Below are 142325 nucleotides of genomic sequence, written 5' to 3'. Positions count from 1 at the left end.
CCCCTTCGATTTCTGCTGGTATTGCTCCATTTTCTGCATTAAGTAACGAATAACTAAGCTTGTTGAAAAGACGAAATTTTGTGCCCAACCGATGCAGAAGACGGACAGAGCTGTCCTTCCATCTGCATGTCCGTCTTCTGCATCCAGCGTTGATGAGCCTTCAGTCAGCTCTGCTCCTACACTCCAACCTCCACCAAGGTGCTGCGGCATCAGTCATTCATCGTGACATTTGCTTATTTTCATCCCGTTCCACCAAAGACAGGGTGACGTTACTTCAGATGGATTTTTTCTACTTTTAATTTACAGTTTTGATTCTAAAGTCGTTATTTGAGAGGTTGTCCTCACCCGGACAGAACATGATGAGAGCTCATTTCTGGTCAGTAAACCTAACGTATGGTCTGATCTCCTCTCTTGTAGGTTCTGAAGTTTGATGTCCGTAAGCTGAGAGAGAACCTGACGTTCTCAGATAAAGGTAAAGGGGCTCCACGGAGCACCGAATTTGATTCCTTTCAAGACGCTGAAGATCTAGTTAACGATCTGTGGCCAGAAGAGAACATCCCACTGAAGAAGTCGCAACCTCTCCGGGAATCTTTCACAGGTATGACAGCTGGAAAAGCCCTGCTTGAGTTCTACTGATAGATGTCGATCCAGTTTCCCTCTCATCACAGTGGAATATTCCATATTTATCTCCTGAAACAACCACTTGTTCCTTTCTGTTAAAACATTAGTGGAAGCTTAAAGCCATCTTGTTGCCGCGCGCTCGAATATGAACAATAAGTGAATATGTTATACTGAGGATTGAAATGTTGCAGGTGTGCCGGTGCTGTCGTGTGGCTGAAAACCTGACCAGTCCACATCTTGTGGCAGGAAACTGTGCAAGTGTTTTCTAGAAAAGGGAGGTTTGATGTTGGCCTGTAGCTGCTCCTGGGCGACGGGTCCAAGTTTCTCTTGCCAGGAGTGGCTTGATGACGGCTGTTTGTAGGGACGGAGAGAAGACACCTGAAGTACCTGTAAATATCTGAGCTCATGCATCCTGACACATGAAAAAGCCTGTTGTCAGGATGTCAGACATGGAAATGCCTCATCCTGGTTTGCAGGACTGACTGGAGGAAAGCTTGTTGTGTGGTTTACGTCTCGTCTGATTGGACGCAGTGAGGACACATGACCTGCTCCTGGAAGCAGTGACTAGGATCTGTACTAGAGAACTGCTGCTTTTTATATCGCCCTGCTGTAGATCTGTAATATGTCTCTTCTCTTCAAATCTGCTTCTATGTCTGATATTTTATCCAAATTTAAAAATAATCATGTTAATACGATGCTTATAAACTTTCTGCATATTTGGTAGATACAAGCATGCACGAGTTACATGTGCATAAATTACAAAAAGGGTGTTTTAGATAAAGTTTACTTTAACAGGAACGAGCAGAGAAATAGTCCAGGCTCAGTTCGTCTGAGCCCCAGATTCTGGTTCAATGAATAACTTTTCCTGACGTTGTCTTCTTGTTCTGTTCTCATTACAGCTGAAAATTTCCTGCAGAAATAGAAACTTCGCCCTCCCGGGACACACAACATCATCATCATCATCATCATCATCATCATCATCATCATCATCATCACCATCGTCCTCCACAGCTACAAACAAACATTAACTCTAGGATAGAAAGATGAAGTTTAGTCACATCAACCAATGGTCTTTCTTTGTTTAGTTCCAACTGTCGGCAACAAACAGATTGTCAGGAAACGTGTTTCATATGTAAATCACATTGGTCGCGTTTACATGGGAATTTCTATTCCTCTTTAAATCCAAATAAAAGTTATTTCCACTTTAAACTGTCAAAAAATGACCATATAAACATAAGTCTGAATAAAAAAAGTCTTTTCAGAATGAAACCTAATTCTGAACGCAGTTTCTGGTTTATTCGCATTTTAAATCCGAACTATTTAAGTCCTCTGTTACATAAACCTTCATTCTGCTCGAAGTTAATTCCCGTTAACGTCCCGATGATGCACATATTCTGTGTGTTTTTTTGCCTCTGGTTTCGGTAGTCTGTCGTCCTTCTCCTTCTAAGTTGCTGAAAAAGTGAAGTAGTATGTTCGTGTCGAGTTGCTGCTTTAAAATTATAATGAAACCGCAAAACTGGTTCTTATTATGAAGTTTCCCATGTTACGACCAAAAAGACGAGCCGTCTTGCATACATCAGACAGCTTTACATCCGTCCAGGTCAGAGATCAGGATGAATAAATCCATTCTGATCACCTCTGATCCCTGATTGATGAGATGTTTCTGGACTTTATGATTCTGTTTCTGTTTCATGCCTTTTTCTGGAGATTTGTTACTTTTTCCTCTTTGTGAACATTTCTGATTTCCATACAGAAGGTTTAAAGTTTCTGCAAACATTTAGCATTTCTGTGCAGATTTTTGGGAATGTTTTCCATTTCTTTTGGGCGGTTTGTTGTCTTTGTTTCAGGATTTATTGATGAATGTTAAAGATTTTCATGTAGAAGTTGCAAGTTGATCACTTTGTTTGTTGGGTCTCTTGGTTGTGTTTGTGCAGCTCTTCAGGTCTTTGTTGTTGTTTTGACGGTCATCTGCTAAACAACCACTGCAGGTTTTTTCTGATTTTCTTTCATTTTTGCTGGTTTGTCTTTCAGGGAATATGAAATTGTTTATTTTGCCTTTAAAAATAAAAGTCATGTCATGATAACATCCTATGGTTGCATCATATCTGTGTTAGTAGAACGTATTTCTGTAATGTTCCATCAGCGTCTAAATGGAGATCAGTTTCCTCATCTGTCTGAGGTTTTATACATAATACTCCATATAAACATTTTATTTTGTATATATTATTATTTTTTGTTCTGATATAACAGAGCAGCGCTGACAAGCACACCAGGTCACATCTTTCTAATCAATAAATTGACCAATAGGAGCAGTAGACATAAATGAAGTTCAGATTTTATTCCAGATAAATGCAGCTAATCATAAATCATTGGACTGTGATATATTGTTACTTTTAACCCTTAAACTCAAAGACAATATTTGCTGTTATTGATGTAAAATCTCATCTAACATTTTTTGGCTGCTCCTGATTGGACGTTACCGTCAGTTTAAGCTCTCTGATTGGTGGGAAGTCTGACAGGAAGTGTCTTCATCATCATGTCCAGGTGAAAATAGAGGTCTCTTAGCAACATGGTAGTGATGGTGAGGAAGATGTGATAAATAATGGTGGATTTACCATCTAGAGTCTGAATAAACACTACATCTGGATTGTAAACCTCATGGATGGATAGAAACGCTGGAAAACCTCTGTAGACCAGCTGGAGGGTCACATGACCATCATGATTTACACCACAAGGTTACACTCCACCGTTCCTGAGAAACTGATGATTAAGCCTGAGAAAACTATTCTACATGTTATGATGCATTTTTCCTACAATCAACGACTTATTTCCTAAAAACCCATCCTGAGGTGTTGAATAAATAAATATTTTCACTGCCTTTTTGCAAAGGCTTCCTGTCAGACTTTCCACCAATCAGAGAGCTTAAACTGACGGTAACGTCCAATCAGGAGCAGCCAAAGATCAACAAGTGATGAGAAAAGCAGGAAAATAATGATCCTCTATGGCTGGAATAAAGCCAAGAAGACGTTTGGGATGCAGCTGAGGTGGAGGTGCTGCAGTGAGGACAGCAGGTAGATAGTTGCAGGAAGACGTGTGAAACATGGAAAAAGTGTGTGTGTGTGTTTCAGACGTGACAGAATGATGTGCAGATGAGAAAGGCTTGGTCACTGCTGATCTATGTATGTTATTTCTACAAACTTCTGGTTGCTCTTTATGCTGCTTTATCTGTTCATACATTCATTTTACATCATTTCAGCCTCAGAATCTGACAGCTGAGGCTGAAAACATCATGTCTCCATGGGAAGATCACGTCTGCATGGAAATGTCACGTCTCCATGGGAACATCTCGTCTCCATAGGAACATCACGTCTCCATGGGAACATCACGTTTGCATGGAAACATCATGTCTCCATGGGAACATCTCGTCTCCATGGGAACATCATGTCTCCATGGGAACATCACGTTTGCATGGAAACATCATGTCTCCATGGGAACATCTCGTCTCCATGGAAACATCATGTCTCCATGGGAACATCACGTTTGCATGGAAACATCACGTTTGCATGGAAATATCATGTCTCCATGGGAACATCATGTCTCCATGGGAACATCTCGTCTCCATGGGAACATCTCGTCTCCATGGGAACATCACGTTTGAATGGAAACATCACGTCTCCATGGGAACATCTCGTCTCCATGGGAACATCTCGTCTTCATGGGAACATCACGTTTGAATGGAAACATCACGTCTCCATGGGAACATCTCGTCTCCATGGGAACATCACGTTTGAATGGAAACATCTCGTCTCCATGGGAACATGACCTCTGCATGCTGACTGGGATTAAAAGCTTCTGTTTCTACGACTCCAAAGACAGCAATAATAATAGTTTTAGGATGAAGGCAGCTGTTTATCAGACTGATGAAGACGTCTCACATGGACAGAAACCTCTGACTGTACAGATAATTGTGAGGTAAACTGATGTGTGGAAGCCTCGTCTTCTACTTTTTACCACTTATAGTCAGACCAAACTATTGTTTTTATTATTATTTTTCATTCAGGTCCTTCAGGCTCTTTCCTGAATCCTCTTCTTCTACACCTCTTAGTTTCATATTAAACTTCTCTTTGCATCTGTCTGGTGAAAAACAGCCTCCAGGGACACCATCACCCTCCTCTGCTCTGTTCCGACGGAAGTTTCTACAGTGGGGAGCAGGAGAAGGTAATGGACCACAAACTCCTAATCAGGACCTTTCTGGGGATAATTGTGTGCCCCCGTCTGTCTCACTGGTCCTCACAGCCAAGGGAGTAATGAGTTGTTGTGAGATACGATGTCCCCCTCAGGACACCAAACCATTCAATGGAAGGTCCAGAAAGTGGGAGCAGAGTTGACGCTAATGGAGAGAAACAAGGACGCGAGGGCACGCGGGAAGGAAGGGTGAGAAGGAGACGGAGTCTGTGCAGGAAACTGGAAGAAAAGTTACAGTTAGAGAGAAAATTAAGAGCAAGAGACGGATCGATAGAGCAAAGGGAAACAACGCGGAGCGAAGCTGAAAGAGCCTTTAGGGAGCGACTCTGGAGGAGATCTGAAGGCAAAGACAAAGATGTTCAATTTACTGAAGTTTCTGCCAGAACTGGATCGATTTACAGCAGCAGCACCGAGAGACGTTCACACGCCTTCAGTTTGTTAAACTAAACAACTTTCTGATGTTTGCAGATTTAAGTTTAATGTCAATTCAGCTTCATTTATACAAAACCAGCTGTAAGACAGTCCAATCAAATCTAATCAGAACCAGAACCAGGAAGAAAAAACCTCCATCAGAACCATAGCCAGGAAGAAAACCTCTTTTAGAACCAGAACCAGGACGGAAACCTCTATTTGAACCAGGATCAGGAAGAAAAACCTATCCAGGCCAGGAAGAGGGACCATCTTCACAGGTGAAACCCAACATACGGGACAACAAACAGCAGCAACGGCAGCCGTGTCCTCTGTCTAGTTCACAGACTGTATATAAAAGATGGGCGGAGCCTCCGTGACGTCACCCGTAGGTTTCTGAAGAGCTGAATTGAAGCTCGGTGGGCGGTTCCTACCATCACCATCTTGGCAGCGTCACATGTGTCATCTTTCCCAAAAAAATACAAATATGGGCAAAGAGGTGGAGCTGAGAGGGGGGCTGCGTGTAATCGGGCTCAAGCTAAATCTAAAAACCCTGGTTGTTCTACATTCTTCGTACTTGAAGCAGGAGATCGGGTACCTGTCAATCAAAAGGACACGCCTCTAAATATGCTGAATTTCGAGATTAAATTACTTTTAAACGGGCGAGTTAGAAAAAAACCTAAAATGGATTTTTGTACCAGGCTGTAAAACATGTTTATTTCTGCTGTGAACTTGTTTATTTCTGCTGTAAACATGTTTATTTCTGCTGTGAACTTGTTTATTTCTTCTGTAAACATGTTTATTTCTGCTGTAAACATGTTTATTTCTGCTGTAAACATGTTTATTTCTGCTGTGAAGTTGGTCTTTTCAACATGGGAGTCTATGGGGATTCGCTTTGTTTTGCCCCTAGTGGATGAAGGGGGAACTGCAGTTTATTGCACTTCTGCATCGGCTTTACTTTGTATCGGTGGAGGTTGCCGCTTTGTCATGTTGCAAGACCCGTATGCAACGAGCATGACATTTCACGTGCACTAATGTAGCTTGTTGCTGGGCTGGAGGAGGTTTCGTAGGAAATGAAAGGAGGATCATCGACGTTGCCCCTTTGCATCGATACCATTTTGATGACAAGATGACATCAACTCATTTTAGTCAACAAACACCTGAGAAGAGTTTCTGCGTACAGCGAGGAACTGCGGTTTTAACAGAACAGGCATTTTACTCGGGTCTAACACGAGATTTTCCCACTTTTTCTTTTTGCAGTCTCTGCGGTTCCAGATGAGATCAACGTACACGATGAGTCCATGTGCTCATAGCTTTTACATGAAGATGAACCGGATGCTTCCTGACAAGACAACAGCACAATGCAGATTATTTTTAATCTTTAATTGTGGCCCTGCTGCATTTTCCTCATGAGGATGAAGATCGTGTTTTCTGGTGCAGACAGCACATCTGCAGGATTACGCCAATTAAAAACCGGCATCATCGCACGACTTCAGTTGTTTTGTGTCAGAATCTGTGAATCCTGCAAACGAGACACAAAGGTTTGGGTGACGCACCTTCTCCACCCTCGACCTACTTCTAGGGTCTTTCCATCCTCAGGACTCTCGGCCATCTGTGTTTGTTCTGATTGACTTTCCCTCGGTGTCGTGTCCGCGGTCTCAGCGTGTAATTTCAGCATATTGCTGTCGCCTGGTGTAGAGGAAGCTGCACTTCCTGCTCATACTTCTATGCCTTTATGCCGTTTTTAGATTTTTCTCACGCATCAGGAAAATATTTTTGTCCTTTTATGGATGGAGGGAAGCGGCTGGGCCGTTTTGGGAGCTGTTAGGTGTCTGGTGTTGATTGCGAGTCGTGTGTGGTGATTTTCCTCGGTGGCAGCAGACTGAGCTCTTTCAGCCTCTCTGGTCACATTATCGCCTGCCACCACGGGGAGATTTCTCTGCTTTGCATCCACCTCCACCACCAGCCGGCTCTGAAGTGGCCTTTTGAGTGCTGCTCATCAGAAAAAGCTCCTGCTGCCTAATTTCAGCTGTTTCACCATTCAGTCATTTTACAAACAGTCACAACTTCTTCATGTCAGTGTCTGCAGACGCTGCCTCAGGATACCTCTGCAGAATCTGTGTCTCTAAGTGTCATTTCTACCAATCGGTCACGCCGGATAACGGCAGATAATTAAACTCGGTATCTCCCTTCTTCATCTGACAGATATACGGCTCTGTAGTGGCGCTAGTTGCTGTGAGTAGACTTGAGATAAAGAATCTTATAGTTCTTCGTACCAAATGGAAAGAGGAGACTAAATGTGATTTAGCTTCCTATCTGGTGTTGCCTTGTGGGTTCAGATTATCAGTGGATTGTGTGTTAATGTTGCAGAAAATGACAGGTCAAAAAAATGTTCTCTAAAGCTGCTAAAGGCAAATAAATCCCTGTTTTGGTGTGGAAGTTGGTATGCAGAACCTGAACGTAACGCGACCATGGTGGGCCAGTTGTCCTCCTCCAATTTATTCCTCTATTTATCCAGGTAAGCAGTGTGAATGTGCCCTAAAGCTGGAGTCCATCTTTATTCAGAATGACTTTAAAGAGCAAAGAGGGTGGGAATGGCTGCATGTCCACATTTTGACCCCAAAGTACCCAGCACACAGCATGTTTGCCGCTAACTGTTTCCCACTACTTGTTAGCATGTTCACAGTTAAATGTTTGCATGTTCGCTGCTAACTGTTAGCATGTTAGAATGTTTGCCACTGTTAGCATGTTCACAGCTAACTATTAGCAAATTCACTAACTGTTAGAATGTTTGCTACTGTTAGCATGTTCACTAACTGTTAACTTCAACTTTATTTATTTATATAGCGTCAAATCACGGCAATGCCATCTCAAGACGCTTTACAGACAGAAGGAAAACATGATGAAACCCAATTCATAAGAGCCTATATAAGGAAACCAACAGATTGAGTTGAGTCCAACTCAATCTCCCATCTCAATCTCCCATCCTGAGCAAGCACACTGGCGACAGTGGGAAGGAAAAAACTCCCTTTTAACAGGAAGGAAACCTCCGGCAGAACCCGGCTCAGGACAGGCAGCCATCTGCCTCTGCTGTGTGGGGGGAAGAGGACAGAAAGACAACAGACAACAGGAACTGCTACTCCCGGCCAGGGAGACCTGCTGAGAAAGGAGACATACATGTTAATGATGCAACACTGTTATGGGGGGGGGGTAAAAGAAAGAGATAAAGAGAAAAAGAAAGAAGCTCAGTGTATCAGGAAATGTCCCTCAACAGTCTAAACCTATAGCAGCATAATTAAGGGATGCTAACCATCCCTAGCTATAGGACTTATCAAAAAGATAAGTCTTCAGCCTAGTCTTAAAGGTGGGGAGGGTGTCTGCTTCCCTAACACTAACTGGGAGCTTATTCCATAAGAGAGGGGCCTGATAACCAAAGGCTCTGCCTCCTGCTCGGCTCTTTGAGACTCTAGGAACCACAAGTAAGCCTGCAGTCTGCGAACGAAGTACTCTACTTGGTATATAAGGAACAATGAGGTCTTTGATATATAGTGGTGCCTGGTTGTGGAGGGCTTTATATGTAAGGAGAAGGATTTTAAATTCTATTCTAGATTCAACAGGCAGCCAATGAAGAGAGGCTAAAACTGGAGAAATATGATCTCTCATGCTGGTTCTGGTCAGGACTCTGGCTGCAGAATTCTGGATCAGCTGAAGGCTTTTCAGGGCATATTTAGGACAGCCCAGTAATAGAGAGTTACAGTAATCTAGTCTCCAAGTAACAAAAGCATGAACCAGTTTTTCTGCATCACTCTGAGACAGAATGTCCCTAATTTTGGCTATATTACGTAAATGAAAGAAGGCTGTTTTAGTAACCTGCTTAATATGTGGGCCAAAGGACAGGTCAGGGTCAAATATTACTCCAAGGTTTCTCACTGTAGCACTGGAAGCTAAAGTAATGCCATCCAGGTTCATTACAAAACCGGAAAATTTAGCTCTGAGTTTTTCAGATCCAACGAGAATTACTTCAGTCTTATCTGAGTTTAAGAGGAGAAAATTTCTAGACATCCAAGTCTTTAAGTCTATGAGACAATTTTGTAGCCTATTGGGCTGATTTGTTTCATCTGGTTTAAAGGATAAGTATAGTTGAGTATCATCTGCATAACAATGAAAGTTTATTCCATGCTGTCTAATAATTTTGCCTAAAGGGAGCATATATAGCGTGAAGAGTATTGGTCCAAGTACAGAACCTTGAGGAACTCCATGACTTACTGTAGTTTGTGAGGAGGACTTGTCATTTACATGAACAAACTGAAGTCTATCAGATAAATATGATTTAAACCAGCTTAACGCTGTACCTGTAATTCCAATCACCTGTTCTAGTCTCTGTAACAGAATGTTATGATCGACTGTATCAAATGCAGATCAAGCAAGATAAGTACGGACACAAGTCCTTTGTCTGAGGCCATAAGAAGGTCATTAGTAACTTTCACCAATGCTGTCTCAGTACTATGATGAGCTCTAAATCCTGACTGAAACTCCTCGCATAAATTATTTCTGCTCAGGTGGGCATGTAGCTGAGCGGAAACTATTTTCTCCAGAATTTTGGACATAAACGGGAGGTTAGATATAGGTCTATAATTTGCTATCACCTCTGGATCCAGAGATTGCTTTTTAAGTAAAGGCTTGATTACAGCAGTTTTAAATGATTGTGGTACATATCCTGTCACTAAAGACATATTGATAAGATTTAGTAGTGATGTGTTAATTAAAGGGAAAATGTCCTTAAAGAGGCTCGTTGGGAGAGGGTCTAAGATACAGGTGGATGGTTTAGATGAAGCTATTATTTTAGTTAATTCAGAGGGTTGGACAGGACAGAAACTATTTAGACACAAGTCAGATCCTGGTTCTAAGGATGCTTCGGAGACCACAACAGGCTCAACATTATAGGTAGAAGGAAGAGTATTGTGAATTTGATCTCTAATAGTGTCAATTTTATTCCTGAAAAAATACATGAAATCATCACAGCTAAGTGAGAAAGGAATACATGGCTCCACAGCGCTCCGGCTCCTAGTAAGCCTGGCTACAGTGCTGAAAAGAAACCGAGGGTTGTTTTTGTTTTCCTCTATCAATGATGAATAATAAGCTGTTCTTGCCGTACGTAAGGCTTTTCTGTATACGATTAAACTTTCTTTCCAGGTTAAGTGAGACTCCTCTAGTCCTGATGAACGCCATCTGTTTTCCAAACGCCTTGATGCCTGTTTTAGAGCTCGAAGCTGGGAATTAAACCAGGGAGCCTTCATAATCTTACCTAAATTCTTCTTCTTTAGGGGAGCAACATTATCCAAGGTTGTACGCATTGAAGCTGTTATAGTATCAGCATGTTGATCAATCTGAGCAGGAGTAAGGCTTAAAGGGGGACTCTCAGTCATGCTAACACATGGTAGATGTGAAAAAATTGATTCAATTGATTGTTTAAATTTTGTAATATTATTGTCTGAAAAACATCTACTATAGTAGAATTTATTTCTGGTCAGTGAGTAATCAAATAAAGTGAATTCAAAGGTTAACAAGAAGTGATCGGACAAGACAGGGTTTTGAGGAAATACTTTGAGCTTATCAGTCTCAATACCATATGTTAGAACCAGATCAAGAGTGTGACCATGAGAGTGAGTGGCTCCATGGACATTTTGTGAAAACCCAATTGAGTTTAGAATAGAGCTAAAGGAAATGTTTAAACTATCATTTTCATCGTCAACATGAATATTAAAATCACCTAGTACAATGACTTTATCAGTAGTCAGCACTAACTCAGACAAGAGATCAGAGAATTTGGTCAGAAACTCGGAGTAAGGTCCAGGTGGGCGATACACTAATGCTAAAAGGAGCGGTTTCTCTCAATTCCATTTTGGATGAGATAAATTTAATGTCAGGAATTCAAAGGATTTATAGTTAGTTTTGTGCTTAGGATTAATTAAAAATTCTGACTTAAAAATAGCTGCAACACCTCCTCCTCTGCCTGTAGTTCTAGGAATGTGAAAGTTTAAATAGTTAGCTGGCGTAGCTTCATTAATACTAACATAATCCTCTTGCTGTAACCAGGTTTCCGTAAGACAGAATAAATCAATGTGGTGATCACCTATCAAGTCATTGACTAATAAAGACTTATTTGGGAGGGATCTAATATTCAGTAGGCCACACTTTATTGTCTTATTTTCAGATTTTATTAGATCCATTGTTTTTATTTTTATGAGGTTTTCACGATTAACCCCAGAAGTGTTTTTGTGTTGTTTAATTCTTACTGCTGGGAAGTTGTATAAGGTGGGAATGGGGTTTTGGGTGGGCGGCGGCAGGTGGAAAGCTGCAGAAAAGTGTGTAGGACTACAATTCTGCCTCCTGGTCCCAACCCTGAGTTGTCAATTTGGCTGACTAATAAAAGAGTCCATATTGCTAGATAAGAGAGCGGCTCCATCCAACGTGGGATGGATGCCATCTCTCCTAATAAGACCAGGCTTTCCCCAAAAAGCGCTCCAATTATCTATAAAACCCACGTTGTTATCGGGACACCACCTAGACAACCAGCGGTTGAAGGATGACATGCGGCTAAACATGTCATCGCTGATTAAATTTGGCAAGGGACCAGAGAAAACTACCGAGTCCGACATGCTCTTGGCAAAGTTACACACCGAAGCAACATTAATTTTAGTGACCTCCGATTGGCGTAACCGGGTGTCGTTACCGCCGACCTGAATTACAATCTTACGGTATTTACGTTTAGCCTTAGCCAGCAGTTTCAAATACAATTCGACGTGGCCCGCTCTGGCCCCAGGAATGCATTTGACTATGGTCCCCGGTGTCTCTAGAGCCACGTTTCTGACTATGGAACTACCTATAATCAGGGTTTCTGCCTCAGCGGGTGTGTCGCCGAGCGGGGAAAATCTGTTAGAAACGTGAACAGCCTCGTGCCGCAGGTGGCTCATCTTCTTGAGGGAGGCGCGCTTCCCTCGGGACCTAAATCCCCGGACCCCCCTCCTTCCCTTCTTCCACCACATACAGGCAGGGCGTTGGGAGGTGGACACGTTGATCTGGATGGTGAGAGAGGCCATCAAGGTGGTTTCGATCGCTGCACCCAGCATCGGTTCACCTCCCAGTTTTAATTACACTTAGTCAACATAACACAAAAAACACACACTGACAACACATGGACATGTTTTGGGGGGCGGGCCATGCAGTGTGCGGTGGGCGGGGCTGCTTTGGTGGTCCCGCTCCCAACATGATGTGGTTACTTCTTCCCAATTTTAATTGCAAACAACACAAACTTCACAATCATTCATAAGCTGGGAGGGAGGGGGTGACAATGGGGTCCTGCCACGCCCCTATTTCTGGGGCTGTGCTGGAGGAGTTCGGGCGGGGGAGTGGTGCTGTTCAGGGGGCCTGGGTCTGGGCTGGCCTGGCGGGGGTGGGACTGCTGCTGGCCCTGGGTGGTGCTGGATCGGCTGCATGTGTGGAGTGGTGGGGGGGCATTGACAGGGGTGGGGGGTAGTTGTGGGGCCCTGATCGGGGCCCTCCTATCCCCTGCTCCCCCGGGGGTATCTCACAGGGGACACGTTGGGAAAGAAAGGTGAGGGCGTGCAGGAGCCAATGGATGAAGTGGTGACTGAATGTTAGGGTAGAGGGGGGGTGGGGGGATCAGGGTGAAAGAATTTAGGAAAGTGGATGGCCGCTGGGATAGGGGGGAGGGGGGGTGTATGCAGATGGGTGGGGGTGCGTATGTGGGGTTATGTTGGTGGTACGGGGAAGTGATGGGGTGGGTGTACAATGAGGACTGTGAATGTGGATAGAGGGGTGTAGGGAGGTGTGTGTGTGTGTGTGTGTGTAGAGTGGGGTGTGTGTGTATGGAAGAATGGGTGATTATAGAGGGAGCAGGGATGTGTGTGTGAGGGGGTGTGTGTGTATAAAGAACGGGGGTAGGAGAGTGTGAGTTTGAGCGTGTGTAAGAGAATGGGTGTATAGGGTGTGTTTAAGGAGGAAGTGTGGATGCGTGTGGGTGTGGGTGGGTGCATGTGTGCGTGTGCGTGTGTTTGTGTGTGTGTGTGTGCACATGTGTGTGCGTGTGTGTGTGTGTGTGCACATGTGTGTGCGTGTGTGCGTATGTGTGTGTGTGTGTGCACATGTGTGTGCGTGTGTGCGAATGTGTGTGTGTGTGTGTGTTTGTGTGCGTGGGTACGTGGAGGGTCTTGGTGCTCGGGGAGCGCTGCTGGTGCGCTGGGGTGCGGCCTGGCTGCCGCTCGGTGGCGGTCTGGGGATCCCGGCCCTCCGTCGGTGTGGGCTGGGCCCTCTGCCTGCGGGGGTGGGGGGTTGCTTCTGGGCTCTTGGGGCCGTGGGGCCCGCGCTCTGTCTGCCCTGGGGGGCCGGTGCCCGGCGGGGCCGGTCCTCGCTGGTCCGGGCCTGCTGGGGCCTGTTCCCCCTGACTGCGGGGGACTCTGGCTGGGACCCCCCTCTGCCTCCTCCTGGGTCGGTGCATGGCTGGCTCCGGGGTGGGGCGGTTGGGGTCTGCGCCTGGGGATGGCTGCCGATGGCCCTGGTCTCGGGGGTACTCCTGGCGTGCCTCTTGCCTTTGTGTGGGAGGGGTCACACTGGCATGATCTTCTCTGAACACGTTCCACTCTGCATGTTCTGCATGTGACACAGTCACCGAGTCGTCACGCAGTTTTATTCACTAACAGCAGCTGGTTTTCTCATTTCTGTTTGTTTCTCATTTATATTTAACTTTTTAGATTCATAGTTTAGTTACTATGATCTAAAGTTGGCTTGTATGTGTATGTATATGTGTTAATACTGGCAAGTGCGTATATGTTTGTACGTATGTATGTGTGTGTATGTGTGTGCATAGAGGTGTGTGTGTATATGTATGTATGTGTATATGTATATGTGTACATATGTATATATATGTGTATATATATATATTATGTGTGTATACGTGTGTGTATATGTATGTGTATGTGTGTGTATATGTATGTGTATGCCTGTATGTGTGTATGTATACATCTGTAGGTTGTTTTCTTTCTTTTTGTTTTTGGGTTATTTTTTAGTTGTTTTTTTCTCTCCCTTTTCTCTCCCTTTATCTCTTTCCCTTTTCTTATGAGGTGTTTCTTCTTCTTTCTCTTTCTGTCTTTTGTCTGTCCTCTCTGGTCCAGCAGTACAAACTCTACAATTCAAACAACAATACAAAATAAACATAGAAATAAAATAAAAATTCAGAAAGTCAAGGGGATCATTATATCTATAAAGCTTCCCTTGGCAGAGAAAATTCGCTCAGCAGAACACAGCATCCAGACCATCATTCTGCTGCCTAAATGCTGGACAAGACAAAAAAAAAAAAAAAGAAAAAAAGAAAAAAAGAAACGTGAACAGGTCGGTGGTGGCCAGTGGGTTTTGGTTTGGGGCTACGCTTCCGCCTGACCGTCGTCCAGCCCACCTCGGCTCCTGGCTGCGCGGGAACTGCTGAGGGACGGCTCGGGATGGCTGCCCTGGCTGGTAGCTCCGCACTGGCAATGGGGGCTTGCTGACTAACTGCTTCCCTAACTGAGTGCGGAGCTGGGCTTCTAACTCACAGAGCCTCGCCTCCAAGGCTGCCAAGCTGCTACACTTAATACACCTACCGTTATCACTAAAGGAGGCGGAGGAGTAGCTAAACATCAGACACACCGAGCAAGAAATGGCAGGGGACCGGGGTGTGGGAAAAGAGCTAGCAGCCATGCTAAAACAGAGTGCTTGAGCTGTTTAAGTCAGTAAACAGAAAGCCAAAGATCCCAAAAATAAATGCAATATATAGAACAGTGGTTTGGGAAGATATTGTGCGCTAAAGTGAGTGGTTGGTTAACAATAGATAGAAGTTAGAAAGAAGTTAAAGGAGCCAACGGCTCGTAGCAATCCGCAGTGACACACGCTAGGCAAACAGGAAATGACACAATACGTTACCGCAACGTCAGCGCGTCCAGACAACGCCAGACAACAGAGCTGGGCTCAGACCAGAATGTTAGAATGGCTCAGACATTCTGTTAGAATGTTTCCTACTGTTAGCATGTTCACTAACTGTTAGAATGTTTGCTACTATTAGCATGTTCACAGCTAAAAATTAGCAATTTCACTGCTGTTAGCATGTTCTCAGCTAAATATTAGCATGTTCACCGCCAGCTTTTCCCCACTACCTGTTAGAATATTCACAACTAAATGTTGGTACGTTCACAGCTAACTGTTAGCATGTTCGCTACTAACTGTTAGCTTATTCACAACTAAATATTAGCATATTTACTTCAAAAGCATGTTCCTTACTGTTTCCCCACTGTTAACTCTGGTCCTCGGGAGCTACCATTCTGCAGATTTTGGCATTTCCCTGAAACAACAGACTTGATTCAAATGAAAAAATTCTCCAACAACTGGTGCCATCTTCTGCGCCCACCTGTTAATGAACCATTGATTTGGGTCAGGTGTGTTGGAGCAGGAAAAAAATAAAACCTGCAGGATAGTAGCTCTCGAGGACCGGAGTTGGAGACCCCTGTGTTAGCACGTTCACAGCTAACTGTTGGTGTGTGGAGCACTAACTGTTAGTATGTTGTAATTATAGGTGTTTTCCCACCATTTTAAAAGAATGAACCCTTTTTAACGAGTTAACAGAAAAGACAAAAATACTACAGTTCCAATGATAATGCAAGTTTTTATTAAACAGGATTACTGACAAAATCAAGATTATCAACTCAAATAAATAAATCCAAATAATGCAAACAAACAGGTAGAGCTCAGCACAATTGTCATCTATCATGGAAATGTGACCAAGTTGTTCCCGATGGTTGAGTCTAAGAGTAGAAAAAGTCCTGCTGCAATGTTGTGTTTGGATGTCAAGTCCAGATAAACTGTAGGAGCAGAAAAATGAAGAAAAAAAATCAAACTAATGGATCATTACAAGCTTCTGAGCATATTTCTGTTTGATAAGCAGAGCTGCAAATGTTGAGCAAAAGCAAAATCAAGCTCCAACAACGAGACTTTGTCTCTGTTTGCACAAATATCGAGCTTCAAATATAAAATGATATATTCACTGTTAAAGACAAAGAAAAAAATAGGCAAAAAATATGCTTCAAATGTTTTTAGTTTGGAAAACAAAAAAATGATTTGGGATCTGTCAACACTAAAGCCGCCTACACACATTTTGTTCTTCTTCTTGAGGTTTTGAGAAGAAACTGACATCATTTTGTTCTCATGGACGTTGTTGAAAACCGTCCAACACATCGGGCTGGCAGAACCTCCTTCTCCTAGAGCTCAGATAAGAATTTTGTGATTGGTCGGACATTTGAGGTGGGCGTGGTTAAAACAGAAAGGCATGTTGAAGATGGTTGCTACTTCAACATTTTTGCTGATGCAGGTTAAACAAATTGGTTTAATAAAACGGCTGATCAAAGTGTTTCACAACAGGTGGATTTTAAACACATGGACGCAGCACAACCTTTCCCGCCGCGGATAAAGTTTCTCATTAACTATGAAACAATCAGGTTCATTGCACATGAAGGCGAGGGATCCCCACCCAGCTGCAAAAGAAGCTTCCTGTGGAGGATGAATGGACCAGAGGAAAAAGACATTTTTCTTGTTCTTGCCGCCTCGACAGCAAAAGCAAAGGTCTCACTTCTTGTGGAGGATGTAACAAGCTTAAGCCCGTTTACATGACCATGAAAATCAGATATCGGGGAGTAATCAGATTACTGTAATGTGTTAAGTCTAGATGAGCTTCTGATATATGATATTTGAAAATATCTGTGTGAGCATTTAGTAGTGCATTATTTGATTTATTTTAGAGTGGGTACATGTGTGGAGACATCAATTCCTGTAATTTTGTAATCATTGAATCTTAAACATGACACCGGCCAGGGTCTTAGCATTAGCCGTTAATGTGAAAGCCTGTGATCTTAGCATTAGCTGTTAATGTGAAAACCTATGGTCTTAGCGTTAGCTGCTAATGTGAAAGCCTGTGGTCTTAGCATTTGCTGCTAATGTGAAAACCTGCAGTCTTAGCATTAGCTGTTAATGTGAAAACACGCCCACAGTCTTAGCATTAGCTGCTAATGTGAAAACACGCCCACAGTCTTAGCATTAACTGCTAATGTGAAAGCCTGCGGTCTTAGCGTTAGCTGCTAATGTGAAAGCGTACAGTCTTAGCGTTAGCTGCTAATGTGAAAGCCTGCAGTCTTTTTGTTAGCTTCTAATGTGAAAGCACGTCTCCGATCTTAACATTAGCTGTTAATGTGAAAACCTGTGGTTTTAGCGTTAGCTGCTAATTGTGAAATCCTACGGTCTAAGCGTTAGCTGCTAATGTGAAAGCCTGCGGTCTTAGCGTTACCTGCTAATGTGAAAGCCTCTGGTCTTAGCATTAGCTGCTGATGTGAAAGCGTACGGTCTTTTAGTTAGCTTCTAATGTGAAATCACGTCAACTGTCTGAGGGTTAGCTGTTAATGTAAAAGTCTGCATTCCTAGTGTTAGCTGCAATTATGCGAGCATGCTCACGACCTTAGCATTAGCTCCTAATGTGAGAGCTAATAAGCTGCTAAATAGTTTACAGGTGAATCTTTGACTTTAGTTGTTCCCAAACTTTTTCTGCAGGGTCCCATTTTCATGGACAATCATGCCACTGGTCATCCCACCACTGAAACATATGGAAAAAATTCAGTTTCTTAGTTAATAACTCATGCCTTATCAACAATCAGAACTTGACTATCTCAGTGAGAATAGATGTACAGATCTACATGCATTAAGACATTAGAGTATTGCAAAGACTGATATTCCGGCAATGACCATCATCTGATAAAGGATATATTCTATCTACATGTAAATCTGGGCACTGGAAATTGGGGAACAATCAGATTTGTGGTTAGCATGTAAACGGGCTCATTAATTATATGTTTGGATCTGAACTTAAACTGAAACATTATGCGTGCATGTTTTTTTCCATATGGATATATTTTAAAAGAAACCTCAATGATCTGATCTTTGCGTGTTTATATTTAATGATATTTCAAATGACAAGGATGCTGCTATGTTTGACAAACCTCAAAAAACAACTTTTCCTTCACAACAGATCACAGAAAACATCAAATGTTGAAAGACCAACTTTCTTCATTAAAAATTTTTGCGAACAAAAAGTTTCCTTGGAACTTGAAACTTTCCTTGAAAAGGTTTTTCAAAATATGTGTCCATCCATCCATCCATCCATCTAGTTTTTTTTGTAATTGCTGAAACCTAAAAATCTTGTTATTAACCAAAGCTTTCATTAAATAATTGTTGTTAAAGAATTGTTGTTTCTGGTGTCTGATAAGTGTCTGAAACACTCTGAATGGTGTTCCTGGTGTCTTTCTCATTTTGCTGATGGTATAAAGCTGTTCAGGGAAGCCATAAAACCTCAGTTATATTATTATTACAATTTATCCAAAGATTAAAATGAGAGTAAAACAAATTAAAAGTTTCCACGTTAATTGCTATAATCTCCTGCGTAGATAATGTATGGCCACGTATAAATCATCTCCATCTAAAGTATAAGTTGCACATGGCCAGAGATTTATTTTCTATCTGCACCACGTCCCTCTCTGCTGTGCTTCAGCTTTGCCTTCAGTGCCCCACCCTCCTGATTAACTGGTAATCTCTCTGCAAGCAAGTAACCATGGCAACGGTGTGCTTGTGTGTTATTTTACTGGGTTACATCATTCAGTTCAGTTTCATCACCGTCCCAACCCAAACCCAAATCATGCTGCATCCACTGGACCTCAGACGTGCGAAATTGACTGCTGTTTTGCTTTTCTATTCAAACTTCTCATTAGCAATAATCTTATTGTTCAGTCAAGACCACATTTTCATACTCTAACTCAAAACTGATTTCTAATGTGTTGATTATCTAATAGGCTTGAAATCTGATTACTTTCATTTCCATTTTATCACTGAACGCACCATCTGAAAACTTAAAACGGAGAAGGAAGCAACTGTAGCTGCGTTTTCATTACAGTTTTTTTTTTGCATAAAAGCAATATTAAAAAAAATTTGACAAAGTCAATTGTGTTATGCAGTTGTTTCCTTTGAATGGTGAATAGCACATAGGTGGTTATGTAGCTAAATACCCATGTAGCTAGGCAGCCAGGTAGCACTGCAGCTAGGTAGCTAAATAGCCATGTAGCTAGGTAGGTGAATAGTCGAGTGTCCAGGTAGCTTGGTAGTTAAGTAGTGCCGTTTCAAGATTTTCCACTTGCTGTGGAGGATTTTCCAAGGCTTTTTTTTGTCTTTTTCTCTCGTTTCTCTTTTGCTTGTTTGCTATAGCTTAGCAGTTATGTGTTTTTCTTTAATTATTTGTGAAAAGATTTCTATGTCCTCCTCCGTCCATACATACCACGCCACCTTTACCTGGACTGAACTGGTGATGTCTTTTGCGACTTGCGGTGGTGTGTAAATGCTAAAAAGTGTTTCCATGACACTTTATAAAACACTTCTTTATCGACACGTCTGAAAAACCACCTCATGAAAGTGTGAAAACCTTTTCATGATATTTGAGAGGTGTTTCAAAATGTAGGCATCCATTACCAGTTTCTTTTGTTTTTTTACCATATTCAGATTTTGTGTAGTTAGGGGGGATAATGGAAATGCAGCTATTGAAGTATAGGTTTTATGGAGCTAATACGTGATTAAATTTGATACGATTAGACCTACCTGCTGTCTTCTCTGGTGAGGCGTTTCAACAATATGGGCTGATTCAACACAGCATTCACCCCAAAACACGGCAACAATATCAACTGCAATCAAACTGAAATATTTTTCTTTCAGTTTGGCGTACTGTCGTCGGAGATTTAATGAACACCTTAGGAAATTGTCTTCTTGTGAAATAAGGGAAGAATATGTCTCCTTTAGCTAAAAAAGTGAATGTGTTGCCCATTTCAAACACATCATCTTGGTCTTCTGTCAACTATGTTTGGAGTAAAGCGCTGGAATAAGTCATGGTGTATGAGAAGGACGGCCATGATTAAAGCAACGATCCATAAACACTTTGTGAGGCTGGAAGATTTCTGCAGCTCCTTACTTTTTGTTGGCAGCTTTCAGCATGTGATTTTCAAACATTTCCAATATCTGATCACATCTGGCTTACCTGCATCTGTGTAAACACCACACAAAATGGCACCAAAGCAAGCATATAACGTATCTGTCGCCATGCATGAACTGTATTATCATTGTTGTCGTGGAGACAGCTTGGTAACCAGGCTTTCATTACCAACATAAGTGTTTATCTGTGTTAAAGTTAAAAAAAAAAGTTTTAAATGTTCCCATGCTTGAAGGTTGCTGCCCCCACCACTTCCTATGCAAGTGGCATTTACTGTGAAAATGAGGACGCTCTTGATGTTTGATCTGAACTTGGGGAAGAGGAGGAGTGAAGGGAAAGAGAAGATGGCGTGTTGTTCAGTTAATAAGAAGCTGTTAAAAAAATCCTTCCACCTCGAATGTTGTAACTCTAGAAGAAGAGGAGGCCAGTTTCAGACGGTAGTTGTAGAAAAAGTAGTCCCAGTTGAGCCAAGCTGCTCGTCTCATAGGAGCAGGTGTTATGTTCAAGTGCTCTCTGTTCATTAGAGTTCATCTGCATTTGGGTTGTTCGAGGTGAACATGAACACTCTTCCGTCTGTGGGCCTGACAAATATCCATTTTTCCTTTCCTTACTCTGCTTACCTTCCTCCTCCACAGACCGGCAGACACAAGTGTCCTGTCCAATCAGGACTCTCGTTTCATATCACATGCCAGTGGAGGACAGTCCCAGCCCAGCGGCCTTGCTCATACAGGGTAAACCTTGAGCTCCTGCTTTGGGGAAATCGTGTGCCACCACACGGCCATTTTCGCCACCGAGTCCGGATGGTCCCCCACTCAGTCCGCCGGCCGCGACTCCGCCTCCTCCAGCCGCCATCCCGCCAAGGCTGGTGCTCATCATGGCGGCGTCGATAAGCTCCTGCAGGATGCAGCGATGAGAAGCAGTGTGTTTACAAAAAAATTCTTAAAAATTGATCCAAGTTACCGAAAATACATAAAACCATTTTGTAATTTTATGCTTTTGTGTTTGCTTAATAATGTTTGTGCACGAGAGCCGTTTCAGGTCAGATATGACCCAAAGCTGAGTTTTCTATGTTCTGTTTCAGAAACCTTCTGATTATTTTGCTACGATTGTGACGTTGCAAACTGTGTAGTACCACGAGAAACTGCAGGGGGCAGTATTGCACAGTACAATTCACGTGTGACACCCGAAAGGGACAAAGTAGAAGCTATGATGCATTAAACAACTGTGTAGACCGCTGCCAACTCATGTATTGCCTCTTTGTATGTCTCTGTCTGAGACTGAACATTAGCTTGATCTCCTCCATCATCACCATGGCTCTCTCCGTATCTCCAACCTATTCCCTAACTCCTCATTTACTACATAGGGCTACACTATATAGCACACCACATAGTGCAATCATTCTGGTGGACACAAAGCTGGCTTTTTTCCCCTTGTAGCAGATCACGTGACTACCGGCTGTCACCAAATCCAATCCAAACTTATTTTCTTACATTGTATTTTATTGTTTCTTTGTTGCATATTAATTAAACAAATAAAGATATAAAATAAATGATCTATAGTTTTTCTAGACTTACTTTGATGTTCGAGTCAATGCTACTGCAATGTATTGTGGCCTATATTGACCCGTCTAGTGACCATCGATGCTCACTACTTTTCAAGATGCATTGTGGGTAATTTTGAGAGTAATATTTTTTTCTCTCAGGGCATTCAGACATCCCTAGAAAATGGTGTGAGCACTATATAGGGAATGGGGTGGACATTCGAACACAACCCATGTTTTATGTTGTCTGAAAAAGACCATGAAAATGGGGGGTGAACTCTTGAACTTTGCACTGCTCTCTGGTGGATGTATCCATACCAACCATACCAACATAAAGGATGCATGAGGATGTTTGAAACATGCACATGGCCACAGCCACAGAGCCAGACTGGGTCACATTAAAAGTCCATTCTTGCTCCTTTACGTAAGACGAAGTGGACGCCTTCTTCAGATAAGGTCATAATGTTTTCGCCCCCATACTTCTATGCATCTTTAACATGGCCATGCTTAATTTCATCCACTAGTAGGCAGTAGGCAGTGCTTGACACTGGTTGGTAGCAGTAATGCACTGCTATCAAGTAGCTTAAGGCTATGTGAGTGTCAGTTCAACATGACCGACATTCGCAAAGCCTTTCTTGAAATGTGCCTCCCATCTCAGTTGTTATTTATCTTCATCATGTTATTTCTTTTCTTCTCTGGTTTGTCCATTTTGCTGGATGCATATCAGCTACACAACTCAACATTGCCCCCCCTACAGTTTCCAGTGGTATTGCTCCATTTTCTGGATGAAATGGATTGCCAATTTCCTTGAAAATGAACCAAATTACAATCTGTAATCGCACAGAACACGGATGGAAGTGTGTGTCCATCTAAGTATAAACAATGGAACAATTTAGCCAACATGTTTGATACTGCAGGTCACCACTAGGGGGCAGTACACAGCACTCTGAAAAGGCCAATCTACTGGTCACATTGTATTTCCGGGGCATTTCCTCAAACAACAGTTTAACAATCTATTGCTTACTGTTAAGGCAGGACTGTTTGTCGTTATGCTATAAAGAAAATAATCACAAAGATTGTTGAAGCTGTGAAGAATGGCTGAGAGGAGCTCTTCCAAACTATCCACCATTGTTATTCCTTACGATCTCATGCTCTTGTTCATATGATCAACTCTGGCGTTCCAGCCAATATTGCAACTTGTTGATGCGACACATTTTGCATCAATGCCAAACAAATGCGAAGAACGTCTGAAAGCCATTACACGTACGTGTAAGAATATCCCAGCACTAAGAACGCTGAGTGTGCTGTCACTGAAAGACGGGAATCTCCTCAGGAAATCAGTCCTCTGCTGGACTTTGTTCCAATCCATCCAATATGACCATGAAAGGCTGCTGTTGCAGACTATATGAAAGCCAATTTGGTTGGGCGTGCCTCCAAGGTGACCCCCCCGTGTGTCCGACATGTAAATGTGCTCCAAGATCACTCCCCAAAGGCACATCAACGCACACCCTTGGCCAAACTGGCCTCCCACATTCTTTCCCAACATTTCCCATAAATATGAAAGATTACACATATTTCAGCATGTTTCATCCTCTGCAGCTTATGCAGCAGAGGATGAAACATGCTGCCAAACAGAATCCAACAGACTTGTTTTCATTTTAGAAGTTTGGTTAAAACTTCAGAAAAACAGCTGTTAGAAGCAAAAGAAAAAGTCTATTTTGTGTTTATAAAAGAGTAAAAATGGTCAGGGCGTCTCTGTGTGTCACTTTGTCGTGGAACTAATGACGTGGATCCTGAGTTAATAACCTGAATCCAGCCTTTGAGGCAGCCGCACAGCCTCACTGTTTGCCTCCAAACCGCCAGTCATCATGTAGATCAGGCTGAATACATCATTCATTTACATGTGAACACAACAAACACATGTCCCTCCTCCTTTCTCCCCAACAGCAGGATGTTAAATAGAACCACAATCCACTTGGAAACACAGCAAATGTCCGGGATCTTGCCCTGGTGTCCGTTTTCATTCTCATTCCCAACTTTCATTATGGTTTTATTGTCCCAGCAGCTCCCATCACGCAGGGAAAAACACAACCTAACGGCTTCTTCCCTCCTGCTGCTGGAAAAAATACACCCAGACCTCAAATAAAAAGTATTTTTACCAGATTCTAATGACACACACATGTTGAATAGAAATACAGCGTGCATATGAGCAGATCGGCCAGTTCTGAGGAGCTGAAGGATCTTCAGCCTCAAACTTCTTCAGGATCCCTGTCAGACTTTCAGAAATCTTCTTTAGATGTTTCTTCCTTTTGTTCTGTTTGCGTTCCAGATGTTTCCACATTTAGTGATGTTGAGGTCCAGGTTCTGGGGAGGATCCGTCCCTCCATTAGACCCACTGAGGTCCAGGTTCTGGGGAGGATCCGTCCCTCCATTAGACCCACTGAGGTCCAGGTTCTGGGGAGGATCCGTCCCTCCATTAGACCCACTGAGGTCCAGGTTCTGGGGAGGATCCGTCCCTCCATTAGACCCACTGAGGTCCAGGTTCTGGGAAGGATCCGTCCCTCCATTAGACCCACTGAGGTCCAGGTTCTGGGAAGGATCCGTCCCTCCATTAGACCCACTGAGGTCCAGGTTCTGGGGAGGATCCGTCCCTCCATTAGACCCACTGAGGTCCAGGTTCTGGGAAGGATCCGTCCCTCCATTAGACCCACTGAGGTCCAGGTTCTGGGGAGGATCCGTCCCTCCATTAGACCCACTGAGGTCCAGGTTCTGGGAAGGATCCGTCCCTCCATTAGACCCACTGAGGTCCAGGTTGTGGGGAGGATCCGTCCCTCCATTAGACCCACTGAGGTCCAGGTTGTGGGGAGGATCCGTCCCTCCATTAGACCCACTGAGGTCCAGGTTCTGGGGAGGATCCGTCCCTCCATTAGACCCACTGAGGTCCAGGTTGTGGGGAGGATCCGTCCCTCCATTAGACCCACTGAGGTCCAGGTTGTGGGGAGGATCCGTCCCTCCATTAGACCCACTGAGGTCCAGGTTCTGGGGAGGATCCGTCCCTCCATTAGACCCACTGAGGTCCAGGTTGTGGGGAGGATCCGTCCCTCCATTAGACCCACTGAGGTCCAGGTTCTGGGAAGGATCCGTCCCTCCATTAGACCCACTGAGGTCCAGGTTCTGGGGAGGATCCGTCCCTCCATTAGACCCACTGAGGTCCAGGTTCTGGGAAGGATCCGTCCCTCCATTAGACCCACTGAGGTCCAGGTTGTGGGGAGGATCCGTCCCTCCATTAGACCCACTGAGGTCCAGGTTCTGGGAAGGATCCGTCCCTCCATTAGACCCACTGAGGTCCAGGTTCTGGGGAGGATCCGTCCCTCCATTAGACCCACTGAGGTCCAGGTTCTGGGAAGGATCCGTCCCTCCATTAGACCTGTTGAGGTCCAGGTTGTGGGGAGGATCCGTCCCTCCATTAGACCCACTGAGGTCCAGGTTGTGGGGAGGATCCGTCCCTCCATTAGACCCACTGAGGTCCAGGTTCTGGGAAGGATCCGTCCCTCCATTAGACCCACTGAGGTCCAGGTTCTGGGGAGGATCCGTCCCTCCATTAGACCCACTGAGGTCCAGGTTCTGGGGAGGATCCGTCCCTCCATTAGACCCACTGAGGTCCAGGTTCTGGGGAGGATCCGTCCCTCCATTAGACCCACTGAGGTCCAGGTTCTGGGGAGGATCCGTCCCTCCATTAGACCCACTGAGGTCCAGGTTCTGGGAAGGATCCGTCCCTCCATTAGACCCACTGAGGTCCAGGTTCTGGGGAGGATCCGTCCCTCCATTAGACCCACTGAGGTCCAGGTTCTGGGGAGGATCCGTCCCTCCATTAGACCCACTGAGGTCCAGGTTCTGGGAAGGATCCGTCCCTCCATTAGACCTGTTGAGGTCCAGGTTGTGGGGAGGATCCGTCCCTCCATTAGACCCACTGAGGTCCAGGTTCTGGGGAGGATCCGTCCCTCCATTAGACCCACTGAGGTCCAGGTTCTGGGGAGGATCCGTCCCTCCATTAGACCCACTGAGGTCCAGGTTCTGGGGAGGATCCGTCCCTCCATTAGACCCACTGAGGTCCAGGTTGTGGGGAGGATCCAACACACCATCAGACTTGTTTCCAATGATCTTCAGTCCAGTTCTTGTGTCATGTGACCTCATCCATTTCAGGCTTCCTGACAGCCACGTTTCCATGGAGACCATTTCATATGAAGCTTCGGCCATCAGTAGATGCACCAGCTGAAGGTCCAGATGCATCTCCTGGTCCTGGTTCAGATCTTTGCGGGATTTCAGATCCTGCAAATAGTTTTTTAGTCCCGACTCTTTTTCATTTGTCCTCCATGTGTCCATGTTCCGTCTCCATGCTGAGACATGCTAACCTTATGCAGAAATTTCCAAACTCCATTTTAACCGCTTTGTAGAATTAAGGGTCGCAGAGAAGCTGGAGTCCATCCCAGTAATCACTGGGAGAGACGCAGGTACACCTGGACAGGTCACCAGTCCATCACAGGACCAACACAAAAAGACAACCAACCATTCACTCCTCGGGACAATCAACCTGTAATTACTCTAATTAACCACCAACCTTGGTTGATTAGTGGACTTCTGGAGTTCCCGGAGAGAGAGAGAGAGAGAGAGAGAGAGAGAGAGAGAGAGAGAGAGCCCATGCACATATGGGGAACAAGCAAACTCCACACAGAAAGGCCACTGTTCAAACCCCGCTCAGGATCTGATGGAGCATCAGAGCTGTATGAGAAGTTAGTGTGTTTCTGTGCTGATGATCAGCTGCAGAGATCCTCCATGAACACCTCCGTAGCGCCAACCTGCTCCACATGCTGCCTCATCTGATGAAATCCTGCCCGCGCTGTGTCACCGCTGCCTTCAGAGAGCACTTCCAAGTCCTCTCTTTGTGCTCAGATGTGCATGTGAAAGGAATAACAAAAGTCCAGCAGAGAGGAGAGTCGCACACTGGGCTCTAATGACTTGTTTGTTCCTTCTGAGCGCCATCAAAGTCTGGGTATAAACCGACAGTCTGTAATGAGCCGACTGCGGTTTCATCACACAGACGGCGGCGATGAAGAGGAGCAGCAGACCAGACTGGCAGATGAGCAAAGTTCAGTTGATGCTCTTTGAAACAGCAGTCCTGTTGGCGATGCCGCGCCGTGGCTGCAAACACAAAGCAGCTGCAGCTGATGCATGTCACTGAAAATAAAATGTACCTATGAATGTTTTAACATAACATCCTTTTGTGAATCAGAATATTTACAACTTGGTTTTTCTGTTTAATTTGACCCCAAAAATGCCTAAAATAGCCCTCCCCATCTTCATGCCTGACATACCAGAGCCTCTCGTACAGAGCTAGGGATTTTTGCTCTACTGGATTATAAAAAGGTTAATTTTCATGTCAGTTCCTTTCCTTTAATTAAAACCAGCTGCAGTGTCCGAAGGCCCCACCGTGTGTATTAAATGTTACGCATCACGTGACATGGCAGCTGGACTGGCTGTGGTGGCGAGCGAACATCAGCGTTTACGGAGCATAAACCTTCGTGTTTGGATGGAAAGCAGCTGGAATTCTTTTTTTAAGGTCCTTAAGGATGATTCAAAGGAGCACATCAGCCTGAAACTCCCACTTTTGGATGTAAAGTTTAAACGTCTTCAAGAACCAAGACAGGTTTACTCTAAAGTAAAAACACAAGACTGCCATGAACTCCATTGTTTACCAGCCATTCTAGTGCCTAACCAATCAATAAACCCGGCCTTCTTCTTTCTTGTTGGTCAGTGGTAGTTTGGGGATATATTGCCCCCTAGGAGGTAGATGTAACTCACATTGTCCAGAAGGTTTGATCTGCTTGAATCATATCCATCGTGAAAACAAAGCAAACCAAGCAAAGGTGCAAATGTTTTCTGAATTACCGTCCAATCAAACCGACTCCCCCAGACTATCCTGGTGTGAATGCATGCTGGCAGTTTTGTTTGCATCCTGCGTTGCTTATTAGTGGAATTTGGTCTGTTTTCAAGGAGCTTTGTTATCTGTCTCGACTGATAAAGCATTACCACTGGAGTATGTGGGGGGGAAGTAGAGGAACAAAGGAGCAAACCAGGGAGGAAGAGGAACAGGAAGAAGACGACACAGAAATAAAAAGCCTGAAGAAAACAGAAGTTCAGAACAGTGAAAGAGAAACTTGTGGTGCTCTTCTTCTTCTGGTGTTTTTTTCTTTGGTATTTTTGGATGGTTGTATACAACTTTATAGCCGTACATTACCACCACCAAACAGTGTCAAAACAAAAAAGTGAACAGTAAACTCAGCGCTTTACACTAGAGGATGAACTGGCAATATGAAAGACACTTGGCAATGTTTAAAAGGAACTTTTCCACTTACATAAGGGAACAGAAAGACGCCTGAACACACCTCGCTGCAATGAAAGGCTTTCAAAGAACTGAATGATGAGGCCCATTACTCTGAATCATGTGCAGGATAACATCTAAAACTTGCAGGGGAAGTGGTAGTCCTGCATCAGAAAGACTGATTTATTGGTTGATACCCTCTTGGTGCGATTTTGAGCCAGTAGTATTTGTAAGGTATCGGTTGGAAATGAGAAGTTTGGACCTATTTAGACAGAAAACACATCTCTAAAGGTTAGATTTACATTTACACACAAAAAATGATTAAAGCCACAGACAAACTTACTGATCATGTACAATATTTATTACTGGCCCACCTTCATCCTTCTCGACTCGATCCGAGACTTGTAGCAGAACTCGACCAGCGCCACCAGCATGGCCAAGCCCAGCCCACCAATCAGAATGTAAAAGACTCCCGCCACATTGCTCAGACTGAGCGCGCTCGTCTTGTCCTGTCATCACATAAAGGCGGAGTCAGAGACAACCAATAACAGTGCTGATAGTCATGACATCACAATGTTGAGCTAACTAACTAAGCAGATGGTTGAAGTTTCAAAGGCTGTGATTCAGAAGCAACATTGATCAGCATCAATGTAACTATTATTGGTAAACATATACATATATATATATATATATATATATATATATATATATATATATATATATATACATATATATATACATACAAATATATCATGGATTAAATTAACAAATTTGTTGAAAGAAGTCTTGGTTATATTTGGATGACAACTAAAAGCTCTAGTAGGTAATGTTGCTCAGAGACATGTTTTTTGCTCCTTGTCCTGATAGTAGTCTGTACATTTTGTACTCAAGAGCAATATGAAATATAGTTAGACCCCTAAGTCACTGGAAATATGTTAAAACTTGGACTAATCCAAATGTTCGGACCTAAATGGAGTTTTTCCATTTCTTATAAAAAAAAGCCTTGGATCATGCAAGAAGCAAAACCAAAGGGGGAGGAGCCAATGCAGGGGGAGGAGCCAATACAGGGTGCAACTTTCAAATCTTGCCAGCTCCTCAACATTTACCCCAGTTTTAAAGATCCTGTTCGATTAACCTCTTCTCCTTCATTCAGAACATCTCTAAATCCTGGATTTCTCGATCCATCCATCCATCTAAAATATAACTGGGCAACTTTAAATAAAGATCTCTTAATATGCTGATGACACCCAGCTTTATTTCTCTTAAAAAAAAAAAAAAAAAAAAACCTTCAGAAAACTAGTCAGTTATCGTTTTATCTTAAAGATATAAACGCCTGGATGACTTCTCAATATTTTTTACGTTTGAATTCAATATTAAACTGGTAATTTACACCCCACAGTTTCTAGAACAAATAAGAAAAAACATGTTAAAATATCTGCAATGGACTGGTGAGCTGTCCAGGGTGTACCCTGCCTTTCGCCCAAAGCCAGCTGGGATAGGCTCCAGCTTCCCCGCGACCCTGAATTGGATTGAGTGGATTAGAAAATGAATGAATGAATGTTAAAATATGAAAACACATGATTCCGTATGCATTAAATGGGACTAAAATATTTGTATTAAGTATTAAATAAATAAATGATAATTAGTTAAGTTGGGTTCTGACAACTCTGAATGGCTCAAAATGAAGGACTTCCCATCATTTGACCACAAATTAAATTAAATTTGGTATTTATGTACATATCAAGGAATATTGATTTAATTTTCAAATTATATTATTAAAACAATTAAATTATTCTATTATTGGATTGTTTTATAATTTTGTTACAATTAAATTTAATTTCAGAATAGGAAATTCCTCATTTCCCTCTGGGATAAATAAAGTATTTTTTCATGTCATTTAGTTTAATAAAACTGGTGATGTTGAAGTGATTCTGAAAAAGTCGTAAAAGCATCAATCTTAACTGAGCTAAACCACTGTGATGGAGATTTGTTGCTCTGGAACTGGTTCCCAGTCTGCATACAACTTGTTGCTTTATTGCTACCTGGCATCAGCTGTTTTTATGTTCTACATTTTTTAAATCATATTTCTGTGTTGCATCTTCATACTTAAAGTCACATTAAGCACTTTATGTTGCACCTGTTCATGGAAAATGCCATTAAGTTTCAGCAGATGTTCATGCACAGATTTAATCTTTTCATCATGTCGAGGGTAAGATGACCTTTTCATAGCTTCATCACAGCCTCTGAACATCTATATTTAGTTTCCGTCATGTGCAAAACAATGCAGAAAAAAATGCAAAAGAAATAAAACAAAATATGAAGAAAAAAAACCCTCCTTTCTGAAACATTATTTATCCACTTAATTCACATTTCTGTTCTGCTGCTTCTCGGGTTCTCTACACCAAAAAACTGCTTTCCTGTTTGGTTAGGGACATTTAACTGGTTGTTGAGTTCTTGTTTTTATGACATCAGAGGTGCGTTCCTGTCACATGCAGGTGACGATGTGTCTGTCATCCAATCACATGCAGCCTGGTAAAGGAAACATCAGGAGGCGACATCACTTGCGTTGCCCGAGGCCTCTTAGCAAGCGTTGTGAGCCGATTTCAGGCTTTCCTCTCCAAACTGTCATGTTCCCCTCAGCCAATCAAAGTCTGAGAAATCGAATTTAAAGACGGCTTAACGTCAGACTGAAACACATGAAGATGCTTCTGCTGAATAAATGTCTCATTTTTTATATTACAGTCCTGCTAATGTGAAAAACTCTGTTTTTCTTGTATGGACATGCACTTTTTAAATTTTCCCTGGAAAATGTGAAAAATGTCCAAATCCTGTAAAACTGCTTCTTTATGATTTAATCTGAAACTGAGAGCAACGTCTGTTTCTCGTCTCCGTTGAAGAGCAGCAACTCCAGTGTGACCCAAAGGATCATCGGCAGACGAAAATGTCATGCATCATAATTTTACAGCAGGAAGCAGAACACAGGTTCCTAATTCTGAACCAATCAGCTTCAAGCGGCGTCTGTGATTAAAACCCACTGTGGGCCAAGTGTGGGTCGGTTCTGGGTTTGGTGGATAATTAAATTTATAGAGCAGAAGGTCAGCGGATCATTTGAAATGCTCGTCAAAGTGACCTTCACCACATCCAGAATGACGTTTTCCACTGCTAACTGCACATTTCTATTCCATAACATCTAATTATGATTTTAGGAAAGAGTCAAAGAGCATATCGGTATAAATCAGGTCTTATCTGATCATTATTTCCTCTAAATCATCTCTGTCAAGAGGAAGTTTCTTCCAGACTATTTTCTTTACTGGGTAAAAGATGGTCTGGGATTATTTTAAAGCAAAAGAAACAATCCAGGTGGACTTTTTTAACCTCATCTTTCTCACTAGCAGCGTTTCCATCTCCCTACAACTATGCAAAACTTAAATATGGTAATAAAAGCTGGCAACAGAAACACCTACATTATGACTAAAAAGTTTTTACTCTTTCACAACGTGGTTTTTCAGACATATAGATGTAGAAACATCGCAAAAGTGTCACAGAAACACTTCACATTTACAGCTCACCGTACGTAATGAGAAGAGGAGGAAGAAAAAGACAACAGAAGCTACGTTTTCATTACATTTTTTTTAGCAAAAATAAAAATTTGACAAACAAGAATTGTGATTTGCGGTTGTTTCCACTAAAGAGTGTTTAGCGCGTTAGCCTCAAGTCTCATAAAATCTCATTATTTTTGTGAGATTTTACGAAAATTGTGGTTGTTGCAGAGTAGCCACATAACGTTATTTCGGGGTTTTCTACTTGCTGCGGAGAATTTACTACGGCTTTTCAAAGCTTTTCTCTCTTTTTTATTCTAAAACTCTGAAATTTGCTGTTTTTTCTGCACCGCGCCATCTTTACCAGAAATGAACTGGTCACATGACCATCCCAAGTCTTGTCTGGGGACACGCAAATGCAAAAAAAGTGTTTCCATCACACTTTTGTGATTTATTTCTTTATTGAAACATCTGAAAAACCACCTCATGAGAGCTTAAGAACTTTTTGGCAATATTTGACACTGAAGGTGTTTCCATTAGCAGTTTTTGTTGCGATATTTAGTTTTTTCGCAATTTGAGGTGTAATGGAAACACACTTAATAAGAAAAGATGAAGAACTAAACGAAGATAAAGAACCAAGAAGAGGAAGAAGAAAAGTCCCTGCGAGCATCTGCTTACTGCAGCTTCAGCCTGACGTTGACGTCTTCCTGACAGACTGATGAACATTTTCTTTTCAGTCACGCTCGGTTACTCAGGGGACTTCAGAGGGAACAGGACAGATTGGAGGCTAAAACATCAGAGTGTGTTTGTGTGTTAATGTGTGTGTGTGTGTGTGTGTGTGCGGGGGAGGGTGGGGGGGGTGGGGGGTGGGGGGGGGGGCGGGAGGGTGGTAAAGCTGTGGTCAGTTTAACTTCATCAATACTGGTCAGCAGCCATAAACAGAACCAGGCGGAGGAAGAGAGACACTAGCAGATGATCAGAAGAAAATCTGCACTGCTGAAAATCTGACCGTTTACATCTGACATGTTGGAGAAAAGAAGAAATCTGGCTTTGATCTGGAGCTTCTCTTCCAGCACAGATTTAATTTGTTTCAAGCTTAAAGGACAAAGTATATATTTATATACATATAAAATCAGTTTTCTCCCACCAGGAGAAGCTTAAAATATCCATGTAAATGTTTCCTGCAGGCAGGAAAGATTTGTGTTCAGAAGTAAAGTAAAAAGTCAGATTTTTCAGCATAACTGTCCGTCCGTCCATCTGTCTGCGGCTGCTTCCTGCACTGACCACGGAACATTCTGGAGAACAGGAGAGAAAAACCTCTGAAGAAGAAAATCTGCGGACGTGAACAACTTCTTATCTGCTAATAAATCTACTTTGTCAGAATGTTGTGCAGAAAACTGTCGTCAGAAACATCAAGAACATTGATTGCAAACAGGAGCAGCAAGTATTTCACGTCATCAGTTTTTCCTCTTGCTATTTGTCATGTTTGTCTCAGAAACAGCGATACACTCCACAAACAAAATGTTTCTCCACAAACAAAATGTTCTCTCACAAACAAATATCCCTCCACAAACAAAACATTCCTCCACAAAGAAAATGTTACTTCACAAACAAACATTCATCTAGAAACAAAACGTTACTCCACAAACAAAATATTCCTTCACAAAGAAAATATTCCTCCACAAAGAAAACATTCCCCCACAAACAAAACATTCCTCCACAACGAAAACATTCCTCCACAAAGAAAACATTCCTACGCAAACAAAACATTTCTTCACAAATAAAAGATTCCTCCACAACGAAAACATTCCTCCACCAAGAAAACATTCCCCCACAAACAAAACGTTCCTCCACAAACAAACATTCCTCTACAAACAAAACGTTACTCCACAAACCAAATATTCCTTCACAAAGAAAATGTACCTTCACAAACATTCCTCCACAAATATTCCTCCACAAACATTCCTCCACAAACAAAACGTTCCTCCACAAACAAAATGTTCCTCCACACACAAAATGTTCCTCCACAAAAAAAACATTCCTTCACAGAGAAAGCGTTCCTCCACAAACAAAGATTCTTCCACAAAGAATACGTTCCTTCACAAAGAAAATGTTCCTTCACAAACATTCTTCCACAAACATTCCTTCACAAACTAAACATTTCTCCACAAACAAAACGTTCCTCCAATAAAACAAAACGTTCCACCACAAACAAACATTCCTCCACAAACAAAATGTTCCTTCACAAAGAAAATGTTCCTTCACAAACAAACATTCCTCCACAGACAAAATGTTCCTTCACAAAGAAAATGTTCCTTCACAAACAAACATTCCTTCACAAACAAAATGTTCCTTCACAAAGAAAATGTTCCTTCACAAACAAACATTCCTCCACAGACAAAATGTTCCTTCACAAACAAACATTCCTTCACAAACAAACATTCCTTCACAAACAAACATTTCCCCACAAAGAAAATTTATCTTCATAAACAAAACGTTCCTCCACAAATGTCCTGAACCTGACCTGGTACATCTTAATGAACATCTTTAATCTTTATGAATCTGTTGCTTTTGTAAACAGACTTTCTGGTTCTTTTCCAAGACCAGAACCAGTTCCACTTTGATGAGTTTTGGTCTTCATTCCCTGTATGGGAGGATTTCCACAAACAAACGTAAAGAAGTTATCAATTTTGGCTTAAGTACAAAAACTCAGATCTCACTTAGTTTGTCACAGCTTCTCTTCTAGAGTCTGTCAGACGAAAAACATATCATCACCTCTGTGCAACAGTGATCTAAAACTTTGCTAGCTTGTGAAAAACAACAGATTTGATGCCAGTGCTTTTAATCAGCACAGTCATTGTTTGACTTTAATACAACAGTCATTTTCATGTCAAACTTCAAAATTTTTCATCTAAAATCAACGAAAACTTTTCATCTTCAGTTGTTTCTGCTTAACACTCAACTTCAAACAGCAGTTTTTTGCATTTTAATTAAGGCTACATGACTTAATAATGCTAGGTTATTAGCAGGATCATAAAACACAAAATGTCCCCTTCTCTGACAAAAGGTTTAATATAAGCTGCAGAAAACCTTCATTAACTCCACTAATTATACAAGAACAAGAACCATGGCCAAATATTATGGTCCAGAAGTTGTATTAAGCTAAGTTAGCCAGCTGCTAGCTTAATATGTTACACTATCTCTTAAAGCAGACTGCTCTGCAAGCTCACAGAACGACAAGCTAGCATAATTATGCTACTGCTAATCATGATTATCTTAAAGGCTAGAGGAGTCACTACAAAGACCATTATGAAAGAAAAATATACAAAACTTTTTGTTTTCAGAGTGCACCAGCTGCGATGTGGGGTCTTTAGGAAGAGGATAGGGGATGGGGTGGGGGGTGGTGTGAGAGGTAAACCAACACGTGACTGGAACCAGGCCGAGTCACCTCAAGAACTGACCTTTCTGCCGGAGTCCTTGTGTCCACACTCCCCTTTGCCATACCACCACTTGTTTTTCAACTTGTCTAAGACGGCTTGTTCATTGAGCTTCAGTACTGCTAGGTTTACTGGGATTCTTCAAAGAACCAAGGGAGGGGGAAGGGGGGGTTGAGAATAACATAAATAACATTATGCACTTCCATGTTATCTTATGTTATTGTTCAGCTGCGATAGCTGCGACTGCAGCAGCAGCGGTGGCAGCAGCAAATTTAGTAAAAACGTGGCGTTAGCAGTACAGATGCTACGGTGAACTACAGAGAACATCTCGACAACAGCAGGAAGAAAAACAAAAACAAACAGAAAACAGGTAGAATCACACAGAAAAATCTTGAAAAATGTCAGCGTCAAAGTGATATGCGTTAATACTCCATCTAGCTTGGTTTAACCTGACTCCCTAGGTGCGAGATGTGTATTACTATATCACTTTGGGTAACCGGCAAGAGCTAGAAACACTCCGAGACCTCTGGATGACTGAGCAGAATCGATCTTCCAGATCTGGAGACCATACATGGTGGGGGAGGATGCTACAGGGAATCCTAAACTCTACAATTCTTCAGGAATTTTGGGTTGAACCTGTCAATCAATGAGAAACTGATGAAAGGGGTATTTTACAAAATCAGGTTTTTGTTAGGTTCATGAATTTCCCAAGACACTAAAAGTTGCTTTATAAGCTAAACAAATCACAATTTTAAAGTCCCACCATGTTTTTAATGGAACCTTAAGAGAGTTTCACCAAGATGCAGGGGCTCTTATTCAATAGAGCGATGAAAAAAGGACTGGCTTGGTGCCCTCATGTCTTGAAAGTGTAAACAAAAGAGATGGATTTGAGCTCACCATGGAGACTGTGTCCAAATGCCAGCTAGGAAGCAGCATCAATGACTCTGCTGGGGAACATACCTCTAGTACAAAAGAGGTTATTTACAGTATTAAGCGAAGAAAACTGTAGAATCAAAGCAGTTTTCTGTTTCTATTTGGTTTCTTTTATTCTTTCAAGCTTTTCTTAATTCTCACATTTCCTCCTTTTGCACCTTGTGATATTTTTAGTGCTTTATGGAAAGTACTTTGAGTCATCTTGTGCATGAAAAGTGCTGTTTAAATCAAACTGCCTTGCACTTGTTTACCAGGTCTGTGTCATTCGCCATGTGGATGGACCTTTGGTGTGAAGTTTAAAGATATGCTTTACCCTGGAGATCCACTGAATGCAGAAGCATTTTGGAAGTGCTGCGGAGCGGCTGCACTAAGTTTTCCACCCAACACAATCAATAATAAACCAGCAGATAAAAAAGCAGGAACAGTTCGACCACGTGCCACATGCTGCTCTTTATTTCTTTACAGCAGCGATGTGTGGTATCAAAACAAAAGATTAGAAAACGGCAAAACTTTCCTCGTCCAAGATAAATGGACATTTTCCAAGCCATCACTTATTAAGTGAAACCGCCTTACACCTTACAGCTTGTTGCTGGTGCCACCGTGATGAAGAAATGTTGATGTTTCAGAGTAAAATGCATCAAAGTGGACATGTTGTCTTCTACTAGCAAAATCCACCAGATCCACATGGTTTTCATCAGCTGATTTTCTGCCTAAGCGATCTGCTTTGCTATAGATTGATGAACCCCCCCCACCACAGTTGCCCACCAATGTGCCTATAGAGATATGAGTGTGTTTGGAAGTCGCTTTGGATAAAAGCATCTGCCAAATGACTGTAGAATAGAATAAAACAAGTCCTTTTTACTGGTGTTTTGGCAATCAGATGCAAAGGCACGGGGCAGCCGCACCACGGTGCTTCCGCGTTTAGTGGATCCCCGGGGTGAGAAAGAACTTCATTGTGAATCCAACGAAAAAACATACAAAATTAAACATTTTGGCCACAAAGTTGGAAACATGATGGGATTAACCTATCAGGAATGGCCAGTGGTGTGAGTCCCATCCCAAAGCTTACAGGTACTACTTCCCTACAAAGACACACACAAGTCATCAAAGAAAGGTCCATAGTGACCTGTACAGGTGTACCTGCCTCTCACTTGCTAAGTGCTGGTATGGACTCCAGCTTCCATCAACCCTGAACTGGACTAAGCCGTGTAGAAAGTGACTGAAAGAAGGTCCTTTGTTCCTGGAGTGGCTGAGAAACAAACCCCAAAAAGCTTGTACAACCTGCAAGGTTTCTGCATCAAAAAGCAGATTAAAAGGGTCATGTAGTTCTGTGATTAGTGATTCCTTAAAATAGCTGATTCCAAAAGTTAATTTTTAAAACAACAGGCTGAAACTTAAAGATTAAGAGTCTAAATAGGTTGTTCTGGGAAAACAACACAAACACACATTCAGGAGTGATCCTTATCTCGTTCACTGTGACTCACTGGAACTGTGTGCAGCTGCAGATTTGCAAATCTTGAATGGTATTTAGCTGGCTTTGGAATTTTTGTTGCGTTTGACGATTCCTGGGTGACAAGAATTAAGACAAAGCAAGTTTCTTCTGTAAAGCACAATTCAATACCAGGATGATGCAAAATGAAAAAAAGAAGCATCATTTAATTAACAGTGTTCCAGCTGATCCGAGGCTTTCTGGGAGTTTCTTCCAGACATGTGGAGCACAGAAGCTGAATGCAGCTTCTCCATGTCTTCTTCAGAACCAGGAACTAAGGGGTCTTGTAGGTTCATAGTGGGTCAAGAGATTTCTGATGTATTTTGGACCATAACCATTCAGAGCTTTATAGACCAGCATCAGAACTTTAAAGTCAGACATCTAGTGTAAAGATCTCAGAAGTGGACTGATGTGGTCCACTGTGGTTTGCACGAGTATTTGAGCAGTAGAGTTCTGAATGAGGTGCAGGTATCTGATTCTTTCTGTAGACTTGTAAAGACCCTGTTACAGTAATGTAGCTGACTAAAGATAAAAGCCTGGACTGGTTTTCCAGGTCCTGCTCGGACATTATATCCTTTAAACTTCATATATTCCTAAGGTGATAATAGACTGACTTTTATTCAGGTCTAAGCTCCATGGATCAGACAGGGAGTATTGAGGAGTTTTGGTTTCTTCCAGTCAGGTCTTGGGAAGTGTTTCATGCTTGATACTGAAGCTTTTGGTTGTTGCCGGTTACCCTGGTGTGCCATTGCCTGTCGTTACCCGTCGGGGTTACGGTGATCTGACCTTGGAGTCCCCTCCCCCGATGCCGCATTCTCCCTTGTCATACCACCATCTGTTTTTCAATTTGTCCAACAGGCCCTGCTCGTTCAGTTTTAACACTGCCAAGTTAACAGGGTTTCTACGGGGATGATAGTAACAATAGGGGATAAAAAGGGAACTAAGTGTTAATAAAGAACTGCCACAGTGAAGATAGCTTCATCATAACATGTTCATCAATGACAAGAATGATATTTTAGGTGTAACCATGAAATGAAAAGTGCATAATAGGACAGTTTCACTGCTCTTCAGCCCAGACTTTAACATTTATAGTTCTGCACATCACAGTCAGGTTGCTTCTATCAGTGAGCTTTAGCCTTATTTGTGCCATTATGCAACACTGTTTACAACTTCTGCTCATTTAAAGGCAAGCAGAAGCAGAATGTGGTACCGAGTAGCAAAGAAAACAATGTGGAGGAGCCAGGAGTAACATATGAAGATCCTTGGTCTTTCTAAGAGAAGCCAATGGTGATTGTTTTCCTAGCCATGTAACCAGCCAGTTTTAGATGCTTTATACCAGTTCTAGGATCTCCCCAAATTAAAACATACCTTTCTTCTTTGGTTGCATTCACATCACCAACTAGAGTTGTGCAATTCTGCAAGATTTGGTATTGATACGATAGCTGGTAAATAAAGGTCTAGTATCGCCGATACCAATACTGATATGAAACCTTTTTAATGGCGGTTAGAATTACAGATTCATGAAAAGACAGTTTTTTGTGGAATTACTGCTTTGTTTTAAAAGCAAAAACTACAAAGATTATTGCTTATAGCATGGAAGTTGAGTTTGGCATAATCTTGTTTTTGGTCATGAAGGTGTTTTGTCACCAAGATGAACCAAATCCACCAAAAACCATGTCCACCTTTTTCATGAAGACTCTAATAGTGTTCAAGCCTTTAGATTATTTACAATTTGGTGTCCAGAAATGAAGTTATTGCTGGTGCCATTTAAAAAATGATCTTAGTGAGAGAAGATGAATATGGAATGAAAGTGACTTGTTAATCCAAATCTACCAAAACCACATTTTCTCCTTATTCATTAAGATTCTGTCAGTTTTAAGGCCTAAAATTAGAGTAGTTGTTCTTAAACGTCTTGAGCTATGACCACAAGATAACATACGCTGCTGTTTAAGACTCTTGAGGGATTAATGATGTGATATATCATTTGTTTCATTGTGCAGAATCTTCTGCAGAATCTTCATAAATAAGAAGGATAAAGTGGTTTTTGGTGGACTGGGTTCACCACTGTAACAAGGCCTACAGACATATGCCTAAAATCCGTTCTCTTGTGTAGATAATGTCAAATACTATATGGTGTGTTTACAAACTCAGGAGGTAATTTCACAGTGTATCTTTGCATTTTTGGTTTGATGTTGACAGCCAAAGTGAAAATCCAAAATTTACTCTAAGCATAGGCTACATGTCTGTCTGTAATTATCTGGTGAAGCCCTGTAATTATCTAATAACCACTGCATTAAAATGTCAATGTTACCAATGTGCCACATTGGTATTGATATTTTTGTGTTTGAATTGATCTTCCCACCACTGGTTACCAATCCAAGGAAATATTTGAATCTGGTTATGATATTTTCTCTGTTTCTTTCAGTGAGGTATCACTCCATGAACGGAACAGGGCTATGAAGGTCCAGAACTATCCGTTTGGACATGATGGTTGTGAATGCAACAGTTTTCTGGTTTCGGATAAACAGACGTGTCAAGATGTCTTGTGAGGACATTTTTCAGTGTTTTTTTTTATGTAATCTATTTTAGAGTCTAGTTTTTTTACACTGGTGTTGGCTTAAACTCAGTAGCTAGCTGTAGCAGAGGTTAGCATCTGTCTGAGATGTGCACACTTTAAAGTAGTCTGCGCTGAAATAAACAAATGTTATTTACTTCTTAGCATCAAACTACAACTTGCATAAACTTCCATTCATTATCTGGTAAGTAAAGAGGAAAAAGAGTTAAATGTGCAGAAGGAGTTTAATTCAGTTTTGAGCTGATTAAAGGGAAGATATTGGTCCATTTCCCAACATAAAACATTGTCAATTTTACCTCTTTACATACCATGATGATCAAAGACTGGCAGCATTGATGACAAATCAATAAAAATGATCAATGAGTTGTTCTTTGGGTTGATTAGTGTCATGACAGCTTAAGCTGGAGAAGAGTTTTGTTCTAAAGTGCAAAACAAGAATGTAAACATATCACAGCGTAGATTTAACCTGATGTCGTTGATGTGGTGGTCAAAGTCTGGTCAGAATGGTGGTATTACAATCCAGACCAAAATATCCTGGCTCGGTTCTCGATGATCTCACCTCAACTTCCAAACAACTGCTACTGATTTGCTTTAACCGCACCAATCAGACGCTTTGAAAATGTCATTTTGGAACAAGACTCTCCAAACAATCCACAGCGAACAGATGAACAGCGTCGGCTCTGATGGTGCTTTTTATTTCAACTCCATGGTCAGGATTTTGGAGTTTCAGCTAGACTGACCCCCCAAATTGGCCCAGAAAGATTGTTTTAAGTTTTAAAGAGCGGAAAATCCAACATGGCTGCCGGGCTAATAACGGCACTGATAAACATGGCGTGTTTAAATAAATATGCACTTCTGGTCATAAGTTTAGAAAAACTTTCCAATGAAATCCAATAGGAATGTGTTCCCAAATGTAAGACCACTACTGTTTGTTCTAATAACAGGTTTAACTGGTTTTCCCATCTTCCATCTGGAACAGGGTCAGCTTGGGCATGAGGTCATTCCCAACTCCAAATCCCAAAGCGAGACTAAAACAGAACGCAGCATCAGAGCTGAGAGCAGTCGACCCAGAGGCAGCAAACTTCACACAGAGCAGAGGTTCCTCATGAATAAAGTTGATTATACAATATGCTCAGTATTCAAGTACTTTAACACAACTGTGTTGCTAAGCAACTGATCACAAAACATGACTAGTGTCCTTTTTTTTTTTTCACAAAATGGAGTCTGAATTAGTGTCTCAAAGCAGACGGTGAAAGGGGCTGATGGTGGATTTAATTTATCTTCAATAGAAATCTAAATATACGTGTACACCCCGACCATTTCACCGATGTAATGGTTTTTTCCTCCAGAAAAGGGAACAAACCATTTCATCTCCCTCTGAGCTGGGATGACCTTTCTCTGACTCTGGGTTGGCCGCAAAATGCTGATGTGAGGCAGAAGGAATGAAAGCGACATTTTCTGACTCAGCTTCTGATAAAAACATGAAGTGATGTCTGACAAAAGCAAAGAGAAAAGACCTTGTCTTTCAGATGCTGCTGACAGGTAAAGGTTCTGCCACATCCGCATGTTTGCGTTTTATTAAGGACCAGATTAGACTTTAGACTGATCTAAATGAGGAACAATTCTCCGTCCTGCACACTGATAAGGAACTCAGAAAGCTGCCATCCTCCTTACATCCAAAGTCAAAGAAATTAGTTATTTGGATCATTTAAAAAAAAGTTTCCCATTTAGTTTTACTGCTAGTTTGATCAAATTGAAACAACTGAACCAGGTTGCCAAACTCGAGCTGGTGGACTTTGTTTTTGTGGCTGAAACAATCTTTCTATTGTTGGGAGGATGACATCCACCTGCTGCTGCCATCCTTCTACTTTTCCAAGGAGGGTTTTCATAACTGGGACTTGCAAACGGAGCCCTACTGGATCGTACCGCATCCTGCAGGTTGACGACCACTGTAAAGTATCTTTTTCAGCGTCTCTTCCATCACCTTCATGGCGTTGCGCATACGCAACACGGACTTTTTATTAATCATTTCATGTTGTTCAAGATGTGATACTGAACTGCCAGAAACTGCCAAAGTTCAGTATCGCATCTTGAACAACATTGTCTCAAACGTTGTTGGACGTCACCGTCCTCATACTTCCACGCATCTTTTACGTTGCCATGGTTAAGTCAGTTCCTCCACGAGGGGGCAGTGTTGAGTTCAGAGTTCACGTCTGCATTTTGATGCACTGCTATGAAGTTATTTATAGACATCTGAAAACACCAGATGAAGAAAAAGAAAAAAGGAGTTCTCATCTCCATCCTCTTCTTCTTCAAATGCTAATATAACGTCATGTTAGTAGACAGTTGAAGACAAACATGTCGCCCTCTGCTGGATAAAAAGGTAACTACTTCTCCATCTGGCATCTAAACATATAAACATTTAAAATTAAGAAAAAGAAATTTTTTTTTGACCAAAAGAAAAATAAATTATTAAAAGAATTGTAAAAACAAACACCATTTTTACGTTAATCGATTTTCTCCTCCCACTCCTACTTTTAACCCTTTACTCTTCATTGGACTCTATTTTTATGATTTGTTTTTTGTTTTTTTACTTTTGCTTTCATGTTCTGTTTATCTGCCTGCTTATTTACGTCTGTTCTCTCTTGTTATTGTGTGTTAAACTGTGAACATCTTTCTGATCTCCTGTGGATTAAAATTCCCTTCATAAATAAAATTTGATTTGATTGATTTCACAAGAAGGCAGCTGATCTTGTTGCCTTAGCAACAGCTCAGCTTCCTTCTTCAGTCAATCTGTGCACATTCCCTTCAGTCGATACTGCTTCAAATGGTTATTTACAGCTGTAAAAACTGTGCACGTCTGGGATTAACAGGAAGCTTTTACCTGCAGCAGCAGAGCTCAGAGACAGAAGTTAGAGATGGAGAGACGAATTAAGATGACGGTTACTGTTGTGAGGGTAGAGACAGGCAGTAAGACGGGCGTTAACAGACAGGTCGACAGGGCAGACGCACAGACAGACACGTGGACAAACACAAAAGAGAAAGAGACAAGACACACAGGAAGACAGATTTAGAGACTGACAGTGGACAGACTGACAGGCAGACAGACAGACACAGGGACAGTAAAAGCAGTTTATCGTCGTCTCTGAGGTTCATCAGCCAGCAGCTCAGTTGTTGTGTTGATAGAAACACTTGGAAGCAGCTCTCTGGGTGTGCAGACATCAGACCAACTCGCTTCACGACGCCTCAGGGGTCCGTCCTGGGCCCCAAACTTTTCATTCTGTGTGCTAACGACATTAGCTGCGACTGACTTTAAAGCGCATATTGTAAAGTTATTGTCAGAAGGAGAGTCTCTCTCCGTCCTAAAGCACTCAGTCGCTCCGGCTGCAGCTGCAGCCAGTCAGAGGAGCAGAGAGGACACCTGCACGACTCCACCTACAGTCACAATGAACAGCCAAATCCGCCACTGATCCCGCTCTGGATTACAGAGTGGGACGTAAATTACAAAGTTTTTCACGTCACGCAAAAATAATTAATTCTATTTGATTACATTCACAGCCTCTGTCACTTACTCACCTCATCCACTGTGTGTGACACAAGCATATTTATCTAGCTCCTCATGTCTCTAGAAAGTACAGAAAGCAGTGGGAATCAAACCCTGAATTAAAAACTGTCTGAAGCCGTTTATTGGAGACGATACGAGGGCATTCTGCCTGGATTATAAGACTGATTTCTACGCTAAACTCTGCGATTAAAAAAAATATACGACAACTCAGAAACGTATCCATAAAGCAAAGCCTTATAATAGTTCATCATTTGAAAAGTCCCCCCTAGAGCCCCTATTTTCATACGTTGCATTTATTACATCATGCAAAGGCACTTTATTTTGTTTTAAAATGACATGTTTCTGCCACTGCTTTAACTGTTCAATAAATACGGTTTTGATCAGTTTGCTTCGTTACAATTTCATCCTTTTGGCATAAATGTTTAAAATCAGCATATCTTAATGCAGTATGAACAATTATGTTTTAATGGAGACACAAAATCATCTTACTGATGTGACTGTATGCACCAAAGCATTCATTCAAGGCTGAGGTAAATATCGAGATATATATCGTATATCGTGACATGGCATAAAAATATCGGGATATTACTAAAAGGTCATATCGCCCAGCCCTATTTCAACCTTTTCACAGTCAGATCAGGATGTTTCCACTCGCTCTGATCATTTCTGCGGTCTAGGGTTGCTTCTGAACATGCGTGAACCACATGTAGGTTACGTGACAGTGTCAGGGAAGACTTGGAAATGGTGACAGCAGAATGGAATGGGACTGCAACGAGTGTGTTTTAGTGAGAAACTGAAAAAATTAATTGTAAAAATAAAAAACGTCCTTCCACACTAGGACACACCGTGCATGTCAAAAGGTTTATGATCATAGTAAATGTGTTTAATCATGTAAACTGATCAGATTTATCCCATGCAGTAACCTCCGGCAGTCAAAAGTGAAGCCAAAACCTGCAGTTCCCCCTTCATCCACTAGGGGCTGCAAAACAGAGCAAATCCCCATAGACTCTCATGTTAAAAAGACTAACTTCACAGCAGAAATAAACATCTTCACAGCAGAAATAAACATGTTTACAGCAGATATAAACATGTTTACAGCCTGGTACAAAAATCCATTTTAGGTTTAATAGGTCAGGTTTACCTTCATGACAACTGTGGGGGGAGTGAATTTTTTTCTAACTTGCCCGTTTAAAAGTAATTGAATCTGGAAGTTCAGAATATTTAGGGGCGTGTCCTTTTGATTGACAGGTACCCGATCTCCCACTTCAAGGAGGAACGCAGATTAACTGCAGTTTTTAGCCGGTTAGCAACGTGACTTAGCTTTAGTCTGCTTACCTCTGTTAGCTAGTTAGTGCCATATTAGCTTGGTTAGCTCTTAGCTACAGGCAGGTTGGAGTTCGCTAGATTTCAATTATCCACGCTCACAGTCCTCCTCTCAGCTCTATCTCTTTCCCCATATTTGTATTTTCCGGGAGAGATGACACACGTGACGTTACCAAGATGGTGATGGTAGGAACCGCCCACCGAGCTTCAGTTCAGCTCTTCGGAAATCATTGGGTGACGTCACGGAGGCTCCGCCCATCTTTCATAGACAGTCTCTGCAGTCTGTTCAGTAGCCATTGATTTGAGACAGGTGTGTTGCAGCAGAGAAACATTGAAAGGAAAGTGGGGAAAGGAAATTCTGGGCATCTCTGTTGTAGCTTTTGCAAAAAAAAAAACAAAAAAAAACGGGATCCATTTTTAATTGTTGTCCAGCTTTACTTTATTCACATCTTGTTTGAAAGCAAAATTTTATGAGGAAACGTTTCTATGAGAAACTAAATTCAATGGGAAAATACTGCAGATTCATCTGTGAAGTCAAGCGAATGTTTGGTGAAGGAAGAAAAGCTTCAATGGAAACCCGACGCTCCTTGTTCAAGTCATTTGTAATAATATGTAAAAGTAACAATAAGTATTTTTCACGTTCATAATTCAAACTAAAAGTCTCTTCTCACGTTTAATCGCATGTTTTATGATCCAGATCTTTCTTTGTTGAAGCTGTAGGTACCGGTGTCCAGACACAAGAGGGCGCCGCAGAGCTGCTTTCGTTACTGGCTGAACATTAATTAGAAATTTAACGAACCACGTTGGATCATGGGTTGTTTTTATTTAGGAACCTCTTGATACACATTTTTAGCAGTTTCCACAAAAAACAGAGAAAAACAGGACAACATGAACCCCACAGTGACGTCCCCAGTCCAGACTTCAGTCCAGACGCTCGGGTTTACCTGAGGGGCGATCCTTTGGGCGTGGCCACTCCGTAGCCTTTAGAGTCCAGGTTACCTCCTACTTTCATGGTGTCGCAGGGCTTCCTCTGCTCGATGTACTCGTTCATGGCAGACTCCAGCAGGTAAGCGTACTTCCCCTTCGACTTCCTGACTCGTATCACTCCTTCGTTGGTGTTCTTCACAAACACTGACGGGTCTGCGCTGCGCATGTATGACCACATCTTCTCGAACACAGCAATCTTCGACCGCTGAAGAAAGAGTTAAGAACCACAACATTACTAATGTCTCCCTCCAGTTTAGGTCCTCCTGCGGGTTTTAAATGTTTCCCTGCTCCAACACATCTTACCAAATCAATAGTTTATCAATTAGTACAGAACTTAACTGCAAGCTGTTGGATTACTTCTATTTGATAAGTTATTATAAGCGATATAAGCTTTACAAGCTATTGTGGTGTTTTAGAGCCTCTTTGTACTGCGGTGTACCTCCAGAATGGTAATGCAGTGGTTTGAAGCATATTTGATCTGTGATGTACCTCCAGGTTGCTAATGCATTGTTTTAGAGCCTCTTTGACCTGCGGTGTACCTCCAGGCTTAATATTGGACCCACTTCTGGTTTAGCTCTAAACGCTGCTTCCTGGGTTGACATTTAAAATTGCATTTCATCAAAGTTTTCTCAGTCCCAATAAAAAAGAGACAGATGATGTTACCATGAATGGCATTGTCATCTTTTGGGGGAAAGAAGTGCTGTTGATGGGAAGTTTCTAAGTGAAGACTTCCAGCCTAAGTTTGACTCCCGGTCAAAGACCAGCAGGCTGAAACATGCTGATGCTTTTAAAGGTAAAGATAAATAGTTTTTGGCGAGTTTTACTTGGTTCATTTGGACCTTGCTGGTCATGCTGAAGGTCCTGTTCTGAACCCTTTGAAGACACATGATGGAACTTTTTGCCATTTTTCCTATAATGCTCGCCCTATTGTCTAACCCAGCCTTCATCTTGCATCCTACCTGACCTGTTAGCTTTCTCCAGCCAGAAGAAGACGATCTGACGATGACTCTTGTTTTGTCTCTTTCTTTCTTTTAATATTCTTGCATTTTCTTTGCTGAATCAGCGACGTTGCGTGTTCAAAACAGTCAATTCCTTATTATACCGTGAAGCAAAACAGCTACAACATCACGTCCCGGATGTAAAAGTTGTATAGTGTTGGTTTCTCAGTCTCGGGACGCTGCTGGGCAGCAGCGGCTTTAGAAATACACATGATAGATGTTGTCACTGTCATCAAACAAGTCCGGGACATGAGGTTTTAAGATCAAACAGTTACGTAATGTACCTTTAAGATCTGTCACATGAAACGAGAAATGTGCTGAGAAGAAGTTTAAATAAAGTTCAAAATGTCCCTGCTTAAAAGAACTCAAATTCAGTTTGTATGTGTTTGTTATGAGTTTATGTTTGGTTACATGAAGCTGAAAGTTTAGTTGCGATAGATAAACAACCAGTTCAGTAGCAGTAAATATGATTAGCATGATAATGACGGGGGTCTTTGGGGAACTCTCCCCTGCAGGTCTCCCTGAAAGGCCGGGAACTCCTACTGTCCAGGTTGTAGATTTCAGGTTCAAGTCGACTTTCTCTCATAAAAGACTTTTATGGCTCACAGAAATATAAACTCATGAAGTCAGAATGACTGTCTTCACCCTGAAGAACTCTTTGGTGGAGCCTCCGTCCAGCGTCCCGTAGGCGATCTCCGTCTGCTTGGCCAGGTCCTCGGCGCTCTCTATCGGGGAGACCATCCTCTCCACGGTGAGGAAGGCTGCCAGGTTGGCTGTGTAGGAGGAGATGATGATGAGGGTGAAAAACCACCAAACTCCTCCCACAATTCGACCTGAGAGAGACCTGGAGAGAAGGGAAGCAGTTCAGGAACATCATATCCTACAGATACGTGTGAAACTGTCTGAACCTGCAGTTTCACCTGAAACACCAACAAAACAAACTCCTGTCAACATTTCACTCCAACTTTATGCTCTCTCAAACATTACCAAGCATTTATACCATAAGAAATATTTATATCTGAAGGTGAAGTCACAGTTTGGATTTAACGTGTTTTGCCAAACATGAGAGTCGATATTCTCGGCACCGCAGCCAGTGGTTGGATATAACCTTCGCCATCTCCGTAAGTTTGAAGATGCAGCGATGGCATCTTCCTTCATGGCTTCATGCGTCAGCCATTTTGCCACTAAACATCTTTATTTAGCTGTTCTGTGATTGGACGTCAGTTACAGATGATGGTGGTGATTTTTCTTCCACAATCAAACCAAAATGGCCATTTTTCTTTTAGAAATATAAGTAAAGTTTGACTAGTCCTTCACAAGAAGCTTTTTTTTCTTTTGTTGGTTGGTTGTTTCTCTCTCCAGTCTGCTCCCATCCTGTACCGTCCCAATCACATGAATAATAGTAAAACTGACTCCCATCCTTTGGATCCCAGAGGAATACCGTGGATTCCTGAAAAAACCTCTACCACACACAATGGGATGGACTGGACATCTGGCTTGGCAGTCATTTTCTTGCCGGGCTTCTGGGTTTTTATTGGTCTCATTGGCTCCTAAAACCCAGTAGATCACAGACGAAAACGCATTCCCAGTTTACGTGACTTCTCTTTGACTGGAAAGGTCAAACATGCAGCAGCTCTCTGCATTGTTCTCTTATTCTAGAGACGACTCTCGTAGAGATCCACATGGAAATCCAGGCTTTCTGACCTGCTTGGGTCGTGATGCAGATGCATGACTTTCTGCTTTACAACATGCATGTAACAAATCCAAACATTTTTTAAAGCTCCAGCTGCTGCGGTACAGTTCTCCACGCCTACGTTTGGGTTTCTGGCATCCGAACTTCACTTCTTTGGGTCTGTTTGCTTGTTTCTGACAGTATCTGGCAACCCTGAAACTCTCAAAAATCTGGAATTTTGATTCGTATTACAAGTGAAATCTGAACCGTTCACATGAAAAATCTTTATGAACTGGACTTTGGTTATGGTCAGACTGGTAAGACTGGTCAGAATGGTCCGACTGGTAAAACGGTCAGAATGGTCGGACTGGTAAGACTGGTAAGACTAATCAGACTGGTTGGAGATGATGGAAAAACAGGAAGTCCAAGTTTTAGACAGTAAAAGACAGAAGGTTTTTTTTTGGCCTTCTGTTTCCATTTTGGAACAATATCATGTGATCCACATGTGAAGATCACGTAGATCACATCTGGTGCTTGTATGATCCACATGTGATTAACTGAAAATGCTCCAGAAACACGTGTGTGTGGAACACGTGATTTTTCTGTCAAGGCAGATTAAACAAGAAGAAATCTTCATGGACCAAACGCAACCTTTGACCCTCACACACACACACACACCTGTACGTTGCTAAACCTGCAATGTGTGTGTGTGTTATCAGGACATTTGGACAACATTTCTTTAATGAGGTCATTTCTGGAAAAAACTCGCTTGTATGACCATTTGAACACACCTGTTCACTGAAACACAGAGCAACACGTCCAGAATAGAAGCAGCCTGAGGCCTGAACATGGCTGCAACACGCCACACACTCAGCGGCACGTCACACACAATCCGATGTCTCGTGGTAATACATGTGTCTGTCCAGGTGTCCTTACCTGGGGGAGATGTCGCAGCCCTGCTGCATGAAAGCCCCCAGAGAGAACCAGAGAGAGTTAAAGATGCCAAAGTCGTTGGTGTACTCCGGGTTCTCTTTGTCCTTCTGCTGGTTCTGGTTCTGAGATGGAGACAACCCTGCTGGAGGAGACAGAAGAGGTCTGGTTGGCGAATCGTCTCGTCTTGTTGCTCGTCGCTGCTTTCCTAGCTGAGGATTGAAACGCTTCTCGGAAATTTTGATTGCAAGTAATTAATTAATGTTATTTCCATATTGATTATGGTCACATCCAGAATTTAATTTCATTGACTGTTTTATTGGAAACCAATCAATGTGAATCTTTTCTTTGTTGTTTCTATAATAATTACCATTAATATAGTTTCAAGCTGAGAGATCGTCCAAACATTTGTCGAAAAATATGATTGATCATCGGCAAAAGAATTCAGTAGCGTACAGACAGTTTATGTGCAAAATAAATCATTTAGGTCCAAACGATGACCCCTGTGGGACACCATGGTTTGTGTCCAGACACGCACAACATGTGTAAGCCAATTTCAAAGACTGCCATGTGTTACTCAGAGAGCTGTTAACCCACCTCCATACGACGCCACATCGTTCCAGTTTTACTGGTAACCTGTCATGGTTGATTGTGTCAGTTTCTTATTTCAAATCTATAAATCTGTCAGCAGTTAACATTTTCTGATCTGACGGCATTTACATACCTAACAAACACAATTCCAAGAACTTTTATGCTGCAAAAATACTGAAAAAATAAATTAAAATAAAGTTCTGGTCTGAAAGGGGGGATGATGGTGGGCCATTAAAAAAAGAGATGATGATGAAGAAGAGATACCTTGGGAATGAGGAAGTTCAGAGGAAGTTGTGGGTGGAGCTCGTCGGGAAGAGGGGACGGTTTCATCTTCATCATCAGAGTCTTCACCTTTCCACTCATAAGGACTGAAACGACTCACCTGGAAAAACAACATGTTTACATTTTTTTGCTTCCATCCATCCATTCATAAAACCTCCATCTAGAAACCATCCATCAATCCATAAACTATCCATCCATCATTGCTTCATCCATCCACTTATCCATCCATCCATTCATCGGCTGTAGCTCAGGAGGAAGAGCAGTTGTCCTTCAACAGGTAAGTTGAGGGATCGATTCCAGGCTTCCCCTGAAATGCCGAAGTGTCCTAGGGCAAGACACTGAACCCCAAACTGCCCCCCGATGTGCCTATCGGGGTATGAGTGTGTAGAATGAGTGTGTGTGTGAATGGGTGAATGTGACAAGTAGTGTAAAGCGCTTTGAGTGGTCTGTATGACTAGAAAAGCGCTATAGAAGTACAAGTCCATTTACCATCCATAAACCATCCATCCATCATTGTTCCATCCATCCACTCATCCATCTATCCAATCATCAATCCACTCACTCATCCATCCATCATCTGCCGCTTATCCGGGGTCGGGTCGCGGGGGCAGCAGCCTAAGCAGGGAAGCGGGGGGGATCCCGAGGCGTTCCCAGGCCAGCCAAGAGATATAATCCCTCCAGCGTGTCCTGGGTCTTCCCCGGGGTCTCCTCCCAGAGGGACGTGCCTGGAACACCTCACCAGGGAGGTCCAGGAGGCATCCTGACCAGATGCCCGAGCCACCTCAACTGGTTCCTCTCGATGCAGAGGAGCAGCGGCTCTACTCTGAGCCCCTCCCGGATGACCGAGCTCCTCACCCTATCTCTAAGGGAGAGCCCGGCCACCCTGCGGAGCAAACTCATTTCAGTTATTCTTTTAAGTGTTGTGTCACAAAAATACACATTTTAATTCTGAGGTTTGATTTCTCAATTTAATTCAGCTTTATTTGTATCGCGCCACTTCACAACAATGTTGTCACAGGGCACTTTACATACTATTAGTAGTACAAAAAAGATCATTCTCACCATTTACGTAATGACTCTCAATGTACACCTCATCATCTCCACCTGTTTGGCTAGTTAATACAAATATCCAAACAGCCAACTACAGAGCAGCAACTCAATGCATTTAGTCCCCGTAAACATAGTGACGATGACTTGCTGAAGTTCAAAATGTTTGCATAATTAAATTTGCTGCATTTACACATAAATAAAACTATCCCTCCTTTTATGGCCCTGGATGAGGGGTCTTAGGATGGAAATCACTGGTCTGATCGGTCGCTGTGTCAACATGAAGCAAAAACACACAACAGAGCATTTAAAAACAACAAAGTGGTGAGCAGCACACAGCTCGTCCTAGTTTACAGTGATACAGGAAGACAGAAAGTCCTGCTTCCACACTGAGATGACAGAATAATGCAGGTCAGACGGTTCTCCTCACTCTGACTCCGCTCAGCTGCTCACGGTAAACAAACATGAAAGAGGAGGAGGAGGAGGAAGCAGCAGGAGCCGACACAAGATGATCTTTTGAGACTCTCTGAGACGCACAGGGACATTTCCACGTCCCAGATACGGGTCAACACAACAAGACGAAAAACAAAACATAAAGGGACGAGTTTTTCTTCTAATAAAAAGTCCAGGCAGCCTTATCACCATTTTACTATAAAAATTTAAATAAAGTAGCCTTTTTATCTAGCAAAATGCCTGAATGAATATAAATGCTTTTCTTCAGGTTTACCGGGCTGCAGAGGATGACTGCGCCTTCTACTGCGCCTCAAACTGGCTGGCATCTTGTGGAGGATGGCTGCCATGTGGATGTCAACATATAAAATTCTAAACAAGACATGATGGAACGGGAGATTCTCATGGTGATGAGGTGGAACGGGAGATTCTCATGGTGATGAGGTGGAACGGGAGATTCTCATCATGATGACGTGGAACGGGAGATTCTCATGGTGATGAGGTGGAACGGGAGATTCTCATGGTGATGAGGTGGAACGGGAGATTCTCATGGTGATGAGGTGGAACGGGAGGTTCTCATGGTGATGAGGTGGAACGGGAGATTCTCATGGTGATGAGGTGGAACGGGAGATTCTCATGGTGATGAGGTGGAACGGGAGATTCTCATGGTGATGAGGTGGAACGGGAGATTCTCATGGTGATGAGGTGGAACGGGAGATTCTCATGGTGATGAGGTGGAACGGGAGATTCTCATGGTGATGAGGTGGAACGGGAGATTCTCATGGTGATGAGGTGGAATGGGAGATTCTCATGGTGATGAGGTGGAACGGGAGATTCTCATCATGATGAGGTGGAACGGGTGATTCTCATGGTGATGAGGTGGAACGGGAGATTCTCATGGTGATGAGTTGGAACCGGAGATTCTCATGGTGATGAGTTGGAACGGGAGATTCTCATCATGGTGAGGTGGAACGGGAGATTCTCATCATGATGAGGTGGAACGGGAGATTCTCATGGTGATGAGGTGGAATGGGAGATTCTCATGGTGATGAGGTGGAACGGGAGATTCTCATGGTGATGACGTGGAACGGGAGATTCTCATGGTGATGACGTGGAACGGGAGATTCTCATGGTGATGACGTGGAACGGGAGATTCTCATCATGATGAGGTGGAACGGGAGATTCTCATCATGATGAGGTGGAACGGGAGATTCTCATGGTGATGAGGTGGAACGGGAGATTCTCATGGTGATGAGGTGGAACGGGAGATTCTCATGGTGATGAGGTGGAACGGGAGATTCTCATGGTGATGAGGTGGAACGGGAGATTCTCATGGTGACGAGGTGGAACGGGAGATTCTCATGGTGATGACGTGGAACGGGAGATTCTCATGGTGATGAGGTGGAACGGGAGATTCTCATGGTGACGAGGTGGAACGGGAGATTCTCATGGTGATGTGGTGGAACGGGAGATTCTCATCATGATGAGGTGGAACGGGAGATTCTCATGGTGATGACGTGGAACGGGAGATTCTCATGGTGATGACGTGGAACGGGAGATTCTCATGGTGATGAGGTGGAACGGGAGATTCTCATGGTGACGAGGTGGAACGGGAGATTCTCATGGTGATGAGGTGGAACGGGAGATTCTCATGGTGATGAGGTGGAACGGGAGATTCTCATGGTGACGAGGTGGAACGGGAGATTCTCATCATGATGAGGTGGAACGGGAGATTCTCATGGTGATGAGGTGGAACGGGAGATTCTCATGGTGACGAGGTGGAACGGGAGATTCTCATCATGATGAGGTGGAACGGGAGATTCTCATGGTGATGAGGTGGAACGGGAGATTCTCATGTTGACGAGGTGGAACGGGAGATTCTCATCATGATGAGGTGGAACGGGAGATTCTCATGGTGATGAGGTGGAACGGGAGATTCTCATGGTGACGAGGTGGAACGGGAGATTCTCATCATGATGAGGTGGAACGGGAGATTCTCATGGTGATGAGGTGGAACGGGAGATTCTCATGGTGATGAGGTGGAACGGGAGATTCTCATGGTGATGAGGTGGAACGGGAGATTCTCATCATGATGAGGTGGAACGGGAGATTCTCATGGTGATGAGGAGGAACGGGAGATTCTCATCATGTATTTGCAGCAACTGTGTGATGATTCATGTCAATGTGGAGCAAAATCTCTGAGGAACATTTCCAACATTATGTTGGACCCTTTAGACCAAGGATTAAAGAATATCTGAGGGAAAAGTAGATATTAGATGGTTGACTTGTTAGAATGATCAGCGAGTGTAAATTACAGTGTCATCAGCATAAAAATGAATTTCCCATAGCAAAGTTTTTTTTACTGAGAACAGAATTGTTCCAAAATCAAACACTTGGGGAACACCTTTAGGCTCATCAGGTCAGACACCAAGCATTAAGGCAGTTCTGGAGGACAAACCTGGCACCGGAAGGCGGACATGATAACATGTGAGTGCACACAGCCATGTTTCCATCCAACTGTCAGTCTGAATTAAGATTCTGTGATACTACATCACTTTAAAAATGCTCATTAACCACTGTTCAACAAACTGGGTTGCAGTATCAGCATGTAAACTAGGCTGAAGGACATCCCCCCACCCCTGCAACCCCCCAACCCCCCTCACCAGAAAAAGCACCACGCTGACTCCTATGTAGGCAAACACAATGCACATCCAGATCTCGTAGGCCAGCGGGTCGAGGAAGGAGAAGACTCCCGGCTTGGACTTGGTGGGTTTCTTGATCATGATGGAGATTCCCAGAGACATGAAGGGTTTGGTGAAGTCGATCACCTGCTCTCGCACCAGCGTGATGGTTAGCGGGGCGACCGCCATGTCGGCCTTCTGCGGGAGGATGGAGAGAGGAGCTGTGACACAACACAGGAGCACCGTGGTTTTAGCTGCTAAAGCCAACAGACAGGTTCACTGAGTCAGAGGAAAAACATCTGTAAGCTGTCACTGTTGATCAGTGCAGGAGGCTTAGACCCACTTGTTCCTCCACTTTTCCTGTACTTGACCTAACTTACAGTAACACATTTCATGGTCAAGTTAGAACATATGCTCCCACATCCCTTATAAATACATCATATTCCACATGTTTTCATCCTTTCTTATGTAGCCTCTATAAATAACTGCATCTGGTCTCTTTGGTGGCACAAATCTTTGCACGACGCTGCAGATTTAAAGACCAGAGAGAAAAACCAAACAAGCTTTTATCTCCTGGTTGTTTCCATCCTTTCAGATGCAGACTGAGGCAGAAAAAGTCTTTTATGTAGAATATCTCTTGCAAATTTCTTAACAGCATTAAGAAAACTTTCATTTAGCTTTTCTTGTGTCTCCCATGCTTTCCCACATCACATTAATCTGCTTCAGAAAAAAATCCCCAAAAACTTCCATCGGTTTGTTTCTTACAAACAACCGACTGAAGTCACTGAGGCGGTTTCAGACGAGAATCGGTGTTCGGTGGAACACCTGGTTCGATGTGTGCATTGTAACAATGCATGCTGGTAAAGAGTCTTGAAATGCTGGAAAATCTGCTCATTTTCCTGACAAATTGAGCCATATTTGTAAGAAAAATGTATTTCTGGGACGAGCAAGAGAGTTAACTAAATCCTGAATCGTGTTATAAACCAATAGGAATGGTAGGATAGTTCATTAGATGCATTTTCATTCATTTAAGTCATTATCCTAACCGCTTAGTCCGATGAAGGGTCGCGGGGAAGCTGGAGCCTATCCCAGCAGTCTTTGGGCGAAAGGCAGGGGACACCCTGGACAGCTCGCCAGTCCATCACAGAGCCACTAGATGCATTTTGTTCCTCTGAATCAATATATTACTGTCTCTGGGGTGTGTGTGTGTGTGTGTGTGTGTGTGTGATTATAATTTTAAGGCCTTTACACACTGGGACGCTCTGTGTGATGTGAAACAGAAGGTAAATAATGAAGAATCTAAAACTAACTGGAAAAGTGACCAAAACAAAGATGGATTCCACATCAAGCGAGGAGGATAATGAAATGAGCAGGTGTGTAAAGGCCTTAACACACACAACTGCCACCTGTCTGATCTTTAGCTGTTGCTAAGGCAACAGTGTCTGGTTGTTAGCGTTGCTATGACAACTGTCGATGGACTGAAACCGACTGTCACAGTTGAGAGAAGGCTGAAAGAACCCCCCCAACAACAAAGTGTTGTTCACAAACAAAAAGTCGTATAAAAAAACTTCTGAAACACAGAGCGGCAGAAAGGTTGGAGGATCACACGGATCCAGTTTATTTTACCTGAATGTGGACAGAATTTAAATGGTGGCAAGTTAAAACACATGAGAACTGCGTTTTGGTCTGAATGGGGTAAAAGGGAGAAGAAGCGCCTGAAGAACCGTAAGTCTCAGCTCTTTCCCAGGTTCATCTGAAGACAAAGAGTATAAGTGTCAATTTACTCTAAAACCTCCTTTATCTCCATGGAAACTAGCAGGACCTTCATCTCCATGGAAACCACCAGGAGCCTCATGATTCCTTTAAAACGAAGGCAGAGTCATGGAAGACACAACAGCAGAGTTTTTTCTTTAGAGCTGAAACAAAACTTTTCAATACGAAACAGTGAAGTGAGACGTGATGCGACGAGACCGACTGTAACCAGCAGACTCTCTGCTCTCATCTGGCACCTCGTTTGTGTAACTTATCATGTTTTCTGCTTGGGATTTGAACTCTGTTTGATTTGGCATCCAAAGCAAAACGTCGTGGCTGAGAAACCCGATCATAACTGTAAAACAGGAGCATAATAACTCACCCCGTACACCAGCTCTCCCACCATGCCGTTCCACATCTTGGTTTCGGGTTCTCTGGCTCCATACTTGCCGTCGCCCACCAGCTCCAGCCGGTATGTGAAGCCAACGTGTTTGGCGATCTCAGAGGCGAGTTCGGCGCAGTAACCTTCGTATCTATCGTTTCCTACCAGTTGCTCGTGGTTCTTCTTCAGCATCATGTAGGGAGCTTCCTGTGAGGGGAAGACGGGTGGAGTTACATCTTCGCTGGCTGATGTTTAGTTTCTGTCTCATCCACTTATTTTATCCCTCTGCTGTAACCATTGTAACCTTTCCTGTCCTTTATTTTCTGACTTTATTCTTCCCTGTTTGTGAAGCGCAGCCACCTACAGATCTATCTCTCCAGTAACCTCTTCCTCTGCATCTGGAAAGGAAACCGACTGGAGGATTCCTCAGATCAGCCTGAGAGATGTGCAACTGGAGGGACTGACTACAACCTGAGTCAGTTAGAAATCCATGAGCACAAAGTTCTACATGAAATTCAGAACTACGTTTTTTCGAGTGTCGATGAGCAAGTTGACTTGTCTGGAAAATCCGCCTCAAAACGTTTTAGAGGTTTCTCTGAATGTAGATGCTCCCGTTACCAGTTTTCTAATGCGATATTAATGGGTGACGGAAAGGCAGTCCCTGTTGCCATGTCGGAAAGGCGACGTGTTCGCAGCTCGTGTTGAAGTCGACTGCAGAACAAGGCAACCCACGGCATCTTAATCCAGGTGACTTGCTGGTGTTGCTTCATGGGAAACCAGTAAAAATGGGTTTTCTATTTGTGTCTTAAAGATTTGAACATTCAGATACACAATATCACATCCAGGTCGCGTCTTTGCAATAGTAGTTGCGTTTCAATGACTGTTAATAATTTAAAAAAAAAAAACACTTACGGAAAAACATCATAATTTTACAGCATGAAGCAGAACACAGGTTCCTAATTCTGAACCAATCAGCTTCAAGCGGCGTCTGTGATTAAAACCCACTGTGGGCCAAGTGTGGGTTGGTTCTGGGTTTGGTGGATAATTAAATTTATAGAGCAGAAGGCCAGCGGATCATTTGAAATGCTCGTCAAAGTGACCTTCACCACATCCAGGATGACGTTTTCCACTGCTAACTGCACATTTCTATTCTATAATATCTAATTATGATTTTAGGAAAGAGTCAAAGAGCATATCGGTATAAATCAGGTCTTATCTGATCATTATTCCCTTTAAATTTACAGGGTAAAAGATGGTCTGGAATCATCTTAAAGCTAAAGAAACAATCCAGGTGGATTTTTTTTTTACCTCATCTTCCTCACTAGCTGCGTTTCCATCCCCCCTAGCATGACGCTAAACTTAAATATGGTAATAAAAACAGAGAATGGGAACAGCTACACCTACGGAGCAACGAGATTTTATGGGAATTACAGCGCTGAACACAATTCAATGGAAACATCTGCAGTTGTACTTTGTTAATAGTTTTTATTGATATTATTTAGCAAAAAAAGTGACGGAAACGTAACTTGTGTTTCCAAAACCTGTAAAAACATTTCGCTTTAATGTTTATCCATCCATCCATTCATCCATCCAATCCTCAATACACTCACTCATCCATCCACCTTCTGCTTCTTATCCGGGGTCGGGTGGCGGGGGCAGCAGCCTAAGCAGGGAAGCCCAGACTTCCCTCTCCCCAGCCACATTTACCAACTCTGCGGGGGGATCCCGAGGCGTTCCCAGGCCAGCCGAGAGATATAATCCCTCCAGCGTGTCCTGGGTCTTCCCCGGGGTCTCCTCCCAGAGGGACGTGCCTGGAACACCTCACCAGGGAGGTCCAGGAGGCATCCTGACCAGATGCCCGAGCCACCTCAACTGGTTCCTCTCGATGCGGAGGAGCAGCGGCTCTACTCTGATCTCCTCCTGGGTGACCGAGCTCCTCACCCTATCTCTAAGGGAGAGCCCGGCCACCCTGCGGAGGAAACTCATTTCAGCCGCCTGTATACGGGATCTCGTTCTTTCGGTCACGACCCACAGCTCATGACCATAGTTGAGGGTAGGAACGTAGATCGACTGGTAAATCGAGAGCTTCGCCTTCTGGCTCAGCTCCTTCTTCACCACGACAGACCGGCGCAGAGTCCACATTACTGCAGACGCCGCACCGATCCGTCTGTCGATCTCACGCTCCATCCTTCCCTCACTCGTGAACAAGACCCCGAGATATTTAAACTCCTCCACTTGAGGCAGGACCTGACTCCCGACCCGGAGAGGGCAAACCACCCTATTCCAGCTGAAAGTTTCACTTGGTGTCATATCGCTCTGCGCCTTCCAGCATAGCGGATGAGAAAACAGGCATAATGTCTGGGAGTTTAACATACAAGCCGACAGGTTTGTTTCCTTTTCCTAAATTTCTTGGTGGAAAGGCTGAAAGTACCAATCACTGATCTTCATCTAAATAAGACAATATTTAGTGCATGATTTTTTACCGAGCTGTAAACCGGATATTTATGTCATCACATCACACTAATTTACTCCCAATTATGTCTCATCCACCAAACAAAGTCTTTACGTTACATACATAAAACATCTAAAACATGGATGGATTTAAATTTCATCCACTTAAATGAAGAAAAAACTGAGATTGTGTTTGGAAGCTCGGAGCTTTTAAACGGTGCCGTCAGAGTTCTGGGTCCGCTTTCCTCATATTGCCGTAAACATGCAAAAAATCTGGGGGTCATCATTGACAATTCCTTTAACTTCCATCGGCAGGTTAACGCTGTAGTTAAAAGTGTTTTCTTTCATTTAAGGCCGATTGGCAAATTAAAGCCTTATCTTCCTAAACCTGCCCACCTGCTCATCATGTCCCGTTTAGATTAATGTAACTCTTTATTTTGGCGCTGATCAGGTAACCTTGCACCGACTGCAGCTCGGTTGCTTACAGGAACACAACGTTACGATCACATCACCCCGGTGCTCGCTTCTCTGCACTGGTTTCCAGTTAGTTTTAGGAACCAGTACAAGATTTTATTGATTGTTTTTAAAGCCCTAAATGGTTCGGCTCCCTCGTATCTGTCAGAGTTGTTGCATCAACATGCTCCAGCCAGGACTCTTAGGTCCTCTTCTCAACTTCTACTGAAGGTCCCATTGGCCAGATTAAAGTCCAGCCTTTTCTGTTGCAGCTCCTAAGATATGGAACATCCTTCCCCTTCACATCAGAGCTGCTCAATCTGTCTGATTTTAAGTCTGTCCTTAAAACCCACGTCTTTGTGCTGGCATTGGGTCATACCTTTCCTTGTGTATTTTAATTTTTTTTACTTTTATTTTAGATTTTTGTTTTGTGTCCAGATTTTATTCATTTTTTAATGTGCGGTGTTTAATTTTACATTGTGGAGTGTTTTATTGTTCAGCACTTTGGGCAGCTGCCGCTGTAGAAATGTGCTTTATAAATAAACTTGAAACCATCCTTCCTCTCCTGCTTTTTGTCAGCTGTTCGTTCTGCTCCAACGCCACCGCTACACCTGGTGTTGCCAGACCTTCATCTCAGAAAATAAGCCTGGATTTGTAAAAAACAAGCTCAAAGTCACTAAAAAACAAACAGACCTGAAGGTTTGTATAATGACGAACTGCATGGTGGATGCAGTCGTGTGATTACGGTGATTTCATGTCGTCATAAAGCAACTAAATCAGCTGAGTTCAGCTGGAACCTCCACTGTTACGGAAACGTGTTGGGAGATGAGTCTCTTCCCAGTCTTACCAGTATGGTGGTGATGATGTAGGTTCTGTTTAACAGACCGAAGAACTCCTCCTGCACAGGCCTGTAGACGGCTGTGTTCACGTAGCCCGTCTTCTCGTTCCAGTAGCCGATCTGGAAACACGTCAGATTCCGACGCGAAGAAAAATACATAAATATGTTTTATCTGATAAAACAGCCGAACATGAGCTAATAAATAAACTTTGTCCCAACAACTGTCAGATAGTCACATGTAATAGCAGCTGATACATATAAAACAACAATCCTGCCCTTCTTACTCTTATTTTTATTATTTAAATATCTCTAAGTACTGAAAAAATGTGTTACTTACAGAGCCTGAGACGTGATCAGTTGAGTAAATATATTTATAGAACTTCATTTGGAATTTCTTTCATGTTTTTCCAAATATTTTGCACAGTACTATGAATATATATGAAATATATTCTTTGAATATATTTTCACATTTTCATCACAAGTCATGAACAATGAAGCAAATTCTGCCAATTAGGAATAAATAAATGAACATTCCCGTTGCCATGGCTACGTATTGCCATGCGAAACATTCGGACGAAATGTTCGGCCTTCACGCTCCGAATATTTCGTCTGAATGATTTGCATGGCACTACGTCACGTCAACGGGAACGTTCGCATCAGCGATGAAATTCTGATTTTGAGATTTCCGTTTTTTCCAACTGATGTAGATTTTTCTTAATCTTCACTTCAGACAGATACACAGTCGACCAATCAGAGAAGGCGTGTTGACAGCGTCACCAGAACCGCCCGTGAGCCACGCAAGCGTCACTTTGTCGTTGCTACTTCGAACTTTGCATCAACCTGGCAACCATGTCCAAAAGCCTCTTATTGTCTGATTTTTCTCAAGCTAGCATCTGCAGCAGACTCTCACACTCCGTACGTTTACATGTTTTAATTCCTGTTTAATTCCAAATAAAAGTTAATTCAGCTTTAATCTGATGAAAAACGACCATGTAAACACTTCATTCCTGATGCTAATTTCTATTCGGAATCAAACCTAATTCCGATGTAAGTAGCTGGTTTAATTCCGAACTATTTAACTCCTCTGTCATGTAAACCTTCATTCCGCTCTAAGTTAACTCCGGTCGTTCTGAGCATGCTCGTTACCTTGTCCTGTCCCGAAGACGCGCGTTGTTTCGCTTCCCGTGTTCGGTGCTCTATCTTTCTTCTCCTTCTCAGCTGCTGCAGAAAGTGAAGTAGTATGCTGGTGTTGAGCTGCTACTTCACATTTAGAATAAAAATAGCAGCAAAACTGGAACTTATTATGTAGTTTTTACAAGTTACGACTGAAAAGACGAGAAGCAGGGAGCCAACTTTGTTTTCGGTATACGTCATACGTCACGTGCACCGTCTGTCCAATCAGAACCCTTCCCACCCCGCCGCTCTAAAGAGGAATTAACTAAGGACGTGTTTCATGTAAACATTCATCTGGAATTATTGTTTTAATGTAAACTTGTAGGAGAATATGTTCATTCCAAATTAAAAAGCATCATGTAACCGTATTCATTGTCCTAAAGTCCGTCCTGATGTGTCCGTGGTCCAGCTTCAGATCCTGGACTAAACAAGTTTCCCTCTTTTCTACACCAGGATGAATCCAGCGCCTCGTTTTCCTTTTTCCTTTGCAGCATCCAAAACAACATCTTCCTAGCTTAAATGCATCTGTTTTTGCCACACAGCCAGGTTATTCTAAAATGTTTAACCTTTATTTGTCCTTGATGTGCAGACATAAAAACATTGATGTTTCACCGTATTTATGATTTTATGTCATTAATTCACATCAATCCCAGTCTATAAAGGCCTTAGAGCTGTTTTTGTAAAAATAAATAAAAGTGTGACATTTTGCTAAAACTGGACCGTTCTGACCGACTCGTGAAACCGTTCCTGATCAGAACCAGAAGATCTGCTCAGTAAATGTCTGATTATAAACGTCGTCTGCTCTCTGAGTCAGCTGTTCCAGGCCTTCCCGCCTGCAGACAGAGTCGTGTCCTGACAGGTTCTGGTGGTTTAACAGCAGCCGGAACAGAAAAACAACCAGTTATTTTCTGCTTTTCCCTCCAGAAACACGTCCAGATGTTCCAACATGACAAAGTAAACGTAGCTGCTTCCGACAGCGGCGACGAGCGGCTCTGCTGTCCGCGGACTTCCACGGAGTCGGCAGGTTTTCATCCTGATTATCCCGCCGTTAGAGGATGCAGGGAAACCTGCCGACCGTCCCGTCACGTTAGGAGAAAACAACCAGCAGGAGCACCTTCCGGGGTCCGAGGTGGTTCAGCTCCATCACACTCAGCGTGTAGTTGGTTCGATGCCCTCGCTCGTCGAACTGGACGTGACCCGTCAGCCCCTCCAGACGCACCTGCACACAGTTTTATCACACATCAGCTCACCATGAGGGAGACGAGGACGTTTGGGTGGTCTGAGGTTGCCTGCTGCCAGCCGCCTCCTCCGGCAGGTTGGTGTCCTCATGTTTCACCTGATTTGTTTTTTATTTGTCATGTTTTTTGATGATGTTTTTAATGTTTTCTTTTTTTTTATTCTAATCATTTTCAGTTTGTCTTGATTTTTAATTTGTCTTATTTAATTAATTCTTAGTTGTGTTTTTTTTTCCAGTTTTTTCCATTTTCCAATTTTAATTTGTTTTGTTTCATAATTTTTTATTATGTTTTCTAATTTGTGATTGTGTTTATTTAAATTGTTGTCATTTTCAGTTTGTCACTGAATTTTTTAACATGTAATTTGTACTTCAGGGCCACTGTACGTATTAAACTGCAGCTTCCTTTAATTTTATGGTTTTATTGGCATTTTTCTTTATTTAATTTGACATTTTTAAACTTATATATCCAGAAAAGCTTTGACTTTAAAAACTTGGAACTCCAACCCTAAAAAGACATTTTCCATCCATTATCTGTGGCGGGGAAGCTGAAGCCCACCCCAGCAGTGTTTGGGCGGGAGGCAGGGTACACCCTGGACAGCTCGCCAGTCCGTCCAACTTTTTGTAAAATGTAAATAAAAAGAGAATAATTTTCCGCCCAGTAGAAGATAAAACAACATCTCAGGTGTTGAAACCAATATTTCAACATTTCATGTCAAATATGAGCTGATAAAATGTTTCCAAAAGTCACTAAAAAGCACTGGAGGAGCATTTATTGACGAATTAGATTAATTGGCAACAGATCAGTAACAGGACTGGTTTAACTGGGAACAGGTTAAAAACAGAACTGGTAAAAAGGAGCATTTTAAAGAGGCAGAGTCTCTCAGAGGTTCACCAGGACAAACTGGTTTAGAGATTGTGAAGAAGATTCCACCATTTACAGTGCAAAATATAAAAAGGAATAAGAAGGAATCTCTGTATGCCTGGGACAAGGCTGGATGCTGGTGATCTGTGTTTAAAGACACGGTTCTCTACTGGAAACCAGTGCATGGAGTCAGGAAGACTTCCACAAATCCCCGTCTTTGAGTGTGAACACAGAAATCCACAAATGAAATCCAGATCTGATCGAGCCATGTTTTATTCCCAGAAGAAGAAAAACAACAAATCAGACGATAAAACTGAGACATTTTATCATATGATGGAAAATATGAGCCGATTGTGAATCTGTAAAAAGTTGGAGCAGAATTAACAACTAATCAGGTTAACTGGCAACAGATCAGTAACACGGTAGAAAGAGCTGAACCAGTCTGGAAAAGGAAAGCTGCAAAGCAGTTTGGACACGAGGAGCCAGAATACCTGCTGACCGGTGCAGAAGTCTCAGGACGAGGCCACGCCTCTAAAGGCGGTGCAACAAAAAGAGTCCAGGATTGTCTCATGAGTTGATTTTTTATATAATTCTGCTGAAGTCTGGTTGAAAAGCAACGTCTGACTTTCATTTGTTATATTTCATAGAATTTTTATTTATTACTTTTGTCAGAATCAAGTTATTTCTCTAAGTTTTTCTTTCATTGACTGAAGGGAAGCAACAATTTGTCCACAAATTCCACGTCTTTCTCCTTCTGTAATCCAGTTTAGGCTTTCTGAGGACTGGAACCAAACCAGTTCTTTACATACAAAACAAATTCATGATACTTCTCTGACTGTCCTGAGTCGGGAGTCTGTTTGGGAAAACTGAAGCTGCTTTTATACTCAGCCGTGACACCCTCACCGGACATCGCTCAGTGAAGAACTTGGCTGTTTATCCACATTCAGCGTCGCTCTAAAACGTTTCTATGAGTTCATGTGTCGACGTGTTTGATGCTTCTGCAGGACGAGTGTTTGCATACCTGCTGCAGGGCTCTCTGGATGTCGATGCCCTGTCCCCAGGGAGCAGGCGGGTTGGCCAGACACTCCCCTGCGTTGCCACGGCGAGAGATGTCGATCCGCTGGCGCCGCAGGTTCTGGAAAGCCCTCGCCATGACGTTCACGCCGTCGTAGGTCAGAGCTCCGGTGTACTGCGCGGTCAGAGAGGAGACGCCAAACAAAACCAGCGGAGCGGCTTTAAAGAGACAGTTTTATACGTCACGTCCATAATTTATTCTTATTTCTTCATTTCTAAAAGACACTCGGAGTTTACTTCCAGCTTTTTCTAATTTCCACTCCAGCCCCGGGACCGGACCAGTTCCACAGGGACTTCCATCGGACCGGATTCATTCATTCAGAAAAAATGTCTAAACTCAAAGGATGAGCCGGACTGAGCAAAGAACCGGTTCAAACTGGATCTGTAGGCTCTTTGTCACAAAGACGCAGTATTTGTCCCCGATTCTTTACTTTTGTCTGGGAAATCCAGCAGAGACCTGAACCAGGACCTGAGAGACGCATCTGGACCTTCGGCTGATCATCTACTACTGGCCAAAACCTCTTCAGAAATGGTTTCCATGGAAACGTGGCTGTCGAGAAGGTCACATGACCTTCATGCATGTATGGATCCGTCAGACCCGCTTCCACTACAGATTAGTGGAAACAGGTCTGACGGATCCTCTCCAGAACCCGGGGAGCTCTCCAGAACCTGGACCTAACGTTCCTGAAGCAGAGTGGGACCATCTGGACGGAGAACGGAACAAAAGGCAGAAACGTTGGAAAGACCTTCAAGGATCCTGGAGAACTGTTCCTGGAGACTCCTTGAAGAAACGACAGAAAGCTTTTAAGGAGGTTCAGTAAAACTGTTCAGACCTGAACGAACCCATTCTGACTCTCATACTGGGTTTTTATTCCTGCCATAATAAAACCAGTGATTTGCTGGGAGAAATGGTGAACTGGATCCAGACATCTGCTCTGCATGGCGGCCGTCTCCGTCCTCCTGAAGCTGCATAATCTCTTATTATCAGATGCAGAGTCATCGTCAGTATTTTTATTTCCTCACCAACATCAGAAGAGGTGCCGCCTGCTGATTGGTGGATGCAACTTTCTGACATCATCTCCTGTATTTAACCTTCATATTTCCTCATTACGACACACGACTTACAGTTTACCGTCTTTAAAACGCAGAGAGACTGATGTCAGACCTGAAACTTCACAACGGGCTTCTTGGTTGTGAGTTTACCTGGTGAGCAGCAGCAGGAGGGTGATTTGGTGAAGAAGATGCTCGTTTCACTACGTTCCTCCATCGTTTACTCTGATATATGCAGTGGAGCTCAGGGGGTTACAGAGGCTGAATCTGAAGGAGTAGCAGTGTGTGTGTGTGTGTGTGTGTGTGTGCACCTTGAGCCTCTTGCGGGTCAGTTTGAGGTCTTTGCTGTCGAAGTCCAGCCAGTCCTGGTTGATCTTCATCACAGCCGGATCTGATTGGTTGATCAGCTGGAAACCCGTCACGTTCGGTCCAAGTTTCTGAAACTCTGTGACATTCAGGTCCATGAAGCCCTGACACACACACACACACACACACACACACACACACACACACACGTACACACACACACACACACGTCAGACACAACCTGAACCCACTGTGTTAAATGTATTTACCCATTTAAGCAGCCCGATGCAACACACTGGTTATATTTGTTCATGCAGACGTCGCCCTGCCGCATCCTGACACTCAGAAACCGTCGTTCACAACTTTTCTACATTGTTTCTGGACGAATCATCACTTTACGGCGGTGTTTCGCTTCAAGACAGTAGTGTTTTGCTTTACAGCAGTAGTGTTTCGCTTTACGGCACTGTTTCGCTTTACAACACTGTTTCACTTTACGGCAGTAGTGTTTGGCTTTACGGCACTGTTTTGCTTTACGGCACTGTTTTGCTTTACGGCAGTGTTTGGCTTTACGTCACTGTTTGGCTTTACGGCAGTAGTGTTTGGCTTTACGTCACTGTTTGGCTTTACGGCAGTAGTGTTTGGCTTTACGGCACTGTTTTGCTTTACGGCACTGTTTTGCTTTACGGCAGTGTTTGGCTTTACGGCAGTGTTTGGCTTTACGGCAGTAGTGTTTGGCTTTACGGCACTGTTTTGCTTTACGGCAGTGTTACGCTTTACGGAAGCATTACAGCTTTAAAATAAGAAAATGTAATTAAAAAATGGGGGATTTTACTATTTATGACCATGTGAAAAGTACCAGAATGTGTTAAACAGGAAACGTTTTAACCAGAAAGTGGCATCACACCTGCCAGAACGCTTTTTATCTGAACAATGTTTTTTTTAACATCAATATTACCGTACATTGGCCGTGATGCAGTATTTTAGTGAAAACCAACTGAATTCCATTTAATGAATAATGTAAACATCACCTGATTCCTGATGACTGTTCTGGTCCTTAAAGGCTCCAAACCTCCACATGTGAGATGCTTCAACACATCCATTATTTAAATAAGGACGAGCTTAGAAGTACAATTTTACAGATTTTATTTGATGTTGGGTGATCGTAGCGACTAAAGTTATGGTTTATAAATTATCATTTTTTTAAGGTTTTAGGAGTTTTACATGTGCAGTTCTTTAAGAGTTAATCTGACTTTCAGCCTGTTTTAACTGTAAAATGATGTGGAAAACAAACAACTTTCTATTATAATAATATTAAACCAGTTCATACTTTTACATGATATCTTTTGTTTTATTTCGGCTGATAATGTTTCCTGATGAGATGTGATGATTTTAACGTTGACTGCACTCCTCTGCGAGCTTTCTTTCGTGTTTAAACGACAAACAAACCAGAACGTTTACTCACCAGATTGGCCAGGATGTAGTGGTAGTTCTTCAAGTTTCTCTTCTGAGCAGCAATCTGGGGACGAGAGTCCAAATAAATGTTATGCTAATTACATTTTTCTGATGCTGCAGATGATAAAAACATCCATCACACTCATCTGTGTGTGTGTGCGTGTGTGTGTGTGTCCTCTTAAACAGCTGCTAATTGGAAGATCCAGCTCCTCTTTGAGGAATTAATTGCTCATCGTCGCCGTTAGAAAGCGTTGGAAGGAAAAGTGTGTCCTCGGTTGACATGACAGGAAGGAAAAGGAGGAAGAGGGACTGAGAGGAGAAAGAAGGGGAAGGAAGATGGAGAGAAAACAGGAAGAGGAGATGGGTGTTGTAAAGAGGAGGATGGCGGAGGAGGAGAAAGGAGCAGGTGTTGGCTGCCGTCTCCTTCTCAGGTCCAGCTTTTAATGAGCATCAGTTGGTGAACATTGACTAACGCAGCTGCTCGACGGTGCTGAGCCTTTCTGGAGGAGGAAGCAGCTTGAAATTCCCTCCTCTTCCTCTACCTCGCTTCTATCCTTCTCCACATCTGACTGCAGTTTGACTTCCATCGAGTTTTAACTCAGTAGCAATTTAAACTGTATGTAAAATATGGGTAGAGCCTCTGTGACACCAGAAGAAGAGCTAGATTAAAGCCATGGAGTGTACATAAAAAGATGGGCGGAGCCTCCATGACGTCACCCGTAGGTTTCTGAAGAGCTGAATTGAAGCTCGGTGGGCGGTTCCTACCATCACCATCTTGGCAGGGGCATCGTCTCGCCCAGAAAATACAAATATGGGCAAAGAGGTGGAGCTGAGAGGGGGGCTGTGAGCGTCATGGTGGATGATTGACATCGAGCGAACACCGAGCTTTCTGTAGCTAAGAGCTAACCTAGCTAACCTGGAGATAACAGGAGCTAACCAGCTAACGGAGGTAAGCGAGCTAAAGCTAAGTCACGTTGTTAACCGGCTAAAAACCGCGGATGTTCTACGTTCTTCTGACTTGAAGCGGGAGATCGGGTACCTGTCAATCAAAAGGACACGCCCCTAAATATGCCGAACTTTGAGATTAAATTACTTTTAAACGGGCGAGTTAGAAAAAAATTCACTCCCCCCACAGTTGTCATGAAGGTAAACCTGACCTATTAAACCTAAAATGGATTTTTGTACCAGGCTGTAAACATGTTTATTTCTACTGTAAACATGTTTATTTCTGCTGTAAACATGTTTATTCCTGCTGTGAAGTTGGTCTTTTTAACATGGCAGTCTATGGGGATTTGCTCTGTTTTACAGCCCCTAGTGGATGAATGGGGAACTGTAGTTTTATATATTTCCACATAAACTTAACTTGTTACCGCCGGAGTCTCCGTCCATCTTTCATATACGGTCTATGAATAAAGTTCACTGGACGGTCACCTTGTCGCCATCTTGGCAGCATCACACGTCGTCACGCCGGGAAAATACTAAAATGAGTAAAAGGTAGAGCTGAGAGCTAGTAGCTAAGAGCTAACCGAGCTAACACAGCGCTAACAGGAGCTAACGGAAGCAGGCTAAAGCTGAGTCATGCTGTTAGCCGGCTCCGTTTCTGACTGCAGTTTAATTTTCATCTCATATTAACTGTGCACTGTAAAAATTTATTTAACAGTAATATTCCAGTTTATACTCTGAAACTACAGAAAAAAAATATGATAAAACTCTTGTTTCGCTCTCATGTATCCTTCTCCTGATCGGACTGCAACTTTTTTTTTTTTTTAATCAGATTTAAACTACACTTTCAAAAATGTTTAAAAATCATAAAATTTCAGCTGCTTGTAAAGAGAAATTAAAGGGAAATTTTTTTACTTGATACCCAGTTAATATAATGTGCTGCAACAAAAATAAAAGGATTCATTTATGTTAATGTATAACAATGTCAACAAAATAAACTTGAATTAAGTTTTATCTTCTTTCTTTAAATGTAATTTTGTATACGACAAATATGTTTATGTAAATTGAAATATTTTTTTTTAGAAAATAGAAATTCTTTGTATTACAATTTTATATTCATTTTGTTTAACAAGTTGTTTTACATTAGATCTTTAAGGTATTAAAAATACAGTAAAAATATAATTTTAAAAAGAAGTATGTTGTGGATTTTCTTTAAAGTGTTACCATATAACTTAATATCACATGGAATTTTAAGTACTACATTTAAACTCATGGTTTAAAAAAAGTTTTTTGTGACCTAAGAGCTTAATTATTAAAAGTTCCAACTTCAGGTCCATTTCTGCTCCTTTATGTACAGAAATGACGATGTTGTAAATGTTGTCGCAGGTCTCCGTCGTCATACTTCTATGCAGTTTTTACATCGCCATGATTAAGTCAGTTCATCCACCAGGGGGCAGTGCTGAGTTCACTTCCACGTTCTGACACCAGTTGGTCGCGGTGAAATTATTGACAACCATCCAAAAACACCAGAAGAAGAAGGAAACCACTCTTTTTGCCATGTGCATCAACTCTTTCACATGTTTTTATTTCCGTTTCAGTATCTTCCTGTTGTTCTTCTCTGGTAGTGTGTCAACTCAACACTGCCGCCGGTGGTTTGTGGTGGAATCGCTCTGTTTTCCGTGTCTAGTGATGGATTCTGGTTGATGCTTGGAAGTTTTCTACCTTATGATGGTCCTGTATCATTCAGTATCAAACAGATACCATCGGCGGTTCCAACCCCAGCAAAGTTTATTTCCCAGAGGCTGAACTTCCCTTCCTGCATTTATCATCTAACACCTGAAACTGACTTTAAGAGGAATTTAACCAACTTGTTCAGACTAATTGATGATTTTTTTTTTCTATTGTTTGCTGTAATTCTACTTATTCCAGAAAACACTAAACATGCAGAAATGTTTACCAACAGAGTGAAAACCTGATTTGTCAACCCGCCACCTCACATCGTCATCACGCGGCTAAGCCCAAACGCCACCTGAGACCTCACACAAACCTAAATGAAGCAAAGCGGAGTGGAGTCGTACACCACCTGATAATGTCAAGCAAATCGGAGTTCATTTCACAGATCAGAACAACACCTGATACTCCGGCCGCCGTCGCCAGCTGGAGTTCAGCAGAAAGACGAGTTTCCAGAATGACACAGATTTCACACTGAGCGGCTTCTGATCTGCTTCCCTGTCTCTGCTTCGTCCTCTTAACTCTGATTTACAACACGTGTAATCTGCACGCGCTGCTCGCTGTTGATCAGTGATGCTGAAGTCTGACGGAGTGAAAGCAGCAGCTGTGTGAGCCGAGACCAACCAACACCGCAGACACTCAACACACACACGAGTATTTAAAGGTGGGAATGTTGGTCCAACATGATGGTTTCATACATGCATGAACAACAGGAAGCTGCTCACAGATCTGAAGGTAGAAATCTGCATCTGTGTCCACAGTCAGCAGGAACCAAGTGGATCTGGTGCTGGCATCACAAACTGTCTTTCAGTCACATTTTCTCACAAAATAAAAGCAATATTTCTAAATTTTGATAAACAACAACTGCAATTTGTGTTTTTATTGAACAAAGTTTAGTGCATGAGTATTAATTCTAGTAAAATCTTGTCAACCAAGCGAGATTTTACGAGAATTGCAACTCAGGCGAGGTCGTCATGTAACTTAATTATGTGGTTTTTCTGCTTACAGAGGAGAATTTTCTACGGCTTTTCTCCCTCATTTTTATTTCTAAAACTCTGAAATTCGCTCTTCGTTCAACATCGCGCCGTCTTTATCGGAACTGGTCACATGACCCACGATGACATGAAAATGTAAAAAAAAAACTGTTTCTAATACACTTTTGTGATATATTTCTAAATCAAAACATCTGAAAACCTCCTCATGAGAGAGTAAACACTTTTTAGATATGAGTTTTTTTAAATGTAGGTGTTTCCATTAGAGTTTTTTGTGATGTTCTGGAGATCAGGTGGGACGGCGTTCCAGAGTTTGGGAGCAGAGTAACTGGAAGCTTGCTCTCCATGGCAACCAGACGAGGACCGGTGACAGCGAGGTGGAGAGAGGAAGAAGATCTGAGAGAGCGAGGTGTTGTGGTGTGGACCAGTTCAGATAGATATTGTGAACAGAGCTGGGCGATACGACCAGAACCTCATTTCCCGATACAGATCGTTTTACATCCCCATAACGATATAAAACTGTGTAACGTTGTGTTATCAGTTATGTATCAGATGTTGCTAGGCAACAGCAGCAGTGATCTCCTCCCATCTGGGGGAACTATGGCCGTATGACGTTCCACAGGTAAAAACCTGCTGCAGCGTTTGGTCTGGAGTTTATTCTGAGCTTTCGCCTCCACTTGATGCTGTTTTTGCTGCTTCTGCTGGTTGACTCTATTCTTTATTCTGTATTCTTTATCCTGATTCCTGCAGGAGATAAAATGAGTTAGTTGTGACGGAGTCCGATGTTGGGACTGTGAGCTAGTCTGTTGTCGGTTCCACGTCGCTCTTTTTATATCCAAACCGCATCCAGACAAATTTCCAAACTCATCAGTTTGGGTTGGCTGCTCATCTTTTTACCGACTTTTACGTGACGTCTGCTACCGTCTTCCTCCATGTTTATGTGATCCAGCGTGCCGTAAAGCGTGTCTTGAAGTAAAATACTGCAGTAAAGCTGTTTATTGTGGCGTAAATGATAGAAAATGTATTGTTTCATATGAGGCTCTATCGTCATATCGCCCAGCCCTAGCAGTAAATGGCTTTGAAAGTGAATATGAAAATTTGGATATGATACGGGAGTTTATGAGGAGCCAGTGAAGCTGCAGGAGGATGGGGGTAATGTGCTGAAATGATGGGGTTCTGGTGATCATGAGAGTTCTCGGTCAGTTCTTGTGTATGAAGCGAGTTGTGGGGGAGACCAAAGAGAAGAGAGCTACAGTTGTCGAGGCGAGAGGTGACCAGGCTTTGAGTCGGTTAATATTGCGAAGATGGAAGTCGGCAGACCGTGTCATGTTATTGATGTGTGCTGGAAATGACAAGGTGCTATCTAGGATGACACCCAGACTTAACCTGAGGGAAAGGTGGGACAGAGAAGTTGGCAACTGAAAGTGAAAGTGAATAAACTCAGTTTTATTGCTATGAAGTTTGAGGAGTCGGGTCTACCAGAAATGTACAGCTGGGTGTCATCCATCCTTGCCAAGGGGAAGGATGTAGATGAGAAAGAGTCGTGCACGCGGCGGGGCGGGTCGTGCACGCGGCTGGGCGGGTCGTGCACGCGGCGGGGCGGGTCGTGCACGCGGCTGGGCGGGTCGTGCACGCGGCGGGGCGGGTCGTGCACGCGGCGGGGCGGGTCGTGCACGCGGCGGGGCGGGTCGTGCACGCGGCGGGGCGGGTCGTGCACGCGGCGGGGCGGGTCGTGCACGCGGCTGGGCGGGTCGTGCACGCGGCGGGGCGGGTCGTGCACGCGGCTGGGCGGGTCGTGCACGCGGCGGGGCGGGTCGTGCACGCGGCGGGGCGAGTCGTGCACGCGGCGGGGCGGGTCGTGCACGCGGCTGGGCGGGTCGTGCACGCGGCGGGGCGGGTCGTGCACGCGGCTGGGTCCGAGTGTTTTAATGCCACATGTAAAGATGTTCGTACTTTCTCTCCACCTCGATCAGTTGTTTTATCAAAACAATCCGTTTTACCGGCAGCAGAAACTCCGCTTCCTGCTTTCTCCATGTTAACCACGCCCACTTCACATGTCCGACCAATCACACGATACTTCTCGGAGCCCCGCAGGAAAAAAGTTCTGCAGCCCGATGTGTCGAGAACTGTCTTCAAATCTGTCCGCGAGAACAAAGTGACGTCATTTTCTTCTCAGAGCCTCGAGAACAAGAAAGAAAAAAGAAAAAAAAGTTCTGGCTTCTCGTGGAGGATGGAACAAGCTTCAGCCTTGGTAGCTCTGAGATCTCTGAGAACTGATGCTAAAACCTGAACCTCCATCCAGAACCAGCAGTCTAAAGAAGCCTCCAAACTGCCTCTTTATGAAGCAACCTGAACAGTGTGAAAGCTAACAACACCTGGCTGGCAGGACGCCGTCTTCCATCAGAGGCGGACCGCGTATCTGTTGCGATGCGGCGGTTTGTTCAGACAGCGCTGGCAAACTGGAACCGGCTCTAACGGGCTCCTAACAGCTGGCAGACAACTGCAGCTTCCCGATGGGAGCAGACGGGACGGAGAGACAGCAACAAGGCTGAACTGAAGGACAGGAAGCGCTGTGTCGCCCGGTCGACGTTGCTGATGCGCGAGGCGATGCGTCGGCAGACAGGTCGGCCATTTTTCAGCTCGTTACGACTTAATCGTGTTTCAGACAAAGCTGATCACATTTAGTACATGAGGTCCAGTTCATCTTTGTCTGCCATGTGGTTAATAGGTTCTGTTCTGCATATTAACTCCTCTGCTCCTCCTGTAGCAGTCACTGTCAGCTGATCAGATGTATGGATCACATCACAGATCTCGCCACAACGTTAGATTCAGTGACAACAAACTAATCAGAAGAAAACTAACTAGAGGCAGCGGACGTGTATGAATACGGCTGCTGGTCTCCATTTAATTAAAAACCAACACATGTGATGTCATTCTCTGCGAGACGGCGGGAAACTTGTGACATCATACATGCAGCAGTGTTTCACCTTCATCCCGATGAGACCTGAAGACGTTTTATTCACATTATTTATTCTTCTTCGATTCAGATCAACAAGACTGGTCATGTGACATCACGGAACGTCATGTGACATGACCTGACATGAAGTAAACTAACGTGGCGTGGAATTGGCTGATGTGATGTAACATGGTGTAAAATTCCAGAATATTACATTAGCTACATTAGTTTCACAAATATTAGTTTACATATCAAGATGACCCTGACATGACTTGGCCCGACGAGACGAGACGAGACGTGACGTGACGTGACGTGACGTGACGTGACGTGACGTGACGTGACGTGACGTGACGTGACGTGACGTGACGTGACGTGACGTGACGTGACGTGACGTGACGTGACGTGACGTGACGTGACGTGACGAGACGAGACGAGACGAGACGAGACGAGACGAGACGAGACGAGACGAGACGAGACGAGACGTGACGTGACGTGACGTGACGTGACGTGACGTGACGTGACGTGACGTGACGTGACGTGACGTGACGTGACGTGACGTGACGTGACGTGACGAGACGAGACGAGACGAGACGAGACGAGACGAGACGAGACGAGACGAGACGAGACGAGACGAGACGAGACGAGACGTGACGAGACGTGACGTGACGTGACGTGACGTGACGTGACGTGACGTGACGTGACGTGACGTGACGTGACGTGACGTGACGTGACGTGACGAGACGAGACGAGACGAGACGAGACGAGACGAGACGAGACGAGACGAGACGAGACGAGACGTGACGAGACGTGACGTGACGTGACGTGACGTGACGTGACGTGACGTGACGTGACGTGACGAGACGAGACGAGACGAGACGAGACGAGACGAGACGAGACGAGACGAGACGAGACGAGACGAGACGAGACGTGACGTGACGTGACGTGACGTGACGTGACGTGACGTGACGTGACGTGACGAGACGAGACGAGACGAGACGAGACGAGACGAGACGAGACGAGACGAGACGTGACGTGACGTGACGTGACGTGACGTGACGTGACGTGACGTGACGTGACGTGACGTGGAGAAACAGTTTGTTCTGATAAAAAATACTTTTCCCATCAAAGAGTCTTTTACCAGGTTCAGGATGGAGTTCAGGCGTTCCAGCTCGCATTCAATGATGATCTGGAAGTCCTTCTTGTAGTCGAGGTCGGCGAGCAGCTTGATGAAGGCCGTCTCTGTCAGAGTGTCCAAGTTAACGGAGGTGACCTGCCAGCTGCGCTCGGCCGCCGTGTCCAGGATCCTCTGCAGCACCCCCAGACCTGAAACAGGACAAAAACACTTAACGTCTCCTGCCTGCATGTTAACATGATCATGAAAAGCAGCTTCCTTCTGCTGTTTGTAAACAAGAGAAACAAATCATGTGACAAAGAGCCTAAAGATCCAGTTTAAACTGGTTCTCTGCCAAGTTATGTGTTATACAACTTGTTTAGAGCTCAGACTTGCGCAGCTAAAGAAAAAAAAAAGTGGATTTCTCTGAAAATATTCAGGTACAAGGACACAAAAATGTCTGATTTGTCACAAGCAAGTTTTTCCTTCTTATTCAAATTAGTGGTAAATAGATTTAATAGAAACACACGAGCATCATTAGCTGCGTTTCCATCACACCTAGACCTGTGCAAAAACTAAATATTGCAATAAAAAAACACTGTCGGAAACACATTTAAAAAAAAAAAAAAAAAAAGTCTTAATTTTGCTAAAAAAAAAAAAGTTTTTATGCTCTCATGAGGAGGTTTTTCATACAATTTGATGTTGAAAAATATCTCATAGAAGTGTAATGAAACCCTTTTTGTGACGTGGAGGTCATGTGACCAGTTAATTTCCAGTAAAGATGGCGCGGTGCGGAATGAAAAACAGCGAATTTCAAAGTTTTAGAAAGGAAAATAAGGCAGAAAGCTTCAATAAGCCGTAAAAATTCTCCACAGTAAGAAGACAACCCAACACAACGCGACGTGGATACCTTGCAGAGGCTGCGATTCTCGTAAAATCTCATCAACCGGACGAGATTTTACCAGAACTGAGGCTTATGCGCTAAATAATGTTCAATCTAAAACACCTGCATCTTCTCAATTGTTGTTGTTGAAACTTTGCTTATATTTTGTAAAGAAATGTAATTGAAACCCGGCTTCTGATGCGTTCTTAGATCCGACTGAATTCAGATGAAACAGAATGAAAGCAAAACCTCATTTCACTTCAGTCTAAACAAACTTTCCATGGAAAACTGGACTGAAGATAAAACGTGGATTTTAGAAACATTTCCAGAAACAACTGCAGTCGTTCCAATAAAGAAAAAGCTGCTGCTTCCTGCTCCGATCTACTGACGGAACATGGAAAATTTCCTGTTTACTGCCTTTACATATGTACTGTATTATTATATAATACATGTGATGGTAAGGCGTTAGGGAAGCAACATGACCAATAAGGAGACAATAAGGAGAAAAGTTGCAGCTTTCTCCTCCACCAGTAAGTCAACTGACTGAAGCAAGTTTGTTTTTCTTTGGGAATGAAGTTTGACTTTTTGCTCCTTGGTGACAAACCGATAAGTAACGCCGACGGTTTCCAGGGTGACGATGAGGAGGATCAGCAGTGACAAGCGCTTCCTGTTTTTCTGTCTCTTCTAAGGAATAGGATGATGTCTGCCGTCGGCCTCAGGCTGGACTTGACCTGGGCTAAAGTTTAGAAAGCTTCTTTCTGAAACGCCACAGACGTGCAAAAACATGATGAAAGTAAATAAACATTCCTGACAAGCCGACACGGAGACGCCACAAAGACGACACCAAGACGACATGAAGACGACACAAAGACGACACAAAGATGCCACGAAGACGCCATGAAGATGACACGAAGAAGACACGAAGACACGAAGATGACACGAAGACGACATGAAAAAACGAAGACGCCACGAAGAAGACACGAAGACATGAAAAAACGAAGACGCCATGAAGATGACACGAAGAAGACACGAAGATGACACGAAGACGACATGAAAAAACGAAGACGCCATGAAGATGACACGAAGAAGACACGAAGATGACACAAAGACGACACAAAGACGACACAAAGATGCCACGAAGACACGAAGATGACACAAAGATGCCACGAAGACACAAAGACGACACAAAGATGCCACGAAGACGCCATGAAGATGACACGAAGAAGACACGAAGACACGAAGATGACACGAAGACGACATGAAAAAACGAAGACGCCACGAAGAAGACACGAAGAAGACACGAAGACACGAAGATGACACGAAGACGACATGAAAAAACGAAGACGCCACGAAGATGACACGTAGACACGAAGATGACATGAAGACACGAAGACGCCACGAAGACACGAAGATGACACAAAGAAGACACGAAGATGCCATGAAGACACGAAGATGACATGAAGACGACACAAAGACACGAAGACGCCACGAAGATGACATGAAGACACGAAGACGCCAAGAAGAAGACACGAAGATGACACGAAGACGACATGAAAAAACGAAGACGCCACGAAGATGACACGAAGATGACACGAAGACACGAAGACGACATGGAAAAACGAAGACGCCACGAAGATGACACGAAGAAGACACGAAGACACGAAGACGACATGAAAAAACGAAGACGCCACGAAGATGACATGAAGAAGACACGAAGACACAAAGATGACACGAAGACGACATGAAAAAACGAAGACGCCACGAAGATGACAGGAAGACACGAAGACGTCACGAAGACGTCACGAAGACGCCACGAAGACGTTACGAAGACACGAAGACGACACGTAGACACGAAGACGCCACGAAGACGCTACGAAGATGACATGAAGACACGAAGACGCAACGAAGACATGAAGATGACAGGAAGACGCCACGAAGACGCCACGAAGATGACATGAAGACACGAAGACGCCAGAAAGACGCCAAGAAGACACGAAGATGACACGAAGATGACACGTAGACACGAAGATGACATGAAGACACGAAGACGCCACGAAGACACGAAGATGACACAAAGAAGACACGAAGATGACATGAAGATGACACAAAGACACGAACACGCCACGAAGATGACATGAAGACACGAAGACGCAACGAAGACATGAAGATGACAGGAAGACGCCACGAAGACGCCACGAAGATGACATGAAGACACAAAGACGCCAGAAAGACGCCATGAAGACACGAAGATGACACGAAGATGACACGTAGACACGAAGATGACATGAAGACACGAAGACGCCACGAAGACACGAAGATGACATGAAGATGACACAAAGACACGAACACGCCACGAAGATGACATGAAGACACGAAGACGCCAAGAAGACGCCACGAAGACACGAAGATGACACAAAGAAGACAAGAAAAAACGAAGACGCCACGAAGACGCTACGAAGATGACATGAAGACACCACGAAGACACGAAGACAACACGAAGAAGACACGAAGATGCCATGAAGACATGAAGATGACACGAAGACGACACGAAAAAACGAAGACGCCACGAAGATGACAGGAAGACACGAAGACGACACGTAGACACAAAGACGACACGTAGACACGAAGACGACACGAAGGCACAAAGATGACACAAAGATGACACAAAGATGCCATGAAGACATGAAGATGACACGAAGAAGACACGAAAAACGAAGACGCCACGAAGACGCTACGAAGATGACATGAAGACACGAAGACGCCACGAAGACACGAAGATGACACAAAGAAGACATGAAGATGACACGAAGATGACATGAAGATGACACGAAGATGACATGAAGACACGAAGACGTTACGAAGACACGAAGACGACACGTAGACACGAAGACGCCACGAAGACGCTACGAAGATGACATGAAGACACGAAGACGCAACGAAGACATGAAGATGACAGGAAGACGACACGAAGACGACACGAAGACGCCACGAAGATGACATGAAGACACAAAGACGCCAGAAAGACGCCATGAAGACACGAAGATGACACGAAGATGACACGTAGACACGAAGATGACATGAAGACACGAAGACGCCACGAAGACACGAAGATGACACAAAGAAGACACGAAGATGCCACGAAGACACGAAGATGACATGAAGACGACACAAAGACACGAACACGCCACGAAGATGACATGAAGACACGAAGACGCCAAGAAGACGCCACGAAGACACGAAGATGACACAAAGAAGACAAGAAAAAACGAAGACGCCACGAAGACGCTACGAAGATGACATGAAGACACAACGAAGACACGAAGACAACACGAAGAAGACACGAAGATGCCATGAAGACATGAAGATGACACGAAGACGACACGAAAAAACGAAGATGACAGGAAGACACGAAGACGACACGTAGACACAAAGACGACACGTAGACACGAAGACGCCACGAAGACGACACGAAGGCACAAAGATGACACAAAGACGACACGAAGATGCCATGAAGACATGAAGATGACACGAAGAAGACACGAAAAACGAAGACGCCACGAAGACGCTACGAAGATGACATGAAGACACGAAGACGCCACGAAGACACGAAGATGACACAAAGAAGACATGAAGATGACACAAAGATGACATGAAGACACGAAGATGACATGAAGACGACACGAAAAAACGAAGACGCCACGAAGACGCTACGAAGATGACATGAAGACACGAAGACGCCACGAAGACACGAAGATGACACAAAGAAGACATGAAGATGACACAAAGACGCCACGAAGACACGAAGATGACACAAAGAAGACATGAAGATGACACAAAGATGACAGGAAGACACGAAGACGCCACGAAGACACGAAGATGACACGAAGACGACAAGAAAAAACGAAGACGCCACGAAGACGCTACGGAGACGCTACGAAGATGACATGAAGACACGAAGACGCCAGGAAGACGCCAAGAAGACACGAAGACGCCACGAAGATGACACGAAAAAACGAAGACGCCACGAAGACGCTACGAAGATGACATGAAGACACGAAGACGCCACGAAGACATGAAGATGACAGGAAGACGACACGTAGACGCCACGAAGATGACATGAAGACACGAAGACGCCAGAAAGACGCCAAGAAGACACGAAGACGCCACGAAGATGACACGAAAAAACGAAGACGCCACGAAGACGCTACGAAGATGACATGAAGACACGAAGACGCCACGAAGACATGAAGATGACAGGAAGACGACACGTAGACGCCACGAAGACACGAAGATGACACAAAGAACACACGAAGACACGAAGACGCCACGAAGACACGAAGGTGACATGAAGACGACACAAAGACACGAAGACGCCACGAAGATGACATGAAGACACGAAGGCGACATGAAGACGACACGAAGACACGAAGACGACACGAAGCCTGCAGATCAGCCGCTTCTCCACGTAACTTCACCTTCAGCTACTCATGTTCAGCATTACGAAGCCGCCTCTCCTTTTCCCAAGGTGTATCGCCATGGCAACTGATGCTGCAAACACGAACTGCTACAGAGATCGCAGGTGAAAGCGCCGCCTCCTGACCAATCACGTTTCTCTTTTTCAACATATAAAGTTATTTTAAGCTTTCCTCCTTCCTAATGAGCAAAAATAAAAGAAGAAGAAAGAAATAAATCGCTTCAAAACATCATGAATTATCCTCCTAGAAGATTGCAGGCAGTTTGCTGTTCATCTGTAAGGAATCACATCAGCATTTTACTGTGTACACACACACACACACACACACACACACACACACACACACACACACACACACCGTGTTCAGAAGACAGCTCAGCAAAATTCACAGACTTCAAAGAGACATGCTGACAAAGAGACTTCAAAGACGCTGTGTGACACACACACACACACACACACACACAGACAGTTATCTTTTGTAAGAAAATTGAATTGACTTCATTTTATTGTGGACAGAAGGAATCTGAATCTGCAGGAGGCGTGTAGAAATTACATCCATGTTCATGTGAGGACTACTGATACCAACCAAGTCAGTGTCTGTCCTCGTTCCAGAGAGGTAACACACACACACACGCACACGCACACGCACACACACACACACACACACACACACACCCGCTCAGAACCTCTTCCCATTTCGTGCCAACATGCATCTAGAAACCATTTCTGATCACATCTCACTCGTCTCCTCAATGCTAATTATGCTCTGGACTCAAATCAGTGGCTCATGACGAGAACTTGTGCAGAACTTGACAAGCTGATGCAGATTCACTTCATCTGAGTCTGGTTTTAAGCAAAACTCTTAAATCCTGCAGGACAGCATGTTAGGATGTTTCAGTATGGAACATTTTGGAACAGTTCCTACATAAACAAGTAAATTCCTTCACTGTAGCTACAGCCTCCGGCTACATGGCTAGCAGACGGTACAGCTAGTCAACGTTATGGTAGTTACATGGCTAGTAAATGTTATGGCTAGCGGAAGTTACAGCTAGAGGATGTTATGGTACTGACATTATAACTAGTGAATGTTATGGCTAGCAGATGGTATGGCTAGCGGACGGTACAGCTAGCAGATGTTATGATAGTGACATCTTATCTAATATATGTTATGGCTAAGGGACATTATGGCTATTGGATGTTATGACATCATAGTCAATGTTATGGTTAGCAGATAGCGAATGTTATGGCAGTGACATCATAGTTAGTCTATGTTAGCCTAGCGGACATTATGGCTAGCAGACCTTATGGCTAATAGCATATTTATGGAGAAAAAGAGCTTGAAGACCATCTTCCGTCATTAAAATCTCCTGTTTGGAAGCATTTCCAAATGAAGCATGTAAGCTAAGGGAACGAGACAATATCAGTCTACAGGACTGTGTTGAGCCGTGTTGGAGATCCAGTCTCCACCCAGTCATCTTTGAAGGAAGCTCGCTCTACCTGGAAACTCATCCTTGATTAACTGTGCTGAAACCACAACATCACCAAGAAAAGCAAAAAGGCCTTTTTCCCCTCGACATTTAAGCTATTTGGCTTTAGGAGCGATAAAAAGAGGACTTTGTGCTGAAGTACATCCACATGTCGGCATTTACTCAGAGGGATTTGGTTGGACTTTAAGCTCAGCCATCCGGTCCATAATGTGGACAATCTGGGAGTTGCACTTTCACAATTTGAAGCTCTGCTTTCATTTGTCAGCACTGTGGTATTACTTTTCCACATCTGCATTGCGATGCATCTAGAAGACGCCTTCTGTCCCACCTTCAGTAATTACAGGATATTAATGTATGCATAACCAATCTGTAGTGTTACTTCTGGGAGAACAGTCTGAGGGAAACTAATCAGGTTTTCAGTAAAAACTGAACTTTGTTGTTGGCGTTTACTTTTCTCTGTTAGAAGTTGTATGATCTCTTCTGAAAGGTAGTCACTCATTACGGTCATAAACCGTTAGTGTTTACAGCTGCCATCGAGGCTCGGCTCGGCTCGCCACCTCAAGTGTGTTAATGATAATGTACAACCTTCAATTAGAGATACAGTAGACGAGACACGCACCCTGGCAGAGCGAGGATCAGTCACGAACACCAAGGAAAAGAGAGAGAACAAAAATTATACATCGATGACAAAAATAGAGCATGAAAGTAAAGGCAGCAAAACAAAAGAGGCAGAAAAAGAGAAATTTGGAGGAGATAATAAATGTAGACACTAATCTGCTCTCAGTTCTGCGTTTCATTTCCATAAACATTATGCGTGTTGCTGACTGTTAATGCAGAAAATGGGAGGAAAAAAAAAGATAAATGCAGACGAAAAGCAGGTGATGGAAAAGAAAAATAAAGTGAAAGGAAATTAGAGGAGACTTGGAAGGAGATATATCAGGGATTAAGAAGAAATAACTAATGAAAGAGAATGATGAGCTAAGGAAAGGCTTTCAGTTAGGCATCAGACATCACAGCCATGAAACAGTCCTGATGAAAGGGTTAAATGACACTAGGTTGAATTCTGATTAGAGTCCCATTTCAGGTCTGGTTCTGCTGGATCTCAGTGATGCATTTTAGGAAGCTGTACCTCAGGTGGAAGATCAGTCATCTTCTAACTGTAAGGTTGTTGGATCAATATCAGGGTTCCCGTGTCCTTGAGCAAGAGACAGTGAACCCTGAACTGCCTCCCAATGTGCCTATCAGGGTATGAGTGTGTGTGAATCTGTGACTGTGTAAAGTGCTTTCAGTGGTCGTCGGGACCGGAAAAGCCTTGTACCATAATTCCATTTACCATACTCGCCAGCTGTGAATCTGAATGGCTATCACTTGTAGGGTCCCTAAAGGGTCTGGTCTTAGATCTCCGATCCAACTTATACCAACTTTGTTTGAAATTTTACAGAACTTTAACATAAGATGTTGTGTTTTGCAGACAATATAGAACTTTATGTCTTTGTCAATAGATGACAGCGAAAGACTTGGAAGTTGGAAAATACTGTGTACACCTGCGTCCTCAGCAACGTTCAGCTACGTCTGTATATTCTTACTGCAACAATGCAAGCATGCTGTGGACAAAATGTTCAATACTGGAAGTTCCTGCTATGAAGAAGCCTACAGCACTAGGACTCTGAACTAGTCAAAAAGTCAATCAGCCGGTAACGTATTTCTGGAGCATTTCTGTAAACAATAGTTTACAGAAACAATAGTCTACAGATCTATTGCAAACTGTTAGGTACGAGTGTTTGTCACTGTGCAATGGGGAGAAAATGGCTATTAGATGCTAACAAAATCTGACAGATGCTCTTCAAAACTATCCACCATTGTGTTCACCTCCAATTTCATATTCATGCTCTTGTTCTCATGAGCCCCTCCAGTATTCAACTCAACATTGGACCAGGGATCAGCATTGGTCAACACCTAGATACTACGGCTTTTAAAATCACTGACTAAGGTGGTTAACTTGCAGGATGGGGGATTTTAAGGTTGTACTGGGTGGAAGCCAAGTTCTAGATTTTATGGTCGGTGGAGTGCACATTTGAGGTTGGTAAAGATAATCAATTAGTCACATGTACATAAGTATTCACAGCCTTTGCCATAACACTCAAGTGAGCTCAGGTGCATCCTGTTTCCACTGTTCATCCTTGAGATGTTTCTAAAACTTAACTGGAGTCCACCTGTGATGAATTCAGTTGATTGGACTTAATTTGGAAAGGAACACACCTGTCTACATAAGGTGGTCCCACAGTAGACAGTGGAGGTCAGGGCAGAAACACATACCATAAAGTCAAAGGAATTGTCTGTAGACTTTTGAGGCACAAATCTAGGAAAGGCTACCAAAACATTTCTGCTGCTTTGAAGGTCCCATTGAGCTCAGTGGCCTCCATCATTTGTAAATGAAAGAAGTTTGGAACCACCAGGATTTCTCCTAGAGCTGGCAGGCCATCTGAACTTAGTGATTGGGGGAGTCAGGGAGGTGACCAAGACCCCGATGGTCACTCTCTCAGAGCTCCAGCGTTCCTCTGTGGAGAGAGAAGAAACTTCTAGAAGGACAAGCATCTCTGCAGCAATCCACCAATCAGGCCTGTAGGGTAGAGTGGCCAGGCGAAGGCCAGTCCTGAGTAAATGGCACATGGCAGACGGTCTGGAGTTTGCCTGAAGGCCCCTAAAGGCACCTTTTGTCTCTGGCAGAGAGAAAGAGAAATTACGAGACGAGGCAGACGAGAGAAATTAAATTCTCTCGCCTGATGAGACAAAGATCAAGCTCTTCAGTGTGAATGCCAGGCATCATGTTTGGAGGAAACCAGGCAGCGCGCATTACCAGGCCAATACCGCCCCAACAGTGAAGCATGGTGGTGGCAGCATCATGCTATGGGGATGTTTTTCAGCAGCAGGAACTGGCAGACTAGTCTGCATAAAAGGAAAGATAAATGCAGCCATGTACAAAGACATCCTGGATGAAAACCTGATCCAGATCCTGACCTCAGACTGGGGCAACAGTTTTAGCAGTACAACAACCAAGGGATGTCTTCAGGACAACTCTGTGAAGGTCCTGGATGGGCCCAGCCAGAGCCCGGACTGGAATCCAATTAAAAATCTCTGGAAAGATGTGAAAATGGCTGAACAGACTTCTCCCACCCAACCTGAAGAAGCACCGCAAGGAAAAAACTGTCTGAAGATAGGTGTGTCTCATCATATTCACAAAGACTTGAGGCTGTAATTGCTCTGAAAGGTGGATCAACAACGTATCAAGCAAAGGCTGTGAATACTTATGTACATGAGATTTATCAGATTTTTATTTTTAATAAATTTGTTTGATCTCAAAAGCAACTATTTCACTTTCTCATATTGAGGTATTGTGTGTAGAATTTGAAGGAACAAGATTAATTATATGGACGATTCTTCTCTAATTCTGCCTTTTGTCTTAAAGGTTCTGGACACCAGGGACAAACTTTTTACCCTTTCAGGTCAGTAGAGGACAAACGTCTTCTAATGACCTGCTAATAAAAACATTAGTGATTCATTCTATTTTTTGGTAAAATAGCTAAATAACCTTCACTGTTAAAGTGGAACTATTATGTTCATTTCAGGCTAAGTTATTTTTATTTCTGAGACCAGAAGGGCTGGGATTGATGGAGTTATTGTCACAAATGACTTTATTTACTTCAGACCGACCCTCTCCGTAGGCTGTCAGATCAGCCTGCGGGCAAAACGAGTGGATTGAGACTCTTCCGCATTAAGCCCCGCCTCCCGCCACTGCACTACATCGGGAGCGCGCACCGCACCTGCTTTCACCGTCATTGTAACATCTCATAAACAGAAGGATTAGGCTAATATGAACTCAATAAAAAAAACAAAATAATACAATGTCAACACATAGCATCCAGCCCTACATGTTGGAACCTGAATCAGAGCCTGAAAACGAAGTGGAAAACAGCAACCCACAGCAACGAATGCAGCAGGATGTCTCTCTTTGGTAAACTCACCAGCCATCGTTGGAAATAACTTTATCCCACGTTTTCCACCCGCCTGATGTATTTGTACATGCCCTTGTTAACCAGTAGAAGGTAACCAATCACCGAACCTTATCCCCCGGGACGTCACAAGGATTTCCACGTAGAAAAAACTCTCTAAAACGACACGTTTTTCGTCGCCATGGAAACCGAACGGAGAGAGTGCTGGAACTCAAAGTCAAACTCAAACATGCGTTTAGGTGATAAAAAAACAGTGTCGTTCACATGTCTGATGAGGATTCAACACTGTAACACTGTAGAAAGCTCAGAAAACTCCAAACACCAGAATAGCACCCCTTTAATGGAAATGGCTGAATATGTAGTTTAGCACTTAATATGACAATTTTATCACATGATGCAACTGTTTTTATGGAGATAAACATTAAATGAAATCATTTTTTTTTTTTAAAAAAAGGGAGTTTTAAATGTGAATTGTTTCTTTTTTCATAAAGGTGACATTATCTAATTAAACTAACATTAAAATGGTTAAAATAATTTGAATAATTAACCATTTTGAGGAAAAAAGTGACATTAATATGGAAGTTTTTTCCACTGTTGTCGTCGTGGGAACAGCAGCGAACAACACGGTTAATAAATTGAACGTGAATAGAAATGGATATGATCAGAAGTAAAGCAGACAAAATGTTCTGGTCTGACTGCGTCCAAAGCTCCTAATGTGTTTGTTGGTGCGTGAATGTGCGCTTAACTGAGTGGGATTGTATGCAAGTGTGCATGTTGCATGTCTAACGGCGTGTTAGCGAGACGCCAGACTGGCCGCGCAGCAGCAGTTATGTCAACCACGCTGGAAAAAAAAGTTTCGTGTTCAATTACACCCGGCTTGTTCATGCGAGCTGATGCTCTCCTGTCTGCTTTACTTATCAGCAGCTGCTGTCCGTCCGTCCGTCCGTATGGGGGTTTTGTTTTAAATCAGACGACGGCTGGCTGAGCTCCGATGATGTCCGGTTCAACAACCACTGCAGAGAAAAGGCCTTGCTCAAAGGCAGCTTCCAGAAAGATAAAAACAGGTAGATATGAGGGACTGGCAGGAACATGTAAAAGCTCTCTCAGTTCTCCAGACACCTACAGCAGAGAGGAGGTCATGTGACGCTGCCGTTCCGGCCTGCTTACCCCACCGATGCCAAACAAGTGAAGAAGAAAACTGAAGGTTCTGGATCAGCAGAAGAGACGTCCAGTTTCAGGAGTTTACTGAAATTATCAGCAGAATGGTCCTGCAGAAGACATGTCAATGTGATGGAAAATATGAGCTGATGGCAGCAAAACATCTGGATTTCTGCTTCCATGAAGCTCCAGATGTTTGTTCTGGTGAAAGGTCTGGACTGCCGCAGACCAGTTCTCCCGTTCCACCATCAGGATGTGGTCCAGCGTGGTCCTGCTGGACCATTTCTCCTGTCCCACCATCAGGATGTGGTTCAGCGTGGTCCTGCTGGACCGGTTCTCCTGTTCCACCATCAGGATGTAGTTCAGCGTGGTCCTGCTGGACCGGTTCTCCTGTTCCACCATCAGGATGTAGTTCAGCGTGGTCCTGCTGGACCATTTCTCCTGTTCCACCATCAGGACGTGGTCCAGCGTGGTCCTGCTGGACCATTTCTCCTGTCCCACCATCAGGATGTGGTTCAGCATGGTCCTTCAGGACCAGTTCTCCTGTCCCACCATCAGGATGTGGTCCAGCGTGGTCCTTCAGGACCAGTTCTCCTGTCCCACCATCAGGATGTGGTCCAGCATGGTCCTTCAGGACCAGTTCTCCTGTCCCACCATCAGGATGTGGTCCAGCGTGGTCCTTCAGGACCAGTTCTCCTGTCCCACCATCAGGATGTGGTCCAGCGTGGTCCTTCAGGACCAGTTCTCCTGTCCCACCATCAGGATGTGGTCCAGCGTGGTCCTTCAGGACCAGTTCTCCTGTCCCACCATCAGGATGTGGTCCAGCGTGGTCCTGCTGGACCGGTTCTCCTGTTCCACCATCAGGATGTGGTCCAGCGTGGTCCTGCTGGACCGGTTCTCCTGTCCCACCATCAGGATGTGGTTCAGCATGGTCCTTCAGGACCAGTTCTCCTGTTCCACCATCAGGATGTGGTTCAGCATGGTCCTGCTGGACCGGTTCTCCTGTTCCACCATCAGGATGTGGTCCAGCGTGGTCCTGCTGGACCAGTTCTCCTGTCCCACCATCAGGATGTGGTTCAGCGTGGTCCTGCTGGACCGGTTCTCCTGTTCCACCATCAGGATGTGGTCCAGCATGGTCCTGCTGGACCAGTTCTCCTGTTCCACCATCAGGATGTGGTCCAGCATGGTGGAAGGTCTTCCCTGAAAGAGACGTTGTCTGGATGGGAGCAGATGTTTCAGCATTGATGGAGCTTCCCAGATGTGGAAGCTGCCCACGCCATCGGCACTAATGCAACCCCATCCCATCAGAGATGCAGGCTGATAACAAGCTGGATGCTCCCTCTCCTCTTTAGTCTGCAGGACACGCCGTCCATGCTGTCCACAAACTATTCCACATCTTCATCCAGGTTTCCACTCAGAACATTTTAAATGAGCTTTGGTCCAGAGAAGACGGCGTGTTTCTGGATCCTCTTCACATATGATGGAGCTTTAACCTGCATTTCTGGAATCTTCCTGAGTCCATGTAGAGGTTTCCAGTGGCGAATCTACTGGTTTTAATGCAGTTCTACTTGAGGGAAGATTGTCCGCTTTTAATGTAGAAAATCCCTTGAATCCAGCTTTGTCCCAAGAGATTCCTCCTGATTCTCCGAATCTTATGATATTATACCAAGCAGCAACCTCCGGTGGTTAAAAATGAAGCCATTTCTTTTTGTTTTTGGGTTATTTTTTTAGTTTTTTTTTCTCTCCCTTTATCTCTTTCACTTTTCTTATGAGGTGTTTTTTCTCCTTTCTCTTTCTGTCTTTCGTCTGTCCTCTCTGGTCCAGCAGTACAAACTCTACAATTCAAACAGCAATACAAAATAAATATAGAAATAAAATAAAAATTCAGAAAGTCAAGGGGATCATTATATCTATAAAGCTTCCCTTGGCAGAGAAAATTTGCTCAGCAGAACATCCAGACCATCATTCTGCTGCCTAAATGCTGGACAAGACAAAAAAAAAAAAACAAAACAAAAAAAAAAAAAAAATGAAGCCATTGCGGAAGTAACAGAACCTGCATTTCCCCCTTCATCCACTATGGGCTGCAAAACAGAGCGAATCCCCATAGACTCCCATGTTAAAAAGACCAACTTCACAGCAGAAAAAAACATGTTTACAGCAGGAATAAACATTTTTACAGCAGGAATAAACATGTTTACAGCCTGTTACAAAACACATTTTAGCATATTTAGTTCAAGTTTATTTATATAGCACATTTCTACAGCAGCAGCTGCCCAAAGTGCTGAACAATTAGACAACAAACAACAACACTGCACATTAAAAAATAAATAAAATCTGGACACAAAACAAAAATCTAAAATAAAAGTAAAAAAAATTAAAATACACAAGGAAAGGTATGACCCAATGCCAGCACAAAGACGTGGGTTTTAAGGACAGACTTAAAATCAGACGGATTGAGCAGCTCTGATGTGAAGGGGAAGGATGTTCCATATCTTAGGAGCTGCAACAGAAAAGGCTGGACTTTAATCTGGCCAATGGGACCTTCAGTAGAAGTTGAGAAGAGGACCTAAGAGTCCTGGCTGGAGCATGTTGATGCAACAACTCTGACAGATACGAGGGAGCCGAACCATTTAGGGCTTTAAAAACAATAAAATCTTGTACTGGTTCCTAAAACTAACTGGAAACCAGGGACATGTAGGGGCGTGTCCTTTTGATTGACAGGTACCCGATTTCCTGCTTTAAGTAAGAAGAACGTAGAACAACCGCGGTTTTTAGCCGGTTAACAACGTGACTTAGCTTTAGCCCGCTTACCTCCATTAGCTGGTTAGCTCCTGTTATCTTCGGGTTAGCTCGGTTAGCTCTTAGCTACAGAAAGCTCGGATTTCGCTCGATGTCAATCATCCACCATGACGCTTACAGCCCCCTCTCAGCTCCACCTCTTTGCCCCTTTTATACAGTCTCTGTCTTATCCCCTGTAGATGGTGAGATCTTCAAAATCTGAGGAGCGTCTATGTGGGATTTTTCCACTTTAAACTAGAATCTAGAATTGTTTTCCGAATGACCAAACACTCCCTCTCTTCTTTAGTCTGCAGGGCACGTTGTCTATGCTCTCCACAAAGAATTTCACATTTTCATCCATCTGACTGACTGACAGTGATTTCTGGAAGTCTTCCAGAGTCCAGCCTCATCACCAGCATACAGAGATTCCTCCTAATTCTCTGAATCTTCTGATGGTATTATATACTAATTATGGTTGATCTTCAAACTGAAGAAACTTTTCTTTTTAATCCACAATGTTTCCAGCCAGTTTGTCTCAGAATGGTGAAGCTCTGTCCATTTTTCCATCTGAGAGACTCTGCCTCTCTGAAATGCTCCTCCAGTTGTTTCTGATTGGTACCAGTAACATTTCCAGCCTTTTGTTGCTCCTGTTCCAACTTTTACAGATGTGTTGCTGCCACCAGATTCACAATCAGCTCATGTTGTCCATGAAATGATGAAATGGCTCAGTTTCATCATTTGTCAACTTTTTTATCTACTGGGGATAAAATATAGCTTAACCCCAGAATGACCCCATCTGTTTATGAGATTTGTAAATAATTTAATTTTGTTTTAAATCCTAACTACACATCCAGGAACAGTAGGTGGAAATTAGCAGCTTTGTTTGACATATTTGCCTTTATTATAATACATGACCCTATTTATCGTTTAATCAGACATTTTCAGAACATAAATCTCAAATCAAGAGAGAAGCATAAAATCACAGATCTGCTTCATGTAAGTTCGCAATATTTCCAGCACAGAACTTCTTCAGGATGCAGAGAAAAGACTAAATAACAGGAAGAGAGATGAGGAACTGAAGGAGAGGGGAAATAAGGAAAAAATGACTGCAGCATGCTTCATGCAGAGCTGTACAGAGAACAGCCTTTTTCAGTTGTACGGCTCCCGTATCCATGGCAACAAGGCAGAATGGTAATTGTAAGATGAGTCAGAGTTGATAACTTTTTCATCTGATTGTGAGTTGAATGGCGGTCGCAACAGAGCAGAGAGTTCATTTAAGTAATAAACGATGGGGTTGTTGATCTCTCTCTCTCTCTCACACACACACACACACACACACACACACACACACACACACACACACACACACACACACACACTAAAAGCCTTTGTATTCTGCTGTAGACAGAATGAAGGAAAACAACAAGGATGACAGGAAAAAAGGGGGAACATACGAAGGCAGAAGATGCTAAATCAATGCACAATAAAACGGTAAACCTCATGACGTTCAGTGTTTAGAGAGCGATTTCAGGACAAAGTTGAATAAAAAAAAAACTTCATTACGTAGATATTTACCCCTCCCTGAGCCGTCACCTTATCGTGGTGGAGGGGTTTGTGCGTCCCGAAGATCCTAGCAGCTATGTTGTCGGGGGCTTTATGCCCCTGGTAGGGTCACCTATGGTAAACAGGTGTCTAGGGGAGGGACCAGACCAAGCACGGCTCATCGACCTCTACGATGACAACCAACCTGGGCATGAATGTTCCCTTGCCCGGACGCGGGTTACCGGGACCCCCCTCTGGAACCAGGCCTGGAGGCGGGGTACGAGAGCGAGTGTCTGGTGGCCGGGCCTTCGCCCATGGGGCCCGGTCGGGCTCAGCCCGAAAGGGTTACATGGGCCCCACCTCCCGTGGACTCACCATCTGCGGGAGGAGCCGTAGGGGTCGGGTGCAATGTGAGCTGGGCGGCAGCAAGGGGCGGGGACCCTGGCGGTCCGATCCCCGGCTGCAGAAGCTGGCTCTAGGGACGTGGAACGTCACCTCTCTGGTGGGGAAGGAGCCTGAGCTTGTGCGCGAGGTTGAGCGGTTCCGGCTAGATATGGTTGGACTCACCTCGACGCATGGCTTGGGCTCTGGAACCAGTACCTTCGAGAGGGGTTGGACTTTCTTCCACTCTGGAGTTGCTCATGGTGGGAGGCGCCGAGCAGGTGTGGGCATTCTCATCAGCCCCCAGCTTGGTGCCTGCACGTTTGGGTTTACCCCGGTGGATGAAAGGGTAGTTTCCCTCCGCCTCCGGGTGGGGGGACGGGTCCTGACTGTTGTCTGTGCTTATGCACCGAACAGCAGTTCAGAGTACCCACCCTTTCTGGAGTCCTTGGAGGGAGTGCTGGAGGGTGCTCCTTCTGGGGACTCCATTGTTCTGCTGGGGGACTTCAATGCTCACGTGGGCAATGACAGTGAGACCTGGAGGGGAGTGATTGGGAGGCATGGTCCCCCCCCTCTGAACCCAAATGGTGTTTTGTTATTGGACTTCTGTGCTCGTCGTGGATTGTCCATAACGAACACCATGTTCCAACATGAGAGTGTCCATATGTACACCTGGCATCAGGATTCCCTGGGCCGCAGTTCGATGATCGATTTTGTAGTTGTATCGTCGGACCTGCGGCCACATGCCTTGGACACTCGGGTGAAGAGGGGGGCGGAGTTGTCAACTGATCATCACCTGGTGGTGAGTTGGCTCAGATGGTGGGGGAGGAAGCCGGTCAGAGCTGGCAGGCCCAAACGTGTTGTGAGGGTCTGCTGGGAACGTCTGGCTGAGTCCCCCGTCAGAGCGAGCTTCAACTCCCACCTTCAGCAGAGCTTCAACCATGTCCCGAGTGAGGCGGGGGACATTGAGTCCGAATGGGCTGTGTTCCGTGCCTCTATTGTTGAGGCAGCCAGCCGGAGCTGTGGCTATAAGGTCGTTGATGCCTGTCGTGGTGGTAATCCCAGGACTCGTTGGTGGACACCAGCAGTGAGGGATGCCGTCAAGCTGAAGAAGGAGTCCTGTCGGGCCTTCTTGGCCTGTGGGACTCTGGAGGCAGCTGATGGGTACCGGCGGGCTAAGCGGCATGCGGCTTCGGCTGTTGCCGAGGCAAAAACTCGGGCATGGGAGGAGTTCGGCGAGGCCATGGAGAAAGACTTCCGGACGGCTTTGAGGAGATTCTGGTCCACCATCCGGCGGCTCAGGAGGGGGAAGCAGTGCTCCATCAATACTGTGTACAGTGGAGGTGGGGAGCCGCTGACCTCAACTCGGGACGTAGTGGGTCGGTGGAAGGAATACTTCGAAGACCTCCTCAATCCTACCAATTCAATTCAATTCAATTCAACTTTATTTATATAGCGTCAAATCACGGCAATGCCATCTCAAGACGCTTTACAGACAGAGGGGAAAACATAATGAAGGCCAATTCATAACAGCCTATATAAGGAAAACCAACAGATTGAGTTGAGTCCAACTCAATCTCCCATCCTGAGCAAGCACACTGCCAACAGTGGGAAGGAAAAAACTCCCTTTTAACAGGAAGGAAACCTCCGGCAGAACCCGGCTCAGGACAGGCAGCCATCTGCCTCTGCTGTGTGGGGGGAAGAGGACAGAAAGACAACAGACAACAGGAACTGCTACTCCCGGCCAGGGAGACCTGCTGAGACAGGAGACATACATGTTAATGATGCTACACTGTTATGGGGGGGGGGGGGGGGGGGGGGGGGGGGGGGGTAATAGAAAGAGATAAAGAGAAAAAGAAAGAAGCTCAGTGTATCAGGAAATGTCCCTCAGCAGTCTAAACCTATAGCAGCGTAACTAAGGGATGCTAACCATCCCTAGCTATAGGACTTATCAAAAAGATAAGTCTTCAGCCTAGTCTTAAAGGTGGGGAGGGTGTCTGCTTCCCTAACACTAACTGGGAGCTTATTCCATAAGAGAGGGGCCTGATAACCAAAGGCTCTGCCTCCTGCTCGGCTCTTTGAGACTCTAGGAACCACAAGTAAGCCTGCAGTCTGCGAACGAAGTACTCTACTTGGTATATAAGGAACAATGAGGTCTTTGATATATAGTGGTGCCTGGTTGTGGAGGGCTTTATATGTAAGGAGAAGGAGTTTAAATTCTATTCTAGATTCAACAGGCAGCCAATGAAGAGAGCCTAAAACTGGAGAAATATGATCTCTCATGCTGGTTCTGGTCAGGACTCTGGCTGCAGAATTCTGGATCAGCTGAAGGGTTTTCAGGGCATATTTAGGACAGCCCAGTAATAGAGAGTTACAGTAATCTAGTCTCGAAGTAACAAAAGCGTGAACCAGTTTTTCTGCATCACTCCGAGACAGAATGTCCCTAATTTTGGCTATATTACGTAAATGAAAGAAGGCTGTGTTAGTAACCTGCTTAATATGTGGGCCAAAGGACAGGTCAGGGTCAAATATTACTCCAAGGTTTCTCACTGTAGCACTGGAAGCTAAAGTAATGCCATCCAGGTTCATTACAAAACCTGAAAATTTAGCTCTGAGTTTTTCAGATCCAACGAGTATTACTTCAGTCTTATCTGAGTTTAAGAGCAGAAAATTTCTAGACATCCAAGTCTTTATGTCTATGAGACAATTTTGTAGCCTATTGGGCTGATTTGTTTCATCTGGTTTAAAGGATAAGTATAGTTGAGTATCATCTGCATAACAATGAAAGTTTATTCCATGCTGTCTAATAATTTTGCCTAAAGGGAGCATATATAGCGTGAAGAGTATTGGTCCAAGTACAGAACCTTGAGGAACTCCATGACTTACTGTAGTTTGTGAGGAGGACATGAACGAACTGAAGTCTATCAGATAAATATGATTTAAACCAGCTTAACGCTGTACCTGTAATTCCAATCACCTGTTCTAGTCTTTGTAACAGAATGTTATGATCGACTGTATCAAATGCAGATCAAGCAAGATAAGTACGGACACAAGTCCTTTGTCTGAGGCCATAAGAAGGTCATTAGTAACTTTCACCAATGCTGTCTCAGTATTATGATGAGCTCTAAATCCTGACTGAAACTCCTCGCATAAATTATTTCTGCTCAGGTGGGCATGTAGCTGAGCGGAAACTATTGTCTCCAGAATTTTGGACATAAACGGGAGGTTAGATATAGGTCTATAATTTACTATCACCTCTGGATCCAGAGATTGCTTTTTAAGTAAAGGCTTGATTACAGCAGTTTTAAATGATTGTGGTACATATCCTGTCACTAAAGACATATTGATAAGATTTAGTAGTGATGTATTAATTAAAGGGAAAATGTCCTTAAAGAGGCTCGTTGGGAGAGGGTCTAAGATACAGGTGGATGGTTTAGATGAAGCTATTATTTTAGTTAATTCAGAGGGTTGGACAGGACAGAAACTATTTAGACAAGTCAGATCCTGGTTCTAAGGATGCTTCGGAGACCACAACAGGCTCAACATTATAGGTAGAAGGAAGAGTATTGTGAATTTGATCTCTAATAGTGTCAATTTTATTCCTGAAAAAATACATGAAATCATCACAGCTAAGTGAGAAAGGAATACATGGCTCCACAGCGCTCCGGCTCCTAGTAAGCCTAGCTACAGTGCTGAAAAGAAACCGAGGGTTGTTTTTGTTTTCCTCTATCAATGATGAATAATAAGCTGTTCTTGCCGTACGTAAGGCTTTTCTGTATACGATTAAACTTTCTTTCCAGGTTAAGTGAGACTCCTCTAGTCCTGATGAACGCCATCTGTTTTCCAAACGCCTTGATGCCTGTTTTAGAGCTCGAAGCTGGGAATTAAACCAGGGAGCCTTCATAATCTTACCTAATTTCTTCTTCTTTAGGGGAGCAACATTATCCAAGGTTGTACGCATTGAAGCTGTTATAGTATCAGCATGTTGATCAATCTGAGCAGGAGTAAGGCTTAAAGGGGGACTCTCAGTCATGCTAACACATGGTAGATGTGAAAAAATGGATTCAATTGATTGTTTAAATTTTGTAATATTATTGTCTGATAAACATCTACTATAGTAGAATTTATTTTTGGTCAGTGAGTAATCAAATAAAGTGAATTCAAAGGTTAATAAGAAGTGATCAGACAAGACAGGGTTTTGAGGAAATACTTTGAGCTTATCAGTCTCAATACCATATGTTAGAACCAGATCAAGAGTATGACCATGAGAGTGAGTGGCTCCATTGACATTTTGTGAAAACCCAATTGAGTTTAGAATAGAGCTAAAGGAAATGTTTAAACTATCATTTTCATCGTCAACATGAATATTAAAATCACCTAGTACAATGACCTTATCAGTAGTCAGCACTAACTCAGACAAGAGATCAGAGAATTGGGTCAGAAACTCGGAGTAAGGTCCAGGTGGGCGATACACTAATGCTAAAAGGAGCGGTTTCTCTCAATTCCATTTTGGATGAGATAAATTTAATGTCAGGAATTCAAAGGATTTATAGTTAGTTTTGTGCTTAGGATTAATTAAAAATTCTGACTTAAAGATAGCTGCAACACCTCCTCCTCTGCCTGTAGTTCTAGGAATGTGAAAGTTTAAATAGTTAGCTGGCGTAGCTTCATTAATACTAACATAATCCTCTTGCTGTAACCAGGTTTCCGTAAGACAGAATAAATCAATGTGGTGATCACCTATCAAGTCATTGACTAATAAAGACTTATTTGGGAGGTATCTAATATTCAGTAGGCCACACTTTATTGTCTTATTTTCAGATTTTATTAGATCCATTGTTTTTATTTTTATGAGGTTTTCACGATTAACCCCAGAAGTGTTTTTGTGTTGTTTAATTCTTACTGCTGGGAAGTTGTATAAGGTGGGAATGGGGTTTTGGGTGGGCGGCGGCAGGTGGGAAGCTGCAGAAAAGTGTGTAGGACTACAATTCTGCCTCCTGGTCCCAACCCTGAGTTGTCAATTTAGCTGACTAATAAAAGAGTCCATATTGCTAGATAAGAGAGCGGCTCCATCCAACGTGGGATGGATGCCATCTCTCCTAATAAGACCAGGCTTTCCCCAAAAAGCACTCCAATTATCTATAAAACCCACGTTGTTATCGGGACACCACCTAGACAACCAGCGGTTGAAGGATGACATGCGGCTAAACATGTCATCGCTGATTACCAACACGTCTTCCCATGAGGAAGCAGAGCTGGTGGACTCAGGGGTGGACTCTCCTATCTCTGGGGCTGAAGTCGCTGAGGTGGTCAAAAAGCTCCTTTGGCGGCAAGGCCCCGGGGGTGGATGAGATCCGCCCGGACTTCCTTAAGGCTCTGGATGCTGTGGGGCTGTCCTGGCTGACACGCCTCTGCAGCATCGCGTGGACATCGGGGGCAGTACCGATGGATTGGCAGACTGGGGTGGTGGTCCCCCTTTTTAAGAAGGTGGACCGGAGGGTGTGTTCCAATTACAGGGGAATCACACTATGTATACTCGGGGAATGTATACTCGTGTGTTGTCTGCATACGGTGGAACCGACACAGCTCTCACACTCAGTATTTACCACATAAACGCAGCGAAAAGCTCCAGAAATCCAAAACATGTAATCACAAACCATACAGTGCAACAAACCTTGCATAAAGGGCTTTAGACACTGGCACCGATACAAATACACAATTGTAATAAATGTATTATAAAGTTATGTAAAGCAATAAAAGCTGTTCTGAAGCGCAGCGACATTTAAAAATCATCCGCGTCAAAATATCTGCAAGTAACTCAACATGCATCTGACATGAGGCCTCTGTTGGTGTGGTCACATGACCTTCAGCATGACAAAGAAACATGATGGAGAGTCCAGCTGACGGGCTCGAGCTGAACATCTCTGGATGTTACAGTTTTCCTCGTCTTTGACTTTTGATTCAGTTTGACTTCATTTGTTCCCACAACCAAAGAAAATGAATGAAAGTTTCCATTTGAATGTTGGAAGGCTGCTTAGCGCCTGACCTTAGACATACTTGGGCAGATTTGTCCTCATTCTGCTCTTTAAATAAACTTTAAAATGAAGAATTTCCAGTGTTACTGCCAGATGAGTCAGAATTATTGTAGTGCAGGAGGTCTCCACCAGGGGGCAGCAGACACGCATCACATCGTGACTAAAAAGGGTTCAAGCAAACCTTTTACCATAAAGTGATGCAACAGGTCTCAAAAACTGTATCAGACATGATTAAGCATTGGAGATGCATTACGTAACTTTCTGACCTTAAAACTCAACGTCCCGGGCATGTTTGATGACACGGTGACATCTATCATGTGCATTTCTACAGCCGCTGCTGCCCAGCAGCGTCCCGAGGCGAGAAACCGACCTATAGCTGTGTCCCAATGCAGACTGTGTAGATTACTAACCGTTCTACGTCGTCTGCACACTCTGAAGAGCGCTTTCCGTAAGTGAAATGAGAAGGCCTACCAAGTGTACGAGAATTACGCATAGTGCTCCGGTCTTCCGTTGCCTAGCAACTACATATGCCAAGTTTATCTGATTACTGATCCCATTCTTCCAAAAAACAAAAAAAAAAACAAAAAAAAACACGAAAATGTTTTTCTTAAATGACAGAAAATGGAGGCAGGAATTCTAATTTTATTTTTTTCAATTATCTTTGTATCTAAATAACCAACATGTGAGAGAGTGAAGCTGTAGTTGGTCTTTAAAGTGAGAGTAGAGCCCCTTCTTTTCGTATAACTCCACACACCACATTTTGGAAAATGCTAGAAACTGGAGGTGTTTGTGATGGAAACCACACAGCTACACACAGAGCACCTTTGAAGTGGAAAACTTTTCCCTCCAGAACCCCCTCAGCTCCACAACGCAGTGGTAACAAGTTGGTCCTGAACCGGACCAGCCTGAGCCATTAGCATGTAGCGCTAGCTTGTAGCCAGAGATCCAGCAGGATCTGGCGAGCGGTGGCGACTCGCGATGGCTTGGTGCAGCTGCAGGACGTTTCGCTGCTACGATTTGAGCTGCTGTCACTCTCCAGATGAGGCTCAGCAGGCAAAGAATAAAATCTGGTGATACTTTTACACCTTCAGGATAGGGCTGCATGATTATGACCAAAATAATAATCGCAATTATTTTGATAAATATTGTAATCACGATCATTAATCACAATCATTCATTGTGTCTAGAAAAACATGTATTTTTAATGCACCACTTGGAAACAACATACCTATATACGATAGATTAGCGGCTGTAGCTCAGGAGGAAGAGCAGTCGTTCTTCAACTGAAAAGTTGGGAGGTCGATTCCAGGCTTCCCCTGAAATGCCGAAGTGTCCTAGGGCAAGACACTGAACCCCAAACTGCCCCCCGATGTGCCTATCGGGGTATGAGTGTGTTGAGTGAGTGTGTGTGTGAATGTGACAAGTAGTGTAAAACGCTTTTAGTGGTCTGCGCTATAGAAGTACAAGTCCATTTACTATTAGATAGAGATAGATCAACAGACAGATAGATAGATCCCTCTCTGTTCCCTAGACATTTTTCATACAGTGCAGGCAACACCCCCTTTGGAAAAATAATTACAGGAAGGGATCTCATGTTTCCTATCCAGTGTTTTGATACGGCTGTATTTTCTATTCTCGACATGACTTGCTCTCATCAGTCTAAAACTCGTTGCATCCTCCACCAGAAACTCCGTCTGAAGCCGGGAGGGATCAATGTGGGCGGCCATGTCTGCTTTTTTGTGCAATGAAGCTGCTTATTTCATATTTAACGAGTAACTTCATCCGCGGCAGGGTTCGTGTATTTTAATGCCATGTGTTGTTAAAATGTTCGGATTTTTTACCACCTTGATCAGCTGTTTAATCAAAACAATCTGGTTTACCTGCAACAGGAAAAATGCATCTTACCACTTCATGCTTTTTCGTGTTAACCACGCCCACCTCAAATGTCCGACCAATCCAACGGTACTTAACTGGCTGCTGGTAAAAGGTGCGCGCTTGGTATTTAGGCAGCTTAATGAAGCCTTAACCACGCGTTCGCCCTCTGGTGGTCGGCAGACTGCTGGTAGAGAACCTGGGTGATCAGACGCTGCAGCAGAGCTGCGTTCTGAATGTAAATATCGTTGACGATCAGGTTTATTTCATTGTGGCCACCAAAATCGTGGTCATGATCAAAATCCGGTTAATTGTGTAACCCTGTGTTGCAAAAATCTGAGAGTTTTTCTCTGAACCTCCACAAGTCTGGAACTAGTAAATCTGCATCAGATAAGTTCACACCCGTCCATAACCTGTCCGAGTTTTCTACGCCTGCAAGGTGAGGATCCACCTGCTTTGCATCTGGAGGGAGAAGCTCTGAGAATGACACCTGGTTTGACCCTGCAGGGGCGTTTCCGTCATTTTTAACCAACTAAATCCTGATTTTTAAAGAAAAATTTACGATAAATTAAACATAAACATGAACATGGATGAGGTTAGTCTGAACAGTCAAAGCAAGTCCAGTTTTATTTTACTGTCCATCATCAGTGATCCTGACACATGAAGACAGTTTTTCCAACCAGACTGAAGAACAGATGTTGTTTTATGTCGACTTCCACGTCATACGTTTCATCATCCTACTCTGACAGGTTGGATGATGCCGTCTGAGTCCACCTGCCTGTCACTTCTCACAAAATCATCATCACCCCATCATGTCAAACTTTCCAGTCCTTTGTTAGTTTTCATGCTACAGTCGGATCGACTTTAACGCTGCTGTTTGTTGGGTGAAGCTCGGCTCTCCTGCACAGACGGTGATGAGATGGAGGAGGATGACTTAAAACAGCTTCATCCATCGATGCTGCTGCCTGACATTCATCTCATGATGCAGGTAAAAACATTCTGTTCAGCAGGAAGCGTGCGGCTCTTACCTGAGTCGGAGCTGTACATGTAGACGAACCTGGTCCAGTAGAAGTGCTCCAGTAGGGCCATGAGGGGCTCCTGCAGCTGGGGCCTCAGCTGCAGGACAAACTGGTTATTGGTCTGAACTGGGAAGGACGGCGTGACGAAGCACACATGCAGAGAGCTGCAGAAGGACATCAGCATGTTGACCGTCCGCCGGTCGTACAGGCCCATGATGGCGTAAACACCTTTAGAGAACTGGGAGCAGACTGGGAGAGAGGGAGGAGAAGAGAGGAAGAGGAAGAAGTTTATTGAAATGAACTAAGGACAGGCCAAAGGAAATGTTTCCAACAGATGAGTTTTTATTATTATTGTTTAAGGACAGCTGAGACGAGGCCATTTGTCTGATTTAGTCAAAGAAACCCAGAAAACATCCATCCATCCATCCATCCATCCATCCATCCATCAACCCACTCATCCATCTATCTGTATATCCACCATCCATCCATACTTCCATCCGTTCATCCACCCACCATCCATCCACCCATCTGTCCATCTCCAATCCTTCCATCCATCCCCCCAACCACCCCTCCGTCCGTCCATCCACCCACCCATCCATCCATCTAGCTGTATATCCATCATCCATCCATCCATCTTCACCCCTACTAAGTCTAGAGTCTATCCCAGCAGCAGCAGCTGGGAGGCAGGAAGGCTCTGGAAGGGTCGTCAGTCCATCACAGTGACAAAATAACAGATCACTGACATAAAGAGGTTCAATGAAGCAAACGTTGAACCAAACTGGTTCAACGTATCTGGAATTGTATCATTAACCAACAACGCTGTTCGCTGAGAAGATTTGCTGATTCAATCCCAACCCGTCCACCCATCGTCTGCTTAACATCTACATGCTGCCGCTGGCACAGATCATACAGATCAACATCAGTTACCATAGCTACATGGACCTGAGATGGACCGGCGGCCTGTCCAGGTGTACCTGTCAGGTCTCGCCTGATGATTGGTGCAACAGGTTTCAGCTCCCAGCGACTCTTAATGGGACTAAGCAGCATAGAGAATGAATGGATGAGCTACGCAGACGACACACAGGCTGCGTTTGAACGTCCACCCTCTTCCCGACATAGTGTCCATTTTCTAGGAATGTCCGAATGTCCAGAGAGAAAAAAGTAGAGCCCTCAAAATTACCCACAATGCATCTTGAAAAGCAGTGAGCATTGATGGTCACTAGACGGGTCAATATGGACCACAATGCATCGCAGGCAGGAGCTCAAAGTGGCCGAACGTCAAAATGTATTTTTCACAAGTTTGGATTGGATTTGGAACGACGTGTGGTGGTTGCCATGGTGACAGTCGGTAGTCATGTGATCTGCAATGAGGAGAAAATAGCCAGCTTCAGAAATCTGGGTGTGCTGATGGTCCCAGACCTAAAATTTGAATAAACCATTGAGCACACCACAATGTCAGTCTTCTATCACCTTCAGATTGTCTCTGAGGTCACTGCCAGACAGAAAAACTGGTCCAGGCCTTCAGCTTTTGTCGGCTTATTCCAACAGGGTCTTTCCGGGTCTACATAAAGAATCTGAACTTTAAAAGGTCGACTTTTAAAGTTCTGCTGCTGGTCTATAAAGCTCTGATTGGCTCAGGAGCCAGTATGAACCCACCAGACCCCTCAGGTCATCTGGATCTGGTCATGAAAACTACCAGAAAGCTCATAAACGAGGAGGATAAAGTGTCTTTTGGTGGATTTGAGACGTTTTTTGTCCCCTTGGTTTCAGGTTCTCCTGGATTACTTTTATGAACATTGAACCGTCGCCTGATGCTGGCATCGGAGCGTCCCTAGACTGTCCTCATCCTGCACATCGTTCTCTGTTTGACTGGTTTTCAGCTCATTTTCTGATTTAATGGCACGTTTTTCTGCATTTAAACTCTTCTTCATCTTCGTCATCCATCCTGAACTAAAAGGTTAGCTTCCTGTTGTGCCTCAGACTGAATGGTTTAAAGCTTGCCATTTGTCATGCATGTTTACCAATTTATCTGCTTTTTCCTTTTTATGCACATGCAGCACAGAGGAGTAAAAATGTTCATTTAGTCATGAGGCAGGAGAGGACAGCCTCCACCGCCGCGGTAAACGCATCATTTCTCTGGCTGGCTTATCTGCTGCTGTGCAGCTGATGAAGAGCATCTCCATCCACACAATGGTTCTAATCAAATTACTCTTCATGCAGAGCTTCTTCACAGCCTGGGATTAAGACTAAATAGTCCTCGCTGCTGAAGCCATCCTGTAAATCACTCTTCTTCATGGTCCTGTGGGATTAAGCAGAATAAAACCTGTCTGTAGTATTTGTGTCATCACCCAGAAAATCCTCATTTGGACAAACGAGAGCAGAGAAAAGCGGCTGAGGCTGACGCAGCCGTCAGTCAAACTAACCCTCCTCCGAGCCTTAAAGCTGGTTTCTGCTCGCCGCAGAGTTAGTTTATGTTTGTGTAATTTGCTCTGTTGTCAGGTTGACTCGTTCCGTACATCGCGTCATAAACTTCTCAGAACTCGGTCTGATCTGCGAACTTCGCGTCCGGTTTTCCTCTGATGGAAACTTAAACCACTCCTGACCTGTCTGGTCTCCCAGCTGCTCTTTATCCAAGAACTGCAGAAGGCCACGAAGATCACCCAGGGGTTCCCCGTTCCCACACCTGAAACTGCTTTCCTGCTCCCTTACATGCAGGTACATCTCAGAAAATCTGAATATCAGGAAAAAGTTCAATATTTTCCATCGCTCATGACAGAATGTGAAACCCAGATATTATATAGATTTATTACACATAGAGTGAAACATTTCAACCATTTGTTTCTAGAAATGTTGATGCTTGTGGCTTATAGATAATAAAAAACCTAAAATGCAGTGTCTCAGAAAATCAGAATATTACATAAGATCAATGAAAAAAAGGATATTTTAAACAGAAATGATCATTTCTATGCACTCAGTACCTGGTTGGGCTCCTTTTGCATGAATTACTGCATGAACGCGGCGTGGCAATGGAAGCCACCAGCGTGTGGCGCTGCTCAGGTGGATTGGAAGCCCAGGTTGCTTTGATAGCAGCCTTCAGGTCATCTACATGGTTGGGTCTGCTGTCTCTCATCTTCCTCCTGACAATAACCCACAGGTTCTCTACGGGGTTCAGATCAGGTGGGTCTGTTGGCCGATCCAGCACAGTAACACCGTGGTCATTGGAGCAGCTTTTGGTACCTTTGGCCGTGTAGGCAGGAGCCACGTCCTGCTGGGAAATGAAATCTGCATCTCCATAAAGCTTGTCAGCAGAAGGAATGTCTCTAAAACGTCCTGCTAGATGCTGTGTTGACTGTGACCTTCAGAAAACCCAGTGGAGCAACACCAGCAGATGACATGGCTCCCAAACCATCACTGACTGGAAAGTTCCCTCTGGACTTCCAGCAACATGGATTCTGGGTCTCTCCACTCTTCCTCCAGACTCTGGGACCTTGGTTTCCACATGAAATGCAGAATCTGCTTCCATCTGAGAACCAGTCCTTTTCCTCCGTAGCCCAGGTGAGACGGTTCTGTCGGTGTCTCTGGTCCAGGAGTGGCTCGACACGAGGAATGGGACATCTGTAGTCCATGTCTAGGATCCGTCTGGGCGTAGCGGCTCTTGATGAGTCCAGCTTCAGTCCACTCCTTGTGAAGCTCCCAGATTCCTGACAATCCTCTCCAGGCGGTTCTGCCTTCTGCTGGTGCAGCTTTTCCTTCCACTCAGTTTTCCATTAACATGCTTGGATCCAGCTCTCTGTGAACAAGCAGCTTCTTTAGAAACGACCTTTCTGGCTTTCCCTCCTTGTGGAGGGTCAACGATGGTCTTCTGGACATCTGTCAGGTCAGCAGTCTTCCCCATGGTTGTGTCGCCGTCTGACCCAGACTGAGACCATTTAAAGGTCGAGGATGCAGGTGTTTTCAGTTAGTTGATCAGGGTGTGACACCATGACTTTCTGAGACTAAAATTTTTCACAATATTCTAATTTTCAGAGACATTTTGGGTTTTCATTCTCTATAAGCCACAATTATCAACATTTCACTGAATAATTGTCTGAAATGTTTCCCTCTATGTGTAATAAATCTATATAATATCTGGGTTTTACATTCTGAAATGAGTGAAATAATATTCTTATTTTCTGAGAAGTACCTGTACATAAATCAGGATGTCCAAAGAAATGTAGAAAAAACCACAACAAGGAGCAAGACGTTTGGACATATGAGGACGATGACATGAAACGTACGTAAGGAAGCAGAAAATTGTCTTTATTATGCAAAAAAAAAGTCTGACTTTCATCATTATTGCAGCATTTAAGACACTTCTTTGTGTAAAAGTTGTAAAAAAAGAGCAGATTATGAGCAACTTTAAGATAAAACTAACAGCAAAGCAAGAAAACGGAGATAAAAAGGATCTAAATAAGGCGTAAAAGGCCAACTCGGCTTTTTTGGGAACATGGACGTGAAATTAATCCTATTTCTTGTCAGCCACGTTGACATTTTGGCTAAAACGTGACAGAAATGTGGCCTTTTGTTTTAAAGATGATTTTTATCTTTAATGAAACAGGCCACAGTGGAGACGCAGAGAGTAGCTGTGACGTCTGCGACCACAACCAGAGCTGAGCCGGATTTGTTTGGATCTCAGAAACCTACCAACTCCGTCCAAGTGTCCAAAGCTGAGGCTGTTTTCTGCAGGATAAAGTTCAATCTGCCCGTTTCATAACAGCAGGCGTTAGCTTACTGTATCGTTATCAAACATGACTTCTTTTCTTTTGTCCAGATCAGAAATGATTTCTGGCCGAGAACTTTTAGACCACAAAACAAAACAGGAGCAAAAGTCAGGAAGCAGCCGATGTGCGTAAATGAAACGTAGCGTAAAAGGATGAATGAGGCCAAGAAGTCCGACTGGCTGAGAAAGTCGTCTCTCCAACCTTTAAAATCAGATTAAAATCAGATTAAACTCTCGTTTCTAAGACATTCCAAGGAGAAGTTGGGATGGATTTCACCTCCTGAGACCCTCCTTTAACCCGAACATCCTCCGACACAAACGTCACATACATGCAGAGCAACAGAAACACACAGAACGGGAACCCCTACGTTTCTAAAAACCTCTCAGATATCACTAAAAAAATGGTTTTACGATCATGAAAGGGTTTTTATATCTGCAACAAGCGGAAAATCCTGAAACAATGCTAACTGGCTAACTAGCATAAGCTACAATTCTTCGTAAAATCTCGCCCACGAATTCCGGCTTATTGCTAAACATCATTAACTGTAAACACCATTAAAACCCTCAGTTGTACGTTGGAGAAGTTCAAGAAGAATCCCTTTTATTTTGTATAATAACGTGTTCGTGTCAGGCTGGATGTTTGGAAAGACCAAATAAAGAGTTTTCAGGAATTTCATCTCTAAAGTAGCGACTTCCTGCCGTTTTCTTTTAGTTGATTTCCTGCAAAGCTGAGACGGTTTCCTCCCGTCACACAGCATCATGTCCTTTAATTCACCATATGCTAACGACACACGCACGAGAACACACACACACACACACACACACACACACACACACAGACACACACACACACTTCTAGATGTTCCCATAATGAACCTCTTGGTCTGTGTGTTTATCAATAAATGAATGCCAACAGTGTAAGAGATGACATATGTGTGTCTGTGTGTGTGTGTGTGTGTGTGTGTGTGTGTGTGTGTGTGTGTGTGTGTGTCCTTGGTGCAACCTCAGACCCCTGTGGCTGACACCGATACGTTTACAACACGTCTGTGCGCTCCAAGCGTTCACACTGGAAATAACTGTTCCCTCTGGCGCTGTGCTATCATGCTAACAATAGATGCTATAATGCTAACGAGGTATAATGTTAGCGTTAACGCCCCCCCCCCCCCCCCCCCACCGGGACGCCAGGCGGGGCGCCTTCGTCAGGGGGAATGAGGCAGCAGGAGCTGACAGACGCCGTCAGCTCTGAGAGTCTTTGCAGTTGTTTGGGGTCAGAAACGTCCTGATGAAGGTCCGACGTGATCCCTAGCTACACGCCAGCAGCTAGCTCTGTGGGATCAATGAGCCGTGTGTGTGTAAAGACTATTTCTACACCCATGCTGGTGTGTGTTAAACATCCAGGTTCAGCTTGTTGTGCTGTAAAAACCTAAACTTGGCCAGAGATGTTTACAGTTTTAAATTTAGGTATTTTACATAACAGCTGCTCTCTGGTTCAGTCTCCATCATGTTCCAGTATTTTAACGTTTCGCATGTTTCCTTCCACACGCTCCACTAACAGACATAAACATGTGACTGTTGTGGCTTCAGTCTGGTCCTACAGCGAGGTGATCACCTTCTGCTCTGACTGCAGCTGGAAGCTGGAAGCTGCAGGAGGACCGAGCTTCTAGAGAGTTCTTCTGGACGGGGGAGGGCTTTACGCAGTGCGCTGATGCTATCAGAGAGAAAACTAAACATCTTTTAAGTTCTACTCACCTTGAGTCGCCGATACAACCAGAAAAGTTGCTAAACTTGTCAATAATCACTTTTTATTAAAATCAGACTTGCAGGAGAGTCTGAAGAACAGCTAAATATTTAGCTCATGTTGCTAAGTTAGTAGCTGACGTCTCCCGTGTGCATCCGTGTGTTTGGTTGACCAGGAAATCGTGCACAGACAAACGTGCACGGACGCGTTAATATATCTGTAATTAACTGTAATTAACACATTAAGGACGCACCACTATAAAATGGTGCTGCACGTCTTTTAACTGGCACTCGTAAATATGAGCACATCACCCCTGTTTTATCGTCTCTTCACTGGCTGCCCGTGCATTTTAGGATCCATTTTAAACTTCTTTTATTTGTTTTTAAATGTTTGAATGATGTTGCCCCCCTCTACCTCTCTGAGTTGTTGCGCCCTTACTCTCCGACGCGGTCACTCAGGTCGGCTGACCAGCACCTCCAGAGTGTACCAAAAACCCACCGTAAACTCAGAGGGGACAGAGCCGTCTCAGTTGCAGCTCCAAAACTATGGAACGAGCTGCCTTTGCACATCCGACAGGCCTCTTCTGTACCCACCTGTTTTCATTGGCTTTTAACACCACCTGAGATGTTGACATTATTAATCTGACTGTTTTTATCATGATTCTACCAGTTTTAGAAATTTTATATGTTTTTGCACTCTGTATTTGTATTATGATCATTACCTCTGTTTTATTCTGTACAGCACTTTGGTCGACTGTGGTGTTAAAAGTGCTATATAAATAAAGTTGCAGTTGCAAGCGCAGAACTCCGTGCTGCTGACGGAAGCTGTGGAGTTTCATCTGACTGCGACAGGCAAAGTGTTCCAGCTCCAACATCCTTTAGCAGATAAAACATTTAATGCAAATGAGGATCTTCTGAAGTCTGAAGGCCGGCCTGGTTCCCGGGGAGCTGGAACTGTTCAGAAGCAAACATTTCCTTAAAGGGCTCCTATTCTGGTATTTGGAGTTTTCTGAGCTTCCTACAGTGTTGAATCCTCATCAGACATGTGAACGGCACTGTTTTTTATCACCTAAACCCATGTTTGAGTTTGAGTTCCAGCACGCTCTCCGTTCGGTTTCCATGGCGACGTTGTAGAGAGTTTTTTCTGCTTGGAAATCCTTGTGACGTCCCGGGGGATAAGGTTCGGTGATTGGTTACCTTCTACTGGTTAACAAGGGCATGTACAAATACATCAGGCGGGTGGAAAACGTGGGATAAAGTTATTTCCAACGATGGCTGGTGAGTTTACCAAAGAGAGACATCCTGCTGCATTCGTTGCTGTGGGTTGCTGTTTTCCACTTCGTTTTCAGGCTCTGATTCAGGTTCCAACATGTAGGGCTGGATGCTATGTGTTGACATTGTATTTTGTTTTTTTATTGAGTTCATATTAGCCTAATCCTTCTGTTTATGAGATGTTACAATGACGGCGAAAGCAGGTGCGGTGCGCGCTCCCGATGTAGTGCAGTGGTGGGAGGCGGGGCTTAATGCGGAAGAGTCTCAATCCACTCGTTTTGCCCGCAGGCTGATCTGACAGCCTACGGAGAGGGTCGGTCTGAAGTAAATAAAGCCATTTGTGGCAATAACTCCATCAATCCCAGCCCTTCTGGGCTCAGAAATAAAAATAAATTAGCCTGAAATGAACAGAATAGTTCCGCTTTAATCATTTGAGGTGGTTAAAACGTAAAGCTGAAACGGGGCCGGTGTGTTTCGGTGGTGACGTCTGGGTGGTGAAACCGTCTTCAGTGTGATCAGATCCGGCCGTGGAGGGAAGATTTAGCAGCTACAGCTGGAATAAATGTCTCATGTGTCTAAAGAGACCTGTATGTTCCCAAGCCGACGGGTCAGGTTAGGGGGAATTATTATATGATGTGAAGCACTTTGTGTCGCTTTGTGCATGAAAAGGGCTTTAGAAATACAGTTTCATTTGATGTCAGCAGAACGTTGCACTTCTGCCGGCTTCTAACGCTCTGCTGAATGTGTGGAACTTCTGAACATATGACTGGTTTTAGGAGTGAAGATGAACAAACTGAATAAATTCTGTTTGAAAGGACATTCTCTGACTTTTTTACATTTACTACTAAACGTTGGCACCTTGTTATTTAGGAAATTATGTGTAAAATCATCTGGTGATCCTGCTTCTGTTTAGTAATGTGGAATGTGTGGAATATGGCCGCAGTGATGGCTGGTTACAGCAGAAAACGGCTGCGCAGCATCCACCACGCTGGCTGGTTTGGTGCTAAAGGTTCATTTTAAAGCGTTCGACTCAGAACGTCTCCGTTTGGTTTTATTTCCGTCTTCCAGCCCTGATTTGTGGTTTTATCCGGACGAGCAGGCAAGATTGACGCCTCCTGTCACTCCATCCTGAAACTCTCTACAAGGACACGTTGTGCAGACGACCTCGTCCCTCCAACATCCCGCGCCTCGCCACCTGAGGCTTTTAGACCCAGCTTTATTTAAACACGGCTTAAAGACGACGGCGTCTTGAGCTGCAGGGCTCGCAGCTGTGGCCATGTTTACCCGCTGAGCTCTTCAGCCTGCTGACACATCCATCCATCTCCAGGGAAAACAACAACCACCACGATGTCTGCAAAGCCGGCGGAGACGAGGACAGACTCGGCTGAAGGGCACGGCGGGCGACATCTCCTCCACCGCCATCCTCCGGAGACGGCCCGGAGACGGCCCCGCGTTCCCGTCACTCAGCCGACACGTTCGGCTGTCGCTTTCGCACGACGATGAGCTCAGAAACAGGTCGAACTGGACTTCCTGCTCCGAACGCATCAGCGTGGCGTTAAGATCTGCGAATGTCTCCTCCAGCACTTCTCACAGCTTTTAGTCATATCCAACAAAGAGGGGTCGAACCTGCGGCCTCGGAGCCGAAACCGCCCCTGCCGAGGGTCCAATCCGGACCGCAGGCGGGGTTGAGTGAATGTAGAAACACCGAAGACGTTTCCTCCCGTTTCTCCACTACAAAGCAACAAAATCTTTTCTTATCCATGCAGGTGACCTGGATCACTCCACACATGTAGAAACGGACACGCGTGTACGTTTAAAATAACTTCTACACACAGAAAAGTTATGATGACCATGATGGGAATTCTAGTTGCACGTAAACGAGTCCATTTAATGTTAAATAACCGTGAATAAAGTAGATTCATATTGTAAATGGTAATATAATGTAAACAATGACAACATACAATATTACTGATGCGTCATTTAAAAAATATAACATTTATAAAAACATAAACTGACATTTTAAAAAGTATACCTAAAACATGTATATAAGATGTTTGTATTATTTTATAATCATTCACAGAATAAAAACATGTTTTTATGTGAGCTTCATGTGTTTCGCTGCAGTAAAATAAAGACTAAAGCTCAGAGTTTTATTAGAAGTTATGATGCTGGTATTGTACTGGTCTGGTTCACTGGAATCCACATTACTTCATCTGCTCTAAAACCAGAATCCTCTCAGATCTAAATATTCCTCATTTTCAGGTCACATTTTCTGTTATAGCCACAAATAAAAGCACAAATCCTGCAGGGTCGATTAAGGCCATGAATATACAGTAAAACCTGGAGGTTTGAGTCCCCAGGTGACATGCAGAGTTACGTACACCGTTACACAGAATGAAGCGCCTCAGCAGGCTGGAAACGATCATCAGTTCTTCCCTTCTGCAACCCAAACCGTTCAGGACAAGTCCCAACCTCCTGATCTCAACTTCTGCGGGGGGGGGGGGGGGGTTATCCTTCATACAGGAAATTAAGCTGCAGACCATCTTGTTTCTGCAACTTCACGTCCAAAAACAACAACAGTTGGTGTTCGTGGATACCGTCCTTCTAAACACTGGCTGGTGTGTTAAAACAACTACATTTTATGCCGTTTTTTTCCCAGAAAGATCCGGAAACAGCAGCTTCTACACTAAAACCTGCAGCGGGGACAGTTCATGAAGAAATTGTATAACAATACAGCTTGTATCAGGTGTAAAACTTTCCAGGTACATATAATGTAACTGAGCAGTAACACTGTAACATAAGAAGGAAGAAGAAAAAAAACATGAAAACAAAACAAACAAGATGTAGCTCTATTGCAAACTAAAGTTTTCAAATATATGTGGATAAGTATGTATATCTAATATAAACATTCCTTTTTGTATATGTAGATTTATTTGTCAGAGAGGAAACAACAAAATATACTCATCATTCAAACAGATTATTCAAAAAGTCATAATTTATAGGCTTTAGGGAATTTACAATATTTCAGGGCCTTTTTCAACCACTTTTTTTTTTTTAATGCTTCAAGAATTGGATATATTTTTCAAAACTCTACATTTGTGAATAAAATTTTTTGCCAAAATAACCAAATTAATATTTTCAAATTCAACTCTTATTTTCCAGTTGCAGACCAAATATAATGTAAGGACAGTTTCAATGTCAGCATTACAGAAAGTGTTCATACCAATATTACATTTACTATGTAGGAATTCACTTGAAGGATAAATGACATTCAAGGTTTTGAAATGAGTTTCTTTTGCTTTTGGTTGAACTGGAAAAGATAAATATTGAGTCATGAATTTAGGACGATAACCTTTAAAAATGCTTTCCTTTTTAAAGGAGTAAGTCTAGTCAGGTTTGTTCTTAAAAATCTGTTTTTACATTTGTTGTCCTGAAATTGGCGTCCTTTAATTATTAGTGACGGCATCTTGATGTGAACAACGTTAATGACGTGTTTTCTGATCTGACGTTCCTGTAGGTGAAGTACTTTTAGTTTCGTTTCTACATACGACGAGGAAGCCGGTAGGGAAGCGCCATGAATGTCGGCCATCTTAAAACTACGGCTGCCAGGAAGGGACAAACAGCACCGATGTGGATTAGTAAGTTTTCTCTGCAAGCCAGTGCGCAGTGATTAAGCTGCAGGAGGAGGGGTCAGCGAGAGGCTTTCTACGCCGCCAAGGTGGGAAATCTGTACAAAAATGCGAAAGCCGTTTTTGCCACCAGCAGGAAAGACAAAAAGCAAAGCAGCAGCGTGACCGGAGCGTGCACATCCAGCTGGCTTTCTCCAGCAGAATGCAGCTCAAGAAGGAGAAAGAAAAAAAAGCTGCTGAAGTTGCAGCTTTCTCCACACGAAAGTCAACTTTTCCGTCTAGATTATCCTTAAGCTAACCGTTTTTATTGGGTTTTGTTAGCCAGCGTTGCTTGTTAGCATTAGCAGCGTGACAGTAGTAAGCCTTGTAGCTACAGAGAAGCCATAGGGGCGACTAGCTGCGAAGGTCATGGACTGATTTCAGGCTTCTCCAGTTGTCTGAGGGTCCTAAGCTGGATGCAGAAAGATGGACAGATACTGGGAAGTTTTGTGCACGTTTGGGCTTTTCAGGGCAAGTTGTGTTTAGTTGAAGATTCTTTGGTTTCTTCATGTCTGAGCTGTTGTCTTAAATGGTTCTAAATAGATGAGAATGGAAATAATGGAATAAAAGAAGAAAAAATCCTCTCTCTCTCTCTCTCTCTCTGCAGAGCCACAGTGTCTGCTGCAGTTCGGTTAATTAAAAAGTAATAACATTCTCATTATCTCCTCTGCTTCCTGACAGAAAAAAGCCTTTCAACTTTAATCAGCTACATACAGACATCAGTAATATCACCAGCAACCATCACAGAGATAAATGTGAAAGTAGAAGAAACCAGCAGCTCTCTCTATTACCTTTAAATTGTCCATTTTCCATCTGTGATATGAATTAATAAGGAGACATTTGTCTCAATGATGGTTAAACTTGAAAGTGATTTAACTCACCACCAGGTGCTGAAGTTAATTGTTAAAATACCTTTGCAACATGATATGAAAAATGTTATTTTTCGAGATGGGTCTGGCTGCAGACCTCCACTGTGGGGACGAGCCACCTCCACCACCTCTGCACCGGAACTGTCCTCACGGTGGAGGTTTGCAGAGAGACTATTCGATATTTTCTGTATTTCAGAAGAAATATCTGGAGTCGAAAATCAGAACCAAATGGAAAGCAGTTGATAAATTTTTCTGTTGGTCCTACAGATCTGAAATTAGTTCTCATTTGAAGGTCGAATTATGTCATGTCTTGTTTTGTTTTGTCGTCCGTACGGTGGCCCATAGGTGTCACAACTATGAAAAAGCACACAACGGTCCACAAAAGCCAACAACGCTACTGTTAGCCACGACACCCTACAGTTAGCCACAGTTACACGACACCCTACAGTTAGCCACGACACGCTACAGTTAGCCACAGTTACACGACACCCTACAGTTAGCCACAGTTACACGACACCCTACAGTTAGCCACGACACCCTACAGTTAGCCACGACACGCTACAGTTAGCCACGACACCCTACTGTTAGCCACGACACCCTACTGTTAGCCACGACACCCTACTGTTAGCCACAGTTACACGACACCCTACAGTTAGCCACGACACCCTACAGTTAGCCACGACACGCTACAGTTAGCCACGACACCCTACTGTTAGCCACGACACCCTACTGTTAGCCACGACACCCTACTGTTAGCCACGACACCCTACTGTTAGCCACAGTTACACGACACCCTACAGTTAGCCACGACACGCTACTGTTAGCCACGACACGCTACAGTTAGCCACGACACCCTACAGTTAGCCACGACACCCTACAGTTAGCCACGACACGCTACAGTTAGCCACGACACGCTACAGTTAGCCACAACACCCTACAGTTAGCCACGACACGCTACAGTTAGCCACAACACCCTACAGTTAGCCACGACACGCTACAGTTAGCCACGACACGCTACAGTTAGCCACGACACGCTACAGTTAGCCACGACACCCTACAGTTAGCCACGACACGCTACTGTTAGCCACGACACTCTACTGTTAGCCACGATACCCTACTGTTAGCCACGACACGCTACAGTTAGTCACGACACCCTACTGTTAGCCACGACACCCTACTGTTAGCCACGACACGCTACAGTAAGCCACGACACGCTACTGTTAGCCACGACACGCTACTGTTAGCCACGACACGCTACTGTTAGCCACGACACGCTACAGTAAGCCACGACACGCTACTGTTAGCCACGACACGCTACAGTAAGCCACGACACGCTACTGTTAGCCACGACACGCTACTGTTAGCCACGACACGCTACTGTTAGCCACGACACGCTACTGTTAGCCACGACACGCTACAGTAAGCCACGACACGCTACAACTAGACACAATACTTAATTAGCCATGACGCTACACAATTAACTCGCAGCGCATGCATCGTGACATGACGTAGTTACAACAGCATGTCATTAGCGTTTTATAGTTCCTGAAACGCTAACTGACTATAAAGAAAGAAGAAGAAATTCCACCTCATTGATTGGTCAGGATGGAAAACAGCTTTTTTACTACAAGTAAACAATGGAGCAACACCAAATCCATTGAGACTCAGGATCTTTGTTTTCACTTGATTTTTGAAACCTGGTTTGCATCTGACCTTTAAGCTCTCATTCACACTGTGGTGTGGACTACAGAACCGAACTGCTAGAAAACCAGGCTTCTGGATCTGCTTGCATGTAAACTGTGTGACGTTGTCCAGGTGGTTTGGTCCGCAACTGCCGAGTGAAACCAGTTAAAAAGAAACCAAGTTTCCTGGACTACCCTGGTCGAGCTGCACTCTTGCAGTTGTTCCCAACCTGGTGAAGGATACCGCTGTATGCTGCTGAAAGGCGATGCCTGAAGAAAACAGCTTCAGTCCACTGAGACAAACAGAAAAGGCTTAACTCCTGTCTCAAACCATTCGTCTTCCCTGTCCAGAATGTGGACTTCATTGCTTTTGAAAAGGTCTTTTTCTCCTTTAGATGCAGGCAGGTGGACATCTGAATCTGATCTGTGGAAGTTGTCTGGAAACTCCTGACTGCAGCAAACAGCTGATATCATAATGTTTAACTTGTCCTTTGCAGTGTTACTGCTGGTGGTCTTCATGTCCTTCTCAGCTTGATTTTGTTTAATGGTGCTCCTGATGATTGTCTGCTTGTGTTCTCCCACAGAGACCTTTAAGTTGCGCTTCAGGTGTAGGTTTGGTTGTGTCGTTTAAACAGCTGCCGGAAAAGTCTGGATGAGTCGTCTTGAGCAGGAAAATGAGCGCAATGCCAGAGAGTTTCTGCATTTTTGACTGTTCCAGTCAAAGAATAGTCACGTAAATGGGGAGTAAGCGTTAGCTGGGCTGCTGATCTATCAAGTTTTATCAAGCAGCGAGAAAAATAAAACCTGCTGGTCCCAGAAAGACATCAGACCAGCAGGACAATGGCCGCTGTGCCAGATGTCCAGTCTGTCCCTGTGTGTTCGGTTAAATGGGACGCTTTCTTTCTTTCTGTACAAGTTGCCTCCGGCCGTTTTGTACCAGCATTCAGTGAGCAGAACACGACAAATAAATCAGTATTTTCTTCAGTTCACATCAGAGGAACAGAAACAGATTTTCTGTTGAAATCAGAAAAAGCCAAGAGAGCTGCAGTCCTCTGACGTCCCTGCTGAGACCCGTTTGACAGCTCCATCCAAAGCCTGGAAGGCAAAGTGGGCTGGTTGAGCCGACAAAACTGCCATTAAAGATGTTTCTGAGGCAGGTTAGAATAACTTCTGACAATCTCTTATAATTCTCTTTTCTTCAAATCTGATTCTATGAAAGACATTTCACCTGAATATTAAACAAAATCAATGTTCAGTGAGAAAAACTCTTCTGGCAGTTCTGTTTTGGTAGTTTTGGTAGTTATGGGCATGATTGAATGACAAAATTATGCAAATTATTGAGTATATATCAAAAATGAAGATCTATAATCAGATATATTTAACTTATTTTTTCTGGTCATCTCCTCTTGACACAGAAAATTTGTTCAGCTCAGTAAATCTCTCTGCTGTCTTTGTTTTTCACTTTTAATCATAAGTTTTGGGACAATTTCCTATTAAATCCAATAGGAAAGCGTCCCTAAACTAATGAGCACCAGTGTATGTTGGTGTGTTGTGTCCTTTCAAAGTCTCTTCCTGATGCAAACCTGCTATATATTCAATCACAGTATGATCACTTCCATCTGATTCTTCATATTTGTCCGACTTGTTGGACCAGCAACCGGCTGCCGTCCACCAGCGGCAGCAGCGTTAGCCTGAAGAGCTGCATACTGGGTGATAATTGTGAATTTGGTGCGATGTGTTTTCCTCACATTTTAATGAGGCTTCCTGCAGCCAGAAGAAACTTGTCAGTTCACACTGAGCGGGTCAGAACGGCCACTGTGGCGCTTATGGATGAAAACACAGCTCCGTCTCTCTGTGACGGCTGGTAAAACACGTCGACATCAGCATTGTGCTACCGCGTCTGCAGTCGGACCACCGCTTCCAATGAAAGGCAGAGATGTGAGGTTTCCAGCCGGACTCCCAGAGAGCCGAGCAGCTCCGTTCACCCGGCTCAACCTCAGGCTCTAATTAATGTGTTTAGTAGAAATACTGAATAATAGATTAAATGGCTGCTTTCCTTGGGGTGATAAACCATTCTCACACACGCAAAACATAATGTACTGCACACATGCACATGCTGATTCAGACCCAAACACACACACAAACACACTCACAAGAACACACACACACACACACACACACACACACACACACGCACACACGAGAACACACACAGAAACACAAAGCTCAAAGTCATTTAGGCAACTGCTGCCTCTGAGGCATCAGTGCAATAATCTCCTGCTGAGCATGCAAGTCTGACACACACACACACGCACGCACGCACGCACGCACGCGCACACACACACACACCTGAAGGCTCCCTCCATACGCCATCCCCCAGTGGTTGCAAGTTCAATTCCCATCTGTTTTCCCAGTCTGAACCTCGTCTCTGTTGCCTTCATGTCTACATTTACTTTTCAGCGGTCCGCAGAGATTTACCCAGAATTCCCTGTTCCCCCTGCCGACGAGCCATATTAGAAAACCAGATCAGAGAATGAAAATGTTCCTTTTCAGACGCATGGCCTAAGAGCAGAAGCTGCTTCGCTGTACCTGAGCAAACCCACAGAGAACCTGCTGAGGAAAACACCACCAGGCTGGATGGATACGACCGCATCTTCATGTTTAACCTGTTAGAAACTGACTCGTGTCTTCAGAACAATAAACATGCAGAAAGACCCAAAGTAAATGGAGAAAGCTCCTCAGAAATAAGGTCCATCATGGTGTGTTTGGTGACAATGGGAATCTGTGGATCTGCTCTTTTACGCAGACGACACCACACTCTACAATAGTTTCTGCAAGTTTCTCTCTGTGACCGGAATCTGGTTTTCATTACAAAGTAAACCAGATTTATGATCTTTTGTTACCTTAACTTGAGAAGAAGAATTAGACTTGGGCTATATTATCAAAATGAGCTTTTTAATCATACTGCATGGAAAAGACTTGTAGAGGCAACATTTTTAAGCATTTTAGACGATTTTAGACGATAGTGACACGGTTTATATGAATCCTTCACCATCTGTGCTCAGTAGCCTCAGCAGGTTGTTCATGATTGTGTTTCATCTCTAGTTCCTGATCCTGCACACATCATTGTGTTCTTTAGATGTGGTTTCCTGGGCCTCGATCAGCCTCAGGAGAAAACATTGTGGGTTAACTTTAGTCTACAAAAACCCTTCCGTTTTATTTGAGAAGTTTCTCAAAGTGGTTTTACACCAAGATAGCCTGCAGGAGTCAGTCTGAATAGGATTTGGTTTAGCTGGGGGTTGCAGTATTCTTCAGAACCGAGATTACGTTCACGCTGCATGACTTAAATAGAGACTTTGAAAAAATTGGTTCCACTCTCCGCCATTGGAGGCACTGCACCACAATAATTACTGAAAGAGAAGACGAGACAACCAACAAAGAAGAAACAGCTAAATAGTTTAAGTCTGTTGAAAAGTTTTATCCTCAAAAATAAAAATCATTCAGTCTTTAGATAGAAGTTGCACCCATAGACTGGTTATAAAAGATGGCCGGAGCCTCCATGACGTCACCTGTAGCTTTCTGAAGGGCTGATATAAACCTCATTGGATGGTTCCTATCGTTGCCATCTTGGCAGCATGTCGTCTCTCCCAGAAAAGAAGCCGGAGTTAACAGGAGCTAACCAACTAATACCAGTAAGCAGGTTAAAGCTGGGTCACGCTGTTAACCAGCTAAAAACCGCGGTTGTTCTAAATTCCCATCTAATGAAGCAGGAGATCGGGTACCTGTCAATCAAAATGACATGCCCCTAAATATGCTAAAGTTGAGATTAAAATTTTTTTTCTAAATGGAGAGCCTGGCCACTCCACTCCACAGGTTGCGGGCTCTCCCTTAGAGATAGGGTGAGGAGCTCGGTCATCCGGGAGGAGATCAGAGTAGAGCTGCTGCTCCTCCGCATCAAGAGGAATCAGTTGAGGCGGCTCGGGCATCTGGTCAGGATGCCTCCTGGACCTCCCTGGTGAGGTGTTCCAGGCACGTCCCTCTGGGAGGAGACCCCGGGGAAGACCCAGAACACGCTGGAGGGATTATATCTCTCGGCTGGCCTGGGAACGTCTCGGGATCCCCCCGCAGAGTTGGCAAATGTGGCTGGGGAGAGGGAAGTCTGGGTTTCCATGCTTAGGCTGCTGCCCCCGCGACCCGACCCCGGATAAGCGACGAAGAATGGATGGATGGATGTATGGAAGTTTGTTTTCCCATCTCTGAAAGAGAGGCAGGTATTGCTGAATCATTACAGTCTGTTGGGGGATTATTTTTAGATGACTTGGTCAATGTTTACCAAAATTAACAGAAACTATGTGATTACCTGAGACAGAAACAGAAACTCAGCAGTCGGCCTGCAACTCCATCTTTTGTCCCCTACTTGTCCAGCATTCATATGAACACTAAGAGAGGCGTCTTCTTCAGTGACATAAATCATCACATTCAAGCCAGCCAACATATTTCAATCCACTACAGTCCCAGCGCAGATGAAGAATGGAGGAGGAGACGGGGGGAAGGTAACGTCTTCCATCTCGTTGCCAGGACTTGGCTTATCTGGAGCTTACAGACAACAGATGAGGAAGAACATGGATTTTCTGCTTCCCACAGTTTGTCTTATTTATTGTTTATTGTTCTGGAAAAAGAAAAGGAAGGAGGTGAGGAAGAAGAGGGCCGGTTTGGTGTGCTGGTGACTTTTCATGCTTGAGGATTTGCTTGTAGTTCCACGCTCGCTCCGACGCCTCACATGTGGAATGAGGATAAAAAGATTTTATCTTTAACACAGGGAAGAGAAGGAAGGAAGAGCTGGTGAGGAGAGACGGGGCCTGGCGGCAGACACAAAGGGATTATCTTTAATTAATAATCTTAATCCTTTAGTTTCATGTCAGACAAACAGAAACAATATCAGATGCCAGAGTCTCAGGCAGGAAGACGGCGATTCTTCCTTCATTATGAGACCAAACAGAAGATAACAGAAACAGAGTTTTACGCAGAAAAAACTTAACAGTTGAATTCCAGCAAATAATTTACAAGCTGGCTTCTTTATTTATAAAATGAGGTGCAACCAAGCAGCCAAAACTTGCAGTTCCCCCTTCATCCACTAGGGCTCCTAAACAGAGTGGATCCCCATAGACTCCTATGTTAAAAAGACCAACTTCACAGCAGAAACAGCGTGGGGGGGGTGGGGGGGGGGGCTCAAAGTCAGTACATGTTTACTGGCAGGATAAAGCACATTTCAGGATAATAATTACATGCTTCACGATAAATACACAAAAACAACACGAGACATAAAAGCAGAATTCCTCTTTAAACTGCTGAAAAAGGACCATGTAAACACCTAATTCTTAATGCAAAAGTTAATTTGGAATTAAACTAAATTCCGAAGTGGTTTATTCACATTTTAAACATAAATTGATTAATTCCTCTGTCATGTAAACCATTCTGCTCTAAGTTAAATACAATCGTTCTGCGCATGCTTGTTACCTTGTCCCGTCCCGATGACACACATATTCTGTGCCAGTGGTTTCCAGACTTTTTCTGCAAGGCCCCCTTTAATAATGTGGAGCCCCCCCACCCGTCACATGGACCACAGAAACATATGAAGAAATGCGTCTTTAATTTTAATGGCTGTCTTGTAGGTAACTATAATTAAAACTGTGTCAGTACTATTATCCATTCTCCTGCTTTATTGTGAAACATTTTAAACCAGGAATCTCTGCAAACGACTTCAGGTGAGTGGAGTTTTCTATGAGACGATGCTTCTTCAGTAAAACAACTTTGCTCTAGATGATAGTCAGATAGTTTATCTCTAAAGTAACCTGCAGGCTTTTCTTTGTGCTCAGGATGAAAAGTACCCAGGTGGTGGTGGAACTTGTTTGGCTTTATACTTTATTATATTAGATGATAATATTTTGGTACATGCAAAAGATTGTGGTCTCATTATTACCACCATTGGTTATTACCATTACTGGTCAAGCAGGGACAGATATGCTCTAGCATAGCTTGAAGTTTCTCTTGTTGATTTATCATCATTTCCTATGAGTACTTTTACAAATTCATCCAGTGTAAAAACTCCCAAGTTTTATTTAGCCTTGCCGCGCCCCCCCTGTGATGACTCTGTGCTCCCCATGGGGGGCCTGCCCCGCAGTTTGGGAACCACTGTTCTGTGCGTCATTTAGTTCCGTGTTTGGTTGTCTATCTTCCTTTTCTTTCAGCTGCTGATTAAAAGTGTAGTATGCTGATGTCAAGCTGGTGCTTCAAAATTTTTTATCAAAATAACGGTAAAACTGGTATTTATGTAGTTTTCCATGTTACGACTGGAAAGATGAGAGCAGGAAACAAATTTAGTTGATTTCCAGGAAATTCAAGTACGTCATGTCCACCCCTGGTCCGACCAGAACCCTTTCCAAACCAGTCAGTCAGTCAACAGTGGTATTAAGGACGTGTTTTCACGTAAACCTCTTTTCGGAATTATTTCCATGTGACCCCATAGCAGGAGGCTGTTAATTCCAAATTATTAATTCTGAATTAAAATACATCACGTAACAGTTGCCACTGTGTGACAGATAAAACACGGAAAGCCCAGCAGAGCTCCTTCAGAGACAGGCTGCTGCATCTACAGATCCTTCAATCCTGCTCCAGTTACTGGAAACCAGCACTGCTCCCAGTACACCACAAACACACTCAATAAAAGCCAACATGATTTACTGATTTAAACTATATATAACCAACATCCATGTATCCTGAGAAACACGTGTGAAGTTCACATGGATTATATCTACATGGTTTACATGTATGCGTTCTAGATCAAAACATGTCAGTATGGCCGCTTGTGGCTTCTGTACGTTGTTCTCCTGGTTGTTGGTCAAAGAATCAAAACTAAAACTGAAAAACAAATTAGAGGCATTGTTGGTCACGCCGCGTGATTTTATTTTGGACGTTTTTTTGGAGGTTTTCCCTCCCAGTTCCGATCCCAGTTGTCCCAGTTTTCCCTCTTGGTTCCGGTCCCGATAAGAGGTTTTCTTTTCCGGTTCCGATTGGAGGTTTTCCTTCCCAGTTCTGGTCCTAAACCACAGTTCTCGTGCAGCTCAGGAAGGGCTTTTGACATGAATTAGATGTGGAGTGCGCTGACTGATGACTCAGCAGGTAAATGCTGAGTCAGTTTGATGTCTCCTCAGACCAACAGGAGCTGAATCCTTCATCACTGTCCTGCAGATCAACTCGCAGGTTCAACAGGCTTTAAACCAAACCACGAACCCGAGAAGACTTTCAGTCGTTTCTTCTCGTCTCTCCTAACAGAAATCCGTTCGGGCTGCAGCCTGATTCAGAACCATGCTACATGCTCGCCCTTCCTCCCTTCCATTCACTCCCATCCTATTCAGCCCGTCTCCTTTCAGTTCAGCCTGCTTTGCTGGCAGGAAGGCGGCGTCGCGCTGCACTGCCAGAGCAGCTGACTTCATTCGGCTCCCTTTACAAGAGGATGTGTTTATTATTGCAGCAATATACTCATTAGGATCCAGGTTTTTCGCCACGCCATCCTTCCTGGCCTCCGTCTGTCACTGGAACGTTCGCCATCGCCGTGTTTCTCTCAGCGTTTGGTTTTGTTCAGAGTGAGAGGAGAGAGCTGATCCCGCTCTCATGACTCAGTTTAAAAAGGAAAAAGGTTTTACTTGCCTTCCTTTAGCTTGTCTGGGTGCGGTCTGTCTACCGGACTGAAACGCTGTTGGTAGTCCAGGTTTTCCTTCCTTTACTGGTCTCCAGGCTTCTGAAAAGACTTCCGGAACTCTTCTTTGGAGTTTTCTTCAGTTCTTTATCAAGATGATCCCAAAGTGCTTGAATGTTTCTCACAATTATGACATTATCGCCACGCCTGAGGTTTTAGGCATCTTGCTAGTTGCTAATTCACGCAACGTCGTAACGACCTGAGCAGGTCGGAAAACCCGGACGTCTACGCAGATCTCGTCTTTAGCGGGAAACGGCAACAACGCCAGAGAGTTGCTGCATGTTTGACTGTTCCAGTCAAAGAGGAGTCACGTAAACGGAGAATACATTTTCGTCTGATCTACAGAGTTTTATGAACCAGTGAGACCAATAAAAGCCCGTCAGACCAGCAGGATTAATGGTCGCTATGCCGGATGTCCAGTCTGTCCCTGTGTGTTCAGTTAAATGGGGCGTTTTCTTTCTGTACAAGTCGCCTCCGGCCATGTTGTACCAGCGTTCAGCGAGCAGAACACGACAAATAAATCAGTATTTTCCTCAGTTCAGAACAGAAACAGATTTCTAGTCAGTCTCTGACGTCCCACTGAGGCCGGTTTGACAGCTCCATCCAATGCCTGGAAGGTCAGATGACCTGGTAGTTACCATGGAAACATGGATACTTTTCTAGAAATGTGAAATTGGCTGCATCATGGAGATCGCTCTTATTCATTGTCCAATCTTTAGAATCCACCTGAAGACGGACGATTCTGGATCTGTCCTCCTGCTTCGCCACAAGCCGGGCTGCTTTGGTCGACAAAACTGGGATTTAAGATGTTTTGAAGACTTCTAGGCAGCTTCTGCAGACATTTCACCCAAATCTCACCAATAATCTGCACCCAGTGTGAAAATATGATGCAAATAAACTCTGTACCGGCGCTGGTAGTTCCAGGCAAATGGAGAATGAAAAGGGTCTATCGGGAGGAAGCGCCTGGTGAGGCATGAGGAGGCAAAAAGAGCCAGGTGCGAGGAGGACTGGTTGTCCTCTCTTCATACCCCACTGGAGATAGTTATCATTTTGTCTAATAAGGAACAGAACAGATAAGGAGACGTCGCGTGAGCTGAAGATGTGAGCCGTTGGACCAGTTCAGAGTCCTGGAGATGAGCGAATCAGACATTGCAGGTTTTACCCCTTCATGCAGTTGACAGCCGAGAAATTCTTCTGGACACGGCTGGAAGTGCGACTGAGTCAGGATAAAGTATTCACATAGCAGGTTGGTGTTGTGACGCATGGCGCGCTGCGTTGCTGTAGCATGTAAACATACATGATATATTTTCCCCTGAAGTGGAAAGTTTCATCAGCTGCTTCACCACATTGTGTCCAAACATGAACCAGCTGCAAGGAAGATCCTGTTTATCTGCCACGTTTCCATGGAGACCATTTCTGTTGAAGCTTCGGCCAACAGTAAATGCATCGTCTGAAGGTCTAGGTTCATCCCTCAGGTCCTGGTTCAAGTCTCTGCAGGCTTTCAGATCCTGGAGATAGTTTTTAGTTGTGATTTGTCTTAATTTGTTCTTCACATGTCCAGTTTCAGCCTCCATGCTGGGATGAGCCAAGTTTTCAGCTAACAGCAAACAGCTAGCAGGTAGCAGGTTGCAGATGGCAGCTAGGAGCTAGCAACTAACAGCCAGAAGGGAATCACCCATACACTGTATATAAGAGATGGACGTAGCCTCCATGACGTCACCCGTAGGTTTCTGAAGAGCAGAATTGAAGCTCGGTGGGCGGTTCCTACCATCACCATCTTGGCAGGGGCATGCGCATCATCTCATCCGAAAAATACAAATATGGGCAAAGAGGTGGAGCTGAGAGGGGGGCTGTGAGCGTCATGGTGGATGATTGACAGCTAGCGTTCTCCGAGATGCCTGTAGCTAAGAGCTAACCGAGCTAACCTGGAGATAACAGGAGCTAACCAGCTAACGGAGGTAAGCGAGCTAAAGCTAAGTCACGTTGTTAACCGGCTAAAAACTGCGGTTGTTCTACGTTCTTTTGATTTGAAGCGGGAGGTTAGATTGAAGCGGGTACCTGTCAATCAAAAGGACACGCCCATAAATATACCGAACTTCGATATTAAATTACTTTTAAACGGGCGAGTTAGAAAAAAAATCACTCCCCCCACAGTTGTCATGAAGGTAAACCTGAGCTATTAAACCTAAAATGGATTTTTGAACCAGGCTGTAAACATGTTTATTTCTGCTGTAAACATGTTTATTCCTGCTGTAAACATGTTTATTTCTGCTGTAAACATGTTTATTTCTGCTGTGAAGTTGGTCTTTTTAACATGGGAATCTATAGGGATTTGCTCTGTTTTGCAGCCCCTAGTGGATGAAGGGGGAACTGCAGTCTTATGCACTTCCACATCGGCTTCACTTTTAACCTCCAGACGTTGCTGCTTGGAATCACCCTGTTGCTGCTAGAAACCAGTTTTCTGTCAGACCATCTGGTCTTCGCTGATTTTCATACAGTAAACAGGAAACCTGGTTGCAGGAGGAGGACCGACGTCCTCCAGGATTAATGGTGTGCTGCAGGGGAGACAGACAGAGGCTTGGACTGGTCTCAGGTCAGTCGGTGACGTCAGAGACAAGCAGCTGAGTCTGCAGATTTTCGGCTTCATGATGAAGATGTCTGATCCCACCAGGCAGAAGAGGAGCGGCTGGTTGAGACTCCTCGTACCTTCGTTATTTAAGTTTATATTCATTTTCCTATAAATGTGAAGACATGTTGGTCCAGCATCTGCTGTTGGTCAGCTGGGTTGCGTTTGCATGCAGGTCACGTGACAGAGCGGTAAGATGAGCTTCTGCATCCCCGCTGTACAGGAGGACGCTGGACACAGCCGTCATTGTCCTCTCTGTCACGTCTAATTACCCCGATGTAGCGCTGCTTCACCCAGAGCCGGAGTGATACTGCAGCCTGACACGTCAGAGGAAGACGGCATGCAGGGGAGGAAACTCATGGAACAGGTCAGGAAGATCAGAAAACTTTCCTTTCACTGCCTTTTATCGTAAAAAGAGGCGAAACGATCATCAGTTTATTTTGTATAAAACTGTTTGCTGTTCTTTCATCCAGAGGAAAACCAGTTTGGTGTTTCTGCAGATTCCACAGGTTTAAGAGGAGTTTCTTCTTAAACGCAGCAAAGCGCCGTGCTGCCGGACCAGAGCGCAGCTGAACGAAGACAGAAGACAGACGTAAAAGGAGTGACTGGTTTCCACCTGCACCACAGCAGCGTGAAGCCCCTTACTGGGAGATGAAGGCGGACCTGCGAGGAAGACTCCAACTCCACCAGATCGTTCAGACAACTCATTGTGAGGTGGTCCGAAGGCGCCGGATACCAGGACCTTGTGTCCGGGTGTAACGGTGTGCCGGCTCCCGGTTCTCCAACAGGAGGCTCCTGTCGGGAGACGTGCAGAGATGCGACCGTCACAGCCGACAGTCCCGTCAGTAAGAACAGGAAACTGAGGCTACAATCCACACAGACTCACCAGAACTGGACAAGATGGAGAAACGTTGCTGGTCTGATGAGTCTCCAGTTCAGCTCCACATTCACATGGTAGGATCAGAATCTGCTGGAAACATCATGACATCCATCCTGACCATGTCCATCCCTTTCTGACACGGTGTAGCATCTAAACTTCCAGCAGGATGATGCACCATGTCAACGTTCACTTTGTCTTCTGGTTGGAACTTTAGATTTTCCGTCTTCCCAAAAGCAAAGTTCAGAATCGACATGTGTCCGCCACTTCCTGTGTTCGTCCTCTGAAAGGTCACATGACGCAGCTGGGAAACGTTTGATTGGCTGTTCTGCAGGTCTGCAGGCAGCGGAGGATGACTGCGCCCCCTGCTGTCCACCCGTCTCATGAGCCTCTGGGACGGGTAGGAAATAATCTGAACTGGTTCAACTGGGGAGGTGGAAATTATGTCTAAGTTTGATTTATTTCTCAGGCTTTAATGTGATTCATGTTGTTTATAAAGTGCTTCATAATGAAAATGTGTCTCTGAGCAGGAAACCGTGACGTGGTTTCTCTGGTTACCAAGGTTTAGATCAGCGGTTCCAAAGTCCGGTCTGGAGATCCTGCACCTGATTCCCCTCAAACCTCCGACTGCAGCATCATCAGAAAAATCTCCTTTTTCCTCTTTTTTTAACAACTCTGCCATTAAAGAGCTGAAACAACCTGAAATCCAGAAACAAAATGATCTCCTGCCCCCCCCCTCCGGTCTCCCCCCCTCCGCCCCCCCCCCGGCTTGTTGTGTGAAATGTAAAACAGGCTGAGCTCTGCCACCTGCGAGACGGAAGCCGAGCAGCATGGCTGCGTCTTCAGGCGAGCTCTGAGGTAGAAAAACAAACATGTCAGAAAGCTGCTGCAGCTGACGCTTCGCACTCGGCTCACAGTTCTGTTAACGGGAAGAAATCACAGCCATGACGGCGCCGTCGTCCAGTCGGCCCCCCCCTGGACAAACCGTGTTAACCAGCTGGTGGAACCGCCGAACCGACTCCACCGGAGGATTCACAGGTCATAGTGTCGTGTTTAACCCTTTAAACTCCACCTTCCAGCGTGGAACTGGGATGGTCATGTGACCCTCCAGCTGGTCATGTGACCCTCCAGCTGGTTTTCCAGCGTTTCTATCCGTCCAGGATGTCTACAATCCAGATGTAGTGTTTATTCAGAGACTCTAGATGATAAATCCACCATTATTTATCACATCATCAGAGAAAACATCATCATGACTTCTGTGTTCCTCATAGACCTTTAGAAACATTTAAAAAGAACTCTACAATATCTCTAAGACATTTTTATGCTGTAATGAGGAGGTTTTTCAGACATTTTGTTTGTATGTTGCAGAATTAATGAATGAAATGTGTAAACCGCGCAGCGCGAGTAGCAACATGGTAGTGATGGTGATGAAGATGTGATAAATAATGGTGGATTTACCATCTAGAGTCTGAACAAACACTACATGTTGTGTCTGGATTGTAAACCTCCTGGACGGATAGAAACGCTGGAAAACCTCCGTAGACCAGCTGGAGGGTCACATGACCAGCTGGAGGGTCACATGACCAGCTGGAGGGTCACATGACCATCACAGTTGCACATTATTGTTCCTGAATTGATCACAATCACTCTGATTTTTAACGGTTTGTGCTGAAAATCCGCAGCTTTAATGAGCAGAAAGGCTTTTCTTGTCGCGCAGACGGATTTGAAACTGACAGAATGAGCGCCAGCATTTCCACCTCCAGCTCTGATGAACTGGAAGGCTTCGGCTCGTTTGGGATTAATGCAGGATGAAGTCGGGCCGGCGGTTGCCAGGTGAAGTCTGTGTTTTTAGGGCAGCCAGAACAGTGTTCTGTAAACCTCCTGCACTGAACACTCCCCGGAGCCAGGAGTCCATTTAGCGCTGAGCTCCCTCTGGTCCACATTTACTGCTGTCTGCTCTTTTAAAGGCCGCCTCCATTTACCTCCATCTCCCCTAAATCCCAGGTCTGCTGAATGAGGAGGAACACGCTGACCCATGATGCAGCAAAAAAAAGGATGCAGCGACTCAGATCCTCAGCAGCTTCTGAGGTTCCTCCAACACAGCAGAAACACGAAAATGATGCATTTAGAGATACTAAGCTAAAGCAGAACTGTGAAAATCCAGCAGATATGCTCCAAGATCCACAAATGAAAAGGGATCGCTTTCTGTTTTATCATTTAATGTCATAAAACATAATGAAGGGAAAGTATAACATCACATGACGTTCTCTGTTTTTGTTTCAAACATCTGAATGGAAAATATATAAAACGGTAAAGATGTCCGATATTATCAGCCTACTAATGTTTTCAATGGATGTTACGATTAAAATACAATATAAGAAATTATTGGTATCAGTTTTCACTTTTTTAAATAACTTTTACACAATATGCACATACTAAAGCTCCAGTAGGTAACGTCTCTCAGAGACATGTTCCTCTGGGTGAAGCGGTTCCTCGTCCTGATAGTAGTCTATACATTATGTAATCATGAACAATAAGAAATATAATTAGACCCCTCAGTTTACTGTAAATCTGTAAAAACTCTGACCAATCCAAACGTTCCGACCCAAACGGAGTTGTTCATTTCTTATATTTCGTAGCTTTTTTCTCCCGGCTCCCCTCCTCCCCCTCTTAGCTGCGCATACCTAATAGCCACACCCTGCATATAAACATCGTGTTAGGATGAAAATACAAAGTAGTGAAGAAGAAACTCGAAAGGAAAACATGGCTGAGAAAATGCAGGAAGGATTTCCCGACCCGACTCGGTTTATTTGCCTCCTCCTGCTAAACAGCCGAGAAAGAGAAAATCGTTGGTGGAAAAAACTGCGAATTAAAAAGCCTCGGATCACGCAAGGAGCAGAACCAGAGGGGGAGGAGCCAAGACATGAGGAGGAGCTAATACAATGGGAGGAGCCAATACAGAGGGAGGTGCCAAGGCGTGGGGAGGAGCCAATGCAGTGGGAGGAGCCAAGACAGTTGGAGGGGTCAAGACAGGAGGAGGGGCCAAGGCAGGGCGCCACTTTCACATTCTGCCAGCTCCACAACATTACCTACCCCGGCTTTAAATATCAAACTCAGCTACGTCTCCTCAAACTCAAAATGACTAAATTTAAGAGACGTCATGTATAGTTTAAGTTATCTTTGTGATTTTTGCACAACTTGCACCAAAAATACCAGTATTGGTTGATATCGGAATGGAAAATCAAGAGCCAGATAAAATCGGTACATCAGTAAAAGAAAAAAGCCGATACTGAACATCTGTAAATGAAGGTCTTCAAAAAAAAACAAAAAAACTGCACTGTTAATCTTGCTTGAAATTATTCTGATTTCCAACAAGTAAAGTGATGCAATCACGTTTGTTTAAATGTTTCAAAGTATTAAATGGTTAAAGTAACATTTTCCCATTTCATTCCTCAAACTTCCTTTTAGCAGCAGGAGCCTAAGACAAGCTGCACGAACGGTTATACATGGAAACATCACCTGCAGGGTGTCGGTCGGAGGAGAACAGATGGTTGGAGATGATAGAAAGACCCAACAGAAGATGGAGAAACTGGTCTGATGAGTGTCCAGTTCAGCTCCACATCCACATGGTAGGATCAGAGTCTGCTGGAAACATCATGACATCATGGATCCATCCTGACCATGTCCATCCCTTTCTGACACAGTGTAGCATCTTCTGATGGAAACTTCCAGCAGGATGATGCACCATGTCACAAAGCCCAGATTCCTTCCTGTTTGTTTGCAGACAGTTAAGAGTTAATACAGAATCTGTTTTACCAACCGATGCAGTTTGGATCTTCCTGACAATCCGTCATCATCCAGAATATCAGGTAACCGGATTATTCCAGGTAAAAGGAGTGTTTTTCATCAGCTCACAAGTTTTATATCGATTAAAAAGTTATAATAAATTATTAGTTATTAATGAAAACATGAATAAAGCTACTTAGTTCCCCTGCCGGGCTGTCTGGGCCACGTTTTCAGGTCGTCACTTCTAATTATACCCATTCTGGTGCCTCAAGCAGCAGAGAATGTGTGGAGGGACAAATAAATCGTATTTAACTCCATGTTATTGTGTTGAATGCTTGACCTTCGTCTGTCCTGTCGCTTGCAGAGGTGGCAGATTGCGCTGCAGGGCCGACACAAAGATCCAACAGCCTCCTGCAGCAGATTCACTGTCACAACAATCAGGCTTTAAGTTCCTCCGCGGAGAACGTCTCCTGATAGCGGAGACATTTCTGTCTGCTTCAGTCAAGACTAAACACGTTTAAGCACACTGAAAACATGGCGGAGGAATTTCCGTCTGAAAGCCTGCCGGCGATGCGACTCGGCCAACAGAAAAGCACATTTCTGGAAACTTCTGTGTTTTGCATAATAAAGTAAAAGCTGCAGGTGTCTGCGGGGATTTGAAGGTATCAGAGCAACCAAGCGCTGATAAAAGCTAGAATACAAACACAGCCACCAGTGATACAGCAGCGCCGCTGCCTTTCAGACGGTTACCAAGCGTCCTGCTGATCCATCAGTCCTGCAGCGTCGCTCTGGTTTCCACAGAAAACTGCTCACCAACTCATCCACCTGCATCCGGCTGCTCTTACAGTTTAACACAGGCAGAAAGACGGACGCCTCTTCCATCCAGCACAAACAGTTCTCCACCCCAACACATCTGTCAGGGTGTAATCACATCAGGACCGTCTGTAGACTCGGTCCGGTTGGGACCCGGCTCAGTTCTAGGGGGGTCTGTCCATGTGGACCGAGGTCGTGTTCACGCTGCACTGTGGTCAAACTAGTCAAACCATTACGGTGTGTTCACACCAGACGCATTTTGAGTGTCAGGTTTCCATGGAAACTCCATGTGGAGGCGCGTCAGGAAGGCGTCAAGCTTTCTCGCGACGCGTTTTCAGCGTTTGCCGCGGCGGAAAACACCATGTGCTGAAAATATAAAAAGCTTTGTTAGGTTGACGAAGGCCAGAGATGGAAAATCCAAACTTTTGCCGCTTGTCAAACTGGGACAGCTAGACGAAAATGGCGCTGGAAGCGAACTCATCTGCACGCAGCTTGCCAAACTCAGAACGCCTACGATTGATCTGGTGAACCCAGACACGGGGCCCTACGTCCACGTTCTCTATTAAATAAAACCATGCCGCTCTCTCTACTGCACCGCCATCATTCAGACTGACCGGAAGGAAAGCTCCGCCTTCCCCCTCCTTTCCGCTGCATTTGCTGCTTGCTCCTGACAGACACGGCAGGACCCAAAAGTGACGGTTTAGTGACCAGCGGCGAGCTTTTGGTGTGAACACGCCATTAGAATAATATATCCCCATTCCCACCAGAGGTGGCGCTGTACTAGTATTTAGCAGAAGAGAGGACCAGACCGGCATGAAGAAGAAAACTGTTTCCTCCACCTGCCAGTTAAACATGGAGACCAAACTATGGCTGTTTTGGGTTTTTATTGTGTCTTATGCAAGTATACTGCAGAAATCCACTGCAACAATGGACGCAGTATGAACACCAGACGAGGCAGAGGACCCTTAACGCCATCGCTATGGATTTACCCACAATGCAATGCTACACCTACATGCAGGAAGATGAGGCGCCGTTTGTCCGTTTACATTCCATCAGGTGGTAATTTGGGCTTATTTTTGCAGACTGTGATTACCTGTCCTTTACAGGTTCTGGACTTTCCGGGACGCCATGTCAACACGGCGGGACGCTGCGCCTGTGAACCCGGAGGTTTCCTCCCATGCCCCCCCAACCCGGGGGCTCTGGGATGGGATAAACTAGTCCCTGCTCTGAGGTAACCCTGTATAGATCAGCCTCAGAAGTGTGTATAAACCGACCTAAAACCAACCCAGGCTCTAAATGAGGCTAAAGGGCATGTCACCCCCCTGGAGACATGTCCTTGAACTCACCACCATCCATCCACAGAGCTGGAGACATCCACCACACACACAGCTAGTTTCTGGACTTACAGGCGTAGGTCATGGCGAAGCTGCTCCCCGTGTCCACCATGTCCACTTGCGGCACCAGTTTGGGGACGTCCTGATGCTGCGCCAGGGCGAAGCGAAACACCTCGTACTCATGCGAGCCAGTGGGGAAAAGGCCTCCTGTTTGAGACACAGCAAAGAGACACGATGAGACGTCCGGTCGGACCCCGAGGCTCCAGGCTGGACGGAGAACCAACCGCATGGCGTGGGAGCCAATCAGATGCACCGATCAATGCAGCAAGCCACCCTGCAGCAGGTTGACAGCAGGGTAATAATAATCAGCCAGAAGGAGCAGGAATAAGTCCGAAGGCAGCCGCCGAGGTGGAAAAGCTGCCAGTCACAAGATGAAACAAGCAACCTGGAGAAAAGCTGCAAACAGAAAAGTCAATCAGACCTTCATGTTGCCGTTTAAAGTGTGTGTGACGTGAAGGGTCATCGGTCTGCGGCCGGGTTGGACTGCCGTGTGGAAATAAGTTTCTCAAAGCAGATAAACTAGACAGGCGGTGTTCCTCCTGGCTGTTCTATTCAGCTGAAGACATATTTAACGTTTTAAACGGATAAATCTGATGTTTGCAGCAGGAACAGGATCACGGGAACGTCACCTTTCCTTAAACACTCCATCAGCCTTCAGGGACTGAGGACACGCTGTTGAAGCTTCATCTGTGGGTTTCCTTCCTGTTCCTGGTTGATGAACAACTTCAGCTCCTCAGCAGAGCGGCGTCTTCTTCATAACGCGACACACATTTTAATGCCAGTCTAGTCCCTTTTACTACGTGGCCTGTAGAGGAAGAAACCTGTAAATTCCTGCAACTGTTGGACGATTTGCTCTCACAGTTGTTCACAAAGCGGAGAACATCAGTCTGGGCTTGTGTACAGCCATACACTCTATATAAGAGATGGGCGGAGCCTCCGTGACGTCACCCGTAGGTTTCTGAAGAGCTGAATTGAAGCTCGGTGGGCGGTTCCTACCATCACCATCTTGGCAGGGGCATGCGTGTCGTCTCACCTGGAAAATACAAATATGGTCAAAGAAGTGGAGCTGAGAGGGGGGCTGTGAGCGTCATGGTGGATGATTGATATCGAGTGAACTCTTTCTGTAGCTTTCTGTAGCTAAGAGCTAACCGAGCTAACCCGGAGATAACAGGAGCTAACCAGCTAACGGAGGTAAGCGGGCTAAAGCTAAGTCACGTTGTTAACCGGCTAAAAACCGCGGTTCTACGTTCTTCTTACTTGAAGCAGGAGATCAGGTACCTGTCAATAAAAGGACACGCCCCTAAATATGCCAAATTTCAAGTCTAAATTACTTTTAAACGGGCGAGTTAGAAAAAAATTCACTCCCCCCACAGTTGTCATGAAGGTAAACCTGACCTATTAAACCTAAAATGGATTTTTGTACCAGGCTGTAAACATGTTTATTCCTGCTGTAAACATGTTTATTTCTGCTGTAAACATGTTTATTTCTGCTGTAAACATGTTTATTTCTGCTGTGAAGTTGGTCTTTTTAACATGGGAGTCTATGGGGATTTGCTCTGTTTTGCAGCCCCTAGTGGATGAAGGGGGAACTGCAGTTTTAAGCACTTCCACATCGGCTTCACTTTTAACCGCCGGAGGTTGCCACTTGGGTACAACTCAGTCTTTGGCGCTTATTTTATACCCAATCACCAGTTTCCAACGAACCTGTTCACCTGTGGAACGATCCATACTGGTGTTTGCTCCAGTCCCAGCTTCACTGGGATGTGCGTTCTTATTTACGTTTGGCACAACGTCCCATCCTCGCTGGGTTTGGGGTCGTAAGGCATGTTATGGTTGTACTACAGTAGAAGAAGTAGTCGACCCGACCAGCGACTACGCAGACCACCTGCCGACTCAAACTCCTGCAAAACTCAACGTACACAGGTTTTTATGTGACAGACTGGTTGTTACGAACCACGTAGTTTACTGGACCCCGAAGTCCAGAATGGCGTAAAAGCTAAACTGATGTGAAATCAGCGCCTACTGAAGCTGCAGATACGGTGGCAGCCTGGACGGTGTTAAAGGGAGGACTGAGCACATGACATATTCATGCGTCATGTCCCGCCCACGGGACGTCTGGTACCAACCAGTCTGGACTTGGAGTCAGTCCACCATCCTGGTGGCTGGCGTTAGCGGGAAGGAGAACAGGTTCTAGTTGGGAGGACAGCCATCTGCCGGAGGGGGGGACAGAGTTTATGAAGGAGGTCTTAATCATTAGATGTGGATTCTGTGTGTGTTTTGGCAGAAGGTGCCGACGCTACAGCACAACTTTAAACATTAAAACCTGCAAAATGAAACAGGAAAACTGCATTATGAACACCGTTCCATGCCCTTCATCTGGGTTTTAGTTTAAAAAAAAAACTCCACAAAACTACCTGCCAATGTGACCCAGCGTCTGTACAGGCGTTTGCAGGTTTCTGTGCACGCTAGGCAAACCTTTGGCCCCCTGACGGGTTCGCCAGACCATCGGGACACCAGGCTGAGCTGAACCAGTAGTTTATGGATGGAAAAGCAAGAAGACGGCGGGATGAAAGCAAGGTGCTGCTGGTGATGATATGCAGGTGGAAGCAAGGCCGGATTATCCAATAGGAATTCTGGGCACAGGCCCAGGGGCCCACCTGGGGTCCATGTGGGGCCCATGGGGGCCAAACACCAGCAGTTTGGACATGAAACTAAATGTACAGAAAAGCCAGATAGTTACACCACAGTGTCTGGTGTATTGTTATTGGTACCTCTGGCTGAGAGATGTTAGAAATGTTGTTTCACAGTTTATCTTTCACAATTTACACAATGTTGCGTTGGGGAGGGGGCCCCTGGAGCACTCTGGGCCCCGGGGCCTGTGCACTTTTGATCCGGCCCTGAGTGGAAGTGAGCAGAACGAGCGATGTATTTATCTGAAACGGTAATAATGCAGAACTACTTCAGCTCCATGATGGAGCCCCGAACCCATCTGAAAGGAACCTTTCAGTGCAGCTTTCGCTTCAATGTAACCGGATACAAGCTGAGTTTTCCAGAAGCCCCAGAATTCATAGCAATTTAAAAAAGTGTCGATTCAGCAGTAAAAGGCTGAGTGTCTTTACATGCTCGCTCTCCATCGTCAGCGAGTCATGTCTTATTTTCATCATCAGCTTCCTGCTCCACGTTAGCTTGCAGCAGGTCGGTGACGCGGCCGGAGGACGGCGAACGTAGCCGACCAATCTGCACTTCCAAGAGCCTGAAATGGGACGCTTCCATCAGGAGGAGGAAGACCACTGGATCAACAATCAGAGCCCAACGGGAGCCTGATGCCTTCAATGGAGGCTCGGAAATTACAATTATGACTGAAGCCTGAGACCAAGCACCGGGAAAAGCTTTGCTCGTGTGTTTTCATATCCCGCTTCCCAACTTTATATGCATCTTAGCCGAGAACAAATCCTACGAACATTTGGGAGGAAACCTCCGTTTGGGATGTTTCCTGATGTTCAGGTCATTTAAACGTAACAAACCTACAAATATGAGTTTTTCTGGTTTTTAATAAACTTTATTATTAATAAAACTTTTTTTTTTCTGCACTAAACAGCAAAACTCTGCAGATTCTGCCCTCAGAATGTCGCAACATTCTGATAAAATAATGGATAAAAAACATTCACCGACAGAGAAACGTCTCAAACTGCTAATATAAACTGGAACAGAAGCTCTGGGGGGAATGTGGGGAGCTGAAAGAACCGACTCTTTTCAGGGAGCCGACTCTCTGAACAGAACTGAACTTCTCATCACATCGGAGTCGACCTGGTGGGACTTTCTGGACTTTTCAGACCGTCTTCATGCGACCACACGGCTTTCTGAGAGCCAACAGAGACGGGATTGGATGCTGCTGGATCTCATTTGGACAGACCTAGGTCTAGAATCCTATGTTACTGGACACGTTGTCCACTATCCAGATTCCTACATTAACGGAGACTCCCTACATGGTCTTGATTTCCACGTTACCAGAGACCTCTCCAGAGTCCAGATTTCTACACTACCGGAGACCCTGTTCATAATCTCGATTCCTATGTAACCAGAATCCCTGTTCAGGATCTACAATTCTGTGTTAGCAGACACCTCCTCCACAGTCCCAATTCCAACGCTACCGTAGACCCTATCTAGAATCTCAATTTCTACTTTGCCGGAGACCCCGTCCACAGTCCCAATTTCAATGTTAGCAGAAACCCTGTCCACGATCTCAATTCCTACATTACTGGAGACCACATGCAGAGTCCCGATTCCTATGTTACCGGAGAACCCGTCCAGAGTCCTGAATCCTATGTTAGCAGACAACCCGTCCACGGTCCAGATTCCTTTGTTAATAGATACCCAATCCAGATTCAAGATTCTTACGTTACCAGATTCAGGATTCCTACATTAACGCAGACCCCGTCCAGAGTCCCGAATCCTTTGTTTCTGAAGACCCCCGTCCATATTCCTACGGTACCGGAGACCCTGTCCAAAATCTTGATTCCTATGTTACCAGAATTCCCGTTCAGGGTCTAGAATCCTATGTTAGCGGACACCTTGTCCACTATCCAGATTCCTACGTTAACAAAGACCCCCTCCACGATTCTGATTCCTACGCTACCAGAGACCTCTCCAAAATCCAGATTTCTATGCTACCGGAGACCCTGTTCAGAATCTCAATTCCTATGTTACCCGAAACCCCGTCCACAGTCCCAAATTCTGTTACCAAAGACCCCATCCAGGGTCCGACTTTAGCAACAAAATAGGTTTAAAGTAGATATTTGGTTTTGTCCATAATATGTATCATCTGTTCCTGCTGATTTAGCAAAGATCAGCCAGTCTGACAGAAAGCAGGATTTGAACAGAAACAAGGCCATTCCTTGTTAGCATATTATTCTTTATTCACCTTTATTTAACCAGGAAGTCCCATTGAGATCAGAAAACTTTTACAGAGGAGACCTGGCCAAGGTAGCCAGTCAGTCAAATCTATATAGAACAAACCAGAATAAAAATACATATAAGATACATAAATACACATCTCAGCATGGAGGCAGAAACTGGACACATGAAAGACAAAAACTATCTACAGTATCTGAAATCCATCAAATCCAGTACAAGAGGCAGAACCGGTGCAGTTCTGAAATCCATCAAAGACCTGAACCAGGACCTGAGAGATGCATCTGGACCTTCAGCTGATCATCTACTCTTGGCTGAAGTCTCATCAGAAGTGGTTTCCATAGAAACGTGGCTGTCAAGAAACAAGAAAAGGCTGGAGGTCACATGACCCAAGAACTGGACTGAAGATGACTGAAAACAGGTCTTATGGACAGATGGATCCTCCCCCGAACCTGGACTCCATCAGGTCTTATGGACGGATGGATCCTCCCCTGAAACTGGACCCCAACATGCAGCATTGTGGGATCATCTGGACAGAAACATCCAAAGTTTTGGAAAGTCCATCAAAGATCCTGCAGAACTGATCCAGACTTTTAAGCTCCTTAGAACTGCACCGGTTCTGCCTCTTGTACTGGATTCATTTCAATGTTTGTGGATGTTTTAGTGAACCGACACATCAGGTTCCCATTTTCCTGGAACATAAAGAAACAAAGACTTTCCACACTTCTCTGAGTGGTAAACAACATTACTGAGTAGAAACGATGACTCATGTGGTTCATGTGACGCGCTGTACTTCTCCATCAAGCATTCATCTGAGATGCTCAGATAATGAGAACAGTGTAAATAACATGACCGATATGATCATTATGTCTTTCCTTTTAAATGATTGTGTCTGTCCATGTTACTGAATTCTGCTGCCACATCATCATTAGTGACCACAACTCACACTGAAATTAATATTTACATGAAACCCACGTTCCTGATCATTATGGGATTTATTTTCAGCAGCTAAAACTTAAATGGTTTTAATCTGCTTCCAGTGGCGACACTGTGGGTGTCTTGTCTACGTTTCAGGAATATTAAAGTGCAAAAGACTCAAACTGTTCTGATCACAAGGTGAATATCGGAATAATCAGAGAGGCTGTTGGAGCTTCTCCAACCAGGTTTCTCTCTCATCACATGGATTTTCCAGCAGCGTGCTGCTTTTCCAGGAGAGACTGGTCCTCTCCTCCCCAAGCTGCAACATCATTCATTTCAGCGTGAAACTGTTTAAACATAAACCTGATGGAGTCTCAGCATGAAGCACCTTTAGGTAAAAGCTCGTGGATGGAGATCAGCAACCTGATCACGCACGCGCTCAATCCTTTTTAGAAAACTGCCGGGAAAAAACTAGAAGAAATCATAAGAATGGAGTCCTGGTCCCGGCTCACTCACCAATGTTGATGTTACTTGGGAAACTTGTGCCGCTGCAGAGGCCAATCAGCATCATCAGCAGCAGCAGGAGCGGCGGCTGCGGCGGCGGCGCGAGCACCGAGCGCACCGGGAAGCTCTGCAGCCGCATGGTTCCTCCAGCAGCAGCACGACCTCCGGCGTAATCCCATTCACACCGTGGCCGCTACAGATCCACCGCAGGCCGGACCCAGACTCCCACATCCAGCGGCGCTCCGCTCCGGTCTCCGGACTCTGCAGGTCTGCTGGACCAGCATCCACACCGGGAGCGCAAAGCTCTGCTGGCGCGTCCGCTCCGACTGTTGCTCTACCTCTCCATCTCCTCTCCTCCTTCTCCCTCCCTCCCTTCCTCCCTCCCTCTCTCTCGCTCTCCTCCCCTCTGACTCCCCCTTTCTCTCGCTGAGCTGCACGTGAGCGTAAAAACAAACAAACGGACGCGTTTCGTTCTGGCTCGGTACGGATCCAGTTCCTCGGATCTGCGCGGTGTGTTGCTGTAAACTGCTTTTCCGCCACATTAATCACACCGATGGAACTTCTGCTTCTTTATTAAACACTCACAGGCTGCTGCGGCACATTTCCCACTCCTGCCACTTGTTATCAGAGATGCTGATTGGATTTAACCACTTTCAGCTGCTGGTACGGAACCTCGGAAGGGCCATACAACAAGCTCCATCTGGGAAGAAATCAAACAATCAAAAAAATATATAATGAGTAAATATATATATTAACAGAAACAAGAACATTTCTGAAGACACTTTGATTGGTGCCAGAGGTTAAAAGTTCAGCCATAATGGAAGTACATAAAACTGCAGTTCCCCCTTCATCCACTAGGGGCTGCAACACAGGGCAAATCCCCACAGACTCCCATGTTAAAAAGACCAACTTCACAGCAGAAATAAACATGTTTACAGCAGAAATAAACATGTTTACAACAGAAATAAACATGTTTACACCAGAAATAAACTTGTTTACAACAGTAATAAACATATTTACAGCAGAAATAAACTTGATTACAACAGAAATAAACTTGTTTACAACAGAAATAAACATGTTCACAGCAGAAATAAACTTGTTTACAACAGAAATTAACATGTTTACAGCAGAAATAAACTTGTTTACAGCAGAAATAAACATGTTTACAGCAGAAATTAACGTGTTTACAACAGAAGTAAACATGTTTACAGTCGAAATTAACTTGATTACAACAGAAATAAACTTGTTTACAACAGAAATAAACATGTTTACAGCTGAAATAAACTTGTTTACAACAGTAATAAACATATTTACAGCAGAAATAAACTTGATTACAACAGAAATAAACTTGTTTACAACAGAAATAAACATGTTCACAGCAGAAATAAACTTGTTTACAACAGAAATTAACATGTTTACAGCAGAAATAAACTTGTTTACAGCAGAAATAAACATGTTTACAGCAGAAATTAACGTGTTTACAGCAGAAATAAACTTGTTTACAACAGAAATAAACATGTTTACAGCAGAAATAAACTTGTTTACAGCAGAAATAAACTTGTTTACAGCAGAAATAAACATGTTTACAGCAGAAATTAACATGTCTACAGCAGAAATAAACATGTTTACAGTAGAAATAAACATGCTTACAACAGAAATAAACATGCTTACAACAGAAATAAACATGTTTACAGCAGAAATAAACTTGTTTACAGCAGAAATAAACTTGTTTACAGCAGAAATAAACATGTTTACAGCAGAAATTAACATGTCTACAGCAGAAATAAACATGTTTACAGCAGAAATTAACATGTCTACAGCAGAAATAAACATGCTTACAACAGAAATAAACATGTTTACAGCCTTGAACAAAAAAAAAAAAACCTTTTAGGTTTAATATTCAGGTTTATGACAACTTCGGGGGAGAAAACTTTTTTTTCTAACTCCTCCGTTTAAAAGTTATTTCATCTAGAAATTCAGCATAATTAGGGGTGTTTCCTTTTGATTGACAGATACCCGATGTCCCATTTCAAGAAGGCAGGATTTAGAACAACCACGGTTATTAGCCAGCTAACAGCGTGACTAAACGTTAGCCCGCCTAGCTCTGTTAGCATGTTAGCTCCCCGTTATCTTTGGGTTAGCTTAGTGAGCTCTTGGCAACAGGCAGCTTGATGGTTGATGGGTGTCAATCATCCACGCCCGCACTCATAACCCCCTATTTAGCTCCACCTCTTTGCTATTTTTATACGTTCTCAGAGTGACTACACGCAGGAAGCTGCCACAATGGCGTCATTGGGAACCACTCAATGGGCATCAGTTCAGCTCTTTAGAAACCGACATGTAAACGCACGAGAGAGACAGAAAGAAGCTCAGTGTATCAGGAAATGTCCTTCAGCAGTCTAAACCTATACCTCACCGGAAATGACTCAGACAGCTTACTACCTACAATGTGGTCCAAGCTCTGACACCTGTCAAACAGGGACCAGACAGCTCATACAAGGGGATCCAGTACCCAATACTCCTGGAGTACGCCCAAAAGGAGTCCCCTCGGGACACTGTTGAATGCCTTCTCCAGGTCCAGAAAGCACATGTAGACTGGTTGGGCAAACTTCCATGCCCCCTCCAGGACCCCAAAGAGGGCAAAGAGCTGGTCCACTGTTCCGCAAACAGGACGAAAACCGCACTGCTCCAACTCAATCCAAGGTTTGACTGTCCAGCAGACCCTCCTCTCCAAGACCCCTGAATAGACCTTACCAGGGAGGCTGAGGAGTGTGATTCCCATGTAGTCAGAGCACACCCTCCGGTCCCCTTTTTACCACCCCAGTCTGCTAGTCCAGAGGTACTGTCCCTGATGTCCATGTGATGCTGCAGAGGCGTGCCAACCAGAACAGCCCCACAGCATCCAGAGCCTTAAGGAACTCAGGTCGACTCTCATCCACCCCAGGGGCCCTGCCACCAAACAGCTTCTTAACTACTTCAGCGCCAGAGATAGGAGAGTCCACCCTTGAGTCCCCCAGCTCTGTTTCCTCATTGGAAGACGTGTTGGTAGGATTGAGGAGGTCTTCAAAATATTCCTTCCACAGACCCACAACGTCCCGAGTTAAGTCAGCAGCTCCCCATCTCCACTGTACACAGTGTTGAGGGAGCACTGCTTCCCCTTCCTCAGTTGCCTGATGGTGGACCAGAATCACCTTGAAGCCGTCCGGAAGTCATTCTCCATGGCCTCGCCGAACTCCTCCCATGCCCAAGTTTTTGCCTTGGCGATAGCAGAAGCTGGATGCCGCTTAGCCTGTTGATACCTAACAGCTGCCTCCAGAGTCCAACAGGCCAGAAATGCCCAATAGGACTCCTTCTTCAGCTTGACAGCACCTGCAGCACTGCAGGTGTCCACGAACAAGTTCTGGGATTACCACCACGACAGGCATCAACGACCTTACAGCCACAGCTCTAGCTGGCCTCCTCAGCAATAGAGGCACGGAACACAGCCCACTCGGCCTGAATGTCCCCCACCTCACTAGGGACATGAAGCTTTTCTGAAAGTGGGA

At 44.1% G+C, this 142325-nt stretch overlaps 1 protein-coding gene across 1 annotated transcript; it reads right to left on the bottom strand.

Annotated features, from left to right (window-relative positions):
• Window positions 1-21070: 21070 nt before the first annotated feature.
• LOC306761771 (glutamate receptor 1-like) lies at window positions 21071-138847 on the bottom strand (the record flags this gene model as incomplete). Its single annotated transcript, XM_079248052.1, has 18 exons — window positions 21071-21283; window positions 28683-28817; window positions 35309-35423; window positions 46114-46361; window positions 47800-47998; window positions 49763-49898; window positions 50612-50729; window positions 54790-55005; window positions 56942-57148; window positions 60693-60803; window positions 62971-63075; window positions 64977-65144; window positions 66391-66549; window positions 67848-67901; window positions 75597-75781; window positions 101218-101457; window positions 132460-132594; window positions 138793-138847. 18 exons carry the CDS (start codon window positions 138845-138847, stop codon window positions 21071-21073), a joined length of 2799 nt encoding a protein of 932 aa, XP_079104178.1.
• Between the last annotated feature and the right edge of the window lie 3478 nt (window positions 138848-142325).

The sequence above is a fragment of the Telmatherina bonti genome (genome assembly GCF_933228915.1).
Source record: "Telmatherina bonti genome assembly, chromosome: 10".
NCBI classification, from domain to species: Eukaryota; Metazoa; Chordata; class Actinopteri; order Atheriniformes; family Telmatherinidae; genus Telmatherina; species Telmatherina bonti.
The sequence above is the reverse complement of the archived record's forward strand: the minus strand, read 5'-3'. Positions and strand labels throughout refer to the sequence as shown.